The sequence below is a fragment of the Lutra lutra genome, chromosome 4 (assembly GCF_902655055.1).
Source record: "Lutra lutra chromosome 4, mLutLut1.2, whole genome shotgun sequence".
In the NCBI taxonomy this organism is placed as follows: Eukaryota; Metazoa; Chordata; class Mammalia; order Carnivora; family Mustelidae; genus Lutra; species Lutra lutra.
In genome coordinates, this window is record NC_062281.1 from 184,448,412 (window position 1) to 184,590,201 (window position 141,790).

At 53.7% G+C, this 141,790-nt stretch overlaps 1 protein-coding gene across 4 annotated transcripts; it reads right to left on the minus strand.

Annotated features, from left to right (window-relative positions):
• Positions 1-16,338: 16,338 nt before the first annotated feature.
• Positions 16,339-116,469, minus strand: PAX7 (paired box 7). Of its 4 annotated transcripts, none has more exons than XM_047728520.1 (9): positions 116,294-116,469; positions 113,512-113,747; positions 112,794-112,920; positions 111,817-111,945; positions 65,078-65,277; positions 58,380-58,545; positions 56,808-57,010; positions 27,308-27,554; positions 16,339-20,259 (listed from the first exon to the last, which is right to left on the minus strand). In XM_047728520.1, the coding sequence occupies exons 1-9, from the start codon at positions 116,376-116,378 to the stop codon at positions 20,144-20,146; spliced, it is 1,509 nt and encodes a 502-aa protein (XP_047584476.1). In that variant the 5' UTR covers positions 116,379-116,469; the 3' UTR covers positions 16,339-20,143. The 4 variants fall into 4 exon arrangements, with proteins under 4 accessions (XP_047584476.1, XP_047584474.1, XP_047584475.1 ...); XM_047728518.1 differs by having other exon boundaries at positions 111,817-111,951; XM_047728519.1 differs by having other exon boundaries at positions 112,794-112,923.
• Between the last annotated feature and the right edge of the window lie 25,321 nt (positions 116,470-141,790).

Consider the following 141,790-nt stretch of genomic DNA (forward strand, 5'->3'; position numbering starts at 1 on the left):
GAGACACCCAGGTTCTTAGCGCTCCCCCCACCCCACTTCCTCCCTGCATGTATTGTATGAAGGGAAGAGAATGCTAGCCTTGTTGTGTAGCCTGGTGGAATCTGGGGTTCGAGGGTCAGGGGTGAGGCTCTGGGGCCTCAGTTTTCCCATTGTTTGTCCATACCAGCTGTATGACAGAATCAACAGGGAAGCTAAAATAACAATAACAACAACAATAACAATAACAATAACAATAACAATAACAATAACAATAAACATGCCCGAGCACCAGTCCCAGAGGTTCTGGGAGGAGCCTGGACCCAGCGTGTTTAGTGCCCCTCCCCCGCCTCTCTTTGATTCCACACAGAATATTTGTTGGGTGGAGGCCCACCTCGAGCAGCAGTCCCTTGAGTCTGGGACCATTTCAACCCTTCCCGTGAGCCCAGGGGTAGCGGAGGGGAACTGAGGGCAATAGTGCACAAGGCATGTCCTCCCGTGTCCCAGCCCCGACCAGAATTCCTGGAGGGTTCCCAGTGCTCCCTGCCAACTCTGGGGAGTCTGGGAATACGGGAATAATTCAACTGGGATGGATCCTGGGGCTGGGGAGCTGGAACCCAGAGCCCCGAGATCATGCCTCTTCCCCAGGAGCTCCTGCTCCGTTTGAAAGCAGTCTACGCTGGGGGCGCTATCCTGGCCATCTTCCAAGCACAGTTCCGTGTTCACAGGGACATTTACCATTTCCTAGGGGCCTACCAAGTTCTAGGTGCCCCGCTGACCACCTGCCTTGAAGAGGACCTCACCAGTTGCTCTCCTGTCCTGGCTTCTGGTGCGGTTCTCCCTGCTCTCTTGCCCACTCTGTCCCTTTGCACCTTCGTTCACTGGACTCCTCTCCCTTCGACCTCAGATGGCTGGAGTGCCTAGAGCCCGGTCCTTGGCTCGCTGTTCTTCTTCTGTCTCTACCTCACTCATTCCCTAAGTGACCTCAGCCAAACTTAAATACCGACCAGATTGCCCCCCATCAGCCGCTGCGCCCCCTCCTCTCCTGCACGCGCCACAACGGGCAGGTGCTGCTATCTTCATGTGGAGCCCCCAGGCCGTTCTCTGCTCCCACCTGTGGAACCCCTGCCCCACCCTCCACTGGCTCCTCCCCAGTCTTCCCAGCTCTGTAAATGACCTCTCTGCCACCTACTTTTTAAGCCAAAGTCCTGGACAGTTGCCTCCTTTCTTGTCCCCTTCAACACCCCGGGTCATGAGCAGGACCAGCCGGCTCTTCTTCCAAAATGGGTCCTGCAATTGTCCTCTTCTCTCTACCACCGCATCTTTATTCATCTATTTAGCAGAGAGAGAGAGAGAGGGAATGAGCAGCAGAGAGACAGGGAGAAGCAGATACCCCGCTGAGCGGGGAGCCTGCCGTGGGACTTGATCCCAGGATTTTGGGATCATGACCCAAGCCAAAGGCAGATGCTTCAACAACTGAGCCACCCAGGTGCCCAGACAATCTTTTCTTGACATAAATCAGATCATGTCATTCAAGATGCCCCCATGGCTGTCATTCACTCAGAAAATAAAATCCAGCCTCTGGCAGGGTCTACAAGGCCCCAGCCTGTTTCAGCCTTCTCATCTCCTACCCCAGATGAATAATCCATTGATTGCCTAAATGAGCAGACGAATGAATGAATATCTTGGAAAGGGCCGGGGCTGGGCACTGAGAAGCAGGGATGCAAGCCCCGGTTATTCTGGAACTTTGGACAATTCCCCTTGCTCTCCATATTTGTTGCAATGAAATCTCCTGCGAATTAGGGTCTGTTACACCCATTCTACAGATGGAAAAGTGGAGTCTTGAAGGAACTCTGTCCCAAGCCAAGGGCACCTTCACCCTGGTAACTAAGAGGGATAGGATTTGAACACAGGCCTATGTGGTTCCAAAGGCCACACACCTTCCACTGTGCTGCTGCTCTGACTCTGCCTCCCACCAGAGACCCTCCCCAACCCTGTCTCCAGGTTGGGCCAGAGGCACATCCAGCTGCTGGAACCACCCCGCTCCTCTCTGACTCTGAGTGTGAGTGGGAGCCCTTACTCTGCAGAATCCTCCATCTGCCAGGACCTGGCCACTTCCAGACCTGCTGCATGGGCTTGGAGAGGACACTTCCTAAACCACAAGGTACCAGACAGCCACATCCAGCTGTCTTCCAAAAAGACCAGCTCAACAGTTGCTCTTGTAGGGATGGGAAAATTCCATTTACTTAGTGGGTATGGGCACAGTGCAGGACAGCCTAGGCCTCTATCTCTCAGCCTCGGGGCGATGGAGCTAACCCCTCCTGATCCCCCTCCAATCCCGAGTTTCTCAGCCTCGGCACTGTTGACATTTAGGGTCAGATAACTCTTTGTTGGGGGCTGTGCTGTGTCTAAGGGGTCTAGCAGCATCCTTGATCTCTGCTCACTAGATGCCAGGAGCATTCCACTCAGCCAGGTGTGACCACTGAAATGACCTCCGGACTGCCAAATGTGAATGTTCTGGGATACCAAGGAGAAGCACGGCTCTCATCATGGGAGTAGCTTGGTCCTTACCTCCCTAGCTTACAGGATAGTAACCGTTCTCTCAGATCGTACCCTGCCACGCTTCAGGCATCTAAGGTTAGTGACTTGCTAAGTGCTAGGTGTTAAACATCTAACACGATGACCTCATTCACTCCTTACAGCAGTCCTCTGGGGGTAAGTATGATTATTATCCCATTTTACAGACGAAGAGACACAGGCCCAGGGATATCTGGATATCACCAGCAGGGCTCTATCCCTGTAAATGGCAGGTGCCCACAGCCACGTTCTCACTCAGTCCTGGTGCCGTGGCGTGTCATGGCATCATGGTGCTCAACTTCCAGAGGAGGAACCTGCAGTTCGTGTGGCTTCCACGAGCTCCCCTAGTGCCCCCAGTCGTGGCAATTGGTAGAGTCAGAGTTTAGACCCCAACCTTACAGTAAGGCTCATTATCTTCCCACCACTCCTGCTGCCTTTTAGACTCATCAATACACTTCCAACTTTGACAGACACTTGGAGATGGTTAACTGATTCAGTAGCCATTTATTGATGTCTACTCTACAACAGAACCTATGGTTAAGAAGGTGGGCTCTTCCAGGAGGCCTGGGTGGCTCCATCAGTTAATCATCTGCTTTCAGCTCAGGTCATGATCCTGGGGTCCTGGGATCGAACCCCACATCAGGCTCCTTGTTCAGCGGGGAGCTTGCTTCTCCCTCTCCCTCTGCCTGCGGCTCCTCCTGCTTGTGCTCTCTCTCTGACAAATAAATAAATAAAATCTTTAAAAAAAAAGAATGTGGGCTCTTCCTTATCTTTTAGAGACAAGGGCTGATGTATCTAAGGATGAAATGATGGGGACATGGAATTTGCTCCAAAGTAGCCTGCGATGTGAAGGGGAGGTGGGCGGGGGTGCAGATGAGATGAACTTGTCAGGGAGTTGACAATTACCGAGGCCAGCAGATGGCTACATCTTATGATCTACTCTTATGAACATTTCCATCGTACAACTCATTTAGCAGTGTGGATGCTGATTCCCGGTTTGGGTTCAAATTCCAGCTTCACGACCTAAGGTGTAACCTTGAGTCATTTTCTTTGACCCTCTAGACCTCAGTTTTCTTATTTGTGAAGTTGGGGGACAGTGATCGGTAGCTCGTAGGGTCTTTGTGGGGATTAAATGAGGAAACGCTGAGTGCGCAGGCTCGTTTCCACACAGGGCAGGGACCTGTTCAACAGTGGGAGTCCCGGGGGGTCACAGCAGGTCCTTATTCACTATGTGGGGATGTGGGGGAACCAGTCTCATCACAGGGCTGATCCTAGTGGTGTCCGTGTCCTCTTCCAATCAGGGTCACCAGGGAGGATCTGAGCCCTGTGATGGCCCTGGAGGGACTATAATCCCGAGTTACCCACAGAGCAAGGAGGACACAGAGCTCCTAATCCCCATGAAGAATGCTGACTCTATGCAAGTCCATCCCCTTTGGCCCCAGCATGATGAGGCCTCATCTGGAATTCCTGGTGACTGAAGTGCCACCTTCCCATCCATCCAGCTCTCTGCCCTCGCTTTCTCTGTGCTCCCTCTGGGTTGGCCTCTTTCCCTCATCAGCTCTCTGGGTCGCTTGAATTATTCCCATGTTCCCAGACTCTCCAGAGCTGGCGTGAAGCACTTGGATTCCTCCAGGAATTCTGGCTGGGGCTGGGGCACGTGTGGGCGTGCCATGTGAACTGCTCCCCTCCGAGTCCGTCTGCCTCCCCTGGGGACCGACTCATGTTCTCAGGGTTGCTGCTTGGGGAATGGGCCTCCAGCCAGCAAGTATTCCATGAATTGTCTTACATTTCCCAGAAAACCTTACAAGTTGGAGCCACATGGCCAGTTCCATGTGAGAAAATAGTGGTGTGACTTCTGAGCCAAGGCAGCTAAGAGCCAGCATGCCCTAGCCACACTTCTCCCTGACTATGGATACCTGGGAGGCCAGACATTCCAAATGGCACAGACACTTGGAGGAGAAAACAAAATTTTCCTTTGTAGACCCACTGAGACTTGGGGTTTATCTGTCTCAGCAGCAGAGCCAATCCTCACCTGACTAATATAATAGGGCCTTCAGAAACAGTCAACAAAACCAAAGACAACTGACAGAATGGGAGAAGATATTTGCAAATGACATATCAGGTAAAGGGCTAGTATCCAAAATCTATAAAGGGCTTATCAAACTCAACACCCAAAGAACAAATAATCCAATCAAGAAATGGGCAGAGGACATGAACAGACATTTCTGCAATGAAGACATCCAGATGGCCAACAGACATATGAAAAAATGCTCCACATCACTGGGCATCAGGGAAATACAAATCAAAACCACAATGAGATACCACCTCACACCAGTCAGAATGGCTAAAATTAATAAGTCAGGAAATGACAGATGCTGGTGAGGATCCAGAGAAAGGGGAACCCTCCTACACTGTTGGTGGGAACGCAAGCTGGTACAACCACTCTGGAAAATAGCATGGAGGTTCCTCAGAGAGTTGAAAATAGAGCTACTCTCCAACCCAGCAATTGTACTACTGGTTATTTACCCTAAAGATACAAACGTAGTGGTCTGAAGGGGCACGTGCACCCAAATGTTTATAGCAGCAATGTCCACAATAGCCAAACTATGGAAAGAACCTAGATGTCCATCAACAGATGAATGGATAAAGAAGCTGTGGAATATATATACCATGGAATACTATGTAGCCATCAAAAGAAATGAAATCTTGCCATTTGTAACAATGTGGATGGAACTAGAGGGTATTATGCTGAGCAAAATAAGTCAATTGGAGAAAGACAACTATCATATGATCTCCCTGATATGAGGAAGTAGAGATGCAATGTGGGGGGTTTGGGGGGTAGGAAAAGAATAAATGAAACAAGATGGGATCGGGAGGGAGACAAACCATAAAGAGACTCCTAATCTCACAAAACAAACTGAGGGTTTCTGGGGGGAGTGGGGCAGGGAGAGGGTGGTGGGGTTATGGACATTGGGGAGGGTATGTGCTATGGTGAGTGCTGTGAAGTCTGTAAACCTGGCAATTCACAGACCTGTACTCCTGGGGCTAATAATACATTATATGTTTATAAAAAAATAAAAAATATATAAAAAATTTAAAAAATCTTTAATCCAAATTATATATATATATTTTACATATATATATTTTATATATAAATTTTATATATATATATAAATTATATATATATAAATTATATATATAAATTATATATATATAAATTATATATATATAAATTATATATATATAAATTATATATATATATATATATATATATATATATATATATATATATATATATAAAACTGCAAGGAGTTATCACTGGCTTTGACTCCACAGGGCACGAAGCTCTGTGTTTGGAGCCCCCCACCCTCACCACCCAACCTCAGATTCCAGCATGCATCTCTTCTCCAGGCTGATTTGTCCCTGCATCCCTGTGCTGTCATGAACCATAACCATGGGTGTAACAGCTTTCAATGAGCCCTCTGAGTCCTTCTAGGAGATTATCAAACCTGATGTAGTCTTGGGAACCCCCAAACACTGAAAGAAATGAGTGTCAGAAGTGAGGGTGGTTTTGGGGACACTGTCTTTGACTTCTTCTGTCCTGGAAAAATTATACCCAAATGCAGTATCAGGTGAATGGATCCATATATCCCGGGGGTGGGATTCATGGGCCAACCTGTCTTCTGGGGACACAATCACAGATGAGGAAAGTGGTGAAGAAGGTCACCCCTTGAGAGCAAGGTGTTGTCTAGCAGGACTTGATGACCACCCCCATTCTAGTCCCAGGTGTTTAGGCCGTCCTGTAAGGGGGTTGATGCAGGTGTGCCACCAGGACCGTTTATGGAAGTGGAGACAGAGGCGAAATCGGATGGGCTATTACCTAGCACACAGAGGTGACGCTCAAATATAGTCCCATGGAGGAAGTTCAGTGTCACCGAACATGAGAAGGAATAGAGGGAAGTCTACAGCACAAAGATATTTATGCAAATTCTTCACACACACACAGAGGTATTTTTTAGGAATCTAAGGATGTACATTCAACATGAGAGACGCTAATGGGTGAAGAAAATGATCAACAAAATAAGACCATAACAACTGCGTTTGATTAGAATTTACAGAGCTATGGGAGGGCACCCTAGATTATAAAATTACTAGCAGAACTGGGTTCACTTGTCTTGGCTCTTTTGGAAAGTCTTCGCCTTGGGTTGTCCCCTTTTCTGGTCTTCACCTCAAGCAAGTGCACTGGCTAGCATCAATTTTGATACAGTTCCTTCTGCTTTTTGTGCCTCATGTCTCCGACCTGCCTTCAGCACCTCATGAACCCAGAAAGATGGGTAGATCTTGATGCCTCCTCCCAGCTAGTCAAGGGGTCTCAGTCCTGATTGCAACTTAGAATCACTTGGGGTGCTTAAAAATTACCCGCTCCCTCCTGCGCCACACTGCTGATTCTGTTGTCTGGGGTAGAATCTGACATTGACCTTTAAATGGCCCCAGGTTGAGCCCATGGATGGGAGCCATGGAGGCTCCTCATCCAGGCTTCCCTCACTCAGAGCCTGCTCTCCTGCCACTGACATCACCCATGTGTCCCTCCCGGGCTTGGTTCTTTCTAAAACACCTTGAACGGGACCTGGCATAGACTGACTTCTCAGGGGAATATTTCTTTGAGATGAACTGTTTTAAAACTGTTCAAATAGATGAGTCACACATGTCTTGCGCAGTTCAGCCTGGTGCTGCAATCATATATAATTCTTTTTCCGGCTGATCCCAGGTTCAGCTCCTAATTCCCACTGGATCTCAGAACTCTTACTTACAGAGGACAAAATCGTCGTCTTTTTTATTTTTCAAGTTTTGAACAGCTGGGATCCACCTCCTTGCTTGTGAGCCCAACTGCTTTATTGGGAGTCCATGGGTTTGAGGCAGTAAGTGGGGAAGGGCAGGCTCTGGGGTCATTTGAGTCTGGGCTTGATGCTCCCCAGACATGAGATCCAGAGTAGGATACCAATGGCTCATCATAAAATGGGCTGACTTGAGAATGGAGAGAGATTGTATGCAGAATACTTAGTGCTCTATCCAGCACATATAAAATGTATCATGAATAAAAAAGTATTCTTAGCAGCTTCTTTTGGTGATTTTAGACACCTCCAAGCATTAAGACACCTCCTGCCTGCAGAACCAGGGACCCAAGAGGGCACAGAAGCTTGGGGACAGTAGGCAGAGAGTTTATGGAGAACTTCAGAACCAGTGGTCTTATGGAGCTCACTTACCTGCAGGTGGGACAGAACTAATAACCTTGTCTTTCTGGCCAGAGGACTATGAGAAAAATCTCCTGTGAGCCAGAGAGTGTGAGAAATCTCTAGGGTTTTTAAAAATTGATTTTTCAACCGCTGCCCAGCCCCGAGACCAACCCCTATGGTGGATCAGCTTTGAGGTGATGGAAGTGGTGGCAACTGGGCCTTTAAAAGCCAGAGAGAAAACCTGTCCATCTGGATGGAGGAACCAGGCAAAGGGGTCCCATGTTGTGAGGAGTGTGGAAGGAGTCTCAGGGTTTAAAAAATATATCTGTTGCTCTCCTATGTCTTCTCCCTGAAGGCAGGTCCAGTCACATCAACCGTGACAGTGTGGGAAGTTAAATGCTAACAGAACCCTATCTTTTTGGCCAGAAGGACCAGAAAAGGGAGCCCCTGGGAGTCAAGGGATATAAGGAAAATCTCTAAGAGGAAAGAGATGGAGAAGAGGAAATCCTAATTCTGTTTATAAAATGACACAAATACTTACCTCACCTTCTAGCTGTGAGTGCACAGAACACACATTAAAATGCAAAACAAAACAAAGCAATGGCTTTGAAGACTGAAAGAGTCTATAAATCACTACCCAAGTCCCAGACCAACCCCTGACTGGCACATGAGTGGGATAGACCAAAACAGCACAGCGAAGGCTTTGCACATTGGGCTCAAGTTGAAACTACTCTTCCCTGAAGGCAAGACAGATCTTGAGATGTGAACTTAAGTGGGTTGATTGTCTGCTAAATTAAAACAGCAACAAAATAAACAAAATCCCCATTCTCCAAAGGATTTTAACAGGCTCCAGAGTCTCATCACATAATGTTTCAAAAATCCAAAATTACTGGATGTATTAAGAACCAGCAACCTCAACCAATTTTCAAGGGAAAGGACAATCAATAGATGCTAACCCTGAAATGACAGAAATTGTAATTATTAAGGATTTTAATATGGCTTTTATAACTGCACTCCATGAAGTAAGGGGAACATTCTAGAAAGGGGTGATGATACAGAAATTCATGGCAATGAAATAGACACTACAAAAAAGAAGTAAATAAAAATTTTGTAACCAGAACATATGATATCAGAATAATAATAAAAATCACTGGGCACATTGAATAGCAAGATGGAGATAACAGAAGATAGTCACTGCATTTGAGAAATGATTTAATCTGAAGAATAGAGAAAAAAAGATTGAAAAAAAAATGGACAGAGCTTCAGAGATCTGCAGGGCAATAATGAAAGACCTAGTATTTCTATCATCAAAATCTCCAAATAGGGGAGTAAGAGATAGATACAGGAAAAATATTAAATAAAAAAAAAGTAATGGCTAAAGTTTTCCCAAACGTAAGTGAAAAAACTTAAATTTACAGATTCAAAAGGTCAGTGAATCCCCAAGAGGATAAGGTCAAAGAAAACCATGCCTAAACACAATCTAATCAAACTTCTGCAAATAAAAGATAAAGAAAAGGCTTTAAAGCATTCAGAGAAAAACTACATTTACGCAAAAGGAAGCAAGAGTTCAAGTACCTGTAGATATTTCATTAGGATCCACAGTCCAATGAAGACATTGGAACATCTTTTCTGAAAGAAAATAAACTGTCGACCCAGAATTCTATACCTAACAACAACAACAACAAAATCTTCTAGAAGTCAAGATGGAAATGTCTATACTTTTGAATGAGGGAAAACTAAGAGAATTCTTAACCAGCAGACATTCTCTAAAAGAAAGAGTAAAGGAAGTTCTGGCTGAAGAGAACTGGTACCAGAGGGTAACTTGGAAGTTCAGGAATAGAGAAAAGTCAACAGAAATGAGAGATATCTGGGAAAATAAAATAGACTACTTTTCTCCTCTTAAGTTCTTTAAAATATATGATTGTTCAAGGGAAAAGTATAATATTGTTTGGGAGTGTTTGGTGTATGTACATGTATACATATGTCACCTATAGCATCAAGGTTGCAAACTTCTACATTTTATTTGAAATTGTAAAATATTAACTCTAATTAGACTGCAAAGGGTAGGTATATAATAATTGCTAGACCATTCATTAAAAAATATTAAAATATGTTCCAAAAAGCCAACAGATAAACTAAAATGGAACATTAAAATATGGTCAGAACTTCCTTACTTCCTTTACTCTTTCTTTTAGAGAATGTCTCTCTCTCTTTAGAGAATGTCTGCTGGTTCCATACACACACACACACACACACACGATATATATGTATATATACATATATATGACCTATACATATAACATATAAGATGTATGTATATAAGATTTTTTGTATATATAATGGAATACTACTTAGCCATCAAAAATAAGTTTGTCATTTGCAATGATGAAGACCTAGAGGTTATTATGCTAAGTGAAATAAGTCAATCAAAGAAAGACAATTATCATGATTTCACTCATATGTGGAATTTAAGAAACAAAACAGAGGAGCATAGGGAAAGGGAGGGAAAAATAAAACAAGATGAAATCAGAAAGAGAGACAAACCATAAGAGACTTTTAACTGTAGAAAACAAACCAAGGGTTGCTGGAAGAGAGATGGGTTGGGGGACGGGGTAGCTGGCTGATGGGCATTAAAGAGAACACATGATAGAATGAACACTGAGTGTTATATATAACTGATGAATCACTGAACTCTACCTCTGAAATTAATAACACACTATATGTTAATTAATTGAATTTAAATAAAAGAAAATAAGATTTTAAGAAAAGAAAAAAAAAAGAAACAGTCCCTCAAAGCACATCTTTTATATTTCAAGAGTTTATTCTTGAGTTCTTATTTTTGACATCACACTGTCTTATTTAGAAAGACACTAGGGAGAATGTCCTTTAGCGAGTTTCTTTTTTTTTTTAAGACTTTTTAAAAATTTATTTGACAGACAGAGATCACAAGTAGGCAGAGAGGCAGGCAGAGAGAGAGGAAGGGAAGCAGGCTCCCTGCTGAGCAGAGAGCCTGATGTGGGGCTCGATCCCAGGACCCTGGAATCATGACCTGAGCTGAAGGCAGAGGCTTAACCCACTGAGCCACCCAGACGCCCCTTTAGCGAGTTTCTTATTTTCTCAGTGACATCAGTACCTCATCGTACTCATCGGTTTTCCTATTTTCCATTGGTTGCTAGGAAACTCCTGGCATCTCTCTAAAATGTTAACAAGCATTCCTACAATAAAAGATCTAAGGGTCACATAAGTTTGTGAAAAAGGGCTAAAGAAGGTGAAATTGGTTTCTTCATTCTCTGATCTCATATAATCTTCACAAGTGCCTTGGAGGTTGGTACCATTGTTATGCCATTTTTGCAGATGATGAGAAAACCGAGTCCTCAGAGAGACTACTTGCCCAAGATTAGCTAGTAGTGGCATTAGGATTGGAACATGCTGTTTGATTTCAATCTGCTCTCTTAAAACCACAGGCAAATCATGTATATAAAATACCTGGCAAAAGGAAATGTTTATCCATATGACATAGGTATCAAAAGAGCTGGCCTTAAGGGCTAACTTCACAAAAGGAAGGAGTTCTATAGGGTCAGGTGGATGTGGCCCAGCCCAAAGAATCTAGGAATCCAGCCACTCATACCCCAACACTTACCCAAGTTCTTCTGCCTGGGAATGCTCCAGTTCCTGTCAGTTTTACCCAAAACTGTTCCTGATAACCCACAAACTTCATACTGGTATCTGTTTCTCACCCTGACTTCTCCCAGTCCCTACTTTCCTTCCTTGGAAGTCTGCTCTCTGCAGACCAATTTGACAGGGCTGGGAAAGGGGGCTCCATGGGCTTCAAATGTATGATGGAGTTAACTGCTTATGGTCAGCTGTGTACTGATGGATATGAGGGAGGTAGAACCAGACAGAGGGATTTTTGGTGTGTGCGCTAAATTTCCCAAGTAATGGGTCCTAATTCTTAACTTCTCTGTAATAGATATCCAAACTCTTTCCATGCCTCAGCGTCGGTGAAACGGACTCCCTAGTCCCTTGATCTTGAGCTTGACCATGAGCTTGGCCTTGGCCAATGGGATGTTAGTGGATCTGACAAGAGAAGAAACTTGAAGTGGGGTTTGAAAAGTTTGAAATGGGAACCCCATGATGACCTTTGAACTCTGGTGATCTGTACTTATGGCCCAGTAGCAACCTGAACAAATATCATCAGACCTAGACCCTCAAGTCTTGCTGCCCATCTGTATTAGTTTTTTATTGCTGCATAACCAATGAGCACAAACTTAGTGGCTTAACACAACACCCCCCCACACACACACCTTTATTATCTCGCAGTTTCTGTAGGTCAGAATTCTGGGCACAGCATAACTGGGTCCTCTGCTCAGGATCTCACCAGGCTGGAATCAAAGTGTCACCAGGGGCTGTGATCTCATCAGAAGGCTCAATGGTGGAAAAATCTATTTCCAAACCCATTCAGGGTATTGGTAGAATTCAGTTCCTTGGGTAAGACTGAAGTCCCCACATTTTTCTGACGACTGCACGGGTCACTCTCAGCTCCTGGGGGGTACCCTGATGTCATGTCATAGCTGTCATGATAAAGAAGCTTACTTCTTCAAGCTGCAGGAGAATCTCACTTCAGTCTGCTGTGATGGAGCCTTGAGTAATGTAAGGTAATCACAAGAGTGACTATACAATCATCTTTGCCAGACAGTGTAACCGTGTCCTTGACACGGTAGTGACCATCCCATCATATTCACAGATCCCACCCACTCTCAAGAGCACATATACCAGGGAACAGGAAACTTGGTGGATATCTTACAGGTGATTTGCCTACCATACCACCCAAGCCTAGATTAATGAAACCATGGTTGACCTACAAAACTGTGGAAGTGAGAATTAATGTTCGTTGTAAGCCAGAGTTCTGAGTGGCATATTATGCAGCACTACGGTGGCAATGGCTGATTGATAGACTTCAAGAAGTATTGTCCTCCCGGTTCACACAGTGTCCTATCTGCATTTTGGGGAGGTAGCCTGCTATGATAAACAGGACACGGGGTGAGTCATGGGTTTGAATCTCTACTCCTCCACCTCCTAGTTGGGGATGTGGAGCCAATTGCCTCACTTCTCTGGGGCCCTTTTCTCTTCTGTACAGTAGAGTCCACAATGCTTACCACATTGCAGATGGTGGGACTGTCACCTAAAACAATGGCTGAGGATCACCTGGTACACAGTAGGCACCATAAATGTTAGTGTCTTTTCTATCTAAAGCTAATATTTCTAGCCAACATGCCCTTGTCTTCCAAGAATGAGTGTGGTAAAAATTTTGGGAAGTGTCACTGCAGTGCTCCTACCTGTGAGTTATCTGGATGGTCTCTCCTTATCAGATGACAGGGGTTACCTACAGGGCTCTCTAACCCTGAGCCAGACTGTGGAAGACAGGCCTGCTTGGTTTCCATGCGGTACAGACCATCAGCATCCACCATCAGACAAGACCCCTGTTCCATGTCTCCAGCACTTCAATATTAGGATGTGACATGGAAGCCTTCTTTTGGAGAGTTCAGTCCCTACCAGTAACAAGCTGTGTGAGCTTGTGCAACTTTCTGACCCTTGGCTTCCTTCCCCATACATTAATGGTGAATTCTGCCCCCCAAGAATGTTGTCATGCCAGTGATAGGACATAAAGGGCATACATGGCACTCTGCAGGAAATTTGTACTCAGTGTTCCCTTTCCGTCTGAGAAGAGACCATCTTTGTGGTTCATTTAGTGCCACTCTTTGCCCCATCCTATCTCCAGAGTCCACCCTGGCAAGGGGCACAGAGCGGGCCCTTATAGAAATGTTTGTTTTCACATCATTAGACTCACTTGATCCTCAAGAAAACCCCCTGCATAGGTGGGCATGGGTCCCAAGTGCTGTTCCTGATAGTTCCCTCTCCCATCTCCCAGGCACAGGATGCATTACACTTCCTTCCTTCTTTCAAGGTCAGTGTGGCCACGTGCCTTGCTTTGGCCAATGGAGGGTGAGCACATGTGTACACCAGCCACTTCAGGTCGCTTTAAGAGCCAGCACACAATTTACGACATTTCTCTTTCATTCTGGTGCCAGCAGCCAGCAATGCTCAAGACAATGCCTGTTCTCGATCAGGCTGACTATGATGAGTGGTGGTCACAAATAGGAATGAGAACAAAATTAAGCCTTTTTGGTGTTAAAAGCCACAGAGGTTTGAGGTTGTTGGTTACCACATTCTAGCCTGATACAATGGGACAAATGTTATTCCTATTTCAAAGATCAGAAAAATGGCTTGTCTGCCGTCACACAGAGGGTACCTGGGACCAAGGACAAGGCTTTACCTGAGAGAGCATTTTGATTCTTTCCAGGGGGGAAGAGAGAGCAGAGGTGACTGGAACCCTGAACATACTCTCCCGGGTGCTTCTGGGAAGTGAGTCCCCACTCCCTGCAACAGGTGTTTACATCACCAGGGCTAGGAGATTGATTCTGTGCTCAGAGCAAGTCAGTGGCAGCCTGGGGAATGGAGGGGGTGGGATTCTGGAAGCTGTGCTTTCTTCCAGGTGTTCCAGACTCAACACCACAGCAGATGGAAACCTCATCTCTCTGTCTGTGTGTCCCTCCCCACTCAGGGCCCATGTATCTCCTGTCTCAGGAATTTCTTTCCTTAACTAGTAAATTTTACTCCAGGAAAGATTGTGAAACTCATTCCTATAAGATGTGCATGAGCAATGAGACTAGGAACAGAGACTGCTATGTTATACAGCATTACTGTGGCAATAACTGACTGATACACTTGTCTATCCAATTGTTGTTCTTTCTTTTTCCTTTAGACACAGAAACTTGGTCTTATAATGGGCAGTAGTATGCCTGGGCAGAAGATTACATTTCTCAGCTTTGCTTGGTCTGTGGGATGGGATTCTTAGAAAAGGTCTCCTAGAAGAGGGTCAGAGAGCTCTCTGAGGGCCTCCAAGGGCAAGTTTGTGTCTGGGAGCAACTTGGCATCACTCAGCACCCAGCACTGAGCATTGCTTTCCCAGCATTGACAGTGGACAGCTCTGAGCCATTGGGGCACTCTCTGGGCCACATTCCAGACCAGCTTTCAGCTCAGTTTATGATCAGGGTAACCTGAAAGATCCTTAGGGATTATCTAGCCTGTTTTTAAAAAAATATAGAGAGAAATAGGGTCTGAGACAGGGAGAAAATTTTCTCAGGACCCACCTCAAGTGACATGCAGAACTAAGAGTACTACTCGACCAGTTCTTGACTCTTCCCCATATCTTCCTGACTGACTGAATAGCTACACAGTTGGGGGTGGGAGGGTGGGGAGCGTGGGAGGCAGCCCTGGTTCTGACATAAGCTTCCTGGGTTCCTAGAAGGAAGGGGGGGCAGGGTACTAAGTGAGGGAGGGAAGGCCCAGCCTCCTTCAGTCCTGCTGTGGAGCACTTGGCTGGGTTAGATGGACTCAGGTCCGTAGAAACACCTTACCAGTCCTTCATGTACAATTTCTCCCAGCAATTCCCACACATTTCCCCTTCCTATTCACATCATCTGAGTATACCCGTACCCTGGAATGACATGGGTATCCTGATTTAGAACCAGGGGAACATATGCGACGTTGATGCTGCTGTTCCTTGCCCAGATCCCCTTTACAGGGCCAGCGTACCTGTCCCCAGTGGATGTGATGTTGATGCTAAGGGTGCACTGCCGCACCTTTCTCTGGAGAACTGCCCTCTGCCCACAGGAGCCACTTTGACCAGAGTCGCTTGGGCACATTAGCCTTTACTCACCTACCCACATTCTGAGGGACAGCCAGCAGCTAGTGAGTGACTGACACTTTGGAACAAAAGGCCAGTCGTCCACACTCAAGGTGAGACTAACTCTGTGCTACTCATCCTCCAGAGCTCCCTGCACTATCAGGTTGAAACTAGACTCGAGTTAAAGCTCCCTCTTTGTTTAGCTCCTTCCCCTGTGTTATTTCCTTCACTCCCTTATGCACTTACGTTGAGAGCTCTCCCTCCATAAAATCACCTGTCCATGAATCCCCACATCAGGTTCTACTTCTTAAGGAAACATGGAAGCTTCCTTCCCCTCCTTCCCCCACTCCTCCTCCTCCTCTCCCTCCTTCTTCTTCCCCTCCTCCTCCTTCTTTTTCTTCTTCTTCATTCACCTCCTCCTCCTCTTCTCCTCCTTTTTTTTGAAACATGAAAGTTTCTGAGTACTCTCCTACCTTCCAAATTCGATGTATTGGGAGAAGGCCACAGAGGGCTCTAAACGTAGCAGCAAGAAATCTAGCCTAGTGAACAGAACTGAAATTTCATCAGCGAGATGCTTAAGCAACACCATTCATTGATCAAATATTGATTAGGCATCCACTATATGCCTAACACCTGCTTGGCACTGGAGGACCAAGTGGTCCTACCCTGACCCCCTAAATTAGGTCAAACAGCTTCTCAACCACCCCTTGGTTTCTTTTAGGACAGCTGCCTAATGACAATCAATTGAGTACACAGAACCTCGGAAATGCTTTAATTTCTTTTAATGTATAACAGTTACGCCTGAGTTACAGAGGAAGCACTTACAAGCAGGTAGTTAAAGCAAATGCCAGTTTCTCTTTCTAGTCTACTATTCCATATAGCTGAATAAATTATGGTGCGATTATATTTAAACACACACCCTTGTGCCCACAGGCCCACACACACACCCCACTCACACTCTCACGTACACACACTCACTTACACATGGAGGAATATGGCTGTGAGTCAAACACGGAAGCAACCAAGTTGCAATTATTAGGAAGAAGGAATGATCTAGAGTGCTATGTAGATATTTCCCAGGTGGGGGATTGGCCATGTTAGAGTTGACAGAAAAAGCATTCAATACACAGTTGTCGCTGAGCGTGTCAAGATGGTGGCCGGAGTACCCGTCCCCCGCCCCCCATTTGGTCTTGGTTAGGTGTCTTTGCAGGACAGAGCTGTCAACTTCAAAAAGCGTCCAGCAGTGAAGGGCACATCGGGAGCTTGGCGAGAATATCAACCTGAGAGAGGCCGCAGAGAATGTCTTTTTTGGGCAATCATGGAATTTCACCAAGTCCAAATCTCAGAATGCTTTGCCAGCTCCATCTACAACAATGTTGGATCTTGGTGGAGTCTGGACAAAGTCTGGGACCTGTTCTGCTCTCAAACCATAGTCAGATTGGAAATCTGACCTTCTCATTTTCCTTCTGGGCAAAACACCCTCTTCATCCTTCTGTCCTTCTCTCTCATTTCTCTATCTCTCTTCTTCATATTCTTCTGGCAAAAGAATGGGAAAGGTAAATCAAGTAAAAAATAAGAGTATAAAGCATAGCTTGGTTCTCACACATCACTTTTTTTCATAGCAAGAGAGAAATGCCAAATGAGAAAACAAAGCAATAAAAATGAAAGAACCCAACAGAGCCTGGAATGTATAATCTGAAACACACAATATGTAGATATATCCCTACAGATGGTCCCTGGTACTAGCACGACACACACTGTGGGGGTTTTCTTTCCTTTTTTAGTATATATATATATATATATATATATATTTATATAAAAGTCAACTTCCTATAAACGAACAGCACATCACCACATTTCCAACTAATATACAATGAGTTCAGAAGAGGGGACCCCCCCATAGGTAGGACCAACAGCTACTTGTGATAAGTCAGAGGAAACATCTCTTATTTTGCTATAGATTCTATTTACAGGAATGGATGGGGATTGTTTCTGGGCTGGCATGGCCACTGAGTTTCAGGCCTTCTTTCTAGGCTGTGGTCAACCCTCGAGTTTGAAGCCTTGTACCTCTTGTCCCACGTTATCTCTCCAGTGAAGGGGTGAGCTGCCAACACAAGACAGAGTTTTATGAACTAAGTTGGCCAGACACATTAATACACAAGGTTCTAGGGAAAACCCATCAGGGTCAGGGTCTCTCTCTGAGGGGGCGGGGCTCCAGATGGAATAAGTCCCATTTACTACCAAGATGGCTGCTTGGGAGAACTCCAGAGAAGTTGGACATAATAAGTCACTTGGTTTATTCCCATTTCATCACAGAGGGCAGATGTTTGGGACTGGTCCTAGCATAGGAATGTCACCTCCTGGGGGTGAGGCTGGGCGGTTTTAATGTCACCTGCCTGAGAGCCCTGCTCCTGGGTATGTAAGGGGACTCGGACGATTTCTGAGTCAGTCCTCCAGCAGGGAGGACTGACCATTCAAGGAATGTCAGTGAAGACCGTGGTTGATCTTAAAAGCTGCTTCCTGGCTGTGTTGGTTTCAAACATGGGGACCAGGTCACCAGGGGATGACACAGTCTTCCTTTCTGTCCATAGCTTGAAGGATCAAAAGTCTCCTGCAGTAGATGTTTCATTTGAAACCTTGGCTGAACTCCATGGGCTACACATGTCCAGGTATCTGCTGCTACCAGAAAGTCTATCTGTCCCCATGTATGAATAGGTTCCTCTAAACCAGAAATACAAGCCCCCCTGGCCACGGTCCAGGACAGGCTTGATATTACCAAGTCTGAAGATGAGAAGCAGGTGAACATCTGTCACAGAGGAGGCGTCCATGCAGGAAAGCATCCTAGCATCTTGCCAGTCCAGTTCCCCAGTAGGGAGGAACTCAGCTTGACTCCCAAGGCAGCAGCCCTTCCCTCCAGGAATGTCTTGTTGGCTGAGAGCAAGGAGCACGGGTTGAGCAAAGAGGTGGCCTCACATGCCCAGGTGGGGACAAGCAATCTGGCCCAGTCTCTGCAGATTCAGTGCTGTGTCTCCCGTCACAAGTGCCTTTAACCTAGCAGCACTTGATAAAGGTGATCCAAGTGTAGATTATAATCATGATGATGGAGAAGATGAATATAGTTTTGAAAGTAGGTAAAGGTGGTGGAAAGTCCCAAGGGAGGCATAGTCAGGAGCTTGGACCATTCCCCAAATGTCTCTACTTTTAAAGAGAAGAGATATGAGGAAACCATGGGTGTGGCCAAGGAAGGCGCCTTTCCCCTATTCTCTGGAACATTTGGCATCCCCCACCTGTACAGGAGTGGTGGCCTGAAGACTGGCCACATATGTCACCACCCCCACCCCAGCTGTGCTGGATGACCAGACAAGGCCCTCTCAGCCTAGAGTGGATCAACACTGAAAGGTGCCACTGTCAGTGGGACAGGGACACGCCCCCTCTACCCCAAATGTTAAGGGGAATCGGTGGTCTTGTCTGTGGGTAAGCAGTCCTTGCTGGTCCAAGAAACCTCCTCCAGAGCTCCAAGGGAAGCTCTGTGCACCCCAGCAGCTTAAACGGCAGATGGAGGACCGCTTCCCAGAGGTTCAGGTCTCCGAGGGAGGCTCTGGGAGAGAATGCAGCTCCATGGGTTGTGGACTCAAATGCATAACCCTGAAGACTTTGGTGATACAGGTCTGATGCCCACAAGCAGAGGGACCCCAGCTATGAAGCCCCCTTCTGAGCCTGCCCTCTGCCTCTTCACACAAAACTCGCTCCTTCCCCCTCCCATCTGATTCAGAGAATGAGAAAACTGAAGGACTCGTGGGCTCCCCAGACCCCACGTGGGGTGGGCAAGGTTGGCATTTGGGCTTCAGTCTAGATGCCTGCTGCCTCTAGGTGCCTAGGTTGGGTCCTTGTACCTGGCAGCCCACTGCTGGTGAACCCTGCCTCCTGGGAGGCCTCTATCTGCCCTTTCTGATCCCCCTGCCTGGGCTAGATTCCTCTCCTACACCCAGCAGTGGTGTGTGGGGAGGGTCCTGGAGTCCTCAGAAATCCTGGGTGATTCCCCTGGGAAAACCACAGGGCTAGGGTCCTCTCTGCTGACATCCCAGCATCCAAAGGAGAAATGGGCTCTAGTTCTGGGCCCAAGCCAGAGATCCACCTGCGAGGGCTGGTTCCCAGCGCTTCCAGCTAAGAGTGACCCTCTGAACTCCACCCCCGCCTCTGGCCAGGGCACTCACTGGAGTCTTGTCCAAAGGGCTCTAGTACCTCATTCCAGCCACCATCCTCCTTTGGGTGCCCAAGGTACTCTCTTCAGGGTGAGCTTCCATTTCTGTGCCTGAGAGAGCACAGAGACCAGGACAGGATTTGACTGGGGGGAGGACTGCAGGCTTAACCAGAAACCCTCTGGGGGAGACAGTGGAGGGGCAGACTCCAAGGGGGTCACTCTGGGCTCCTGAACATAGGTGAATGGTAGACTGGCTGCACATCTCCAGAGCACTGGCTATGAGAAGGGAATGGGCTCCTTTCCTGGCCTCCTGGGACCCCAGGGCAATGAAAGGATGGAGGCTGGGAGGCTCAGGGATCAGTAAGGGCTGGACTGGGACTTGGTCTGGGGCAAGTTGTCCCAGGGGCCCTAGTAGGCCTGGCCAGTTTCCACAGGCAGGAGTCCCAGCACAGCAGAATGCTCCCCAAGCTTCATACGACGCTGTGTGGAGAGGCTCACGTTTTTGGCCAGGTAATCAACAGCAGCTGGAGGAAAAAAAAGAGAGAGAGAGAGAGAGAAACTCCTAGACTTTTTGCCGATTCTTCCATCTGCCCCACATCCATCCATCCATCCATCCATCCATCCATCCATACATACATACATTTATTTATGCATTGATTCATCCATCCAGCCTTCTGTCTACTTGTTCTTCAATCCATCCATCCAACTAACCAACCATCCATCCATCCATCCATCCACCCACCCATCCATCCATCCATCTTTTCATGAAACTCTTCCTCTTATCTCCTCTCTGACCATGCAACAAGTATTTACTTAACACTTACTATTTGCTCAGCTCTCTCATGGGTTCTGTAAAAAGGTACAGAGGATATCTACATTGCTGAGTGAAGAATTAGTTCCAACACACCTGTATGTATGTCTGCTGTGGGGAAAGTCCAGTGAATCCCACAGAGCCCAGGTAGTAATGAGGGCAAGGTCCTTCTGTCTTCTCTGGACCCTGAGCCCAGCTCATGGATGAGGCAAAGCAACATCCCTTACTCAAAAGCAAAGCAGAGATTAAGAGCCTCTTATGGTTTGGGGGGGTGGGAGGGATGGGGTGGCTGGGTGATGGACACTGGGGAGGGCGTGTGTTATGGTGAGTGCTGTGAATTGTGTAAGACTGATGACTCATAGACCTGTGCCCCTGAAACAAATAATGCATTATATGTTAATAAAAAATTTTTAAAAGGAAGCAAAGTAGAATTTGCAGTTGAGCTGAGGGATAAATGCAGAAGGAGAAGCCAGGACCCTGATACGAAGAGAGCTGAGACCTTTAGCTTTGAAGTTCTGGCCATCCAGAGTGGGGAGATGAGAGTCTGAGTATGCATGAACAGTGGAAATGAAAACCTTTGTGCAGTCATGGGCACGAACGTGAATGCTCACATATGAACAAGGCTCACACATGTACATGCGGGTAAGCCATGTGTACCTGTGTGAGTAGAACAGTGGGGATGCCTGTGCACACACAAGTAGGTGCGTACAGGTGGGTGATACCTAAGCCGGGTACACGTGTCAGTGTATGTGTGTGTGTGCAGGTGTGACTGCTGGGTCAAGCGTGCATGTGTTCTGTCTTGACTGTATGAACTGTGCCTGCATGAGGCTACAGCAGAAATCAGCCCTGACCAGGTAACTTGGTTGGCATGTGACCAAGGTCTCTTGAGGCACAGAGATGCCTCCTCCCAAGCCAGAATCCGTGGCTGTGGCCAATCCAAATCCTGGAATCTCTTGCATCCAGAGGTGAGAAGTAATCAAATGAGTGCTGCCTTGGAATCATAAGGCCTGGTGTGATACCCTCCTTGTCACCTGCCCACTGAGGGACTGTGAAGGTAGGGCCAGGAGGTGTGGGCACAGCTAGTGGGCAAGGCCCAGGGAAGTGAGAGGGCAGTTATCAGTAATTGAGGCCATATTCCCTAGAGGTTCAAATCCTGCACCTGCCAACTTCTACTCTGTGATCTGGGGCACACCAGCTCACCTATACAAGCTTCAGTTTCCCTGCCTGTCTATAGAATGAGGATAATGATAGCACCTAGGTCAAAGAATTGTGGGGAATGAGGTGAGAAAATGTATATGAAGAGATTTGTCAGTGCTCAGTGAGCTCAATGGCCTTGGGTTTTTAGAGGATTGGGATTCAGTGGGATTCCTACCTGATGAAGGTAGGAAGGAAATGAGGTGTGAATGAAACAACTCAGAGTCCCAACTATCTCTGGTTCATGCAGCTTTGGGCAAGTCACTTTGCTTCTCCAGGCTGGTTTCTTTGTCTATAAAATGGGTACAATAAATCCCAGCCTCCTCAAGGGCTTTTATGAGGATTAAATGAGATGATGCACTTTAAGATACTGGGCATAGAGGGCTCAGGGATTGTACCTAGTTTCCCAAAGGATATGCAAATGTCCTGGGGTTTTTGGAGTGCCTGGATGGGCCCTGTGTTCCTCAGCTTCCCAGGTTCTTGAGCTGGAGCTGAGCCCCCGAGTGGTGTCCCTGAGGTCACCAGCCTCCAGACTCCCAGCTGGTAGCAGAGGTGGTGGTGGCCAGCCTTGTCCTGCCTTGGGTCTGCCCCCTCACTCTGGGTGGAAGCATGAGAAGCTCTGATCTCTGGCCTCAAGCATCTCATCTCTTGGAGCAGCTCTTATCTGGGTCCTGGGGGACCTGGAGGAAGCCAAACTGCAGAGCAGCAGCAGGAAGAGAGGAAGGAAGTGCTGCCCACCGAGCTGGTGCCCCGCCCATCCTGGTCTACGCGCTTCCTGTGTGCTCACGTCCATGATCCCATTTTACAGATGATGCGGCTGAGGCCCGGCCCTAAGACACTGTGTAACTTGAAAGGTCATATGGCTCTTAGGCTGTGGAGCCAGATTTCAAGGCCAGGTGCTCTGGTGCCAGCTCCTAACCACGCCCACACCACTCCCACACTGGCAGTGTCCTACAGAGGAACCCCTGATGTGTGCACAGCACTTAAGGGGTTACGAAGCACTCTACACCCCAAATCCTGCACTGGCCCCATTCTCTACTCTAGGAAATGGGAGGGGTCCCAGGGCACGTGGTCAAGTCAGGTGACCTTTCCTGGCTAGCTGAAGGCTCTGCCTACTCCTCCTGATTGTGCCTCATACCTGACTCTATGCTGGGCTCTCCAGCTCTTCCGGGGGATGGAATGGAAAGGTCTGGCTGGGAGGAACAATCAGAAAGACAAAGCCTGATCCCTCCTGCATTGCGCACTCACTATAGGCTGGGTGGACGCAATCTCATTTCACCTCTCACCGATCCCAACAATCTCAACAATGGTACAGCTGTTCCCATTTTCCAGAGGTGGAAACTGAGGCACAGAAAGGTTGCTGACCCACAGTCAGACATAGCACGTGAGTTGGAGGAGACAAAATTTGTCCTGCTTGTGCCTGTGGTCACTCTGGGTCATCCTTTTTAGACTCTCGTGGCTGCCAGTAGGGCTCAGCGCACAGTAGGACTCACATCCTGTCAAGATGGGCAAGGAGACACCAAGAAACCAACTTCGCTGATGAGCAGCCAACTTCAAGGGCACCCCTCGTGCCGCAGAGGCTGCCTCTCCCTGGAGTCGAGCCGGAGGCCGGTGAGGGCGGGGCTGTGACATTTCTCATTACGGCCTCTGTCAATGGCCCTCCCTGTCCCTCTGTCTCTCCATGTCTCTTCTCCTCTGCCTTGTGCCCGCGCCTGGGCTCTAAATGTCTCAAATTAGATTAATCGGGAGTTGGCAGGAGATGCCAACCAGTAAACAAATCTCAGCCATCACCGCCTCGTCAGCCCGCGGCCCCAGAGGAGGACCCTTCTAGACACAAATTCTTATTAGACTTGTCAGATCTATTAAAATTCTTTTCACACTTCTGCGTTCTATCAGCCCCATCATTAGTACGGCCCTGGCCTCTGGGAACACCAGGGCCATACTAATCTGCTGTGTGCCCCGTCCCTGCCCCCTGCCCCCACCCCCTCCAGGGACAGGAGAGACAGATAGATGGACAGATGATGGCCGGGGACAAGAAAAGAAGGTGTGGAGGTGTCGCTGGGAAGACAAGGGGCCCAGGCAGAGAAGTGGACTCTCCAGCTGAGGAGTCTGGCCATGTGCACGTGCCCCGCCCACCAGCAAGGCTCTCCGAGGGCGGGGCTGTGGGCGTGGCTGCTTTCACACAGAGGCGGGATCTCAGGCAAATAGCCTCTCTGGGATCCCCTTCCTCCTCTGTCCAGGAGGAATAAACCACACACAGGGCAGCCATGAGAGCGAGACCCACAGCAGGTGCTCAACAAACCTCGAAGCCATGTGTCTAGACACATGTTAGTGCACACTCAGGAATCAGTGTGTGTGTGTGCAGCTCTCTGCGCACTGGTGCCTGTGGGGTCGTGGACGTGAATCTGTTATACAAACGTGGGCCAAGATGTGTATCATTACTGAGTGTCTGACACAGGTCTGTGATTTGGCCAAAAGAGAAACGGGTTGGAAGTTAGGGGACCTAGGGCCCACCGTTCGTCTCCTGTGTGACCTTGGGGAAGTCCCTAGGCCCTCAGAGCCTTAGCTCTTGCATCTGTAAGCTGAGGACAAATAAAATCTACTTGGGGTGGGGTTTTGAGGATGGCATGAAATGAGGACCATGCAATCAGCCCCATGCGTGGGCGGGACTCATGCTCGGGACAGATGGGAGCAGGGGATGGGCGGACCAGGGCACGGAGGCTGTCTGGGATGTGCCCTTTTGCACATGGGCTGGGAATCCAATCGTAGGTGTATTTGGTCTCCCATGAACATGGGGCAGGTGGTCAGTGGCAACATGATGCGTCCCTGTCCCTGTCCCTGGCTGTCCTAGAATGTCAAAGGCAAGGAAGAAGGTGCAATGGAAAATCTCTGGGGGGGTCTCATCCCTGGATTCCCATTTCCCAGATGGCAAAACTGAGGCTCAGGGGCAGGGGGACCTGGGGGCAGAATCAGTGATAGTGGGGCCAACTCTCCCTTGAGCCCCTCCCAGCCCAACCCTGGGACCTTTGTGGGGAGGGGTGGGGTCTGCCCCAGGGATGCCTTCTGCATAGGGCTGGAGAATATGGCTCAGGAGGAGCTCTGAGCCACCCCCTGGAGGAGCCAGGGAGGCAGGGCTGGAGCTAGAAGGGGAGAGTGAGGAGAACGGAAAGGCCGGAGGGGGGAGGGGGAGGGGAAATGGCTCTGGCCAGCTTCTCCCCTAGCAGAGGGGGAACAAACACTCCTTTCTCGCCTCCTGGGCCCTTTCCCTTTTGATCCCCCCTCCTTGCAGCCCCCATGCTGACTTTGGGGTTAATTTTATTTCCGACTTGGGCAGGCACCCCTGGAGCAGGGCGCGGGGCTCCGGGTGTGACTAACGCCCGCCCCAGGCTGGCCGCTGCCTCCACGGAGCCGCTCTCAACTCTTTATCAAGAGCATGTGTGTCCCGTTCGCCCTGCCCGGGCACGGGGCCTGGGCCTGGGGATTGCCCTGGGCCCCTCTGGAAACACTCGCGTGCACACGTGCAAGCCCTGCCCTCCACCCTACCTGCACACACGTGCTCTATCCCCTGCACACACTTGTCCCTCACGCGCGCCACTCCATGCAGGCATGTCTATACACATGGGCAGCACCACGTGTCCGTGCCCTGAGGCACAGCTCTACACAGGTACACGTGGCCTCGCCTAGGTACACGGCGTAGCACACACGCACCCAGATTTACACACCGCCTGTGTAGTGTGCGTGTACTCCGGGACATTTACAGATCCGCGGACACAGGCAAGCATCTGTGCACACCAGAACGCACGAGTATACACTCAGATATGGAGCCACATGTACGTATCTGCACACCCTTGCACACGTCTATACACATGCGCACCTACTTGTTACACACGTCCCCAGAGTGACATATGCCCATCACAGACATCACACATACAGGCACAGCACCTGTGCACACCTGAATGTACACTGAAACACACGTGTGTATGCAGGACAGACCCACTCACAGGACCAGATGTGAGCACTTGCGTGTTCACACACAGACTCAAACGCCTATCATGTGGATGCAACAGGCTCATTTAAACTCAGATAGGTGAACAGCCATGTGTACACACACTCACGTGTGCCCCTCACACTCACACATACAGCACACACCCACACACAAGGATGTGTGGGCGAACATGTGTATGCTGAACGACAGGACACACACAGACACACGAATCATACCTATCTATGCCGTGTGTGTTCTCATACAAATAGGTGCACACACACGCACTGAACACACACAAACACACACACATGGGGCGGGGGCCATGAGCACAGCTTGGAGGTGGAGGCCGGCACAGCTGGCCCTCATTTAGCTGTGGAGGCCAAGGCTGAGCGAGGAGGAGCGGCTGGTGTGGGGGGCAGGAAGCAGAGGTCAGGGAGGCCGGCCGGGCGGCGGCGGAGGGGGGCAGAGGACGCCCTCAGGCTGGGACCTCAGCCTCTCACCCAATGCCCTTCTGATTAGTTTGACACCAGCAGGTGAGGCCTTTGCCGGGATGGGGGGAGGAGGGGAGCCTCCTCCCGGTGACCCCGGCTCCCAGTGCCTCCCGCCTGCCCTCACACTGCCCCGTCTGGCAGCTGGAGGCTGTGGCTGGGTCACTCTGCCTTTTGTAGCCTCTGGCCGAGGGTCACCTGCCCCCCTTCCCCAGCCCGCATGTAGGCAAGGTGCCAGGGCGATGGTGGCCGGGGAGGGCACGTGACACCAGCTTAAAGTTTGGAGCAAACAGGGCTGAGGACGGTGGGGGAGTTGGGTACGGGACAGAGAGGAAAATCCAGCTGTGCCCCCCCGCACCCGGGGGCAGAAACGGTCAGGGTCCCTAGAACCGCACCATCCATCATGGCAGCCACCAGCCACACGTGACCCTTGAGCCCCTGAAACGTGGCCATGCCACTGAGGAACCGGATTTTACATTTTAATTTAATTTTATCTAATTTAAATGTGAAAAACTGAAATTCGATTTAGCTTAATGATTGGGAAACTTTACAGTATATCTGGAACAACTTGGGTGTGTAAACCCACTACTCCGTTGTAATTTTATGAAATTTAAATACGGATTGAGTAGTTCTATGAAAACTTAAGTGTCTGAATTAAAAGGGGCCAGATTTCAAAGGTGCCGCATGAGAAAAGAAACGTGAAAACATCTCACTCATAACTCGATATGGATTACGTGTCAAAATGATCGTTTCAGATATACCAGGTCAAACAAAAAATGTTAGCGAAAAATCATTCCACTTGCTTCTCCTTAACGTTTTCAGCTGTGGCTACCAGGAAATTATAAATGCCCTTCGTGGCTCCTAGTATGGTCCTATGGGACAGCACTGCTCTAGAGCCACAGTAGTGGGAGTGCAGGGCCCGGGCTCAGTATCAGCTTAAGACAACAGCTCATTCTTTCTGGGCCTTGATTTTCTCATCTGTGAAATGGGCACTCCCACCCCAACACCACCTTGCAGCTCTCTGCAAATCAACAGACCGTCCTCAGAGTGGGACAGGGAGGGGGAGGAGGACGCCTGGGGCGCCAGACACTCACTTTGGCCGTACTGGCCATACTGGTAGCCAGCCACGGGGTCCACGCTGTAGCCGGTGGTGCTGTAGGTAGGCGGGCAGTAGGACTGGGAGGTGGGCAGGCTGTCTCCCGGCTTGATGGAGTCGGCCCGCTGGCTGCAGCTGGCCGAGATGGATGTGGCCGAGTCCAGCCCACCGTGCAGCGGGGAGATGGAGAAGTCGGCCTGTGGCTGCGGTGGCACGGCGCTGGGGTTGCTCAGAATGCTCATTACCTGTGGGGGAGAGACGATCAGCGCGGCCAGAGTGGCAGGCATGGGGGGCTCGGAGGACGGGCCCTTGGCTGGGGTTGCTCCTTCAACATCCCTGTGCAGCACCGAGAGCCTCAGTTCACCAGGTTTGCTAGCCCCTGTGGGTAAGACATTTGGTGGTTTCTTCTGGTCGGATCCTGACCCATGGAATGACCCCTCATCTAGAGCTCCAGGGGGCAGGGGAGGGCCGCGTTCCCCTCCTGGGTATCCCAGGCCTGGCTCTAAGAGACATCTGGTGTCTGTCGCATGAATGAATGAACCCACAAACTAGCTGATGTCTCTCCCATCAGACAGGGGCTCCTCCAAGACAGGAAACCATGCCTCCCCTGTCAGACTCGGAGGCCCCCATCTTCCAACACAGAGGTTAGAACAGGACTCTGGATCTAGTCCAGCTCACTCCTTGTCCTGAGGCAGGTCTGCTCTGCTCTTGACTTGGAGACCCTGCCCCTACAGTGCCAACATCCATGGTCAATCCTTTTGAAGAGCCTCGTGGGTATCTTTCTCTGACTCTGGTAACTCTCAGATGTCTGTGATCGTCACCATGTCCCTGCTTGGCTGGAACAGCAAATAGGACTGGTGATCCCAGCCTGGCAGGGGGAGGCTCACCTCTCTACACTCAGCTTAAAGAACCTGGTGTCAGTTCACTGATGTGTTCACTTATTCCTTCAACAAACATGTACTGATGGTGACTGCAGCCCCAGGCCTCGGGCAGGGTCCTGGGTCTTCAAAGGAGGAAGAACCACGGTCCCTGCCCTCGGCACGGGGGATGTTCTACGTCTGGTGGAGGAGGCAGCAGGGAGCAGACCATCAGGATGTGAAGTGGTGAGGAGCATGACAGAGTCCGTTCAGCAGGGGCTGTGGGAACCCAGGGAAGGGCCAGTCTGGTGGTCCGGGAAGGCTTCTGGAGGAGGTGACAGCTGCTGTCCAGCTCTTCAGGAGAGAGTGGGAAAAGGGGATGCAGGCAGCTAGGCGCCCCTCTGTGTGGAAGCGCGGTGTCCCGTCCCATCCCGGGAGATGATGGAGAGGCAGGCCCTTGTGCTGCAGACCCAGGGGGCCCAGGACCCTGCTGGCCTCCTGGGGAAGCCACATGCCTTGCAGGAGGCAGGCTTCAGCGTCAGGTGGGAATCCGAGCTGCTAACCCGCCCAGCAGGGAGCGGAAGCGGCAGGCTGTGTTCTCTGGTTTCCCCCTTGCCTCTCGGGAGAAGAGAGCCTAGAGGCATCAGAGCAATGATCTTGTTGCTGACTGGATGCCTTCTGGAAACTTCTACCTTCTCCTCTGTGACTTGTCCCTACCAGAAACACTGAGGCAGGGCGGGGGTCGAGGGCATGGATGTGGAATCCTCAGGCCAGGGACAGCCCCTGGTCTCCTCCACTGACAGCCTAAGGTGTCCCTTAGCAATGTGACTGCCCGTAGTCTTGAGGAAAAGACATGACGACTGTCCCTAATTCAGAGGGTGGCTGGGGGGCACGAGTTGGTGTCTGTGTGCAGAGGGCTTTGCGCCAGGCCAGCGCTCCTGGAAACAGGGCCCCAGAGTCCCCAGGCCTTGTCTTCCCTTTCTCCTTCCTTTCCTTCGTCTTGGCATGAACTCACATGGCTCTCCCAGTCCAGAGGCCTACCCAGGTGTGCGAGGCTGCGCCATGAGACCTCTTCCTCAGACAAAGTAACAGAGACCTTCAAAAGGCTAAGGCCTCTCCAGACCTCACCGCAAGCTTGTAGGGAGCAGCTCCCCACAGAGGCCTGAGCCCATTCGCCTGACAGGGTCACAGCTGACTCTCCAGGGTGGGTCTGAGCGTCTGACCCCTTCAGAGGTCCTCACTCCAGGGGCCAGCAGCAGCTCGTGCCCCGGGCAGCCGCTGCTCAGGGATGAGTGACGCTGGGGCCCCTTGTGGCTAGGGCAGGAGCACAACCTCTCCCTGACCCTTCTCTGGAGGCTCCTGGCATAATCCCCTCACCCTGGGCTCACCGTCCTGGGTCCTTTCGCTCCCCTTCCCCCCAGAGCCAGAGTCAAGGGCACTGGGCCTGGGGAGGGCTGGTCTTTGCCTCCCCTACAGCTGGGGGGGAACTTGATCAACAAGGAACCATCAACAAGGCAGACACTCGGGGATGGGGGTGTGAGGACGGGAGGGTCCGGGCAGGTGTCTAGCTACTCTGGGCCATGGCCTGACCCGTGGAATTCCCTGAACTCACACTCTTCGGTGGGAGGGGTAGAGGGGAGGTGGCAAGAAGGATCCCATGAAGGGGTGGTGGGTGACGATGCCTGACAGTGTGGGCTGTGTTTGTTGCTTTCCGACTGTGCAGATGGGTTCTCTGGGGCATAGGAGATTTGCTGCGTGTCTGGGCGGGATCTGAGGGCGAACTCAGGAATCTAGGATTTGCCAGGGGGCTAGGGGACCTGATTCCCTTCCATGTTACCCGTCAGGTGCCCAATCTAGACTCCACTTTCCATCTAAATTAACAAAATCACTGCCCACTCCATTTCCATCCCCCCCCACCCCAATATAAGCATTAACCCTGCTCTCCCCTGGAAGGAAGCCTGGACTCCAAAAATAGACTCAGAGGCTCAGAAAAACACACAGACCCCACTTCCCTTCCTTCAGGAGGATAATTGTGGGCACGGGGAGATCTTGGGAGGGTCTTCCAGCTCTGGTGAGACCCCAGTTTAATCCTCCCTCCTGCACAGCGCCAACACACCAAGCCCACAAGAGACGATGGAATGGGAGGGGAGGAGCATGTTTTGGGATGGGCTGGGAGCTATGCACAGACGGTACTCATCCTGGGGGACAGAAACCCACAGAGAACTGCCACAGATCTGACCACAGCATTCAAGAATTATCAGTGGCTGGGCACCTGGGTGGCTCAGTCGGTTAGGTGTCTGCCTTTGGATCAGGTCGTGATCCCAGAGTCCTGGAATCGAGCCCCACATTGGGCTCCCTGCCTAGCAGGGAGTCTGCTTCCTCCTCTCCCTATTGCTCCCCCAGCTTCCGCTCTCTCCTCTCTCTCTCTTGCTCTCAAATAAATAAATAAAATCTTAAAAAAAAATTATCAGTGGCACCTCATTCCCTCCCAGATAAACAGGACAAAGTCTTTTTGTGATCAGACCGCTACCCACCTAGTCTAACTCCTCCCTCTCTTCCTGCCTTACACGTTGTGTCCTGGCTACCGAGTGATATGGGGTTTCCCGAAGACATCTGTCATTCATTCATTTATTCATTCAACAAACATTTCATAGAAAGCTACCACGTGCCAGGCTGCAGATAGGGTTGGACCCACCTCTGCCCCTCCAGCACAGACATTGTGCCTGCTCCATACTAGGAACCCAGAAAAACCAGCTGAATTCATGGATATCACTTAACAAATCTGTAGTGAGCACCTATTACGTGCCAGACGTTGAGCTGGGCATGGAGGATGCAGCAGTGAGCACCAGCCACTCCGTACCCTCCTGGAGCCAGCCTCTCCTGAAGGAGGCTGACAACAAACCAGTAAATACATAATATAATTTCTAATGCTGAGAAGTGTTTATAGAGGATAGACAAAGGGGATAAATACAGTAGTCAGGCAAGAGCTCCCCAAGAAGTGCTATCCAGCAAGACCAGAAAGAGCCAGCCAAAGGAGGATGTAGCAGAAAAGCTTTGCAGGCAGCAGAGCCAGCAAGTGCAAAGGCCCTGGGGTGGGAGCATACCCAGCAGGTTTAAGAAATAGGAAGAAGGTCAATGCTGAGAATGAAAATCCTGAGAGCTCCAAGGCCTCCTGGAGTTTGTCAGAAGGGGCTTGTGTGGTGCCCAGGGGCTGGGGGAGGGGGGCGCTCAGCACCAGCTCAGGCCGGGGGAGATTTTTCCTGTAATGGGATTTGTTCAATGGGATTTGCCCTGGAACATCAAATCAAATCCACATCTGGGATAGGTGTGAATGAGGATGCAAGGAGGCTGCATACTCTCTCCCACAGTCCCTGGCGGCCAATGGATCAAAGGGCTGCCATTTCATCCCATGCCCGGTCTCCAGGCATGGCAGTTTCCAAGCAAGTGGGACTGGACCCAGCTGAAGAGAGGTGGTAGCATTGATTCCTCGAGCAACTGAGCTATTATTCCCCCTATTATGCAGACAGAGAAACTAAGGCACAGGGAAGAGGAAAGGCACATCCCGGATCACAAAGCCAGGAAGCAGCAGGGTTGGGATTTGAACCCATGTCTCCTTGACCCGGAGCTGTGCTGCTTCCCACTAGGCTGTGCCAGAGAGAGACCCTTGACAAACTGGCGGTGGGGGGTGCTGAGGACCCAAGTGGCCCTCTGTGGCCTCAGGCTGGCCCCTGGACCCCTGGAAGCCCCTCTCAGCCAGCAGAAGTAGGATGCTTGGGCCAGGGTTAGCGGCCCAGCCAAAGTCTGGGGCCTGCAAACTTTTGAACTTGAGGAAGTCCCAGTCTGATGCGGTAATCCACCCCCCTCAAGAATGCTAAGGCCTCTCCCCTGGTGGGTTTTACTTTTTTCCCGGTGACCTTGCTTTCGCTAATGTATTACTTCTTGGTACGTTACCGTTACTAACTCAAAATCAATACCGACCTCCACATCTGTAAGGTTTTATCTGAAGGCAAATCTCCGGGCTGTCTGTCAGGCTGAGTGACAGCCGTCCCTTCCTCGGGCCCCCACCCGCTGCAGCCCCCGCCCGCCCCCAGCCCCTTCCTCTCCCTCTGCTCTAAATCAGTCCCAGCCTCCACCAGACTAAATCAATAAGGGGCGGCCTCATCCCCCTTCCGCCGCTGGGGAGAGGCTTGCAGGTTTGGGGGGTGTGGGCTGCGGGAGCCCCGTGCCAGCCCTTCTTCCACATCCTCCGCTCGCCACCCCCTCCCCAGGACGCGATGGCGCTCTCCCCTCCTTTAAAAGAAGGGGATGGGAAAAATGTAATTAATTCCCTCCGCTCCTGAGCTGGCCCCAGGGCCTGGGACCGAGGAGGCTGAGCGGTGGGATCTGCACCCTCTGTGATAACCAAGCGCGCTTCGGGAGCGAGGCTGCAATTAGAAGGGGATCGCCTTCACGGGGGCTCCATGGCCTGGTGCGGGGTGGGCGCCTGGGGCCCGTGGAGGGACACATAGGAGACAAGCAGGGCCAGGGATCACGCCTGGAGAGGTCAGGAAAGTGGGACCTGGAGATGGGACCAGGGCTGGGAGGAGGCCAAGGACCACTGGGACCTGTGGGCAGGTCTGGGAGCCCCACCTCCGCAGGTCCAGAGGGGACCCCGAGGCCCCAGAGGGACTCAGCCATTCACCGCCGGCCAGAATACCAGCACCAGCATCCGGGCTCCTCCGCGGGTGAGCTGGGACCCTCGGTGATTTCTTTAACCTTCTGTGCCTCAGCTTTCTCCTCTGTAGGATGGGCATGGCAGGAATTGTAGCTACCTATAGGAGCACTGTAACCGAGGAAATGCACCTGGAACGTTTAAGGCAGTGCCCGGCATGGGGCCCGTTCTCAGCACAGGCTCGCACTCCCCCTCCGCTTTCACTTAGAGGAGGCACCTGGCCTGAGCTTGACATGTACGCTGGAGGGCAGACTCCAGGAACTCCTACCTGTCCTGACTGTGTCGTTTTCATCCCTTCTTCCCCAGGGGCCTGGCACACAGTGGGAGCTTTCTGGGTGGAGAAGCCCTGCCCCCAGAAGGGCAGAAGGGCATGGGCCCTGACGGCCAGTCTGTGAAGTCTCCAGCAGAAACTGAGGCCTGAAGGGGGTGGTGAATTCCACTCCAGGAGAGTGTCACCACAAACCAATGGCACACCATTCCTGGGCTTACTGCCACTCCTCCTGCCCTCAGCCTGGGGCGGGGCTCCCTGAGCACTTTCATCTCCACTCCAACTCAGCTCTGGGTCACTTCTGATTCTGCAAGAGGTGAGGGAGGGGGACATGTTTGGAAGGTAGCCTGTTCCCACCGTCAGGGGAGAAGGCAAGGGCACAGATGGCCAGGAATGGAATGCAATGCTTGAACTTCATGATCTATGTCTCTGTGAGCTGAGGGATTACCAGGGGCAGACTAGCTCACAACGCACCCTGGTCCCCAAGGGCCTGGGGCCTGGAGTCCCTCCCTGTGTGCAGATGGAGCTCACGGGGGCTGACTGAGGGAGGGCAGGGGAGGCGGGACACGGCTGCCCCATTGGGCTCTGTCTGCTCAGTTCTGCCTCCCCACCTTGGCTGCCTGCTGGAATCAGCGGGGAAGTCTTTCAAGATGCCGACACAGTGGGGACGCCTGGATGGTTCAGTAGGTTAAGCCTCTGCCTTCAACTCAGGTCATGATCCCAGGGTCCTGGGATGGAGTCCCGCATCCGGCTCTCTGCTCAGCAGGCAGCCTGCTTCTCCCTCTACTTGCCTCTCCCTCTGCCTGCGGCTCCCCCTGCTTGTTCTCTCTCTCTGATAAATAAATACATAAAATCTTTAAAAAAAAATAAAATGCCAATGCCAGGGGTGCCTGGATGGCTCAGTTGGTTGGGCATCCACCATCGGCTCAGGTCATGATCTTGGGGTCCTGGGATGGAGCCCTGCATCAGGGCCCCCTGCTCAGTGGGGAGCCTGATTTTCTCTCTCCCTCTGCCCCTTCCCCACCTCGTGCTGCCTCTCTCTCCAATAAATAAAATCTTAAAAAAAAAATATATATATATATATATACACACATACTGCCGTTGCCAGGATCTCTCATCCTGTAGATGCGGATTAGTTGGTCTGAGGGTCTGGGCATCAGGAGCGTTTAAAGTCTGCTGGCCCTGGTGATTCTAATGCGAAGCCAAGTTTGTGAGCCACTGCTTTCAGATTATTGTTATTACCGCTACACACACATAGTAATGACAGCAAGTCCTCACCCATGTGGAGAAGACATGGGCGCGCACACCAAACACACTGACACCCGTGCCGACTGCACACGGCCTTAGGCAGACACGCCAACACGAACACACAAAGAATGATACCCACGAAAAAGTGTGCATACGCACACAGCTAGGTCACAGCCCGTCACATGTGTCACAGACCCACACGTAAACACGCACACACGTTCACACACGCTGCAATCTCACAACACAATTGCCAGCTCACTGATGCAAGCCTACGAGCCTATGTTCACCTTACCGCAGCCCCCAGCGGACACCCAGGCACACATCACACAAACACACCCCCAGCCTGTCCCACCGCCCATCCCCAGCTCCTCACTGGGATTAGTGCAAGCGAGAAATCACCCACCCAGGCAGCCAAGCACCCCCTCTCCCCCTCTCTCCTGCTCCCGTCTTGCTAAGAGGATCGGGCCCCCTCCTCTCTCCCTGCCCCCTGTGGACAGCGGTAATGGGCTTCGGGTGCTGACTTTGAGCTTCCAAACAAGATTTCCTGCAGGACTCCCCATCCCTGCCCCCCTTCGCCTTCCATCTCTCTGCCTATGGCCCTCACCCTCCCTCCACTGTGCACATCTCAACCAGGAGAGCTGGTGCCCCGCCTGGCCGGCCGGCTCCCCTGCCCCCTCCACGCACCCCCTGACCCCAGCCTCTCTCCTGCACCATCACCAGCCTTCTGCGGATGCTTTTCTAAGCCTGGCTACCGCCATTTTCTGGCCCAGCACAGCACCTTGCAGTTTCCGAAGCATTTCCCTTCAAGCCTCTAACCTTTCCAGATGAGGGACAGGCTTAGGGGCTCACTGAGAGTCACCTGGGGGAGTGGCATCAGGGGGGCAAGAGCCCTCAACCCCTGACTTCTATCTAGTCCAATACTCTGGCCCTGCACCTGACTCTGGTCTTCTTTCACCGTAGACCGCTCTAGGTCATTCTTGGGTCCGTGCGTGTGTGCGCGTGCGTGCATGTGTGTGTGTGTGTATGTGTGTACAGTGTGGGTGTACATGAGGATATCACATGTGGGAATATTGCATGTGTGTCAGAATATTATGTGTGTACACACGTGCGTGTGCATGAGAGGACTGTGTATGAATATATGAACTTTGTGTGTGTGAGTCTACCTGTGTGCCAGTATTGCACGTGTGTGTGTGTGTGTGTGTGTGTGTGTTCAAATACGTGTCCTGGATGCCCCTCTATCTGATCTCCCCAAGGGAGGGTATGCCCCAGCGCTGGGGGTCCAGCGGGTCACTGACTGCTGTCTCTGACCGGAGGGGGACTCCCCAGCCGCAGATTCCTCTGGGTTCTCTCCCCCTTCCACGTAAAAGTCCCAAACAGCTGACCTGAAAAGACCAGGAGACAGGCTCTGTCTGTTTGCAGAGGGAGGCAGGGAGGGTAAACTCCGCAGAGAAAGTCTTCAGCCTAGGCTTGGGTAAGAATCCCCAGGGTGCGGGGAAAGATACAGGAAGGCTAAGCTGGGCAGCAATGGGAAGTCTTGGGCTTGGGCCTCACCCAGAGGATGCTGTCAGCCTTGCGGTGGCACTGACCCTGATCCTGACCCTGATCCTGACCCTGACCTGGGTTTAGCCAGGAGCTGCAGGGGGCAGACTTGCTGTCCTAGTCCCAGTGCCTGGCATGTAGTAGATGTCCAACTAATATTGATTGAGTGAATGAATGAATGAATGAATTTATCTGTCCTCCCCAGCACAGGGCCTGGCATGGAGTTCCATGAATGAAAAGAAAAAATGGAGGGGTCTTGTGGCACACTCATACCCGGCTCCTCCCCTCCATGGATTTCAGAGCCCCCTCCCCACCCGGGGGGTCCTTGGGGCCCAACTAAAGACTAAAAGCAGGGGGGATGGACAGAATGACTCCCATGCATTGTCTAAGAAGTAAAAGATACTCTCTCTGTAACACACACACACACACACACACACACACACACACACACACGTGCATGCATGTACATCTCCAATGTTTGATCTACGAGATGTCAATCTCCAAAATCTGGAAACATCTAGAACTATCTGGAAGCCCTGGAGAGGGGCTGGCTTTGGCATCCCCTCCCTGGATGGTTCCTGGATAAGGTGTCCAAGCCAGGATGGCCAGGGACTCCTGGCTGCCGGCGGGGGCGGGAGCTAGTGGGGTGGGGTGCAGTGGGATTCCGGGACCATCTCTGATGGGGCGATAATGGCGGAGGGGGATTAGAGCAACCGCTCTGAGCAGCGGCGGGGCTGGAATAGGAAGGGGCCGATCGCCGGGAAAGATATGACTATTTAAAGATAATGATTGCATAAATTTAATTAGCACACTTTCACGCGGCAAATGGCCGTTTTGTAATTAATGTATCTGGCCTTACTAAGCATGAAAGATCCCATCTCCTCCCCCTCCCCTCTTGCTCCCCCTCCTCTGCAGCCCTAATGAAAGACAGAGAGCAAGTGACAGAAACAGTTCGTCCATCAGTGGTTCCGTGGCTCCAGGTGTCAGGGGCCTAATTGACTGAGCTAAGGGGAGGGAGGGTGGGAGGACTGGGGGGGGAGCGAAGGGGGCCTCCTGGACTCTGGGGCCAGGTTGGGAAAGGAGGGAAAGGAGGAGGCCTAGGCTCTTGGCCCCCCTGGCGTGGGGGGTGCTCCCCCTTGGTAATTGCCGGAGACGAGGACACAGATTGGCCATGGCAGGGAGTGAGTGCTGGCAGGGAGGCCTCGTTAGTACCTGGGCAGACAAGCTGGCACATATCACAATGCGTTAAGGACTTCCAGCCGTGATAGCTCAGGCCCGGCATCCCCTCTCCAAGGAGCCAAGTCCCCAGAGCAGAATGACCAAATGCCACCCCCCCCTGCCACCCAACCCCGTATTGAGAGGCTCAAAAGGAGAACTAATCATTGGCTTCCTTTATGAAGCACCTACTGTGTGCCAAGCACCTACTATGAGCAGGCAGCCCTGCCATTCACCCCTTAAACCTGCAGTTGGAAGGATGGGTATTTTCATCTTCCTGAAATTGGAATGCATTTTACCACCTGTCATGTCTTGCCGGGGCTGTCCCAGCAGCCAGGTAGCATCCGTGTGAGGCAGCAGTGACCACGGAGCTGCGTGCAAAGCTTTTCTTGATAAGATCAAGGATGGGCCAACATCGAATTGTCTTAGGTTCAAGGAAATAAGGGTATTGGCTGTTCCAGGTTCTAGGTCAGGAAACTGAGTCTCGGGGAAGTGAATTACTTCGCTGCAGTCTACACAGCGAGTGAGTGCTGGGCTGGGATCTGAACTCAGAAGGTATAATTCTGAAGACGATTCTCCCTCTAGCATCTACCTAAGGAACCCACCGCAGGGCGGGCTCAGCATCCTCCCTTCTCCCGTGATGCCGTTCCCGGCAGGCTGGCAAAGATGCTTGGCTGACTCCATAGGAAAGCCTCTTTGTTAGGTGCGTACAGGGATCAATCGTGGTGACGTCCTTCAGACTCAGAGCAGCCTGGTCTTCCTGGAGGATGACCAGGTAACAGAACTGAGAGGGTTCCTGCTGGTCTGCCTCTTACCCTCGCGCCATGACCGACTCGGGGCTGTGTGCACACCCACCTCTCCGACAAGGCCCCTCCACCGTCTTCACCCGCTGCCCTCTGCCAGGTTCGGCCACCAGCCCCTGCCTGGTTTTCTCGGTTTTCGCCGAGGCAGGGGGTGCGGGGAGACCCCTAGCCAGCCTAGGCCGGGTGGAACAGGGCCCAGCCAGCCCTCTCCTGGACCAAATTCAATTTCAAAGCTTAATGAGTTTGCAGAGGAGCCGGGTGAGCTCGTTGACGCTACTCTTTGCCGGCTGGGTGGTTCCCGGCCCGGGCCACCGAGCGCGCAGCGGCCCGAGCAGGGAGAGCCCTGGGCTCCATCGACAGTGGCGGGGGCACGGAGCAAGTGAAAAATGTCAGAGCAAATTGCTCTTGACAGCGTTAATATCTGCACCTCATAGCAATAATTACATGTAAATAAATAGCAAAATCACAGTCAGCTGGAGGCAGCTTGGGGAGGACAGACGCTGCTAAGGACCAGCTGGGGACCTGAATGCGTTGCTCCAGCCTTTTCTTTCCTCCTTTGAGTCTCCGCTCCCCCCTCGCCCGCAACCAGATCCTTGCTGCAGCACGCAACGGAGACCTTGAGTTCCTGGCCGCTTGTATTAAAAATGGGAGGGAAAAAAGAACACGTTTGGATCCCTCCCCGCCATGGCTCACCCTGTTCTCATCCAGCTGTGAGGGGACAGCTGGAGGAAGCATCCTCCCCCCCTCTTCTTCTCCTCTCTCTCTGAGCATGTCCCTCCACCTGCGGGTCTCTTAGAGAGACTCGCCTCAGAAACCCACATCTCTGCCCTGACCCCTGTCCCGGGCACCGTGCTGGCTGCCTCCTGGCCTTGACCTCTGCACAGCTGCCCCGACCCAGGTCCTCCTTCTGCACTCTCTGCTTCTCTGATCCTATCACCCTCTCAGTCACCCAGACCCCACACGGCCTCATCCTCTTCGCCTCCCTGGCCAGCCCGACAGCCATGGTGCTGAGCAACAACACGCATCACGCTAAGTCACCAGCCGAACTTGGCTCAACTTCCTGGTGAGACCTGACAAGACCCTACTTTACTGCCCTGTTGTGACCAACAAATATGGCGGCGCAGTGGCAAAGAACCCAAAAGGCACGTGCGTGTCTGTGTCGCAGGTCTGTGTTCCCAGGACCCTGAGAGTACATACTCAACCCGTAGCAAGGGTACTTTGAGAGAAGCTGAGAAGCCCAGTGTGTGACCGGAGTCACCTCTTGCTATCCCACTGGTTTGCTTCTGTGCTTCTGTCTGCAAAAGAAAAGACCAGTCTTACCCACGTCTGGGTTCACAGTCCTTAGCAAAAGGCCCCCGGAGGTGTTTGAGGGACCAGGAAAAGAAACCAAAAGGAAGTGGAAGGGCTAGGAGGACAGGAGAGGAAGGAAGGGAGAGGCTAGGAAGGTGGGGAGAAGGGAGAAGGGAGGAAGGCGCTGCCCAGGCACCTGACACTCTTCAGATGAGCCCGGGTGTACCGCGGTGGCTGGACTGAATCCAAGGTTCCATCGCTCCCCTCCCCAGAGAGACCCACGGGCCTGTCCTCCAGGGACCCAGGCTCCCTCCCACTTCCTGTCTGCCTTGGAGAGAGTTCCCCTGTCTGAGCTCCGCTGCCCCAGGAGGAGGAGCGTGGAGGGCCCCCCAGAGCCGTCCCTGCCCTGCCTGCCTCGCCTGCACAGGGCAGGGAATGCAGGCTCCATTCTTCACGAAACAAATATCTTCTCCAGAGCAGCCACGCGTCCCACCCGTCTTATTTAGTTCACCGACTAATCCACTTATCGAGGATAAAGCGCCTGTGAATCCCCATTTGATAAAGGCAGTCACAAAATTAGCAAAAACGTGCCCACGGCTCCCGACGTACCAAACAAACAAGAGGCTGGGGACGGCTGCGGAGAGATGTTGTCTCTCTCTGGTCCCCCGGCCCCGGAGAGATGCGGGAAGAGATAGCAGCTTTCTCACGGGGCGCTGCAGGCTGGGAAGGCGATGCCATGGGTTATTTGGGAAGAGGGCTGGGCAAGTGGGGAACGGTGCTGGAATGGGGTCCTGGCTCCCTCCGACACTGCGTGCGCCCCAGTGCCAGGCCAGGGCCCCAGCTCCCAGTATGGCCCAACTCCATGACCCTGTGCCTATCACACCTCCAAATACCACTGCTCAGCATCCTGGCTAACAGCCCTTCATGGCTTTCACTCTATCTGGACAGCGTTCCAAGCCTTGCATGTGTTAACTAACCCCTCTGCTCCTTACTACACCCCTGGGAGATCGGTACCCACGTTTTACAGAGCAGGAAACCAAGGCACAGAGAGGTCAAGTCACTTGCTCAAGAACACACAGCTGCTAGCTACTGCCTCCAGCTAGAGAGTTATTATCGAAAACTCTCCCACTCAACCCTGGCCAATTCAAACTTAGTCTCCATCTCTGACTATGGTCCCCAACACTGACAGCAGTCCGACCACCTGGCCGTACCCGCCCCATGGGGTCATGGCCCCTTCCCTGCCACGGCAAAGAGCCTTCAAGTTGCTGAAGCCTGTATGCCCCCTCCAAAATCTGACAATGCCAAGTTCAACACCCTGTGCCTCTGTCCGAGTCAACGTTATTCTGCGTCCCACGTCCACCATTAGCGACTGTGGCATCTAGCAGAGCCCAGAAGTCTCCCCGTGTCGCCCCAAGGGGCTCCAGGCCCTTTGAGGACACTACCTCCTCTCGACCATGGCAGCTGGGTTGTTAATGCCATCACACAGATGGGAAAACCGAGACCTGAATAAAACCTCAGCCTGAGCCAACTGGCCCGTCTGAGCGTGGCTTCGAGGAGGGGGTCTTTTCTCTGCTCTTGGTGGCTGGAGAAGGTGCAGGAAGAGGAAGGAACAAGGAGGGGCTTCTGGAAGGCTCAGTCCCTGTGCTGCCCACACAGCCGCTGGCTTGGGGAGGAGGGGCTGGTCTCTGGCCTGGGGGGTGTGGGGACATTAATCACAGGGAGCACCTGTGGTGGGGGGCATCTGGAACTAAAGGGAAACACTTGTCAGAAGGGCAGGACTTCTTAACCCAAGGCTCTGGGGGCTGAGACCAACCACTGCCCCGCCAGGAGGCCAGGGCCAGGAGCAGGGCATCTGGGGGTCAGGCCCGGGCAGCCCCCTTTGCTTGGGAAAAGGTGCTGCCATGGACACCTGGCCTGCAGCGGGGAGGAGGGAGCGCAGAGCAGCAGGCTACCATCGGGGGATGAAGACACATTTCTGCTGCTGCTGCCTTCCTGCAGGAGGAGCAAGCCAAGGGCACACAGCTGGGAAGTGGTGGGGCTGGGGCTCCTGCTGCAGAGCCCGCTGTATCTCCCTCAAACCCTCTCTCCCTGTACCCCCTCCAGCTTCGGGGGCCCCCTCCTGTCTCAGCTCCCAGTCCCCACCCCACTTCTGTAAGTTCATGTACCTCCAGTTGGGTCCCTGAGTCCCCATCACGCCTTGCTTGCCGGCCTCCCTGTTTGCTCTTTGTCTTCTGCCCCTGTTCCTGCCCCTGTCTGCGCACCCCTCCACGCATAGCTCTGTCTCTCCTTCTTTCCTTCTCTCTCCTCCCTGTTTCTGTCTCTCACAGTCTCTGGGTGTCTCTCTCTTCCTGTTTCTATCCCTCCATGTGCTTCTTCCCCAGACTCTCTTTATCTCCCCCTCCCTCTCTCCCTCTCTCCCCATGCCCCTGCTGATCCCTTTCCCTGAAGCCGCTTAGACCCTGTCTCTCTATGGGTCTGCCGGGGTCTCTCCGCCTTTCACTCCTCCAAACCTCCAGCAGGAGGCGCCTCCCGCATCCACCGGGAGCTTCTTACGCCAGACCCGAGCCCACCCTGCCCGCCCGGGTGCCAGGCTCACACCCTGGCCGAGCTGGCTGTCACCACAGCATAGGACTGCCGGGCCGGGGGAACCCTCAGGCCACCTCCCCGGCTCCCCTGCTTCTCCTCTAGGCCTTCCCTGCAAGGCCCCTCCCTTCTCCTGCTTCTGCTGTCCAGGGCGGTCCACTGAGTCACCACAGGGAGCTCACAGGGATTCTGAGGGCTGGGCAGTTGCACAGGCCACTTCAGCTGGCGCTTCTCAAACTTTGCTGAATCCCCTGGGACCTTGAAATCCAGACCAGACCCAGGGCAGCCAGGGTCTAGTCCAGCCTCCGCCTGTCCTGGCAGCCCAGCACAGAGGGGAGTTTCCTCTCTGCCATCGGGCAGACCTGGGTTTTGGATGCCAACGTTATCCCTTGTTCCTGATCTTGACCTTTGGCTCTCTGAGTCTGCAAAATGGGCCTGATGATTCCAGACCCTCAGGATTCAGTGAAGATCAAATCATGGAACAGGGCAAAGGTACTCATGGATATCCAGGTTCTAAACAAATCGATGATGTCATTGCCGTCACTATGGACAATATCAGAGCTGAAAGAGCCACCCTGTTCCTGCTCCTTCGGAAGCCAAAGCAGGGAGGTACCCCATTTGGGACAGCTGCTTCCTCCCTAGAGAGGGAGCATGGAATCAGCTGGGTTTGAGGTCAGCATCCAGGGGGCCTGGGGGAGGACATGGGGAGTTAGGGGAGCGGGAGCTGGGGTGGGAGCATTATCTGTGGTGGGGAAGGGAAGGCAGGCCCTGTGGGAGGCTCAGGAACTTCTGCCTTGGGCATCACATCTCAATTTCAGCCTGGATGTGCCCCCTTTATATAAGACACTTGACAGGGGCCCTTGCAAGACCGTTACCCTCCGACCCCAAAGGTCAGACCCACTGTCTGGAGAGAGGGGTGCATGCTGAGCCCTCATACTCTCGCTGGTCCCCAAGAGACCAGCAGGATGGAGGGACAGGAGCTGGGCAGAGGTGGGTCTTCCTCACACATCCCACCCAGCTTTCCCTCTTCTGGTGCTCCACACTCCAGATTTCCCAGGGCTTTGTGTCAAAGTGGGGATTGCCCATGGCACTGGGAGCAGAGGCAGAGCTGAAGACAAGGCTGTCCGTCCAGCCATTGGCACACTGACTCGTGCCCTCCGAAAAGCCTTGTTAATCCCTGAGTCCTTCTAGGCAGTGAAAAGGGTACAGGGCCGCCGTGGTGTCTGTCTTAGTAAGAGGAGGCACTGGGTTGAGTTCACTATTTCTAGGATTCTTTCTGCCTTGGACACTGCTGGAAAGGGACACTGCTGGAAAGGATCTGAACAGTTCAGTTCAGACAGACCCTACCCTAAGGTCATTTCTTAAAGAAAGGGGAGGTCAAGGTGCTCCTGAAGCTGACGGGGGCCAAAGCTTGCTAATCCACTGCTTTGATAATCCAAGCCGCCTCTGATGGTGTCTTTGAAAATACGGATTCTCCTGTTCCCCATGCAGACCTAGGGCATCAACCAATTGGAGTGGAGCCTGGATTTAGATTTTTAACAGGCATTCCAGATCATTCTGATGCACAAGTTTGGGAACGACAGTCTCTACTGAATCCCCGACACCAGATTCTACTGCTGCCCCCCCCAGAAACGGGGCGCTCAGGGCTTTATGACATCACCCCTTCTACGCCAGCTTGGATGCGGATGTCCTAGGCTGAATTCTGCCTCCCCGTGACCTCCACGCCCTGCCACCAATGGGAACCTGCTGGCTCTCTTGCCCCGCAAAAGACAGCTCTGTGGAGGTTTCTGGTAGAATGGTGGAGGTTCCCTTCTGGTTTACTTTACAAAATCTGACCTCCTGAACCTCTAAGTGGGACCGCAGCTTGCCAAGGAAGGTGGCTGGAATCACAGTTGAAACCCTCCAGGTAGTCTGTCCAGCTCAGCCATCCCAGAGGAAGGGATTTCCCTTGTAGGGGAATTCTGGGGGGGGGGGGGTGTCACAGATACCCCTCTACCCCCATCCCTCTTCTTGTCTGGGGCATCCCCTTCTCTCCAGAGGCTTTAGGCTTCTGGCTTGCTTGCTTGTATCTTGCAGAACTAGCCAGAAGGAAGGCCCTTGAATGCAGAGGCCACGGAGCTGGGCAAAGAACAAATGGTCAGGGTGTCCAGCCATGCCCACAGCTGTTTACTGGATCCCTATTGTGTGCTAGGTTTTGTGGTGGAGACATGGGCCACCAGGATAACCTGGTCCTGGCTTTAGGGGGAGATGGCAGAATCCATTAAGTTAGAATTCAGAGCCAAAACTGCTACTGTGGAAGGGGATGTGGCCACCCAGACTGGAGGATCCGGAAGGCTTCTCAGAAGAAGTGGCCTCTGGGCTGAGACCAGACAGATGAGTAGGGGTTTGGCTAAGTGAAGGAGGGAGGGTGAGCATGTTCCTGGGGAGGGAAGGGCAAGTGCACTGGTGCAAGGGGACGCAATGAATGCACGGGGAGTGGGGGAGGAGCCCTGGCCCCGCTGAGGAACTGCGTTCCTGCCTGCGTCTCTCCGTCTGTCCGTCTGTCCGGAGCGCCAGCCTGACCCCCGGCTCGCCCACTGTCGCCGCCCGGCCCCTCGGCCACCGTGCGCACTTGGCCGGACCCCGGACCTGCAGCGCGCGTTCCGGGGGCGGCCGGGCTCGAGCTGCTCCCCGGTCCCGGGCCCGGGCAGCAGGAATTAAGCAGGCCGCCGAGCCCGAGCGCGTCCTTATCTCGGGGAGACAGTTGTTGGGAATCACTTTGACTGAGTGGTTTTGTCTCCCCGCATTTTCCACTGTCAGGCGGCCTCGGGCCATGGATCAAAGGCGCGGCGGCGGCGGCGGCGGCAGAGCGCGGGGAGGGGAGGGCGGGCGCGCGGATCCGGCCGATCCCTCGCCGCCCCCCGTCCCCCCCAGACTCAGCACACCCTCTCCCAGCCAGGAACCGCGCCCAGCCCCCGCCCGGAGCCTCAGCCTCTCCCACCCAGGGTCGTGAGCCTTGGAGGTCCGAGAGGGGAGGTTGGGAAAGGAGAAATGGGGGGTTGGGGGGGCGGGGGCTGGAGACACAGGGGAATGAGAGAAGGAGTGGAGAAGAATGAGAGATTAGGAGAAAGAGAATGCAGAGCAGGACTGGATTTGCGGAGAGAAGGGAGGAGGGAGGAAAGGGGTCTTAGAGCAGCCTGGATGCAAGTCGGGTGAGGGACAGGGGGCAGGGAGGTCTGGGGTGCTGGAGCAAGGAGTGGGGGAAGCAGAGAAACGGGAAGCAGAGGGAAGCGTCCAGGAGAAACCCCAGGTTCATTTCCCATCAGCTAGGATCAAGAGAAAGTTCTGGGCTGAAAGATGGGGATGGGACAGGGAGGCAAGACTGGCTGGAGACAGAAAGGGGGGGGGCATGACCGCCTGGGCTGGGGATGCGGTGGTGGGGGCGGGGGCGGGGAGGAGTCTGTCATCCTAAAGAAAATGCTGTCCTTCATCACTCACAAGGAAACAGGTGCTGAGTGCAAGTGACTGGCTGAGGCCGCACAGGAATGGGGATGGCACTCAGGCTTGACCTTCCAAAGTCGCCAGCGGTGCCTGGGAGACACTGGTCTGGATCTCAGATGCTCCCAGGAGCCCCAGGGGAGGATATCTCTGCCTGTTTCCTCTCCATCAGCCGTTATCCTGCAGCCGAACGCCCCGGGATGGCTCAGAACACCTGTCCCCACTCCCAAAAGTGTTGGAGAAAAGTTCACAGCTGGGGAGAGGGCCAGGAGAGAGGAGGGGCTGCTGGGGAGGGTCCACAGAGAGGGGTACCCTGGAGCTGAGGTTGGGGCAGGGCAGATGCCTAGACAAGGAGGCAGGAAGGAGCAGGGGAACTTCAGGGCACCGGGGGAAAATTATTTCTGCAACAGGATGTCTGGGGCCTGGCCCTGCCCCAACTCACTGTGTGGCCTTGGAGCCCCATCTGCAAATAGCTGCCCCGAAGTGTGCCAGATGCCAACACGCTTTGCAGATCTCAATGTGCTCATTCCTTGGACCACTCTATTAGATGGGAAAAACTGCTAGCCCCAACTGACGGCAGGGGAAACTGAGGCGGAGCAGAATCTCCTTGGAATCACGTAGGTAGAAAGTGACAGTGCTAGAGACTGGGACCAGGCGCAGGGACCCCAGAGCCCACGTTTTGATACCCCTGCTCTCTTGCCTCTTAGGGAGGGTACGGGGAATAGCGGCAATGAAAGCTGACCAGCAAGTGGGAAACAGACCGTTCTCATGACATGTGCCGGCTGAGAGCATGGTCTCTGGGGCCGGACAGGCAGGGTTCAAGTCCCCGGCTTGCCACTTGTTAGCGATTTGTCTCAGGCAAATGATTTAAACTGCTTGGTTTCTCTGCCTCCCACCCCATGTAGGAGACCCTCCCCCTCCAAAGGAGATGGTGCAAAACGATGAAATGAGCTGATCCCACGTGAGGGGCTTAGCACAGCGTCTGGCCTATGTAAGTGCTCTGGAAAAGGAACAGTTCTTTTTACCTAGTGTTGTCTAGTAATACAAGCACTTTCAATACAGCGGTAAAATGTGACAAATAAATGCACAAGGAAAGCACAACTAACCCACCATGAGGGGGTGAGCAAAGGTCCTGGAAGGTGGCCATGTCTTAAGGAATAAGGGGGAGCAGTTTCGAGATGACAGGGTAGGGGAGGAGGAGTCCCAGCAGAGAGACACAGCAGAGAGACAGAGGAGGAGTCCCCGGCGGGCACAACATCCTAGGGGCAGGGGACGGTGTGACTCTTTGGAGACCCTCCCTCCCAGTACCCGCTGCATGTCCTAGCTGGGGAACTGCCCGCCCGGCCTCCCAGGTCCAGTCACTGGCCATCCTGGCGGCCTCCTTCCCGCTGGGGACCCCAGGGACTGGCCTGGAGCCACTCGCGCATCTGCCTGCTGTATTAATTGCTAATCTCCCTCATTTTCTTCCCTTCTATCTGCTGGGACTGTCTCATTCCAAGCCCCGGTGCTAATCACAAAGAAGGACAAATCCTCTATCTGCATTCTTTCCCACCCAACCAGGCAGCTCTGGGAGGCTAAAGCAAAGGCCTGCTGGGAAGCCCAGAAGGCCCAGGCTGGGGCCCCACGAGGGTGAGGAGGGGGTACAGGACACAGAGGAGGGCCAGCCCCTGCCCACAGATCTAGGGGCTGTGACTCACAGGCTCGTACAAAGAACCCACAGAAATCACAGACTCTGAGCGGGAAGGTTCCTTACTAGCAGCCAGTCCATCTCTTTCATTGCACAGATGGGGAAACTGAGGCCCAGAGGGGAAGCATCTACCAAAGGTTGCACAGTGGGTGAGAAGCAGAGCTGGCAGGGAGCTCAGATCTCCTGAATTTCCAGTTGAAAACTGGCTAAGCCAGACCTCTGGTCCCAGAAAAGAAATGGCCAAAGTGAAGGAGGGATAAGGCTCATTCAGTTTCTAATCAGAGCAGGGAGAAGCAGAGAGGAGGAAACTGTCACTTATTAATCTCTTACTATATGCCCAGGATGGTACTAGGTGTTTCCCATGAACAAGGCCTCATTATTGCTCATAATCCCGCAGGGTGAGCAGTATCGGCCTCATCTAATAGCGGAGGAAACCAAGGCTTGGAGAGCTCATGTAACTTGCCTGTGGTCACAAAGCAAGGAAGCAGGAAGCTGGTGTCTGAACCCCGGGATGTACCATCATTCCACTTGCCCATGACGCATCTGCACTAGACACGGGTTTCGTACTTGCCCTGTGATTTGCTGTTGTCCTGCCAGCACCAGCCTCCTACCCCTTCCCCAAATATTGTCTCCCCTGAAGTATACTTAGTTAGAGAGAGACAGCCATATCGTTTCTTTTTTGAGCCTCCCTATAAGCTGTGTTAGTAACAAGGAGCTAGGGAAATGAACTTGAAGGGAATCGTAGGTAATGACATTCAAGTACAAACCAAATGATCAGTTGCCTCAAAACCCTTTTGGGAACAGAGCAGAGCATGTGATCAGGTTTCAGAGGCTTAGGGGCTCACCAGTGGTGGTTGGAGGCCTACTGTGTACCAGATGCTGGGGTCTGTGTGGTGCCAAAATGAATTATCAGCCACTGGGTGCTAAGGCCTCGCCCACTAAAGAGCACGTCCCTGCCCTCCAGGCTCCCCTCCTCCCCTTGCTTGAGCACGTGGTCTCACTCTGCCTGTGGTAAGCTCACACCCCTAGCTTCTCAAGGTGCAAGGTCCAGATTGCCGCACCTGTTTTGGTGGTGGGCGAAAAAAAAAACGGCCCAGAGCAGCCCCGACGGAGGGCAGCCCTTGACCTACATCTCTTTTCCAGACTCAGAGACGTGGACTCCAGATGCTGTCTTTCCAGAATCCCACCCAGTCCTCTAAGGAAGGAGAAAGGGCCAGGGGTGACCCTCCTACTTCTCCCTCGATGATAAAAAGACTCTAAAGTCACCCAGAAGCAATAAACCAGGCCCCCCAGTTCCTGGCATTTCCTGCACATACGCATGACCTGACTTCCTCGACCGCAGTCTGGAAAGTTCCTGATCCCAGCCAGTCTCGCCAACCCAGCCCCCCTCCACCCAGGAAAAAGGGGTGAGAAAGGCAGAGAAATAAACAGGGGTCTGTTTTCACAGGAGATGAGGCTCTGTCCGGGCCTCTCCCTGTGGGCTGGAGCTGAGCCTTTGATTGACGGGAGCAGGTGGTTTTGTTTGGCGAGGAGCTGCCGGGCGGGGGCGCGGTGGTGGGGGATAACTCAGCTTTTCCCACTGAGGTGGGTTAACTGTGGACAAAGGCAAAGCCGGTTGTGAGAGCAGGATCTTGGCAGGGTCTGTCCCTCTAGGGGCTGGCTGGGCTCAAGGATGCCCAGGGCCCCACGGCTGATTCTATGAGCCCCGGGACTCACCCCTGCCCTAGGGCTGGCCTGGCTAGGAGTCAAGGGGAAAGGACACTTGGGGTGTGGGGTCACCTGATGAGCTGAGCCGATACTACCCACCGCCCCCGCCTGGCGCCTCGATCAGGGCTCGGAAGAGAGGCTGGCAGATGTGGATGTAGCAGAGGGGTGTCTGGGAGCTGGACTAGCACTGGATACGAAGAAAGCCAGCTGGGGGGGGCCGATGCTGCCCAATGGCATTTGGCTTTAAGGCTAAGATACTCTGGCCACAGACTGTAGCCCTTCCCACCAGCTGACCCCTGACCCCATTACTGTTGGTCACCATGAGAAATGGGTATGTGGGTTGGGTGGGGTGACTCAGCTCCTTTGTAATCCTGGGGAAAACCACCCAGAGTCAGAGCCATGTCCTTCCAACCTGAGCCAGTCACCCTTTCCATCCTTGCTCATCCTTTCCAGGGACCTGAGGCGGGAGAGCGGAGATAGCCTTTCCCTGTGTTTTCTGCAGAAGAGGGTGCTTCCTGCACCCAGCAACTTCTCTTCCCAGGACTGGGGTCAGGGGGACATACTACCCTGTCCTGGACTGGAAACCGAATCAGGCATTTTCCAACTAATGGAAGGGAGGGTAGGAGAGAGAGGAGGGAAGGGAAGGAGGAAAGAGATGGAAGGGAGTAGGACAGAGTTGGAGGCCAAGATACAGATGCGGAGGCGGGGGTGGGGATGGAGGGATGGAGAGAGGATTTAGAATTTATTAAGCACCTGCTATGTACCAGGCATTTTACTCAAATTCTCCCTTTATCCTCATGGCACCCCCTGAGAGGTAGGGATTATCACCCCCATTCTCAGATGAAAAAAATGAAGCCCAGAGAGGTTAAGCAAGCTGCCTTAGGGCCACACAGCAACTCACTAAATGGCTGAACCAGAACTCCACCCCAGAGCTGCTTGATGGCAATGGGCCATGCAGTGTCTTGCCCATCTCTTCCTCCTACTGGGTGGCGGGGCGGGGGGGGCGCTGTGGGAGAGATCCCCGGGGAGAGGGCAAGCCTGGAAGAGATCTTGAGAAGGCACGGGGAAGGAAGCTGGAGGCAGAAGAGGCTCCCAGAAGGGAGGAGAAGGAAGGGCTGGGCGGGGCGCAGAGGCGCGCTCACTCCTCACTCGGCTGGGGGCTGGGGTTAAAGCCCCGTGTTCCTACAACCCACTAAGCTGGAGAAATGAATTCTGATCCCTCCAAAACCCAACCTTGGAAAATGTGCGAAAGAAGGGTCTCCTTTCAGGGGAGCAGGAAATCCTCCACACCTCCTCCCGATGCCCCGGTAATGCCAGGATGTCCCCAATCTGCTTTGAGGAATGGAGAGATTAAGAATAATAAAAAAATTGCAATAAAATACGTGTGAAGGAGGGGGTAATTGTGGACAAACGCAGCATTCAAATTCATTTTTCAGCTCTTTTACACACCATTTCAATCTTATTTTCTGCTTGTTAATGAGATCTTGTTGCCTGGGCTAGGCAAAACCTTCCAATATCGGGACGTAATTGCACATAATTTTCTCTCCTACCAGTGATTTGCATCAGTTTTTTAAAAATTCTGGGCTATTTAACACCCCACCATCCCCCTCCCGTCTTCCTGCCTACAAATCTCCCACTCCCTCCTCCTTCCTCATCCCTGGTCCAGCAAGACTCATTTTAAATGCTTATTATAAACGCAGTGTCGCCAATAAAGGGAAGAAAAAAAAAACACAAGGAGGAAGTGATAGGAGAAAGAGGCACAGGGAGTTTCCAGAGCCCACTGCATAAGGGGCACAGCTCAGTTCCCCAGAGCCAGTGGTCGTATTCTGCTGAGGGTCACCGCAAGGCACAGTGCGTGGTCCTGGCTCTGCCACTCAGAGGCTCTGTGGCCTTCAGCAAGTTGCTGAACCTCTCTGAACCTGTTTCTCCAGGCAGAGGGTTTCTGCAGAGTTTCAGTGACTTCCTAGAGCCAGAGCGCTTTCCTGGGATCTGGCTCTCTATAGGTATACGGCTCCCCTGGGGCCCTCGCAGGATGCCAGGAGGGGCATCTGTTATGGTGAGGCAATCGGATACCCCTTTCATAAAGAAATTAAAATAAAGCCTTGAGGTTTATTCCTATCTGTTTTAGGAGGAAGGGAAAGCTTAGCATTTGTGGATTCGGACTCTGAACCTGACCATGCCCCGTGGGTGCCAACCTCAGCTTCACCAGATGGGGTGCAGGATGCACCTGGGGGGGTGAGCAGCAGATAGAACAGAACAGCCAGCCCGGTGGGCTCTGGAGGCAGACCCTTCCCATCCCAGCTCTGCCAGAACCTACCACAGAGCCTGGCACATGGAAGGTGCATGGATGGATGATGGGTGGATGGATGGCCCCGGACAAGTTGGTTTTCTCATCTATAATCTGAAAGTCACGAGATCTGGCCAAGACTCCGTTAGGGAAAGTGGTTATAGAGTTTATCTCCGTCCCAGCCGGCCCACCAGGAGCGTCTACTCCACGTTAGCTGTCGCCGTAATTATTCTGGGCAAAAGAGGGAAAGGAGGGGAGAACATCAAGGAGCCCAAAAGGACAGAAAGACTTGCTGTATGGTGATCGTGGCCATGTGAGAACCACACACTTAGAGTACATTTCGTGAGTTCAGTGTGGGAAAAGGTAAATATGTAAATCCCTTTTACAGGTTCCTTCCCCTTAAGCTCCAGAGAGGAGCAAATGACACGATGAATGTGGAGCGAGATGAGCAGAGGTGGCAAGGAAGAAACACCCCCTTTCTGGGAGGCAGTGCCAGGAGCCCTTGGCTGGGGGTTTGGGGTTCTGGGGGCCTGGAGCAATTCTCACTCTCTGTCTGGGCCTCAGTTTCCACTTCCAACTCTGACAGAATCTGCATCTAAAAAGCCGGGGTGGGGGGGGAGCTCAAGCCAAGGATGCCCTATCCATAGATAAAACTCTATCCATAGATGCCCTAGGGCAACGGTAGAAGCCAGGGCTATCCCAGAGAGCTCCCAGTTTGAGGGGACCCTGAAGAAGCCCCCAGCACAAGGCACCCTGCCGTAGCCTTCAGCCAAACGACAGAACTGCACTCCTGATTCTTTCTTCGGGACTCTGGATGGTGAGCAGCCGGGAATGACTTTCTGAGCCTGTGTCCCCTTAAACTGGGAGCTCTCCGGGAGAGCCCTGGCTTCTACCATTGCCCTAGGGCATCTAAGGATAGAATTTTTTCCATTTCAGACTGTGAGCTCCTGTGGATGAGAGCGGAGTCCTTCCTCTCTCAGGCCAGGGATCCCTCAGGGCAGGAGCCGTGTCTCCCCCTTCAGACTGGGGGATTCCTAAGGGCAGGTATCCTAAGGGACCTATACACAGGTGTCCCCTTTGTATCCCTGCCCACTCCCCCATCAGCGTGCCCTATCACAGCAGGCATCAGATTGCTCACTGTTGTTCACGTTCATGCCACAAAAGGTTCCTCTTGCCCTAAGCTGTCCCAGGCTGTTTTTTATTTAAGAGCCGTTTCCAAGGACCTCAGCCTAGGGGGTCTGCGAATCCAAGGACCTCAGCCTAGGGGGTCTGCGAATCCTAGTTCCCTAAGTCTCGTGGGCAGTACACTGACCCTCGAACAAGATGGGTTTGAATGTGTGGGGACACTTCATACGCTCTGCCCTGGACCCCGCCTCTCACATAACGAACAGTTACGGGGTGCCTCCTCTGTGCCAGGCGCTGTTCTAGACGCTGTATTTCAATGACTACAGCACAGCCCCGCTGCAAATGTATTTTCTCTTCCTTATGCTTTTCTTCTTTTTTTTCTTATGGTTTTCTTTCTTATTTTTTTTTTTAAGATTTTATTTATGTATTTGACAGGGAGAGAGAGATCACAAGTAGACAGAGAGGCAGGCAGAGGGGGAGGGGGAAGCAGGCTCCCTGCTGAGCAGAGAGCCTGGATTCGGGCTTGATCCCAGGGTCCCGAGATCATGACCTGAGCTGAAGGCAGAGGCTTAACCCACTGAGCCACGCAGATGTCCCTCTTATGGTTGTCTTATGGCAACATCTCTAGCTCACTTTCTTGTAAGAATACAGTATAAAAGAAAAATAGAAGCTACAAAACAGGTATCGTGCCCTATTTACCTTCTCACTAAGGCTTTAGGGCAATGACAGGCTATTAGTAAGGTTTTGTGGGGAGTCAAAACTTGGACGTGGGTTTTCAGCTGTGTGGGGGGGGTGGGCACCTCTCATCCCCACATCGTTCAAGGGTCAACTGCTTTGGTTTCCCTTGTACCTCTTCAGAAAGACCCCATGCGCAAAGGGAACGTCTGTGTGCTGAGCACTGAGTCCCTGATCTCGTAAAGCTCGGCTTTGGGGCGGGGCTACGAGGGAACCAAGCCTCATTGGTGTCTGAAGTTCTCAGAAAGCCTCTGCCCATGTGACTCAATTCTGTCCATTGGCCCCTAACCTGAGGTCCTGGCCTCAGTCTTCTCATCCAAGACATGGGTTGAATGAGCTTTCCCCTCCGCCTCCACGGAGCAGAAGGGGAGAGGATTTCTTGCTGCCAGCCAGTCTCCAAAAAAGAGGGCAAGCGTTTACATTTCTGAGGTCACAGGGTAGTGTCAATTCTGATCTCAGGCTCCAGAAAGGAGGGCAGAATCCTGGTTGTGCTGCCCAAGTAGTGAGGGTAGAGGAAACACTCAGAACAGGGTGTGGGTCACAGGGGCTCGAAAGTTTAGCTGCCCTTGCCAAAGCGGTATTAGATACATTGTGTGAACTTGCGGTTTTATTATGTATTGTCTGTCTGTCCTGTTAGACCGCCAGCTGCATGAGGGCGGGGGGTCTCCATCTCTGACGTGCACTGATTTATCCCCAGGGCCTAGAACAGTGCCTGGCACATGACAGGCACTCCGTAACTCTTTGTTCTCTGACAGCCAGGGTGCAGGGTCCAAGGCAGAGCTGAATCAATGGTTTTTCCATGGGATTCTGCTGGGCAGGTCTCTCCGTGGAGTCTTCGAGGCTGGACAGCCCCTACTTCCCAGGCTGGGTCTGAGACAAAGACCCAGGTCGGGCCCCGGGAAGGGGGGCTTCTCCAGGCAGCAGCGCACCAGCCAGTGTGATGAGCACATGCTCAGCAGAGCCCCAAGTTCGTTCCCCAAAAGAATCCTTTTGGGCTTTTGTAAGAATAAGGACCAAGGCTACCTGCGGTCTGGGAGGAGAGGAAGCCTCATCCCAGACGCAGCCCACCCCATCCCTCTTGACCACATGAGCTCTGGACAACCACCCTGCTTTTGGGGGGAGGGGAATGAGACCCTAGGAAGTAGATCTGTCCTGGTGGAGAGCGCCCGCCCGCACCCCTCCCGAGACAGCGGCGACGTGCCCGAGTTGTGCAGGTGGCCCGCTCAGACAGAGGAGGGGCCGTCCCGGGACTCACAAATACCAGGAGCTCTTGTACAGACCCAGAAACACCCCCGGCTGCCCCCTTCCTCCGGAAGCGGTCGAAGCTTAACCCCGGCCATTCACACGGGCAGAAGCACTACACAGCCTGCCCTCCTGTCCCCACCCCGTGCAACCCCTCTCCCTGCTGGCAGCTGTTCACCTCCTGGTCCCCTCTGCCCCCGTCAGACCCGCCATCTGTCTTCACACCTTTGGTGGGAACCTCTGAGCAAGTCTCTGGAGTTGGCCCAATCCATCATGTCCTCAGAGCCTCTCCGCCTGAAGCGGGGAGTGAGGGAGCCTCCCAAGCAAGGGTCTCTGGGAGGAGAGGCGAGGGTCCAGCTCAGGCAGGGAGAAGGTCAGGCTACTGGCTGCTTACAGTAATGGCTATTCCCCTCCCCTTCCCTCTCTCTTTTTATCCTCCTTCCCTGAGGCTTGTTTGTGGGTTCACAGAGCTCCTGGGACGTCCTTACTCTTTATCCCATCCCTGAGCCAAGCTCCAGAAGCCAGGGGCCCTTTATTTGCTTGTCTCTCCTCTGCCCTGTAACAAAACTGTGCTTTGGGGAGAAACCTCAGCCCACGCTGAGACAGTGGGTTGCAAGTCGGCAAGATGGTGCCCTAGACTCTGGGCTCTGCCCGGCCAACGGGTCCCTGGTCCCCATTCATGAAGTGAGAAGGCTGGTCCATATAATCTGATCGTCCTTCTTCAGACTTCTGAGTGATGCTCCTGTGACCTGTCTCATACCGTGAGGCCAGGCCTGGACCGTATCCTCAGGTGTGGAGACCTCAGGTCTCCATGGCCACGGTCACCCAGCCAGCTCTTGGGTCCTGTCCTGTCTGTCTCTTGACTCTCTGGAAGGTTAGCTCAGCCAGTGTGTGCTCAGTACTGAAGCCATGGCCTTGAACCTCAAAGACGCCAGCTACAGTCCAGCAGGTAAACATTCTGGTCTGCAGGCTGCATCATCCCTGCCGCATAATGTGGGCTCCAACAGGACGTGGTGCATCACCGTTAGGAGCTCTGCAAGGAGCTGATCAAGTCCCCCAGGGCTCAGCTCTGCCCTGGACCTGGGCTACGTGCTTTATGCCTGTCCGCTCACAGCTTCCTCAACAACCCTATGACATGGATGCTAGTGTCATCCCCATTTCATGGATGGGAAAAATCAAGACAGAGAGAGGTGAAGGAATCTCACCCATAAATAAATGATGACACGACAATGCAGTCAGCTGTCAACCACACTCACTAACAGAGGCAAACAGGGATGAACCCAAACCAGGCAGAAAATGAACATTCTTGCAAAGGTCTTAGACCAAGGGTTGGCAATGGGTTTTCTGTAAGGGCCAGAGAGCAAACGCTATTTGCTTTGTGGGCCAGGTGGTCTGTTTCGAAATTTCTCAGCTCTGGTGTTATAGACCCCAAAGCAGCCATAAATACGTAAATAAATGGACATGGCTATGTGCCAATAAAACTTTATTGACAAAAACCAGAAACTAGATGGATATGGCCGGGGGGCTGGAGCTGACCTTCCCTTTGGCCCCCTTTTTTCTTCACGTAACAGGTTTCTCACGCTAATTGAATCATCTTGGCGAAGGGGGATTGGCAAGAGGACTAATGTTTTTTGGTCCTTATTTTGTGCCAGGCTGGGTGCTAAGGCTTTGGCCAGTTAGATGCTAAGTTCAGAAAACACCCTTCTTAGGAGGTCAGCAACACCTGGTTTAATCACTCTTTAGTTCCATGGGGGACCAACCGAGGCTCAGCCATGCTAACTTCCCAACGCCCTGAGCAGTGGAGATGGGATTTAACCCCCTGCAAGACTCCAGCTTTCCTACCCGAAGCACAACTGTTCAGAAAAGCTCGCGCCACGTGTGTCCGCATAGACATGAGGGAGGCGACTCAGAAGGCGGGAGGAAGGGTGAAAACAACCTCGGATTTAATTCTTTCCTCCTTGGGTATTTGAGAGCCTGCTGTAGCCCCAGAAAAGAACTCTCAAGGTCACGTGTATCACCACGTCCTGCTCCCCAGACCCACCAGTCACTGCCATCAGCCTCAGCCCTGTCTTTCTGACTTGATCTAAGGGCGGCCCCATGACTTCTGACAGCAGGGGTAGGCACTGAAGGACTTCGCCAGCAACCCATTGGACATGAGAGAATGAGCTCCAAGACCCCATAGGGACCCCATGGAACCCCATGGGAGACCCCATGAAGTTCCCAGTCTAGAACCTTGGCTGTGTTTCTCACTACCGATCGGATGCTGCCTCTCGCTCACAGGTCACTCCTGGGGAAAGGCAAGAGATGGAGCCCAGGACGGCATCCAGGACCTGGTTCTAGAACAAAGTGCGAACCACGGTCAGCATCCCATAGGAAACGGTACAAGGTTTCCACCCATACACTGTGTGAAAATACCCGACTTTTATGGACTGAGCAGCCATGAGGTGGGTGGAGGGCCGGTTTCATAAGCTCTGGGGGCGCTGTCAGGCCAGGAGCACATCTATAATGTGGTCTCTGTGTGCTGCTGGTGGCCAGAGCCCTTTCTCCGCAGCTGCCTGCTGGGTCACCCGGACCTGCGGTTTGAAGAACATGAACCCAGGGCGAAGGATCCCGGAACACTGCCCCGTGAAGGTGGAAGGAGCATCTCCACTTCCCACTGTAGCTCTCTCCAAGGTACCCAAGAGCCCGCCATTTCCCGGGCACCAGTCTGGTGAGGCCACCTACCTGGGGAGACAGGCCATTGCTGACAGGGTTCATGTGGTTGGAGGACGCCGCCGGGTTCATGAAGCTGTCCGAGTAGCTGGAGAAGCTGTGGCGGGCTCCGTAGGCAGAGCTGGTGTCCGCGGCTGCTGCGGCCGCAGCCAGCCCCCCCTGGTGCATGGTGGACGGAGGGAGCGGCTGCGGCCGGTGCACGGTGCTGCCCCCATCTGCGGAGAAACCCAGAAGACGGCCTGAGCCAGGGGCCCCAGCCCAGGGATGGTGGGCGTCCCAGCACAGGGAAAGAAGCACCTGCTTGGAAAACAAGCCAGAAGCCTCCTCCTCCCAGTGCCCACCCAGCAGAGGGAGGGGTCACCTACTCTCACTACTCAGGATGGGACAAGCTGGCTTCTGGGCTGGCCACGAAGGACTAGCGAAATCTGGACAGACAGCTAAGCAATATTCCACGTAACTCCAAGGCAACTGTGAACCAGCCATGTTGCTCAGTGTTTGGCACACAGTAGGTGCTCAATAAATGTCATCTGGACCCAGAGTCTCACCTTGCTGGGAATTCTGTTAATCTATGCAGGCCTGTCCCGATAGCATTTTGTGAGCACCAACTGCTTGCCAAGTGCCATTACGAGCACTGGCTAAGGGTATGAAGCAAGAATACGATTCCCATTTTACAGGTGAAGAAACTGAGGCTTGGAGGGGTTGGGGCATTTGTGCAAGGTGATAAGGCTAGTGAGTGGTGGGCCCAGGGTTTGAGCTGCTGTGTCTGTTCCTGGCTGTGGGTTGCTGTTCTGCTTTGCCAGGGTTCCTCCAGGCAGCCTTCCAGAGAATGGGACAATCCTCCATTTTTCATCAAGAATCATAGGGAAGGTCCCCTGCCTCCTGGGCTTCCAGAACTCCAGCCTGCCAGCCCTTTAAGAAGGAGCCACGGGGACTTCATGAGTCCAACGTCAAGTAGTGGGACTGCTAATGTGTGCTGGGTGGGGAAGAGGGTTGGGGTCGGGGGCAGAATGGAGGGAAGGTCTTGGGAGGGAGGGTAACCTTGTATGTCACTTCTACATTTTAATACGACTGCAGGAGAGGCACATGACTTTACAGTTTGAGAAGCTCTGTGCTAAAAGTGTGTGGGAAGGCTATGTTGTGCCCTCACCTGGATGCTCTGTGGTCTGTGGGCAGAACCAAGAAGTTCAAGGGCAAGACCTTTTTGTGTGTGTGTGTGTGTCCTAATAGTCTATCCATATGCAAATAGACAAATGGTCATTTAAAAAAAATAGCCCTGGGGCACCTGGGTGGCTCAGTTGGTTGAGCATCTGAGTTGGGGTCAGGTCACGATCTTAGGGTCCTGGGATCGAGACTTGCATCGAGCCCTGCCTTGAGCCCCGTGTTGGGCTCGGTGTTCATCGGGGAGACGGCTTCTTCCTCCGCCCCTCCCCCACTCATGCTCGCTCTCGCTCTCTCTCTCTCACATAAATAAATAAAATCTTTAAAAATTAGCCCTTATGATTCCTTTTTGGTTAAGGAAGGGAGGAACGTGGGGGCGGGGTGAAAGGGTGTGGTTGGGGTACCCCGATAAGCTTGCACACTCACCTTGAGAGATGGTGGTAGTGGGGTAGGTGGAGTCCGGCAGCTGGTAGGGGGGCAGCGTGGGCATGCCGGTGGGCGGGAAGCCCCCGGGCAGAAGGTGGTTGAACGCTGCCAGCTGGTTGGCTCCTGCCTGCTTACGCCAGCGGGCACGGCGGTTACTGAACCAGACCTGGGGGGTGGAGAGCGGAGAGTGGAGAGCCCTCAGCCCGGCTCCGAGTGGAGAGCTGAGCCACAGCTAGAACCGGTCGCCGAGCCATCACCCTCTGTCCAACCAGGATCCTCCTCCGGGGGAGGAGATCCCCAGCTTCCTGCAGCTCGGGATAGCAGGCAGAGCCCTCCCGTGGGCGTGATCCCATTCTGTCCTCACCACCAGCGAGGGGAGTATCATTGCTATCCCCATTTTACAGATGAGCCAACAGCGATGCAGAGACAGCAGGTGACTCCTCCACGTGAAAGGGTGAGCAGGACGCACAGCCAGGTCTGGGGGGACTCTGGGTGCAGTGTTCCTTCCATTGTAGCAGCTCCTGTCCTAAAGGACATCCGTGGGGGACCACCCTCGTTCTAACACATGCTGCCCCTACCTCCTCCAGGAAGACCTATGTCAGGAACCTGCCTGAATGAGGCCCACTGGCCAGAGACAGATGCAAGAACCAGTCCTTTGTCCAGAGCCAAGTGGCTTGGCTTTGCTAAATTCTGTTTATCCAGCACAGGCCCCCTTGATCTGGAAAACCCACCTCACACAGACAAAGGCATTCATTAGGCATTCGTGAAAAATAACCAAACACATTTGAGGCTTCCTCTGCTCCAAGCCCTGGGCTGGTGCTTCATGTCTGTCCATATAGAGACCCATGAGATACATCCCTTTAGTCCCATTTCATGGAAGGGGAAACTGAGGCTCACAGAGGTCAAATACTTTGCCCAAGGCCACACAGTTCGCTGTAACGAAGCTGAGGTTCAAACTTAAATCAGTCTGACTTTCTAAACTCCCTGGATTTGCAATGAGTTCTGGGCCCAAAAAGGGGAATGAGTATGGGACCCAAGGGCTGCTTTGCGGGGTGGGGGGTTCTTTTCCACCCATGGGCTTTTCACATGCTGTTCCCTCTAACCGAGACCCTCTCCCGCCACCGACTCCTCCACCAGCAGGATCGGTGGCAACGCCTCCTCCTCTCTGATTCTCTAATCACCGCATCTGAGGCACGTTCAGGCAGGTCCTGCCTCCTCGCCAGAGGCCCCCAGCTTCCTCGTGAGCTCCCCCCACACTCATTTAATCTACGTATTTGTTTCTGCTATGCTTCTTTTTGTCTCCCCGTCTGGTTCTAGTCCCACCCTCCCACCCTGAGAGGCCACACCCTCCTTGCTCAACGATGATGGCTCCATAGGTGCTCACGGAATATTTGTTGAACGAATGAATGAACAAGGCTACAGAGACGTGCTCTGCTGTGTCTTTGCCAGGGCTGGTGCCGTAAGTCTCAGTCGGGAGCCAACCGCTCCACCCAATGAAGACCTTGACCTGTCCTGGCATAGGATCACTTAAGATCCCCTCCCCCAACCGGTAGACGTTGTCTGCAGACACGGGGGAGGGCAGTCTCAGCTGGATGGTGGGGAGCAGAGTGCTTATGTGCCCCTGGTGTCTTTCGTTTTCTGGATCCTTCTGGAGGAGAGGAGCTCTGCTTAACTTTCCGAGACAGATGAACAGGAAAGCTGCCTCTGATGCGTTGAAGACGCGCAGAGAAAGGAGAGGAGGTGGTCAGATCAGAAGTGAAAAATGGGCTTTGGATCAAAATTAAGGTCCCCCAAGGGGAGATGGAGAGGAGAAGGGAGTTGAGGGAAATTGGAAGGGGAGGTGAACCATGAGAGACTATGGACTCTGAAAAACGATCTGAGAATTTTGAAGGGGTGGGGGGTGGGAGGTTGGGGGCACCAGGTGGTGGGTATTGTAGAGGGCACGGATTGCATGGAGCACTGGGTGTGGTGCAAAAATAATGAATACTGTTATGCTGAAAAAATAAAAAAACTAAAACTAAAAAAAAAAAAAAATTAAGGTCCCGGCTTCTTCCCACTCCCCAGGGGGCTCCTGGTGGGATGGATGCCAACTGTTGGACGGAGGAGCTTCTGAACCGGTGAAAAGGGGCAGTGTCTCCTTGCTCCCTGCTTCTGGGAGAGGGGGAGGGGCTCCTGTTTGTTTCCATTCTGTTTCCCAAAGGGTATGCCTCCTAGCACCCCATGCGGGAGGACTATCCCAGACAGCAGACCTTAAAGAGCCCTGAACCGCTCTGCTCGTCCTCTAGGCCTTCCGGGTGTGTGGGAGACAAGGTTTGGGCTTGGTGCTGATGGGGCCTCAGTGCCTGGCTAACACCTGCTGAGCTTCCTTTTTAGCACACAGAGAGGAGCCCCGGCCTGTGCTGTTCTCCCCCGCCGTGTTGTTCGGCCTTCCCTCGTGTTTCCACAGGCCTTCCTTATGTAACAGTGGTAGATGCTTTCACTTGAAAATATATCGATTTTATTTTAGAACTGAATTATAATCTGGGTAACCTGTATTATGCGGCAGCAATCTCGAAGCTGGTCAGAGAATGACTTAGGTGTGGGACCTGCTGCTCCCGTGTGGCACGCTGAGGCTGTCCCTTAGCTGGGGGTCACCCCTTCCTCGAATGAAGAATACTGAAGGAGGTTGGAAACATCCTTCCCCTCCCATCCCTCTGGGTCTTTTCCTTCTCCCTCCCTCCTTCTCATCTCAGACCTTTGCTGGGACTCTGCTCCGTGCCAAGCAAGATGCTAAAGATGGAGAGCAGAACGGGACAGTCCCAGCCTTCCTTCAAGCTGCCCTCTGCCTGGGCACGTGACAGACAAGGCAAAGAATGCCTGTTTCCCAGGGCAGTAAGCTCAGGGGACATACAGGTGCTGGGAGGAGTTGTGAGGATGGGCTTCTGACTTCACCTCTCAGAATCCGGGAGGACTTCCTGGAGGAGATGACACACCCTTTGCTGTCAATTCTCTCACCTCTTCTTCCTCTATTGTTCTGTTTTCCCTGGAGTGCCTCCATCCTGGCAGGCACCTCCCTCCTCACAAAGTATAACAGGATGATTAAGAGCAGGGACTCTAGAGCCCGACATCCTTGGCTTGATTCCTGCCTCTAACTCCTAGCTAAGATGGGCAAATTCCCTTATCCCTCTGTGCCTTTGCTTCTTTGTGCCTAACACTGGCAATCCCCTCCGGTGGTTCTGGACCTCCAATAAGTTCACACTGGCCAAGTGCTTAGAACAACATGTGCAACTATCATCCTTCTAGAAAAGCCTCTGATGGCTAAGCTGAGGGAGCTCTTAGCCAGCAACCGGGGCGGGTGGCCCATTCACAGGAGGGGAGCGGAGGCTCTGGGAGGGACAGGGGTAGCCCCAGCACCCACCCAGAATCCCCGATCAGCGCTGCGTTCTTTGAGAGCAGAGGCCGAGTTTTGGTAACCATTTTTGATCCTTCTCTCAATACCTCACCCTGGGAGCAGGACACTGCGGGAAGCAGCTTTTATGGAGCTGAATATTCCATCTGGTCCTTCTCCTTTTCACAGAAGAAAAGAATGGGACAGGCGGACCTGGGTTCAAGTCCCAGCACTGGTGCTTCGTAACTGTGTCTTTAGGACATTTCTGTCCTCTGCTAAAGCTCAGGTTTCTCACCTGGAAAGGGAGTGACTGACCGTACCGACCTTCTAGGATTACAGGGAGGGTGCTAAGGATGACGCAGGTGGAACACATCGTCCCTAGCTCAGAAGAAGGGCACGATAAACACGATCTACTCTTAGGGAAAGATGCAGTCACCGTGGCTCATCAGTGAGTCCTTCTAGTGCTTCTAAAATGGGATTCCATTCCGGGCAGCTCTGTTTCTGGAGGAAATACACAGGCCCAGAGATCTTTGCACTCGGGACAAAGTGGATTTGTTTACCTCCAAGGAAGATGCACGGTTGGCCCCCAGCTGTTTAAAAATGAAGATTCTTCCAGAGGAAGTTACTGGTCCCCAGGCATGTGTCCTCCTGCCTGACCCCCTTTCCCACACTTCCTGGTGGCTTGCTGCCTGCCGGCGAGACAGGGGTGTCTCCCCCAGACATCACAGATGCCAAGTGACACCTGCAGGCTTCAAAAGCCCGCTGGAGCAGAGCCCGAGGGAGGGAACGTAGCTGGGTTACTAGAACCCCGCCTGACATGTGTTCCTGTTTCCTTGTTTCCTGGGCTATAGCTCCGTGATAGCAGAGATTTCTGTCTGCTCGGTCCCCAGCGCCTAGACCAGCGTCCTGCGTGGGATAGGTGCTCCGTTAAGTGAGTGCCAGAGGAAGGCACTGGGAGTTCCCACGGTGGCCAGGATCGGAACCACCAAGAACAGGTGCAGCTTAATGAGAATGTACTCCGCCTGCGGCGTTTCTGCCAGGCACTTCTTAATTTTGAGTGTGTGTTTTTCTCATGTGTAAACACTGAACCCTTAGAATAAGGGGGGCTATTAATGTCACCTCCACTTTGCAGATGTGGAAACTAAGACCGGAGGGATGTGTGCTGGAGCTGGACCTCACACCTCGGCATCTGGCTCTGAGCCTGCTCTGACCGGCTCTACCCTCCCACCACCTCACTGGGGCCACTGAGATGACATGTCTCAGGACTGCAAAATCCCAGAACCACAGACTCTTAGAAACAGAGACCCGAGACCCCACACCATAGACTCGGCGCAGTGCTCAGGAGGCTTTGAGCTCCCTATACGACTACCCACAGCAGGAGCACTCTCACCAGGCTTTCTGATCCACTGGACATTATACTTTGGCTTGAATGCTTCCAGTAATGGGGATCTCATCACCTCACAAGGCAGCTCTGATTGTCAGTAAATAAGGATCCTAGAACTTTAAGGAGCTTTAGTGATCATTTAGTTCCTTGCCTTTATTTATAGATGGGAAACTAAGTCTCAGGGAAACTGATTGGTTGAACGTAATTCAGCTGATTAGAGTCAGAGACCAATGCAAACCCAGGCCTGTGGCTCCCAGTCCCACCCCTCAGGGGCCTCTTAGCTGCCTCTTCCAAATCTCTTCTCCAGGCCAAATGTTCTATCATTCATCTCCTGGTTTTTCGGGAGTCAACCTTTGTTTGTCCTTTTAAAACCCAACATATATGGACCTCTGCCCTGCTGGGATTAAGCTAAGTTCTCAGGCTAAAGTTGGGAAGACTCGCTGCCTTGGGGGAGCCCAAAGGATGGCAGAGGAGTCTGCATGAGCAAGACGTCTGCCTTGGCTCCCTCGCTATACATTTGCCTGGGCTCTGCCTGCTCCCCCTATTCCCAGCCCCCCTCCGTCCTTGGACCTTGAGTGACACCTGTTTCTGGGTCCCCTGGGCCAATAAAAGCACGGCCCTGACAGCCAGGAAATTTTACAAGGCACAGTCAGGCTTCAAGGTGGTGGGAAGCAGCCGCAGCCGCCAGACGTGGGAATGAGAAAGCACCCAGGAATGTGCCCAGGAGAACAGCTGCAGGAGGATCAGAGCCGGGGGAGGGAGGCCCGGAGCACAGGGCAGGCTCAGATATCAGCCTGCAGAGCAGGGGCCGGAATGAGATGAGCTGGCTGCTGCCGCCTGCTCCCTTCCCCTGGGGGGTCTCCCTCAAAGGCAGCCACGGACCCCCCACTCCAGGAGTGGGGGCAGGGAGGGTGGAGAGAGGTACACTGGCTCCTGGAGAGCCTACATACTAGCTTGCTTCTAGAACTTTCCCTACTGCTTTCAAATCCTAGGCTCTGAGTCAACCTCTTCTTTCCCCATAGAAAGAACTTGGGCTTTGGAAGCCGGCAGGACTGAGTTCCGGGCCCAGCTCTGTGCCCCTGGGCATGCTTCTTCTCTGAGCCTCTTTCCGCCCCTGTGGCCTGCCCGGAGGTGCCATGCCTGACAAGGTGGTCTGAGGTTCCGCCAGGTCTAAGAGAAGGCTCAAAGTGGGTGCCCAGCAAAGTCTGCTTGCGCTCGGCTGGGAGTCCCTAGTGCACAGTTTGGGGGGCCCTCCTACAGAACCGTCTCCCTCGCTCGCAGAGAAGATGGACCAGGAATGGGTTCCCTCAGGAGATGCTAATGGGACCCTCTGTCTTCCTCCCTGACTTGGGGACAGGAGACTGCTCCCTCCCCCGCTGCTGGCCAGGAGGCAGGCTGAGCTCCTTCTCCACCTCCCCCGCCCCCAGCCCCACTGATGAAGAACCGCACACTCGTGGGCGTGGAGGGAGTGTTCGAGGTCTGCCCATCCTCCCTCTGATGCTTCTAACCCACCAGGAACGTGCCTGCTCCGTGTGCTTGCATGCTGCCTATAACCAGAAGCTCTTTACCTATCTCAAGAAGCTAGGCCTCTCAGCAATTTCCCTCCTAGTCACTTCCTCCCCTCATCCGAGATCTGGAGCCGTTTATGCATCCCGAACCCTCTCTTCTGGCCCTTCCCTGGAGGGCTGAGCACAATCCAGCAGGCCTCACTGCACATCCTGGCTTCCCCAAGGCTGCCCACCCCGTGCTCAGTGAGTCAAGCAGCACTTACTGCCCGTTTACTCCGCATCATGTGCCAGTGGCTTTCCTCATCTACACAGTTCCTGGACCACCTGCTGGAGAGCCCTCTGGGGGCCCACTCAACCCTGGGATGCCGGCCACCTCCACCTTCTCCGTTCCGCCAGCTTCAGTATGCCCGCAGGGCAAACACCCACGGCCCCGCCTCACCTGCACACGTGCCTCCGTCAGCTTGGTCCTCTGCGCCAGCTCCTCGCGGGTGTAGATGTCCGGGTAGTGGGTCCTCTCGAAGGCCTTCTCCAGCTCCTCCAGCTGCTCAGCCGTGAACGTGGTCCGACTACGGCGCTGCTTGCGTTTCAGAGGGAGGTCGGGTTCTGACTCCACGTCCGAGCCCTCGTCCAGCCGGTTCCCTGCAGCCAGGTGGGAGGGAAGGAGAGGGAGCGGGCCTAGTGAGGCGGAGGGGCGCGTTGTGCCTGCCTTCCCACCCACTGCCTCACTGACCATCAGGTCGCTCCTGAGGAAGCGTGTTTCCCACAGCACTGCTCACCAGAGTGAAGGGGGGACGCAACCTCCATGCCCAGCCTCAGGGGACTGGCTACATATTTTATGGCATGACTGGTCTTGCTTTTAAATCCCCTATAGTTGGGTACTTTGGTTAGTTCCACTGACACAGAAGGATGGCCACGACATAGGACTCAGTGTAGTTCCATGATGAAATACATTTGCTGAAATTTCCTACAACTATATTCTCCAAGATGAGAGAATTTTGCTGTGCATGAACTGTATCTCCATACACCTAACTTGAAGAAAAAGGCAGGGTAGGGGCGCCTGGGTGGCTCAGTGGGTTGAGCCTCTGCTTTCGGCTCAGGTCGTGATCTCAGGGTCCTGGGATCGAGCCCCGTGTTGGCCTCTCTGCTCAGCGGGGAGTCTGCTTCTCCCTCTCTCTCTGCCTGCCTCTCTGCCTACTTGTGATCTCTCTCTATGTCAAATAAATAAATAAATAAAATCTTAAAAAAAAAAGGGAAAAGGCAGGGTAAAAACCAGTGTGCAAAGGTTGATCCTGTTTTTGGAAAAAGCATGCATGGAACACTATACTCAAAAGATGAACAAACATTAGCCTTTGGGAGACAGAGCTAGTGTATTTTTTTTCTTTTATGTTTACTTATAGTTAGTATTTTTAAAACAACCATTTAAACAGAAGTGCTATTGCATTTGGGGAACATACCACAAAACTAGGGCGAGGGGGCACCTGGGTGGCTCAGTGAGTTAAAGCCTCTGCCTTTAGCTCAGGTCATGATCTCATGGTCCTGGGATCGATCGGGCTCTCTGCTCAGCAAGAAGCCTGCTTCCGCCTCTCTCTCTGCCTGCCTCTCTGCCTACTTGTGATCTCTCTCTGTCAAATAAATAAATAAAATCTTAAGAAACAAAACAAAACAAAACAAAACCTAGGGCTAGGAGGAAGGCCAGAAGAAGGGGAGGGAGAGAGACAGAGAGCACGTGCATGTGCTAAGGGCTGGCAGCCCAGAAGCTTAGATTCCAGACCTGATTCCACCCCTAAATCCCCAGAACCATGACCCCAGGAGGGTTACCTTCCCTCCTTGGGCATCAGTTTCCCTGCTTATAATATGAAGGGTTTGGACTTTGACTTCTACACAAAAGCCCTTCCTGGGGTGTTTCAGGATCTGTGAGTAAACTTCCAGGCTGGAAAAGGAGACCTTACCTGACAACCTTGGTTGTGGCCATGGCCCCAACTCTCCACCCCCCCTGGAGTCTGGGGGTGAGTGAAGATCATTGCTTCCTGTGCAGAGAGAGCCCAGGAGTCTGGAGCCAGCTTACTTCTCAGCTCTAGATGGGGCTATCAGACCAGGTGCCAGACCAATGAGGTTGCAGGAACGGTTTGATCAAGCTCCTTGGCATCAGAGCTGAAAACACCCTGGGGACTGAACTGGCTTCCCAACCCCACTGATCCTGTGCTTCTTATCCATCTTGGTCCAGCAGAGGGGATGCTAGCAAGGAATAGCCTAGTCGGGGCTCTGGAGCTGTACCCTCTGTGGCCCCCGGGGGAATGTGAGGAGCACATAGTAGGGCCAGAAGAAAAGACCAAGGAAGAGAGAGGGAAAGAGGAAGCAGGTTGTCAGAGATTATCTTCCTCCCATTCCTGCTTTCTCTCTCTTTCCTCTTTGCCTTCAGTTTCTCTCCCCTTCCCCTCCCATCTCCTTCTCTGGAGATGTTCTGTCATTCACTAGAGCATCAACAGAGCACCTGCTAGGTGGTGCCCCCCACCCCAGGCTGGGTACACTGTGCTCACAGCACTCAGTCTGAGTCAATCCTGTGATCACACTGTACAGATGGGAGAAACTGAGTCACATAATCTCTCAGGAAGTGTCCACGCCTGTTCTTGTTCAGCTCCTTTAACGGTCTGTTATACAATCAGGTCTAGGCCTCTCCCACAAGGGACAGCCTCTTCTTCCCTCCCCCAAACACCTAATACAGCTTCTTAGATGTTAGGGATGGGACAGACATTCTAGGTCACGGTAAGAGTATTTGCCAAGGCCTGGCGTGGCAAATGGCACGATGGGCAACGTTGTCATAGGGCTGCATCCAGAGCTCGGATGTCATCTGGGCTTGAGTAATACCCCTCTGTCCCAGGTCTCCTTCCCTCCGTCCTACTGTCTTGGTCATTGGGCAGTCACCCCTTCTTTTTCTTGGCCACTGCCAGACTGTCCCTGATTGTGATGCCACAGGACAAAGAAGACAAAAGCAAGGAGCCCTCCCTTCATCATTGCCTACACCGTCCCCAAAGGCAGAGACCCGGGGTCAGATCCAACCCCCTCATCTCCCCATTCCCGGCTGCCCAGCTTCCCATCATTGAGAGGAGGCCAAGCCGGCACAGCTGGCATCCTGGGGCACCTTCCCCAGCACATCTGGGGCTCAGAGCCAAAGACAACTTTTCCCAAGGATTTGATCCTGAAATTCACTGCATAACCCAGAGGGGCACGGGGAGGGGGTCCCATGGGCAGTATGGACACAAAGCACATTCACTGAACAGAGGATCTGGGGGTGGGCCGTGGCGGAGCAGCCTCCTGGCCAGCAGCAGCTCCTGTCCTCTGCCCCAAACAGCTGTGAGATGGAAAGATCCCGGAGAGGGGTGGGACAGAGCTCATGCAGGTGTGGGGAGAGCCCCCAAGACAGAAGGATATGGCAAGGGACCCGCTCTCTGCGTTCCTGGATTCTGTCTCTGCTCAGGGATGTGGGGAGTCCAACACAGCACAAGGATAAAACAGCCCCACCTCCCAACCTTATGGGGGAACCTCTGTCTTAGGAAGTTCCCAGTCTGATGGAGGAGGTATCACCCCCCCCACACACCCCATTGTGGGAATTTCCCAGTCTGATAGAGGAAGCACGGCTTCCATAAGTATTGGGGCCAGGACAGGCACAGAACACAGGACAGATGCCGGACTTTGGAGAGCCTCTGAGAATGAAATGGATGAGGGACAGGAAGGGTGACAGGAGCTGTTGGGTTTGTCAAAGCTTAAAAGTGGGCAAGAATGAGGTCTGCTCAGGGCCGAGCCCAGCCCAAGGCTAGGTTGCTGGAAGTGGAGAGAAAATCACCAGGGACCATCCCTTCCAGCTTCTACCTCAGCCACTGCCCCTCCTCCCAAGCCTGCTGGCACTCAAAGCCGCTAATTCTGGAAGCCTCTGCGATACCAGTGAGGTCCCACCACGTGCGCAGATGAGCCTATCACTCCACCCGCTTCTCTGGCCAGCTCTCGGCATCCTTAAAGGACCAAGCCAGACCAACTCACACCTCCTGCCTTGAATCGTGAGCTCCCTCTGTTTGAAGCGCCTCACCCCCTCCACTGGGCTTCCTCTGGCTCATGCAGCAGAACCCAGTTCATGGGGGGCCTCCCCCAGCAAGGCTTCCTGAGCGTGTCCACGTTGGTCTCTGGGCCCCTTCATGGGCTCTCAAGGCTCATCAGGGGACCCCGAACCTGCCTGTTTCTGGGTCTCTAGGTCCCATTGGACTGGGAGATCCCCAAATGGAGCAGACACTGTGCCTAGCACACAGCAGGCGCTCAGTAAAAGCCTTCTTAGATGAATAGGGCTTGGCAGAACAATTACAAAATGCCTTTTGAACTCGGACACACAGCAACAGTCATCACCCAATGTGTATACGCCGCACCCTACAGTTTACAAGGTCTGTCCCTGTTCCGCTGCAGTCTCTCCCAATAACCCCAGAGGACCTAGCAGGCACTATTAGCCCCATTTTACAGATGATCAGTGAAGTCCTGGGGTGGTGGGGCTGGGAAGATAACCCAGGACTCAGGACTCCCAGCCCAGCGAAAGTCCCCTTTGCCACGGAGTACTCCCAGGTGGTGGAAAATTCCATTTCTGAGCCAGGGGTGGGGGGGCGAGGGGGACCCAGGTGGCTTGTTCTCCATCCCTGTCCCCAAACTTCTCCTGCTCTCCCTCTGGCCAGAGGAAGACACTTGAAAGGAGATGGAACTCTACCAGCTGCTCAGAGGGCAGGAAGCTGCGGATCCCAGTCCTCCTAGATCTGAGGGAGACAGCGGTGGCCTTGAGGTTTGGGGTCCTTCTCTGAGTGCAGCCCCCACCCCCACCCAGTGACGCCCTCCCACCCGGGCTCCTGCGCTCCCCCTCCTTGCTGCCTCCAAACCCAGTCTTTATTACAGTTTAACATAGGCCCGGCTTGAGCTGCGGCAGAGAAACGAATCACATAATAGTTGATATGCGTTTTAATCAAGTAATTCGGGCAGAGCCGAGAGCTGGCGAGTGTGGGCCTGGCGTCCCTGAATACCAAACAGGCCTGGGCGCAGGTCTCGGAAAATGGAAAAGTCATTTACAGCTCAGCTGGGGGCCCAGAGAGCTGGGGCCAGGGCGGGAGCCCCTCCTGGCCCCTCCGCAGAACCACTCAGCTGTAACCAATGCCTGCGGGAGCCGGGACCCACACAAGGGCTGGAAGCTGGGATCCCAAGCTCGGGGGAGGGTGGGGGCACAGAGAGGCCAGGCTTGGATTCTGCATGGAAGCTCCCTGGAGGCCAGCCCCTCCTGTCCACCACCTCTGCCTGCACTTCTCTTGGGTACCCACCTCAGCACCGCCACCCCGGTGTCCAGATCGAAGACCTGGTACTCTGCCCTAGCACCCTCGCCCTCCCACTTAGTGCCTCCCAGGCAGCCAGCCCAGCACCAAAGCAGGGGTGGGGGAGAGGTACGGGACTCAGAATTCTCGTGGGCTCCAAACCTCCCACCTATAGCCGTACCCCCAGCCCTGGCTCATTATACCCTCTCCTCTCTCCCTGGACTCCAGCAACCATCTCCTGCTCTGGAAACCACAGGCCTTTGCACAGACTGTGTCCTCTGCTTGAGCGCCCTCCCCGTGCCCCCCTAGGCCTGCCGTTGGCCACTGTCTGGGCCAAAGTGAGCAGACATCTCAGAGCACAGGCTCCTGAAGCAGTCGGCCTGGATATAAATCATGGATAATATTAGAGACAGCCCCCCATGCCCACCTTGTTTGCTTTGCCTTTTTCCACACCACATATCACAATCACATGGGCTAACTCTTCTATTTTTTTTGCCCCTCCCCCCCATCGTCTGGGCCATCACTAGAACTCCATGAAAATGGGTGGTTTCATCTTTGTTGTTCACTGATAAGTCTCCAATGTTTGACACAAAGTGAATGACCAAATAAATATCTGTTGAATGAATGAACAAATGAATGAATGAATGAGAGGATACTGAGGCACATGAAACAGTACCAGGGACAGCAGTGCTCAGGAAATGTGAGCTTCTGTTGATCCTCACCCTTTTTGATTAGCTTGGGATCTCTCTTCCAGGAAGCCTTCCTAGGTCACCCCCCCGCACCTGGTTCAGAGGCACCCACCTCTGTGCTGTCATTGCTGGGGCTCAAACTGTCCGCACTTGGTTCACTTCAGTCCTGCCCTCTGGGAGGACTCCTGGGGGTTGAGAGGCACTGACGAGGTGGGGATTTCTGTCCGACTCTACAGCAACTGAGTCAATGGCCCAGCTTCACTCTCCCAACTCAAGGAAAGGAGAGGCAAAGTGGAACTCTCACTTTATTACAACCTAAACCTGACAAACCTTTTCTTTCTCTGGGAAGTCCCTATCCATCCCCACCAGGCTGCCTTTTTAAAAGTTGGAACTGCAGGTACAGAATTTGCATTATAAAATGTGGAGCCCTGTGGGGTGTTCTTGGGTCATGGCTTCTCAGCTCACAGCCTAGTACTGCTCTTAGGCACTAGAGGGCACTCTTTATACATTCCGGCTAAGAAGGAGCATCTCTAGGAAGAAGGAAGCAGTACTGTTTGAACTGGTACTGTGTCGTCGCACTGCCAGATTCAGGGCTACACTGTCTTGCGATGGAACCAGAACTGTCTCTGTAGGGAATTGTGAACCAAGCCCAAGTCACATGTGGGAAAGAAGAGAGAGTGTGTAGAGGGCTGGAATTGTCTGGGAGTAGCTATTTAAAATAAGGTTTCGGGGTGCCTGGGTGGCTCAGTGGGTTAAAGCCTCTGCCTTCGGCTCAGGTCGTGATCCCAGGGTCCTGGGATGGAGCCCCACATCGGGCTCTCTGCTCGGAGGGAGCCTGCTTCATCCTCTCTCTCTGCCTGCCTCTCTGCCTATTTGTGATCTCTGTCTGTTAAATAAATAAATAAAATCTTTGAAAAAATAAAATAAAATAAAATAAGGTTTCCCTGCTAAAGCAAGAGGTTAAAACAAAGATCTCAAGAGAGTCCTTCCAACTCGGAATCTTTAACCTGTTGGCATCATAGGCTGCAGATGCGGAGTTCTGGAAGGGGCCACAGCAGCTGTGAGCTAGGGGAGGGGAGAGGGCAGGTGACTTGGGGGCACGAGCAAGCCCATTATAGGAGGAGCTCAGCTCACCATCTCCTTTAATACTCTTCCTCTGACTTTAAGACAACCTTACAAATAATCACCAGTTTTTCTTCACTTCTTCTTTGCGCTATTTCAGCCATTTACTCATCGACCTCATGTAAGGACAGGAAGAGCCACGCTTGGTGCTGGGCAGGCAGCAGAGCTCACTATGCTAGCACCTAAAGGAAGCCTGTCAATGGGTCCCATCTTTACGGCCCAGGCTGGCAGGCAGTGGGGAGAGAAACGTGGGGTCAGATGGACCTGGGTTTGAATTCTAGATCCACCCCTGACAAGCTATAGATGCTGGGCAGCGTTGTTGAACATTTGAAACTCGCTTTCTTCATTTCTGAAATGGGATGGTGCTGGGATCCAGAGCCCCCTGCCCACACTGAGACATTAAGCAGCTATGCCTCCAGACCCAGAGTCCCCTCTGGTTCAGAGAGCCTGGCAGGGGGCAGCTGGTCCTCCAGGCTCACACCCTGAGATGCTGTGTGACCCCGAACATGTCACTCACCCTCTGGGATCCCCATCTCTCCACCCATTCCTGGGGATAAGAATCCGCGTGCCGACCCCGTGGGGTGCCATGCGGCTACACGGGGTGGGGGTGGGAGTGACCTCAAGAAACACCAAGCGGTGCCTCTTACACGGTACTCCTGGACTGCTCCCCACACTAACTCGGGAGTCACTCCCCTCCTCTGGGTCACAGATTCATCTGCAAAAACGAGGAAAGTAATCATAAGTCATCATGCACAAAGATTAAATGAATTGCTATAAGACAAGAGTTTATACCAGCGCTGGGTATACAGTAAGTGCTCAATGTACACGAACTATTATGATGATGATGATGATGATGATGGCGATGATTGCTGGTTTTTTTTTTTAAGATGCAGAGATGCAGGCAGAGAAAGAGAGAAAGAGAGAGGGGGAAGCAGGCTCCCTGCTGAGCAGAGGCCCCCCCCCAATGCTGGGCTCGATCCCAGGACCCTGGAATCATCACCCGAGCTAAAGGCAGAGGCTTTAACCCACTGAGCCACCCAGGCGCCCCAATTGCTCGGTTTTTTTAAAAAGACTTTATTTTTAAGTTATCTCTGTTCCTGATGTGGGGCTCGAACTCACAACCTCGACATCAAGAGTCGCATGCTCTACCGACTGAGCCAGCCAGGCGCCCCTCATTACTGCTGGTGTTACTGGTGTTGGCATAGGCCGAGAATTTAACCTCCCTCTGCACCCTGCCCACAGGCAGGCACGTTTTCAGAGCACACAACACAAAGGAATGAATGCACGTGTGAATGAATGATTGAATGAACGGCGACCCCTTTGTTATTCCTCCCTCATTCTCCTATAGCCAAGTGCTTGGCACAAACCCCAGGAGGCCCACAGACCACCCCTGCCTGCCCTCCCCCAGGAAGGCCATCACCGACGCACAAGGTGGCCCGCTGAGCAGAGGGTGTGGCGAGCACAGGCGCTCACAGGCACGAAGGGCCAAGGAAGGAGCCCGGCCCTCAGGAAGCAGGTCCTGGCAGAAGCCTGGCTCTAGGCCTCAAGGTCAACGAAGGGGAAACAGCAGCTGGGGCCCCAGCGGCCAGATGAAGCTGCCCCGCATGGCGGGCGAGGAAAAGGCAAGCCGGCCACCCGTCGGCGCCCCACAATGCCACTGTGAAAGGGCCATATGCCTGAGAAGTCAAGCCTGCTGGCCCGACTGGCTTTGCCCGCCACCCCCTCGCCCCTCCTCGCTGCTAGAACTCCGGGAAGCAGAGGGGTTCAGCCAGTTGCTAAGTCATCGAAGGAGGCAGAGATGGAAAAGGGCTCAGCACCCCTGTTGGCCCCTGCCTCCTTTCGTCCATTGAACCCCCTGCTTCCAGACTCAGCCTCGAGGAAGGGCTTCCACCTGGGGCTCGCTGGACCCTCGGATCCTGAGGACAGGGCTCTGAGGTCGCACAAAGCCTCCTGTGGCAGGACTGGGCATGAAGGCCTCCGGAGAATAAACCTAGCAGCAGCTGACGTGCTCTGGCCACGCCGGGTGCCTTTATTGCCACGAATCGCAGCATCCCGGGGAGACCCTAAGAGGGACGGGTATGATCAGCTGCATTCTACAGGTGGGGAAAGGAGGCTCAAAGGGTAAATGAAAGCCGGGCAGCTGGCCCCGGAGGCCCACTAGAGCCAGGCATCCGATGGCTTTGCAAGGGCCCAGGAGCCCCTTACCCTGCAGGTTCCTTCCAGGCCTTCGTACCGTGCTGGGGCCTAGGCTGACGCTCTACTCTATCTCCTAGACCCCCCTCCTGCAAAGCTGCACCTGGAGTTCACCTAGACCACGAGGCTCTCCCTGAACCCCCGAGGGACGCATCCGCCACCCGAGCCACCGTCCCAGCGCTTGGCATTGGCTCCTGCCGGAGACGGACGATGAACGTCTAATTCATCTCTTCTGTTAACCAAATGCACCGGATCATCCGGCTTGCGAAAGGGTCTGCTGAACTTCCTGCGTGTGAGGACGGCGTCTCCCTGCCATCGAACTGAGGACCCTCGGCCTTAGAGAGAGGTTGCGCTTTCCCGATCAGACTGGGAGTGTCTTGAAGGTGGAAACTCTGATTTCTCTATTATAACTGGGTGTTCCCCGTGCTGGGTAACCCCACTGTGGGTCCTGTCATTCTAGAATTTTTTTTTTTTAAGATTTTATTTTATTTGACCGAGATCACAAGTAGGCAGAGAGGCAGGCCGGGGGAGGCGGTGGGGGTGGGCAGGGAAGCAGGCTCTCCGCCGAGCAGAGAGCCCAATGCAGGGCTCGATCCCAGGACCCTGAGATCATGACCTGAGCCGAAGGCAGAGGCTTTAACCCACTGAGCCACCCAGGCGCCCCCCTAGAATGTTCTTAATGACAGTCTTTGGTAGGAACGGAAAAGCAAGCCAGGCTTCCACTGCTAGGGGCAGGTGAGACGCATTAATAGAGGGCACCCTCCCTCCTTAGGAACTACAAGCTTGACCTGGGAAGGCCACCTCCTAGAACAGACTTCCTCTCTGGAGACCAAAACCAAAGCCAAGAACCAGAGGTACTACTCCACCTATTGCTACCTCCAGGAATTCTGGGTAAAATGCAAATATTTGCGGCAGAAGCACCCTCCACCCTGGTTACAGGCTCCCAGCACCCTGGCCAGATGAGACAACGGTCACCTTGCCCAGAGGCGGGACCCCAGAGAGTCTGGTGGGTAAGACTAGGAGCTCTGGGTTAGAGCCCTGAATTTTGTTCCTGACTTTGCCTCCAACTTGCTGTGTGACCTTTGGCAAGTCTGAATCCCTCTTGAGCATCATTTTCCCGATCCCTAAAAACCAGAGGTCCTCCTGGATCTCTAGGAACAATCCTGAGAAGGGGGCCAAGGCTATATCTGACTTATTCACTACTTCACACTCCCAGAGTTCAATACCGCTCCTGGCACACAATAGGGCTTTCAATAAATGCCTATTGGTAGATAAATAATGACCGATCGATGGGAGTAGGGAGGAGCTCCAGAAGGGACTGGGATTCTAAGTCAGTGCACTTAGTGAGACAGCAGAGACTTTTCTGTTCTTGTGGGGACAGGGAAGGACAGACTTTAAGACCCTCCTATTCTGCTTCTCAGTCGTCCTCAGGCCCTTCTTCTTCTCTTAGGGGAAGGGGGTAGGGAAGAAGGCTGATCTCTCCCCCTTCCCTCTCCCTCCCTCTCTTCCCTCTCCTCCCCTCGCCGCCCCTCCCCAGGCCAGTCCTGGGCCCCTTGTGTCTCAGGCTGGGCTGGTCGCTGGGCAGCCAGAGGCCTTTCATGGTGCATTCTCGGCCTCCCCTCCCCTCCCCGCCCGCTCTCCCGGGCAACCCCACCCTGTCCCGCTCCCATCAATCTGCCGCATCCCGGCCTCTCCAGCTGGCCTGACTGAGCTGTTCCCAGGCAGAGCAGGTCCACAGTGGAAGGTGGTGGAAAAATGTGGACAAATTTCTGATTTGCAACACTCTGGGAAAGAGTTTATTGCCATTGTTTGCGGACGAATGTATAAATAAAGCAAGGCGAAGATTGCAGGGGGAGGCCGATGAAAGGCAGAAAACGAGAAATTTTATGGCCATAAGGAGCGTACTCTAATGGTGATTTTGAGGCACTGGACCATGGTAGTTACTTAGCCAAATGATCGCTGTGAAGCTGGGCAAGGCGGCTTATTTCTTAATTACTGTTATGTATTATGTCAGGCAGATGCCCCAACCCTGGAAAACTTGGTCCTGAAAGCAGACACCGGCTCAGAGTCAGGTCCCAGGGCCCAGGGTTCTGGCGGGCCGGTGGGAGGGTCATCCCCTGTGCCCACTGAGAGCAGGGGGCTCCCGGGGCCCACCACCCCCTCTCCCTGCCCCAGGCTCCTGTCCTCAGATGGGAACCCACCCGCTCCTTGCATAGGTGCCCAGCATGTGCCAGCTTCGAGCCAGCCACAACAGGTGCAGCACAGAATGAAACAGACGCAAAGTCTGGCTTCGAGATTTTCCCGGGAAGCACCTTGGGGCTCATTTCAGACTCCTCACTGTGTGTCTCTGTGCAAGACAACTCAGGACTGGACAGAAGCGGGGAGGAGGTGGGCTGACCGGCCAAAAGAGGGCTGCTGGGGGGAGGACGGGGAGGCTGGGACATGATGTGTCCCCTGCCTCTGTTTCTTCACCTGTAAAAAAAGGGGGGGGGGTGGGACTAAATCATCCCTGTTTGGGGCATGATTCCCAGATGCTGTGATTCTCTTGCTCTCACAGTTGATGAAGTTGATTTTTCTTTTTTTTCTTTTTTTTTTTAAGATTTTTTTTTTTTTTTGACAGAGAGATCACAAGCAGGCAGAGAGAGAGGAGGAAGCAGGCTCCCCGAGAGAGCAGAGAGCCCGATGCGGGGCTTGATCCCAGGACTCCGAGATCATGACCTGAGCCGAAGGCAGCGGCTTAACCCACTGAGCCACCCAGGCGCCCCTGAAGTTGATTTTTCAAAGGTGACCAGCACTGGCCCCATGAAACACTAGGCTCTTATCTTATTGGTTCACCACTGTCAAGGAACAGAAGGAAGACGGGGGTTCCGGTTTACTGAGGGCGTCCTGTGTACCAGGAGCTCAGCAGGCACCATGTCCTCTCACGACCTTCCTGCCCGTCATCTCAGTGCTCCTCCAGGAACCCTCGGAAAGGCATGGAGACTTTTTCAGATGCTAAGTTGTAAAGCCTCCATCAACCCCTGTGGATCCCAAAGTCACCAAATACATTCCAGGTAAATCGAGCGCCCCCCCCCCTCCGCCATACCTTGCAGACCAGCATTAGGCCATCAGAGTCCCCTGGGGGGATTGCTGAAACACAGAGTGCCGCCCCCCGCCCCAATCCATCCCAGGTGGATGGAGCCAAGAAAGAGCATTTCCAACAGGTTTGCAGGTGGTGCTGATGCTGCTGGCGGGGACCCCACTTTGGAGCCACTGTTCTACAGAAACAGAGAAAAGCAGCAACAGCCAACGCAAAAACCACACTGCTCTAGGGGAAGGGACGCATATGACTCTTTTTCCATCTTATCAGAACAGAGGGACTGCAAGAGAGTGTCAAGCCCGCATCCCCTGCCCCACAACGGACCCCAAACTTGACATGTTCTTCACACTGGGATTGGCGGGGAGAAGACTCAGCCCAGGGTGGGCCCAGCCAAGGAGTCAAGCCTGGCAGGTGAACTTTCTTCTCTGTGGTACCTGCTCCTGCCACTTGCCATGGTGTCTGGGTCATTATATATATATATATATATATTTTTTTTTTTTTAAAGATTACTGATTTATTTGAGAGGAGAGAGAGAGAACGCAAATGGAGGTGGGGGGAGGGAGAAGCGGACTCCCTGCTGAGCAGGGAGCAAGTCCGCCTTGGTAGGGCTCAATCCCAGGACCCAGAGATCATGAGCTGAACCAAAGGCAGACGCTTAACCAACTGAGCCATCCAGGTGCCCCTGGGTCATCAGATTCTTGACAGACCACAGCCCAGGATGCCTGGAGTCCCAACCAGGACCCATTCCTCCCTTTCTCTCTGCCTTGGTTCACTACCTGGGTCCTCTTCCCCTTCCCCACAACGTCCCAGGAAAGAGAAGGCTGAAGTCAGGGACTACACCTGACACCTGCTTCCTCCCTGACCCACCTTCCTGTCTCCTAGTTTGAATTATTCGGAGAGGCAATGTTTCTGCTTCAAGAGGATGATTTTTTTTTTTTTAATCTGTTTTGTTCATTGCTTAATTTCCAATGCCCAAAAGAGGGCTGGGCCCATGGGAAGAACTCAACACATGTTTGTCCAGTGGCTAAATGAATGAATGAGCGAGTGAAGGCATGATTGTGTGGCCTCTTCCCACGTGCCCATAGCCATGCAATAACTTGGAACGTTCCCACAGACGTCTTTGACAGTTTGTTTTTTGAGCCGGCGTGACTCCTGGTGAGCAGGTTAGGATCGTCCAGCAAAGCCATCTCATTAGAGATGTTCATGCAACAGCAGACGTCTGGCACCAAGCTGAGAGCCCCAGCTAACCACCTGAACGGCTCCAAGAGATCCAGAGGACTGATGCTCTAGAAACCAACACACATGTACTCCGCTGATTTCCCCCTTCTGCACCCAGATGTTTGGTCCACTCAGAGGTGACCCCAATGCAAATGTGGGGTCTTAATGAAGTCTTCGAAGTCACCTCCACTGCCGTGGGGTGATTGCCCAGCCACCCCCGACCGTAAGCATCTCCTAGCAAAGAGTCTTCGGCTTTGGAAGTGGGTTGCTGGAGGGAGCCAGTTTTTAAGGGAGTTAAAATCCAATTTGATCCTGCTGCTTACGCCTTTTCTAGTTTGATGTGCTTTTGATAAAAAAAAATTTTTTTTGATCAATAAAAATAAAATCTGTTACTCGCACCCTGGGGCAATTACTACTCTGGGCCCCATTTGCTGATTCTTGATAGAATATATAATGCTATTTTTCCAAAATGTGGTCAGCCACAGGTTCGCTACATTAAACCCGCAGGGAGGGGGTGGAATCTGAAAATGGAGCCGTTCTCAGAGGGCAAAGTCAAGTTCTAGGGGCTGAGGGATGGGGCTTCCCCGTTCTGAAGGGCAAGTGGTCCTCCCCACAGAGAGAACACAGGGAGGGATGCCCTTACCTGGAACCAGGTATTCTGGCCTGGCTGGTGCCCCTGGTAACTGGCATCAGCCCCCAACACTCAGACCTGGTGGGCCCTGATGTCTGAGCGGTTCCAAGGAGAAGATTCAGAGACGGGCAATGCTTTACCCAAGGTCACACAGCTGCACGTGGCCACGTGTGGGCCGGGACTCCAGTCCATGGGGACTCTGAGCCCACGTGCAGACCACTGCCGCTCCATCTTTCATTTCTCTAAGTGAGGGTGGAGAAAAGGCCTTGGAAGGTGGAGAACCTTCCCACACCAACTCTTCTTTCTGACCTCCCCTGCGCCCTCCCCTTCTTCCCAAGTGCCATACTGCGCCGGTTCCAAATAGCCCTGATTGGGGCAGCTGGAAAGACCAGCTTCCTCTGGCCTGGGGTTGCATGTGGAGGAAGGGGATGGGGCATTTGAGATACAGATGGCTCTCATGGGAAGGTACTGGGGCCTGGGCTTTGGGGAATCAGTGCAGAAGGACACACACACCTACTGTTAGCCATGGTCCTACTGTGTGCACGCGTGTGCGTGCATGTGCCTATGGTCAGGGACGATTTCACTTTCTGTTGCCTATTTCTGAACAACGACAACAAAATATGATCTTTTAGTAAAAGAGTCCTACATATCCTGCAAGGGTCAGGGGAGGGGGACTGTTTGGTGGCCTCACAGACGTGAGATGCCAGGCGAGGGGACCCAGGGACCAGATTCAGAGGGTCAGTGGTGAGAGAGGGGAGATTCTGAGTCAGGGGAATTCTCGAGCGTGCCTGGGGACGAGGGAGGGGTTTGTGTTGGAGGTGTGGACACTGGTAACCTCTGTGGTTGCTGAAGGACGGGAATAAGCCAAGATGGAGTGCCCAATGGGCGCCAAGCCTATCCAAAGACATAAAGCAGACCCGAGATGCGGGATTCGAATTCAAGCCAGCTGAACCTCCCCCAAGCCCTTATGTTTACCTTCCCAGCCCCCTCGCACGCAGCCATGGGGGGCCCCCCAGCCCAACCTTCGGCTCCCATTGCTCTCAGGCTCGGCTGCCTGCCCGCTAATTAGATTCCCCTGGAAATAAGAGTTCATTGTACAGTCCCGCTAAAGGCAAACGGATTTCACAATTTCTTTTCTTTCCTCCTCTTAATAACTCGCAATGTCTCAAGGAGGTTTCACTTACAGCCTGCACACTGGAAAATTATTCTGTCTCTCATGCACTCATTTTTCTCTTAAGGAAAATTGAAAACTGGATTTCTCCTCCATCACCAGCCCCCTCGCTTTGCCTGTCTTGTGCCCAGACTATTCTAGTCCTTGGCCCCTCTCTACCTTGCAAGCTAGCCCCCCCACCCCACCCCACCTTCCTGCCCCACAGCCTGGAAAGGCTGGCAGCCCCACTGATCTTGGGAACAGGGAGGTATCTTTCAAAAGTTTAGAGAGGGGCCGGAGGGTGGGAGGGAGGCATGCGATGGGGGGGAGGCGAGGCGGTCCCCTCCGCTGCCGGATGCATTTGCCTCCAGAGAACTGGACGGGCTCCAGCACTTTTGAGGTAGGAGCTGGTTGAGTGAGGGGCCTTTATTGGTCCCATCGGGTTCCCGTTAAGTGTCAGAGAGTAAATTATAAACAAATGGGTCCCATTTCCATTTCTGAGGGCATCTCCCGCCCTGCCTTCGCCCTCCACATTTAAGGGTACATGCCCCTAAGTGGTGCCTGATGGGACGAGGACCCAGGTGGATGGTGGCACGCAGGTGTGGGTTGTGGTCTGCACAGCCCGCAGCCCCTGCTGGCTGGCCCACACCCACTCCCCAGGCCCTGGGGCCAGACCAGTGAGTCACATGCGACAGACGGACAGATGGACAGAGAGATGGACACTCCCGAGGGACTGTGGATCTGGGCTATAAGTTAGCAGGTTTCATGAATTAGGGTTTGAGAGCCAGCCCCCATCCCAAGGGGGAATTGAGAGGGTAGAGGAGGGTACTTGCTGGAGAACGAGGCCTGGGCCAGGGCTGGGCAGCTGGGGCAGCGTGAACGGCCACCGCCATGGGCTGGAGCCAGGGAGGAAGGCAGCAGGTCCCAGGGCCCGGCACTCAGGACGTGTGGGACGGAATGAGACCCTGAACTGGGCAACCAAAAGCCACCCACTCCCCCGTCACTCTCCGCCCGCTTCCGAGCTTCTACTGCCCCTGCTTCCATTGTGAGAGCTGGAAGGGAGAGAAAGATCCAGTCACACCCGTGCAAACAGCTGATCTTACAGGAACTGGGACCATTCGCCAGGCACCAAGGCCCCAGCACTTACGATCTCATTGAATCCTGGCATTCGCATCCCCACTCCATAGACAAGGGCCCTGGAATGCAGAGAAACCATCACCAGGGGCCTCCCCAACAACTCGGAAGCCGCCCTTCTGTGCCACGCACCATGACGGGCTTCGTGTGGATTAGTGGCTCTAACTAATGTCACACTGTTAGTCCATTTACAGATAAGGAAACCAAGGCTCAGAGAGGCAGAGGCTGGGGTCAGTCTCAGGACTGGTGCAGGCACCGGCCTCCCTGTTTAGGATGGCTTCTCCATGTGGACTGGGTCTCTAACGTTTGAGACCTCCTTTCCATATCAGGGAAGTCTAGAAGTTCAAACTAGAAGGCACTTAAGAGATCATTCAGTCCCATCTCATCATCTTACAGATGAGAACAGTGAGCCCAGAGAAAGCATGTGACTTGCCAGAGGACACACAGCAGGTCAGTGCAAGAGCTCATACTACTGTCAGAGGTCAGGCCCCTTCTCTGGTCCCAGAGATCCACAGACACTCTCAGGGTGTGACCAACGGCAAGCCTCCCCAGCCAGGGACGCATGACCATGCTGCCAATAACTCCACGTTAGCTATGTCTTGGGGCCACCGAGTCACGACAGGCTCTGGAGCTCTAAAGATGCTCTGGGTTCCTGACCTCCGCTGTCAGGCTGGAAGCAGTGCCAGCGGCTGCTGCAGACCTGGGAGGAGGACCAAAGAGAAGGCCGAGTAAGGCCAAGTGCTAGGGAATGAGTGGTGTCCAGCCAGGCTTAGGATCCAGAAACATCATTCCTTTGTTCCTGCGGCAGAAACAGCAGGCTGCCAGCACGAGGGGACTCTGGAGACCAGGCACTGTGGGTCTAAATCCTGGGTGACCTCGAGCTGGTCACTTAGCCTCTCTGAGCCCTAGCATCTAGGAGGCAGAGGGGTGCTCAGGCAAAGCAAGTGTCTGAGGAAGGGGAGGCAAGAGAGAGACTCCTGTCCTTTGGCCCCTGATCCCTCCCGAGGGCCCCAAAGAAAACCAACACAATCGCTTGCCATCTCCTCGTGGGCTCTAACATGTTGCAGGAAGAAACTTGAGGACCTGGCCTGGGAAGGGACTGCACTGGGGCTGAGTCACTGTTTGCCGAAGGTTTCCTAAGATGCGTCCAGACAGGAACCAGCCAGGGTCCTCCTGCAGGGCCTCCAGACACACCAGCCTGCCCAAAACCAGGACAAAGACAACCCTCCTTCTGGGGAAAGACATGCCAAGCCAGGAATCCAGGTCCAGAGAAAAGCTTATGTAAATGTATGTAAAAATCCCTGGCTCGGAGCAGGGCTCCGTGAATGGAAACCATTATTACCTTAACAAGCATTTAATGAGCACCTACTAGGTACCAGGTGCTGTCTCACACGCTGTGGCCCTTCTATCTGTGAGAGGGCACTGGGTTTTTGCAGGTGAGGATGTGGAAGCCCGGAGGGGGAGGCTCAGGCATCGTGTGGTTTCAACACCCACAGCTCTGACTCTGGGTGAAGGGTCCTCAACCTGGGCTGCTCACTGGAATCCCAGAATCATGGTCGGCGGTGCAGCTTGGGCACTGGGATGCTGAGAGCCACCCCTCTGGACCCCTGGGTTTTGCTTTGGATTTGCCCATCTCCTATTCAGCTCCCGAGGCAGCAAGGCTCAGAGAGAGTGTGGGAGGAAAAATGATGGAGATTTCGGAGGGAGGCGAGAACTGGGAGTTGGGGAGGGGGCATGTGACCTATTGGCCTTGGCTGGGGGTAAAGAAAAGACTAGACCCTCCCCAAACCTTGGTGCTTCTTGGGCCAGCTCAGGGGAAGGGGTCCCAGACAAAGGTGACAATGAGGCAGCAGCTCCTGGGACTGGGCGGGAGGTGGGGTGAGGCCCACTGCCTCTACCACATTCCCAGAGCAAATACCTCCCCCGCACCGGCCCCTCTCATCTCCCTCCTCACCCCAGGACCTCGTGACTTGTAAAGACTATAAGTGTGCATTTCCTCACATCTAAACTCAAACCCCTCCAACTACAGCCTCCAGAGTACACCTGCTAGAGTTGGGCTGCCTTGTGCTCCCTTGTCGTGTGATGATCTGGCTTCTTGGGAAAAGGTCTCCCTTTACGGGGCTGTTGCAAAGTCAGGGCTGTGAGACCGAAGCATCCTTCTTTGCCCTGAGGTTCTCTGAAGGATGGAGGGGAAGCCCAGCCGCAGAACTAACGTCTCCCTGCCCCTTCCCTCTCGGCAAGACTTCACGCTTGACCAAGAACCTCACAATGTTATTTTTCTCCCCCGTTTTACAGACGGGGAGCAGACATAGAGCAGTAACGCGGGCTGCCCAGCGGCACGCGCGTGTAGCTGTGGTAGGGCCAGGACTTGAACCTGGCTCCTCAGCTCAGCTGCTGAGCCAAGAACAAGCCCCTGGGATCATGCCGTCTTGGATCTGCAGCAGGAGGGAATGGAGTCGGACCGAAGGAAGAATGCTCGCTCTCAGTAAGTCCATGCCCTACCACCAGCTGCTTTGGGGGAAGCTATAGAATGTCTCAGGGGCCTTTCCTGATGACCCCAAAGGACCCCTGCCCCGTTCCGCTTACCACTGGAGTCAAGCTCCCAGATGCCTGTCCCCCACCCCCACCAACCAGTCTGAATGTCTCCCCAGGTGAGTTGGAGGGAAATTCAATCCTGTTTCCTTTCCTCCAAACGTGCCAAAAGCTTGTTTGCTCTGAGAGGCCCTTGAGGCCTTGGCTTCCCTGGTTTCAAATAATTGACTTTCAAAGCCTGTCTTCAGGTGGAACGCTGCCATGTAGCACCTGGGTGAAGGGCTGAACCGCCCCCCTCCCCGAGGACATTGCCAGGGAATGAGTGGGGAGGTGCCTGGGCTCCATGATTGGCCAGATGGCTTCCACAGTCACCTCTGGGCCCACTGACCCCTTCCCCCACCCGGAAGCTTGTCCCACAGACACTGCCTGGCATGGGGGGTGGAGACGTGGGAGGCAGGCCCCACGGGGCTCCCCCAAGCTCTTACTGCACAGCTATTAGAGAGAATGTGGTACATGCAGGTGCGTTCACCTGTGCCACTAGCCCTCCTGGGGCTTGAGGCTGAAAGCCTGCCACCCCAAGAACCAGCTCACAGGTCAGAGCCCTTAGGGTGTCCCCTAGACCACAACTGGGCCACTGAGCATGGAGGGGGTGGGAGAGGCTTGAGGTTTGGGGTGAGTGCAGAGCTGGGCATTTTCCCCTCCACACTAAATTATTTTGAAATGGAATGAGTTTCATCAGCTCAGTCTCCTACCTCAGCCCTCTGTGTTGCCCAGAGACCATGAACGCTCTAGAGTGTCGTGAAGGCCACTGCCACGGAGAGCCGAGTCGCCTTCAACCCCTCTCCGTCTGCCCTGACTGCATGAACAATAAGCCATCCACATTTATCGAGCACTTACAGTAAACAGGCAGTCTGCTAACCTGTGTGTGTGGGTCATACCATCTAAGGGACACGGACAATCTATATGAAGCCCCGTGTTGCCCCTGGGGAAGCTGAGGCCCAGAGAAATGTGCCCAAGGACACACAGCAGAGTCAGGATGGGCAGTTGGGTCTAGCTGACTCCGGGACCTGGGAGCCTCGCTACCACCTGACACCCCCACAGTTAGAATCACTAGGAGTGGGAGGTGGTATCTCTGAGTGCACCTCATGAAATGTTTTCTGGGAAAGGGACTGCATTCTCCTGTTTCCTCTCAGGATCTGGGGTTCACCTGTCATGTGTCCAAGGGGTCAGCCTATGTCTGGGGAAGAGGTCCCAGAGTAGGGATTTCCTGGCTCCCCCTCCTCTGAGCCTCATCCTCCTCATCTGTAAAGTGGGGGCACTGATCTAGATGGTCCAAAACCTGCCCCTCCTCCAGGTTTGACACTGCATCGCTCACTGTGTGACTCAGAGCTACTGGTGTCTGTCACCCTATGGGCCTCAGCTTCCCCATGTGTACAACAAGGGTGATGGGCCACTTCACAGAGGATTGGGAGGGTTGCAGTCCTGGGAGAGCTCCGGAAACTGCCGAGCACCGGCCACATGGGAAGCTTTGCCTTTCATTTCCCAGGTTGCCAGCTCCCCATCTGTTACGCCTCCTGGCCTCCTTGGGTTCAGAAGACTCTCAATAGTGGGGAGGGAAAAAAACCCAGATGTGGCTCCAGGCCGTGGGGGGGGCCCCAAGAGAGGTCACCGCTGCGTCAGAGGGATAAGATCACCTTTCCAGCCCGCTGGGATCTGTGCAGGACCTACCGCTCATCAGCTGTGTGACCCTGGGCAAGTCACTTAACCTTTCTGGGGCCTCTGCCCCTCCATCTGTGAAAGTGAGAGGGTCAGACTGGATGCTTCCAGGGCTGACAGGGGAGGAGGCGCTGATGGAGGAGACCCCCTTTTTTTTTTGCTCCAAAGCCTCATCTTTGTACAGTGATCTGGAGGAGCTGTGAGTTTCAAGATCCCAGATCAGGAAAGAAAACTAGAACCCTGACACCCCATGTTCTTAACGTCAATGGGGGAGGTGTGGGCTTACTAAATCTCCCTGTCTCTCTGATGGGGAGGGAGGGTGGTAGGGATCCATCCTGGACGGGCTGGGAGCAGCTGACGTTCACTTCTAGTTCATGTTAAAGCCACCTAACGGCTCCTGGCTGGTCAGGAGAACATCAGGGCTGCTCATTTTTCGCCTCAGAGAGAGGCTGCTGTTCTTAACTGGAGTCTGTCCGTTGAACGTGGCGGTTACATTTTAGGGTGGGGCCAACCCCTCCACACACCCCAGAATATTCCAGAGGACTTAGAATCAGGAAAACTCGCATTCAAATTCCATCTCAGCTACTTTCCAGCAGGAGGCCCGAGGTGATCATTCCTGGCCTCTGAGCCTCAGTCTTACCTTCTGTAAAATGGGGACAGCAATGGCTTCTAGAATGGACAGGTGAACGTCACAGGCACGGGGGCAGGACCCTCTGTCCTCACCTGTCAGACCAACAGCGACTAAAGCCACTGATAGAACTCACTGTCAGCGAGACATCCAGAAGAGGAAGCCCCCTTGTACCAGCCTCCAGAAAACGACGTCCCCAACGTGCCGTTCACTACCAAAGTCGAGAACGGGGCGTGCTGCAGAGCCCATTTTGCCAAAATAAACATATGTGTACATGCGCACCTTTCCCGGAGGAAAGATATCTAGATGATCAGATTCCCAAATTATTTGCAATATTTAAATGGGGCTCGGGGGGCCAGGGGTCGGGGGAAGGACAAACCTTTTCCTTCTACATCCTTCTAGCCTGTGACTTTCTTTTCCCCACCACAAGCATGTCATTCTCGTATAATAAAGAACCAATAAAATGTTGTCGAATGTTGGATACCAGCTTCCTTTTTTTCCTCATTCCAAGCAGAAGCCTGACCGGAAGCTGCAGGCTATCTCACAGGGCAAGCGCATAATGATGGCAGGAATGAATGAAGGGACGAGCCAGCTAAAGGAGGAACAAAGGGGCAACGCCAGGCCTTCTTCACAAAGGTTATGTCACACCACTGAGCATCCCTCAGTGTGTCCGTCCAGAATGTGGGCAGGGGTCACAGACCTCAGGCCCCCCTGGAAGACAAGATCACCGAAGCTCAGAGAGGAGGCGAGGCGTGACTTGGCCAGGGCCCCGGTCACATGCTTCAGAAGTGCTCGCTGTGGGCTTTGGGAAGCCGGAGCTCTCCCCGCCCTGCCCCGCCCCCCCGCCCCAATTCAGGGTCCTCCCCAGCCTGCCAGAAGCTCACGGAAGAGACGCTGCTCCCCTGGCCCCCGAGTGCCCGCCCTATGCCTGGCAAAGCGCCAAGCCCCTCGGTCCAGCCCCGGAGCAGACCTCAGAGGACCAGGCTGGGCTCAACCAGGGACCAAAAAATAAATAAGGCTGTTCTCTGGGCTCCGGAGGCTGGTTTCCACCCCCTCCTTGGAAACGTTCTTTGATTTCAAAACAGGCTGGAGTGTAAAACCAATAAAGCTTCCTGGGCCCATAAACAAACAGGCAGCCGCTTAACCTCCCTCCTCCCGGTGGTGCCCTCCGCCCACCCCCTGCCACTCGAAGGCGCGGGCAGAGGGCAGGGCTGAGCGCCATTGTCCTGGGTAATTAATTGCGGTAATAAGGAGATGCACAAAGCTTCAAAGGCCAGGCCCGGCCACGGGACTGCAGCCAGAAGCCAGCCTGGGCTCCGGGCCCGCCTCCCATGCTCTGAAGACCTACTGTGTGTGGGCGCGGCACCCAGCGCTCAGATCTTTCCCACACTGTGCGTTGGGTCATTCACCCTGTTTTCCTGATGAGAAGACTGAGGCTTACAATGGTTGTTTCTTGTCTGAGATGACAGAGCAGAAAAGAGCCAAGCTGACACGGAACCCAGGCCCATGTGGGCTTCTAGAAGATCTGGAAGGAGAGCAGGGAGAGACCCTTTCTCTTCTTCGGCCTCTGCTTCCCCATCAGGGAGATGGGGGCTGGGGGAGGGATCTATAGGCTAACACAGGAGACGCAGACACACCAAGGCCGGTCTGAGATGGGCGAGGGTGGCCGGTGGGAGCAGGGATCAGAAAGTTTCTGGAAAGATGCACAGGAAATGTGAGTTTAAAGAAAGAAAGAAAAGTGCATTTCCATCTCACGAACCCTAAAGCCCAAATCTCCTACCGTGGCTGGGTCCTACCTCAAGCACCTCTCACACTGAGTATGGGGAGGACTGTATGTTTTCCTGTCACCCCCAGGGAGACAAGGGGGACTCTGAGGACAAGGACGTTCCCATGCTGCTGTCCACCTCGGCCCCACGCCTGGCATTTACTCAGTGCCCAAATAGGACAGACTGATCCTCTGACAACAGGGTCAACTCCCGAAATCCTCACTGGACCCCTAGTCTTTGCCCCCAGCTGATGACATTGTTCTTATCATTTTCCCCCTCTAGCACTACTGAGTCCCTATGATGCCCCAGGCTCATGGCCATGGCTGTAACCCATGTTATCTCACCAAATCCTTACCAAAACCCTGCTGGAGACAGTGGTTCTGGTTCCATTTCACAGGTGGGAACTAGGGTCAGAGAGAGGAAAACCATTCCTAGGCGAGGGGTCGGCGTCCACTTTTCCCCCCAACCCCTTCCACCTCCCGATGGCCCTCCTGTCCGTACCCACCCCCTCCTCGGCCATGTGCTCACAGGCCCCACCTCTGGCCCCTTTCTGGTTTTTCGTTCAGGATTCCTGAGCCCGAGGAGCCCAGCGAGTTTATAGCTCTGCCTGCCCGGTTGCCTTGGTCCCAGATCAGGTCAGCTCTCTGGGGCTAGGAGGGGCTTTTGAACGTGCTAAATGTGGGTTACAGGGGTCAGGGGTCATAGCCCTTCCTTGGGGGAAGTTTGACTTGAATCATCCATGAAACAGCAACTCTTATCTGTGGGGAGGGAGGACAGGCAGATTTCTTACATAAGGATGATTCTTAACCTCTCTGCCCCACTGTGCCCCATTCACCCTTGCCCCACTCGCCCCCCGTCCCCCAATAACCTCCCTACACCGCAGTTCCCCACTCACTCCTGCCCCGCAATGCCCCACTCACCCCTGCCCCGCCATGCCCCACTCACTACCCGTCCCCCACTCCCCCCGCCATCCTTCAGTCTCTCTATAGATTCCGCATCTGGATTTCCCGTTTCCTTTCCTCTAATTCTGTCCTTAAGCCAGAAAAAAATCAGGAGTCTGGGGGATGAGCAGAGTAGGAAAAAAAGGGAGGAATTTAGCATCTGCTAGAGGCCCACTTTGTTCGGAGCAGATCTGGATTTGGATGGTATCACTTTTGTGTCCCAGACCCAGGGGTGACTCTGCCGGCGGCCATCGTGGCCCTGAACTCTGTTAGTCTAAAGCAAAGGGCCGAGCTCCCTCCTCCCCCTCCCTTGATAGGCCCCACCACCCCAGGACGCTCCCCCATCCCAGCCACCTAGCACAAAGTACAGACGCCCAAAAGGCTTCTCCAAGGGAATGCCTCTACGCACCGGGCTCCCCCATGCTTTTCGCAGCCCTTCTGCAGGCCCTCTTCCTGCTCACCCAGTCCTTTCACAGAGCTGGTGTGATGCTGAGATGTCCCCACTGGATGGTGACAGACCTGGGCCTCACAGGCCACAAGGACCATCCCTGCATGCCGGAGAACAGAAGGACCCACCACCCAATTTGCTCAGGACTGAGGGTTTCCTGGGACATGGGACTCTCAGTGCTGAAACCAGGACAGTCCCAGGTAGACTGGGACAGCGAGTTGCCCCACGGGGGAGGGAAGGCCAGGGGCTGAGGCGAGGCTCCCACCTCTGGGACAAGAGTGATTTTTCCTTCTACCTGCTACTTGCCTGAACCCCCTTCCCTTTCTCTCCATCCCTTTCCCCGGGGAGGACAGCAACCAACAACCTCCCCGGCTCTGCCGTGAGGTGGGCTGTTCAGAAGCTGAAGGTAAGTGATACCATGATCCATGATCCTTAAGTGTGCTCCCTTTTCAGGCCTCCTTGGAACCCAAATTAAGACAGGTGTGGGGTTGTGGGGGAAGGGAGAGGAGCAGGGGAAGGGGTGGTGAGGAAGGGGCTAAGCCTCAACCCTCACAGAGGTCTCTCTGTGGTCCCTCTCCCCTCCACTGCTCAAGTGTGTAAGGAAAGTTCTAAATTTAGGAAGTGCTTATTGGGCACCTACTCTGCTTACTGGGTTGTGCTGGGACTGGGGAGAAAGCCCTCAAAGGACATCCCAGTCTGGCACGGGGATAGGAGCAGAGAGCTAAGCTCACCAGGACAGTGAATCTGTGCGCGCGCCTGCGCGCGCGCACACACACACACACACACACACATGTACACACACTCCCCATCCCAGTCAGAAGGCACCAGGCCTTACTGGAGTGGAAGCGTCTTCTCCTTCAGCCGTGACGGACAGGGCAGGATTCTCCCTGGAACCCTTCACGTCCCAGCCTCCCATCAGGTGGCTCTCAGCCTTGCCCACCCGGCATGCCCGAGTCCAGGCCTCTCACAGATGACCTCCCTCTCGGAGCGTGGGGACCCTCCCTGAGCCTACCGAGCCATCAGCCAGCTGGTGAGCGAGCCGGCCTATAACGGGTGACACAGGCTTTGGGTCTCAACCCTCTCCAAACGCAGCCGCTGAAAAATGGCAGGGGGGTTACAGGAGGCTCTGGAGTCGGCGGGCCCACAGTGACCCCCCAACTCAGCAGCAGTCCCTGAGAAAGGCACGGCCATCCCGCCTCACTGCTCTATCCATACTTGCGGGAAGGGACCCCCAGCTTGCCATAAATGCCCACAGGAGTGATGACGGGGGCACCTGGGTGGCTCGGTAGGTTAAAGCCTCTGCCTTCGGCTCAGGTCATGATCCCAGGGTCCTAGGATCGAGCCCCACATCAGGCTCTCTGCACCGCTGGGAGCCTGCTTTCTCCTCTCTCTGTCTGCCTCTCTGCCTACTTGTGATCTCTATCTGTCAAGTAAATTAAAAAAAAAAAAAAAGGAGTGATGATGCACACCGGGTCGTCCTCCAGCCCTGGGACACAGGGAAGGGTCAGTGAGGGTGCTTGTTACTAGGAGGACAGACGGCAAGAGCCAGAGTCTCGAGAACCCCACTCTCTGCTCTTCTCCACGAACACCCACCCTGGGGTCCCTCAAAGACACAGCAGGCTGCGCTGGCAACATATGGCTGGAGGGCCTCTGGGGGAGGGGGCGGGCAGGGCTGGGGAGGAGGGGCGGGTGGGGGCAGGGGAGAGGCGAGGAGGGGCGTATTTAGGAAAAAAGAAAAACCCACACAAAACCGACAGAATTCCAGCTGATTATTCCTCCCGCTGCAGATGTACATTAATGCAGGAGGAGTGGGGGACGGAGCTTCGGGCTGGGGAAAGAGAAACAGCTCGAAGTTCCTTTTAACAAGCCCTTGTCTGGCTTGATCTTGTCACTCTAAAGAGGGTCATTGAGAGGTATTCATGCGTCGGCCCTGGGGGGACAAAAGGGCCAGTATATATACTGACTGCTCAGTTGCCTGCGGGCCTGGGGGCTTTTGTCTAACCTTCCCTTAATAAACTTTTGGGAAGAGTTCATCAATCCACTTCAATAGCTGATGTTCTCATTTTCAGAGAGAGAAGAAAAGTAGCAGAAGGCCGGCGTGGTGCTTTTTTTTTTTTTTTTTTTTTTAAGGAGGCATTCTCAATAAGAAGGTGAATGGGGGAGAGAAAGGGAGAAAGGCCGTCGACACCCCACTTTAAAGGCAGAGAGAACACATCACAACTGCAGCCACAAATCCTTAAATGGGGGCCCAGACAAAACCGCTATTCATGGGGCCCTGGAGCCGGCCTCGGGGCCGAGGGTTTCTGGGCCCCGCTGGAGCCTGGTCCCCTTGGCAGAGGTGGGGAAGGCCCAGTTCGCAGCTGTAGGGAGCCCAGAGAGAAGGAATTTCTTGGAAGCTGAGTGTGTATTAGGACGGGCAGCGGGCAGGAGTCTGCCGTCCAGCTTCTCGCTTAGATCTGGGGTCTCCTGGTTGCCCTCCCCATCGGGCGGTTTTTTTAAAACTGGAGGAGTTTTTCTTTACTGAGGGCAGGGAGGGTGCAGTGTTTCCTTCTGCTTCTGAGGCCACTGGGACCTCTGCCCGCAGGTGGGGTCTCTCCTGGAAGCCGGTATCGGCACCCCCCACCCCAGCTTTGCTTTGCATGGTAAGGTGTGGGAAGGTGGGACAAAGAAGGACGGGTATCGCTCACAGTCCTGCAGGGCTGGACATCACGCTAGCTCTGGCTTCATCTGTCCTAAGTCCCTTCTCAGCACAAGCCGATGTCCCGACACATATTCTCCTCATCCTTCTTGGGGAAACTGAGCCTCAGAGAAATGAACCTCGATCCAGGGTCCGGAAGCAGGAAGCTGAGGTCCAGACTCGAATCTTAACAGCTCCAAATTTCCAAGTTCCCAACTAAGCTGTCTTTTACATCTGAAGCTATTATTTTTTTGAAGATTATTTATTTATTTATTTACTTGAGATACAGAGAGAGAGAGAGATGGAGAGAGAGAACGCCAGCAGGGGAAGGGGCAGAGGGAAAAGTAGGCTCCCCGCTGAGGCAGGACCCCGGGATCAGGACCTGAGCCGACGGTAGCCACTCAACGGACGGAGCCACCCAGGCACCCCCATCTGAAGCTATTATTAGTAATAATAGCTAAAAATATTACCACTACCACCAACAGTAATGGCTACCAGTGGCCGTGTTCTTAGAATGTGCCAGGCATTGTTGCGAGAGCTTTCCACACATATTTTTCCCAGCGGCCCAGTGAGGCGGTTTCTATCAAAAGCCCCATATGGGGGCACCTGGGTGGCTCAGCGGGTTAAAGCCTTTGCCCTCGGCTCATGTCATGGTCTCAGGGTCCTGGGATCAAGCCCCGCGTCAGGTTCTCTGCTCAACGGGGAGCCTGCTTCCCCCTCTCTCTCTGCCTGCCTCTCTGCCTATTGTGATCTCTCTCTGTGTCAAATAAATAAATAAAATCATTAAAAAAATAAATAAACAAAAAATAAAAGCCCCATATTACAGATGGGGAGACTGAGGCACAGAGGATATGAGCCTGGGCCATGTCAGACAAACGGGAATGCAAAGGAGGAATCCAACTGGAGTCTGATTCTGGAACCGCGCCTCAACCCCCACACTGTTCCACCTTTGATGAAAGGCACAGGCATGAGGAAGGAATCGGGACTTCTGCCCTGGCCAAGCCTCGGAGGTGGGTCTCCCAGGGCCTGGTTCAGCTTTGCTGTGCATGCTCCCAGACACACACACACACACACACACACACACACACACACACACACACCCTCTGCGAGTCTCCCCAGTGGCTCTAGTTCAATGTTTTACAGGCCTAATGAGTGTTGACAAGTTTAATGAGTTTGTTTTAAAGAGGGGAGGGGGAACCTGGTCAATTTGAGATTTCCGAGTCAAATGAATTAGTGGAGACCGCCAGACTTCAGCTGACAGGTCTGGAAAACCTCCCGCCGACGGCAGCCTTGGGCCATGGACCCTGGCTCCCCTCAGTGGGAGCCGGGCCCCACGCCAGACACCGGGAGGGCTCCGGGGGACCTCTGAGTGGCCCCCAGGCGCCTGGGTCCCCGCCGAATCCCATCTCCTTATCCTGCGGTCCCTTTCCCTGCCAGCCCATCCCTGATGGGCCCCCCTTCTTCTGGGCTCTCCTCCCCCACTGGGTCCCCAATGAGAAATTTGATTCAAACCCAGTTTGGCACTTGTTTGCATATTGATTGTGTGGTAATTAAGTGGCTTCATCTGCGGAGGGGACTCGCCACCTGCATTTCTAGGCTTCCCAGGCCCGGGCTGGGACAGGCCTGCAGCCCTTGTTTCTGACCGGGGAAACTGGAATCCAGGGAGACCAGCTTCTGGCCACGGGAAGGGAATACGTCGTCTTTGTTTAAAATGGTATTTATTTTTTACGGAGAGATGAACTGGGAAGGAGCTTGCAGAAACGTGACCAGCTCCTGCCAAAGTAACAGTCAAAATGAAATCATAAAAATTATGCCGAAAATAAAGGGGTGCATATGCGATTCTGGTCTTGGAGCAGATGTCACTGTGGCAGGATAGGCAGGTTCAAACCAAGATTCGCTCTCCGCTGGACCGGCCCCTCCTGAGCCACCCAGGGGCTGACATGAGTCCTGGACCCCAAGCAGAAAGAAGAGGCCAGGTTCTAACTCCTTCTGCCTCATTCTCTAGTCCTGATCTTAGGAACTCTGAGCCCCAGCTGCCTGATCTGTAAAATGGGATTAGCAAGACCTGTGATATTGGCGGGACTGTGGGGCTTCTGGGAGATGTGCCCCTCACTTGGCACATCCTCCTGTCCTCCTCCATCCCGAGCTTGCCTCCCAGAGCTGCATCCCCGCGGAGGGTGAGCATGACCTCTTCATGTCTAATTCTTGCAGCCTTGCAAGGAGCCCAGCCGGCGTTGTTTGGTTTTCCCCCCCTCTTCTAGCCCGGGCAGTCCATGACATTCTCAGGTGCCATCTGTCCCCCTTGCGGCTCCCCAGGAGGAAGTGGGTGAGCGGAGATTCAGGAAGGAAAAAGGCATTACATCTCTGTGCTTTGGTTTTATTTACTTTGTCGTGTTTTGTCGTCTGAGTTCAGGAGAACAGAGCTGGAGGGGACGCCTCTCGGGCTGGGTCGCAGGGTCTGCGTGGGATTCCAGCTGCTCTCCTCCCTGCTTCCGCCCCCTTTCTCATGTGCTACTTTATTGGCTATTTCTCCCTGGGAGGGGGCACCCCCTCCTTTAAGCATCCCCTAACCTCTGGTCTAGTGTGGGGCACTTTGTGGGAAGGGTTCTTTCCAGAGAGAATTTCATTACAGACTGTTTTCCCTTTCCAGCTGGGAGCATGGAGCTGGAGTGGGGCTGGGGGTGGGGGGTCACTCCGAGTCAAGTGGGCAGACCCTGTGAACCACATCTCTGGATGGGGCTGTCCTGTCTCTCTGGCTACTTCTGCACTTCCTAGATCTCACCATTGTTCAGGGCCGCGGCCTGCTGCAGTGTTAATCTTTGACATATTTGCAATCCCGAGAAAGAAAGGCCCGCGGGGGAGAAGAAGCAGAGGCTAAGACACCACAACGAGAAGGGGGACATGCATGTGACCACATGTATATACATCCACCAGGCTCTCCCTGGCATTTAAACCTTTTGTTGTCACTTAAACCTTTCTGGGGAGCTGGGGAAAGAATTACCCACACGCATCAACAGAAGAAGACAGAGCCGCCCACTCCCACCCCCAGCCCCAGCCTACCCAATCTAACCAGGACCCGGGCTCTCCCTTCCTGGCTTCCAAAAGATGGTCTGTCAGCAGCCGTGCGTACACAGGACAGTTGCAACAGCAAAATACACACAAGAATGAACACTCCCTCAACAGAGTCCCAATGTCTTCCTTCCAACACACTCCCAAGGCCAACTGGGATTTCTCCATTCATAATCCCAAACGCAAGACATGCACATGGGCAAGGCGCTCCTACAAGAAGACACGCCCGTAAGCCTTCCCACAGAATCTTTGGGTTAATGACAAGCCCTTTGCTCCGGAGAGAGGGAAGCCACTTCCCAGAAACACAAGGAGTCTGCCAGGAGGGCATCCCAGAGTCAGGTGCCCGCCACAGAGCTGGTGTGTCACGGCAGGAAGAGTTTGCGGGACCTGCATGCAACGCCTGGTTCTGCTACTGGGCTGTGTGACTCTAGGGACCGAAGCAAACATCTCTGAATTCTGCTCTCATCTGCAAAATCGGGATACTAGATCCCCGTGGGGCAGGGCTGGGACGGGGAGAGGGGGTCAGGTCACAGGAAGCAAAGAGAACACTTGCTCTGGACCTGTATGCAGCAGAAAGTGGGCACCTTGAGAATACAATACAGGCTTCCAATGAGATGTACCTGCCTATCTCTGCCCGGGGTTTAGGCATCTCCCCGTGCCTCGGTTTCTGTATCTATGAATGGGTATTTTAATATAAGGTGCTCTTGGGAGGACTGCATGGGTTCACAGAAGTGCTTAACCCAATGTTTGGCACGTGGTCAGCTGCCGCGAGGCTAGGCTTCTGAGTACTAGATGTTCAGTGGACGGCTGCTGCTATCTTACTACCCTGCTCTCAGAGCAAATGTTACCTCCTCTGGGCGGACTCCATGCTAACCCATCACCTCCCCAGGCGGCCACTTTCTACAGTGACTCTGCGTTCTGTTCTCCCAATCCCGGTGCACCTTCTGAACGTGTTCCCTGATTTGTGAACCTGCTCACTGCCTCCCTCCCCCAGGCATCAGCATCCGGGGGCCGAGGCCTTGTGCGTTTCGAGGCTGCGCTTCCAGCCCCTAGAACTATGCGTCTGGCACACAGGAGATGCTCCGCACATCATCCCTGTGGGCATAAAATGGTAGTTCTAGCTCCGCCTTCCTGGGGCACTAGGGAGTGGGGAGGGGAAGAAAGATGGTGGAGGCTGCAGCTGGAGGGGGCCTCCCTTCTCCTCCCAGCCCCTGCCCTCCCGGCACACAGGTCTACCCACCCCCCACCTGGGGAATGTGATTCCCAGCTGTTGGCCCAGCCTGTCCACTGCCGGCCTGGGATTCTCTTGGTGCCCCCGCCAAGAGGCGGGTGAGCCTTGATGGGTTTACCTGGGTGTTAATCCCCCAGCAATCCCTCCTGGCCTGACCAGACCTTCAGCCTTTATTCTTGTCCTGGGTCTAATTAAGTGCCTGAAATGCCACTTCCCCTTTGGAGGCTCAGGCAGGTAAAGCCTAGCTTGCCTAGGGGAAGCAGGGGAGGCCGGAAGCCCAGGCAGGTGCACAACGGAAAGGAGGAGGGGAGAGGTGCTGAGGGGCCATGGGGAGGAGCGGGGAGGAGTTGGGGGCGGACTGGGAGCTTCTGCTGCCCCTCCTTAGAGAGGACAAACAGCTGCAAATCTCCTACCTCGAGGTGCTTAACCTTTTGGGGGCCCTGAGCCCTAGAGACCCAGGAAAACTAAAGATCCCAGGGAAATGCTTGTGTACATACACATACCTATACCTGGAATTCAATTCTAGGGTCTCACGCTCACCCCCGGGGTCTCTAGTGTCCCCAGCTTCAGCTACTACCCTGCTACTTTAACTACCCAGGTCTCTATCTAGGCTTACGGCTGTATGCTGAGATACAGATACAGATCAGGACCCATGAATCCAGACAGCGATACTGCCAAACTCAACAAGATCATCTCGGGGGAAGTAGAAAGATTTTCCATTTTTATTTTGTCTGCTTTAAAAAAAAAAAACTTGAATTTTACAGGTACCTATGACTTTGGTCGTAAATCTTTATGGAAAACTATGCATATGTATCTTAGAGGCCCTGATAACACCATCTGCATTTGATTTGGGAAATTCTTATCTTAGGAGCCTCTACGGGTCCTCTGCTTCCTACCCACTGCTTTCAGTCCTTTTACCTCATTTTGATCACACACGCCCAGGGTGCCAGCCCCCTCTTCTGTGTCTCAGCTCCTGTGCTCCTTTTGGAGTTTGTATCTCCAAGGGATGGGTGGAAACACCAAGGCTCAGTGAGGGGAACAGCAGGTCAGGGGACCCACTGTGGGGTCCTGCTGATTAGGAGTTCAGGGCTACTGCTATTGCCCACCGCTCCCTTTGGATGCAAGAGCTGGGCCCAGAGCTGAAATGAGAGGGAGTGTCTGGGTGGCCGTGCCCATGGTGTGGGCAGGAGTCTGGCATGGCAGGACAGGCAGGGGTCTTACCCTTACAGTCCCCTTGTTCCTGGGATGATGCCTTGCCGGTCAGACCCTCCATAGGGGCAGGTAACAGTAATAAAAGGTGAGGGACCCAGTGACTTTGGAAGAACGGTCCATTCACGGCGCCTGGTTGAACAGTCTGGAGACCAGGTCCCTGCTCTGACTCTGTTCCCGATTTGCTGTGCAACAAGGAACAAGTTTCTTCCCCTCTCTGGGCCTCAGTTTCTCCATTTGTAAATAGGGGTGTTGCGGTGGACCAGTGACTGCCAACTGGGGTGTCCATCAGAAGGACCAGGGCAGCTCAACCCAAAAGCCACTCCTCTCTCCTGTTCCAAATCAAGAAAGTGCCCATGTGCGCACCCTTTGCCAAAGTACCAGGATGACTCTGGGACACACCCTTTGGCGGTCCTGGCTCCTGGATCTTTCCATCTCCCACACTCTGCATTGAATTATTCTGCATTGAATCCTCCTTCCCGCACCACTCTGGGATAGCACTGAAATCCAGCCACACCACCAGTAGCTGCCAGTGAAGCACAGAGAGGGTAATGCCCCCCCCCCCCCCCCCCCCCCCCCCCCCCCCCCCCCCCGCCAATTCATACAGCAGGCTGAGCCAGGACTCAAAAGGTAGACCCCAGTGCCTGGGGACCAGCCCTGCCTGTTCTTCCGAAGAGACCTCCTAGCCAGGAGAGAAAGTTCCCTAATGCAGGGAATAGAAGAGGAGTGGAATCATTTGTCACTAGATAAGCAATATCGGCTTATCTCTGAAGACCAATAACCACAGCCCGGGGCTCTGATTCCTGGTGTAAACAGAGAGCTCCTTTGGCCCTCCCCCTCCTCCACTGGAGGTAGTCCCTGCTCAGCTCTGGGACAAAGCCCTGCCTCACCAGAGCTCCTTCTGTCAAAGGGGAACACGCTGGGTTTTGACTTCCTCCCTCCAGTGCAAACATGCCTAGAGGCTCAGAGCTCCGAGGGTCCTCTCCTGCTACCGGCTCAAAAGAGCCAAGGCTCCACGGAACTCACTTTGAAAACCACTAGACTGATTGTGCCTTGCCATTGTTCAGACACAAGGGCAAGGACCAGAGAAATTAAGTGGCTTGTCGAGGGTTGCACAGCAGTTAGCATCATAGCCTGGGCCTCTCCGCGGGGGCCATTCACACTGGGTCTGAACTCCATCCCTAGTCCCAATACTGGGTACCACCATTCCTTTCCCTCTGGGCTTTATTTGTCCTTGCTGCTACAAGAACTCTTCCCAGGAAGGTGGCCAAGTCTGTGACATCTGTCAAGTCTCAAAATACTGGCAGGTGCCATGGGTGCTGGGAGCGTGGGCAGTCGTTGGGGGTTGCTGGTTGGAGCCACAGTCTCCCCTGGGCCTGGATCTAGGGTTCCTGAAGAATGGGGGCAGGGGCTGGCGGCTGCAGCTGTGCCAATGGGACAGGAAGAGTGGCCGGACTTGTGCCCTTCAGGCTTCTGAGGGTAAAGGTCTCGGGGTCCTACTAGGAGAAAACCCTCCTTTCCCTACTTCTTTGAGCAAATCTCTCCAAGCCTCAGTTTCCCCTTCTGTGAAATGGAACAACAACAACAACAACAAAAAGCACGCAACACATTAAGCACAAAGGATGACAGGCGGCAGGGATGGACAGACGCCAGACTTCCCATGCCCTCACCCTGGGCCTCCTGATCTCCTGGAAGCAAGACTTCAACCAGCACTTTTGCTCCTCTATGAAGGCAACTCCCAGCGAATCAGAGCTACTGTTCCCTCCTCCAGGCTCACTCATGCCACACTCTCTGGACCTCAGCCTTTCCATCTGTAAAATGGCCAGATGAGCTCTAAGGCCTGTTCAACTCTGACTCATCCTTGAGGATCTCACCCTGGAGTCCCCTAATTCCGGGGTCAGCCTAGCTGTCCTAGGAGCCGGCCACAGGTTCAGCACCCCAAGGCATCTGGTAAGGGGGGGGTACTTTGAACAATGCCTCCTCCGCCTCTCCTCCTTCTCAGGCTGGGGCAACCTCTCCTCGATATCTCTCCCCCCATGCTCTGCTCTCCACCTTCTCTGTACCTTTCCCCTGCTCCCTTAGAAACCCTAAGATCCTAGCTGGCCTCCCCACACCCTCCAGTCCCTTCTCTGCTCAGTCCATCACTCTCCAGCTGCCATGTCTTCCCTGGCTCCCCACAGCACTTGGAACAAGTCCTAACTTCTTAATTCAGCCTGGAGGGGCCCACAGCCTGGGCTCTAAGGGTATAACCTCCACCCCCACCCCAGGGCATCAGCCTGCGGGAAGCAGGGCTTAAGAGACCATTGTGGGATGAATGGATGAAGAGCCAAGATGCCTTCAAAGCATCTTCCAAGTCTTTCTAGCCAGTGCCTAGACCTAACCCCTATTTCAAGCGAATGGGGAGCAGCTATCCTTGCGGAGGGGATGTGATGGGGGGGACTGTGTCTCATACCCTCCTCAGCCTCCTCTACACCTGCAGGAGGTTTCTGCCATCTCCTTCAATCACCGAATAGGACTCACCCAGACCATCCCCACCCTGCCCACCAAAGCTGGGAGGGGACAGAGCTCACCCAGGAAGGAATGACCCTCCACACATCTAGCAGTGTCTGTTGGGTCCCAGGAGCTGGCTGTTTCTGCCTTCTTCTCCTGGCTCTCTGTTGACTGAAGAGCTGCCTGCACGGCCTACTTAACTTCTTTCCTTCCTTCTTTCCTTCCTTCCTTCCTTTCTTTCTTTCTTTCTTTCTTTCTTTCTTTCTTTCTTTAGATTTTATTTATTTATTTGGGAGAGAGAGAGAGAGAGAGCAAGCTGGAGGAGGTGTATAGGGAGAGGGAGAAGAAGGCTCCCTGTTGAGCAGAAAGCCAGATGTGGGACTGGATCCCAGAACCCCGGGATCATGACCTGCGCCAAAGGCTCAGAATGGGTGGGACGGTGTTGTAGGAGCACTGAGGCTTGGAGGGAGGGGGTACCTCCTTCAAAGTTGCCCAGATCTTTCAGGTTGGGGAGGGGGCTCATCGTTGTCTTTCAACCCCCTCCTCCCCAGCAGCTCTAACTCAAGCACCTTTTCGAGAGCATCTCAGAGGAGTGGTCTCTGCCCACCAGATGTCCCCATCACTGACCCAGCTCCCCAGGTTCACCGAGGAGGAAGGGAGCGGCTGAGAGCCAGAGCCTCGTGCCCAAGCCACCGCCACGCTGCTCAGCGACAGGCACACCAGTCTCACCGGCCCCGTGACTTTCTCCCCCCACCCCACCCTGCACCCCTCCCAAGAAAGCCACCGACTCCCTCTCCGGGCGGGCCCAGCTCCTCCGCCCCGCACCCCACTCCTCCACTGGCCGCCCGCCTGGGGCAGCTGACCCAGCAGAAGCCGGGGACGTAGCCCTCCGCCGCCAGCTTCCCTCGCCCGCAGCTTGGGTTTTGTTGTGGGGTTTTGTGCGTGCTGTTTTGTTCGGGTCTCCCCGCCCCTTCCCGCGCGCGGGGCCGGCCCCTCCCCCCTGCCCGGCGGCCCCGTCCCCCTCCCCCGGGGCTCCCAGCGTGCCCGCTCTTGACTTCATCCACTAAGTCAATAGCCCGGGCGCGGGCGGCCCGCTCCCCCAGCCCCCCCAGCCCCGCGCCGCCCCCGGTTTTCTTCTCGGGATAATGGGGGCCCTTTGTGGCCTAATCAGCCTCCTGAGGGGCCGGGAGGCCGGGAGCGCTTCCCCCGCGGCCGTCGGTGAAAATGAAAGCGGGATTAGGCTGGGGCCTCGGCCCACACCATAGTAAAGCGCCACCAGGCATTCGCCCCTTCAAAGCCCCTTTCGGGGGTTTGGTTACTTTATTTCTAAAGTTGTTTGTATTTCTAAAGTGGCCATTGAGGCGCGAGCGGGGACTGCGCCCGAGGGGGGTGCGGTGCACGGGGCCGGGGGAGGAGAAACTCCTGGAGCCTCCCTCTCCCCCTCCTGGGACCCGCTGACCAGTTTCCAAGGAGCCTTCCAGGGCCTTATTTCCTCCTGCCCCAGGAGGTGGGGAGGGGCGGTTATCCCCACTAATCAGATGGGGATACTGAGGCTCGGGCCCTGGAGGTCCCTGAGGCAGAAGACGAGCTCCCAGCAGGCAAACCCGCCACGCAGCCAAAAGGGGGAAAGGTGTTTCTGTTTGTTTGCTTGTTTGTTTGCTTTTAGCAGGGGGAGGGGAAGGTGCGTTTACCAGTGCTAAGCCTAATCGCCGCCCCCACCCCCACCCCTGCGCAAAGCTCTGAGCGCACCAGCTACGCTCGGTCCTGTCCCTTGTATAGGCCATCGAAGGGAAAGTCCCAAACTGAGCACAATTCGACTCCCGAGAGAGGAAAGTTATCCACCTCCATTTATTAAAGAAAGTTCCAGAACCTCTTTTCTTAGGGTTTACTCCCAGCACCTGCAATCAATCCCAGAAACTACCAGCCTGATGATTCAGTCTTCCCCCATCACCAAAGATGGGAGAGGGCGGGCATTTGATGGCAGCTGGAGGGACGTAATAGAGGAAGGGGTACAGACGGGCAGAGAGGGGAAAAATCAGTAGAAGAAAGCAGAAGAGCATCTCCTAGCTGCGCCCTTTCTCACACACACACATACACTGGAATTTCTTTTTTCCTATTGGACTTTTGGTTCTCTGAAGAGTGTGAATCCAAGCTCAAGCTCTCCAGGTAAAGATAAAAAATTGCAAGGATGAGGACCGGGGTGGGGTGGGAGTGGACAGGGGGTGGGAAGGGGTTCATACAAAGTCGGGCTGGAAAGTTCCAGGTTCCCCCATTCTGCTGCTGGACCAACAGTGGGAGTTGGTTCTGTGGTTACAAGAGAGAGCAGGAGAAAGAAGCTCTTCTGCAGTCTTCCACCGGGAATGAGATCATTCTAGAAAGTTCCTTAGAACTCCCCCTGACCCCTACCAACCCCAAAGTTGTTGCTCTAGAGGTGAACTCTATCTAAATCAGATAAAGCCGGTGGTGTAGACTATAGGACAGGTAGATTTCCAGGGAACCGAAGGGCTTGATCCCAGATACACAATCTCCATGCAGAAGTAAGACAACACACCATCCGAACACAGGACACCCCACAGAAATTCCTCTGAATGTTGCCTTCTTTCCACCTTCCCGAGTGGCTTAGAGACCCACAACTGTAATTCGAACCAGAAGCGGACCCTCTCCACCTGTTACCCCCACAGAGGCTGGCAACTGGGGGAGGGGTCCTATTGGAGAGGCAGGTAGCCCCTCAAGTGGGGCTCCACTTGGTCTGGGTCCCCTGGAAAAGACCCCAGAAAAGTTCAGGGTGGAGTTTCCCAAGCTACTTCTTGGGCCTACGCCCCACCCCTTTTTCTGTCCTGTCCTGGGGTCTGTTTGATCTTTTTTCAGAGGCAAACAAAGAGCACAGTGAAGGGGAGAGGCTCCGGAGCCCAGCCGCCTGGCTACTCCTTCCTCCTCTGCTCAGCTCAAACCCAGGGTGCTTCCAGGCCCTGTCGGATGCCTATGACTCCCAAAGCCGCGTTGGGGGGGCTGCCTTGCCAAATCTGGCTCTGGCCCCAGACATAGCCCATTGTTGCACACACCTGCAGATCTGCACAAACACACAAAGGCAACACTCACAAACACCAGAGCACACAGGCAGCCCGGTAAGGGGGCAGGCACACACGGTGAACATGCACAGAAACACATGCCCTCAGGCAGGTTTTCTGTTCATCATAGGCTTGTTTATTTTCCGTCTCAACCACCTGGCTCAAAACTTTCTGAAGGCAGGGACCTTCCTGATTTCTCAGGTACTACCCCTGGCGCTTAACACAATGGCCGGCACATAGTAGGTGCTCAACAAAATTTTATAGACTGAAGAAATTGACCTTTTGAAACAAATTTCTTTCTTTCTTTTCTTTTCTTTTTTTCTTTCTGGAACAGACAAAAGGGGAACACAGCATTTGTGCTCATTTTATCCTCAGAAAGGATGCTTCCATCAAATGAATGGGGGGGGGGCTCTGCTGCCTCTGTTTTGGAAAGGCGAGGAAGCAGCAAGGACCAGATGGAGGACAGGCTTTCAGCCTCAACTCTACCCCCCCCCCCCCCAGTTCATCTCTCATCCTGAGCTCCTGGGCTCCGGCTCTGGAGTTGAGCTGCTGAGGGGGGCGGCGCGGGGCCGGTGGACACACACTGGAATCACCAGGAAACTTGCATAGGCGAGGTTCCTAAGGGGTGTGGCCTCTAGAGGCCCAGAGACCCCTTTATACTGTTGGAAAATTCTACCTGAATGGCCTTGTGTGATTGGCTAGTTTTTTCCCATTTCATCCAATTCTCCAAGGGGTCTAGGGTCCCCCCCCCCCAAAGGACAAGAATCTTTGACTCAGTCCAGTTCTCTGGCTTTCATGGGAGAAAACGGAGACCCAGAGAAACTGAGCAAGTTGTCCAAGATGACATTGCTCATGAGTTGGGGGCAGGATAGACTCGAGAACCCTTTGTTCCTGGGCCCACTGCAATGCACTCTGCCCTTCCCGATCCCTCCCGCCTAGCGCAGTTGGCTTCAGATGGAGACAGGGCATGCCTTCGGAGGAGGGAACGGGACTCTCAGCCGCTGGGAACCTGCGGGTGTGAACTGGGCCCAGAGCAGCACGAAACTTTCAGCTCTCCAGGGTTGCAACCTTGCCTTCACTCAGCTCCCACTCGGCAGCGTGGGAAGCCCGTGAGTGCGGACGCTGTCCGGCACGCCATCCCTTCCCCAGACCTGAGAACTTAGAGGGGCTGCTGCGAAAACTCGGAAGGCAGCGAGTCTCCCTCTCCTGACAGCGAACCGCCCCCCCCCCCACTCCGACAGGCCTGTTTATTTAGCTGCGCTCTGAATAAGGGTTTCCCGCTCGCCCCCCCCTCCTCGTTCTTAGTCCCGACTGGGCCAGGCTCTCGGCCGGCCCCTTCCCAGCGCCCCGGGTCGGAGCGCAGAGCTCAGGCCCCCGCCTCGGGGTCGGCCTCCCTCCCGCTCCGCTGGCCCGACTCGCTCGCTTCTAATTAAGCGGCGGGATCGCAGCGAGCCGCCGGGCCGCGCTGTAATATGATGAACCGCCTTTGTGCCAGTGTCACCGAAAGCGCTTCTGATAAGGGGAAGCCGCCGAGGATCAAAAGGACGACAGCGGCTCGCCCGCCTCCCGCCGCCGCCCGGCTTTGCGCGCTCGCCCTCTCCGCCCGCGCTCTCCTGCGGGCTGTCTCCAGGTCCCGCGGTTTCTCCTGATCTGCCTGTCCCAGGCCAGCCTTTCGGTGACTCTGCGTCCTTTTGTCTTTCTTCCTGCTGCTCCGCGCCCCTCTCGGTCCCTCCGCATTTCTCAGCCTCCTCAAACGCTCTGGGCAGGTTCTCATAGGCCTGCTGCTTCCCGTGGATTCTTTTAGCGCTCAGCGTTCTCCCCCGCTCCCCTCTTTCTCTATGCTCCTCCTTTCTGACTCTTCCTCGTGCCACCTCCATGGCTCTGCGTCTCCCCGGTCTCTGCCATCCCTCCCTGGGTCTCCACCTGGGCTCAGACCCAGCGCCCAGCCAGGGCCCCCACGACCAAAACTTGGACCATTAGCTGCCCCGCAGTCTCAGGGAAACCGGAGGGAGCCTTCCTCAGCAAGCTTGCAGAGCTCCGTGGGTCCTTGAAACCCGCCCTCCCTCAGCTGCCCAAGAGAGGGCCAGGCACGAGCACCCCAGGCGCCCTGGAATGCCTTCCCCGCCTCGTTGCAGCATGATCTGGGGAGCACACCCTTCCCCTCATCCCTCCCCAAGCTGCAGTGCGGGGGGGGGGGGGGGGGGGGGGGGGGGGGGACGGACGGACCTTTCTTCTTCCCCCAAGGCTGAAGTTCCAAGTGCATCCGACCCTCCTTCGGCATCCCCTTCCCTACACCCCTTCCTTTGGCCCCCACCTCCCCTTTGCCCTCGACCCTTTCTCTTCCTCCTCTAGGCCCCTCCCATTCGCAGTCTCCTGGTCCCCTCTGTGCTGTCTCTCCGACTCCTTCCCTGCCAGGCCTCTGCCTCCCCTGCTTCACCACTCCCTTCCCCCCACCCCCACCCCACTTTGTTTGAAGTTTTGGAGAGATCTATCTACTAATGGCGAAGTTTCCCCCTTAGGTCACCGTTCTGCCTTGATTCGATTTGGAAAGGCAAGTTCCCTCCCTCCCCCCTGCCCGACCCCAGCCGGGGCCAATCGCTCCGAAGCAGGTCAGAAAGCGCTGACCCCACTTCCACCTTTTCCTCTTTCAGCCGGAGTTGGGGGGAGGGGGGAAAAAGAAGGAAGGCGTAGGACAGCAAAAACTGAGGGGGGCAACCCAACCTTCCAATCCCCTCTTATCCCCATCCCCAACTGGGTTTCCTAATTACCTCATTAGTCTGGGGGTAGAAGAGGGAGAAGAGCTATTTTTCTGGAATTCCTGGAATGTGCCCCCCCATCTTAGTCATGGCCTTCAAGGCCCCAAAGTCCCTGGAGCATCTCCCCTTTGGGGTTTCTCTTCTATGCTCTTAGCAGTAGGAAAGCTTCCCTTCACCAGGCACTTCTGGGTCTCTTCTGTGGGTATGAGTTCTGTCTGGCTTTAGGCGAACTCTGGGGCCAGAACCAGGGGCCTTGTACACTTCAAGTTTCTATAGGTGCCCATTAGGAACCAAGCCCTCATCAACTTTGCCGATGATAGCAAACGGGAACTCCAAAGAGGCAGCCTGGTAGGAAATCTCATTTGCTCAGCCTTCTCTCCATATATAAAAATATATATGTTTTTATATAATATTATTTATATAAAACGTAGTGTGTGACAACTATCATTTTCAGAAAGACATTCTTTTAAAAAAAAGAAGTCCAAATAATCACCTTACTGCTTTAAGGCTACTGTTATATGTGCTTTTAAATCCTTCCATGTAAATTCCACTGAAAAATTTGGAAAGCTGTGAAAGGGGAGGGGGCGGTGGGGGTGGGGGGAGGTTAATCCGGGTTTAACGCCGCGATGGCGTCTTAGGACCAGGGTTAGCCTGATTGCCTTATCTCTTCCCAACATTTGAGACGCCCATATTTCACCCAGCCAAATAGCTCGGAGAGCAGCGCAGATGGCTGCTGTGGTCGCGCCTCAGGAAAATGTGTTATTAATATCTAAATAACTTCCCAATACTGTCTGGTAAATCTCCCCTCCACCATTCCAAATGATGAATTCGTTTGAAGTCTTCCCCCAGCCTCGTCTTTTCAATGTCCCCCTCTCTCTCTCTCTCTCTCTTCTCTCTTCTTCTTAGCCAGGCTTATTTCAAACTGGTAAATATCTAATTCCTTTCACGGCTGTGCCGCGCACATGAGTCTTTTAGGTACAAACGCCTCGAAACAGCCGGTGTGTGGCGGTGCGTGCCCAGAGGTGAACATAAAACCCGCAGGCCTTCTCGGCGGGGGACCCCCCACCCCGTTTAGAAACGCGTTCGGGAGACTGGAGCTGCGCGGGATCCTCAACCTGGGAGCCCAGCCCTTCCTCTGCAGGCCCTGGGGATCCTCTCCCGGTTCCCCGTGGAGTCCCAAAGACACCCCCCCCAAACACGCAGCTCTTCCGCGGCTCCTGCCTACCCCCCACTGCACCCCCAGCCCTCCAAAGTCTTCCCTCCATCTCTGGGGCGGATAATTACCTTCCGATCGCCTGTTCTCCCTTGTTTCAACTTTGTTTGCTAAATGTCTTCTATTAGATTATGTTCGTTCATTCCCCCTCCAACCTTATCTCCTTCTGTCTCTACTCTCCTTGCCCGTCACACTCGATTTAGGCACAAGTTTATCTGGCAAACAGTTTGCCGACTTTGTTTATGTACCGCGGGTTCCGGGGCTGCGAGCGAGCGAGCGAGCGAGCGCCAGTGTTTGCCTTTGTAATACTTATCTCATTGTTGTTCTCCCTTAGTCTCAGCTCCCTCCTTCCCCTCTCTCTTCTTCGGTCGGGGGGATGGAGGGAAGAAAGGGGGAGTCTTGTCAGCCCAGTGTGGGCTCGCCCCCTCTCTGCTTACCCCATCCCCCACCGCCCCCTCCCCTCTCTCCCTCTGGTCTCACTGAATATCCACCACGGAGCACAGCCTAAAGCCGGGGAATTGCCTGACACCCTCCCATCTTCCTCCGAGCCCCCATTATGCGAAGCTGATCCCACTCTGAACAGCCTCAAATCCCGTCTGGACTCTGTTTGATTAGATTGCCAACCCGGGGTAATCCTTTGATATGGTGGAGTGTCAATTACCTTTCTCTAAACACACATTTACAGAGGAGGGAACTTGTTGGTTTAAATCAATGCAGATTGTTTCTTGATAAATGGACTATCTTCGTCCCCTCCCTTGCTCCCTCTTCCCAGGCCCCTCTCTCTGCGCCTCCTCCCCTTCCCTCAGCCGGGCGCTCTTGCCTATCCGGTAAACAATGTCCCTTCCAGGTGTGAAGCTGGGGGGGAAAAAAAAAAACAACGGTGTGTGCGGAGGGGAGCCTTGCCCCCCTTCCCCTATTCATGCGCTCCCCCGGAGCCTAATTAAATTTGGCAGGTCCTTGTACACACAATCAAAACAGCTTCCTCCAGGGTAGCAAACGACCGAAAACCGCATTAGCAGCTAGCGGCACTGCCAAATTAAATTGTTTCCCACCTCCTTTTACAAGTGTCTAAAACCGACACTTTGGGCTCTCCCCTCCTTTCTGAGCCTTCTCCGTCATCTCCCACTCCACACCTGTACGTTTGCTGCTTTAAAAATAAATTAAGGAAAAATGCACAGAAACACGGATCTGCCTCACACACACCACCTTCGGCCCCCACCCGGGATGGTCTTTCATACCCGGGAAGTCAGCGAATCTTGGATGGACTTTGACCATGGCACTTCTCCCCATAGAGGAAATGCACGCTCGATCTTCTTCTTTTAAACATTGCGACCCCCTCCATTATTTCCTATTAATTGTGACCTCTCTGGGCATTGTACCCTAGAGACCCAGGTGGAGCCCCATGTCTGATCTGGTCAGTTTCAGCCCAAGTTTGTACATTGTCAGATGCATGAGGCTTTGGTGTTCTTATTGTTTATTGCTGTTGTTACTGCCTTTTATTTTTTATTTTATTCTATTTTGCTATTTCTTCCCACAGAGAAATGGTTTGACGTTTTGCAACCCCCTTTCAAATTTCCCACCAGACTCTCCCTGGGCTCAAACTAGGAAAAGCGATTCCTTTCCCATTTGTCCTCAAATCCTTTCCCGGTTGGGTATCTGGCCTGTGTCTCTCCCCTGATCCTCGGAGAAGGGTGAGGAGAAGAGAGTCCAAGTGGATGAGGGCAAGGAACTGTCCATTTCCCTCTCCAGGTGAGCAGAGCACGGCTGGAGCCCCTATCCGTTGCAGTCTGAAATTCTCACAACCAACAATCCTAATAACTCAGTCTTAACAAGGATAAGAGCAAAAAAAAAAAATATATGAACAGCCTCATGAATATCAGCCCAAGGGGAGCAGGAGTGAGCTGTTCAGAGATGAAAGTGCACAGAAATAAAGGCTCAATTTAATCTGCTTTAAAACCCTTCAACTTAACGTTTGTGCTTCAAACTCCGAGAGTGAGGACTGATTGCGGATAAATAGTTTCTTACCATGCCTGGGAGCTATAACACCCTTCTGCAACACAGTTTCCTATTCAGCAGCCCCAGTTTTCATTACCAGCTCTAATAAGTCTTAACATTATTAAATGCCAAGCGGACGATAGGGAAAAACGGACTCAGGGAGGGATCTCTCTTTAGCGCTTAAAGAGGAGAGCTCTTAAACCCCTTCTTGGAAGGCTCCCCGCCATGAGAGGGGCAACCCCTCCGGAGAAAGCATTTGTCACGAGCAAGAAACCAAAACAAAGTTTGTGGGTGTGCACCCCTCCCCCTGCTCTGCCCTTTGAGGCTTCTCTGCCTCTCCCCACCTGGCCGACTTGGGTGGAGGTTAGGAGGTCTTCTCCCCTTTAACTTGGCCATGAAACTGATGGTGGGGGCCTGGGAGAGAGAGGAGAGGTTCCAGCTGGGTGGTTCACTGGGATGCTTGCCTACTGCCCCAGGTACTCAGGGGGTTGATATGTTTTGTTCCGGGGGGGACAGACAACCGTCCCTCATCCCCACTGTCATTCTGCTCATTCACACCCGCGTCCAATCACCCTGCACATCCACGCAGAACCCCACCCCCACCTGCACAGAATACGACCCACGGCACAATGACCCAAAGGCCCACGGGCAAACAGCCACACGGAGAGTCACATGCATTTTTACACAGCCATCCAGCTCACGGTCCCCGCGCTCCATGTGCCCACTGTCACTCAAAACCTGCCAGGCTCTCTGGATACCGGACCCAAGGATTCCGTTTCATTTCTGCAGTCCTGTGCTCTCTGCCTTCCCATCTGGAACCAGCAGGATCCTTCTAAACCCTTGGAGATTTGAAGCTTCCTGGTTCTGCTGCAGGGAAATCCTCTCTCCAGCGAAGCTGCCTTTGAGCCGGTTTCATAAGCCCTGGCCAACGCCAGAAGCGCCTGAACTCCCCGGAGCCAAAGGGATCCCCAAAGCTCACGCTTTCTATCCCCTGCCTCTCCTTTCCTTCTTTCTCAGAAGAGACTTACCTATTTTGCTTCCTCATAGACTGAGCTGGGCAACACCCCCCCCCGCCCCCGCCACACACACACACACACCCTAAAATCTCTCCAAATAAAACCAAACCTCCTTCTGCTTGTGCCCGGTACTTCTCAGAAACGGTGTCTGTTGTGTGGTATTTCACCAGGAAAGATCATTTCAAGTTCAACGTATCCCACCCCACAAAAAAGAAGAAGCCCAACCAAGTCCCTTTCTGATACAAACTGAAGTCAGGAATGGGTCCCCCCCTGCAGGGGTCCCAGCGTTTTGGGCTGCCTCGGCCAAGCCAGGGGCTCCTGAGCTGCACCAGGCGGCTTCCCACTGAAGACCCGGGGCTCCGAGGCGGCCGGGCACAGCGGGGTGCCAGGCACAGCTCGCTCCCTTTCTTCCCTCGCCCTTTTGTCCCTGGCGGGACTGGGCTCCACTTGGGGCCCTGAATGTCAATAGCCCGCCCCTTCCCCAGCTCTCGGCTGCTCTCTCAAAGGGGCTGCTCCTGCCCCTCCTCCCACCTTCCCCCTCCACCAGGCCTGTGGGGGCTGGGCCTCCCTGGGTGTTGTCTTTGGAAGCGGGCTTTGTCTGTGAAGTTCATCTTCAAGGTTGGGAGAGACTACTGACAACTGCAGAGAGAGAGACACAGGCTAGGAGTTCACGGGAAGCGAGAAGAGGGGTACCTCGAGACACCTCTGGAAAGGAATTCAAGCCAAATGTGCTCTTTGCAAGTTTCCAAGTTTGGGGCACTCCCCCACTTTTTCCAAAGCTACCGCTTTGCAGGCTTGCTGGACCACTGTCTTTCCTGTCTGCCTGCTGCCTCCCGGCATGCCCGTTTGTGGGCTCCCTCCTTTCCCCAGCCAGTCTTTGTGACTCTGGGCCTTCTACTTCTGTTTCTCATCCCCTTCCCCCACTAAAGGCACACTGACCAAGTCTCAAAGAGAACTTCAGGGGAGCCGGTAATGTGGAAAACTCCCCCCCCCCCCCCCCCCCCCCCCCGACCCCTCCAGAAACAAAAGCACACGCCCCTTTCCCGGGCGTGCAGGCGCTTGAAAGATAAACGCCTTCCCTAGCCGACCAGGAGAAAAAGCAGGGCGCAAGGCCCAGACCCCAGCCGGCGGGGCGGCGGAGCTGCACGAGGGGAGAGGGTGGGTGCCGCTGGAAGCTTTCTCCCCGCCTGAGAGATCCTCCCATCCTGGGCCTTGTGGGGAACTTGGCCTCCACGCCTGGCCCCGCCAGAGGCAAGCGCTGACTGGTGCGCCCGTCTGCACCCAGCCGGCACTGTCTCGGTTCGGGCCCCTGGCAACGCGGGGCTGAGGCTTAGGCGGCGGCCCTCGCTAATTTTTATTGATTGCAGCGGTCAGTCAACTGTCAGGCAGGGTTTCAAGGGACCGTTTAGAGAGCGTGTGCGGGTCTGGTTAACAAATTCATTTAGGGAGCCGTAGGCCGGCTCCTCCTTCCTCGCCCCCCGCCCCCTTGTCCAAGCGTCCTATAAATAATAGATCCACACCGGGACTCGCCGCCAAAACGCCGGCCCCGCAGGGCACACGCCCCGGAGCGCTCGGCCAGGCCCTGCGCGCGGGGCTTGCGCACTCGGAGGCGCGCAGTGCACCAGCCTGCAGCCGGCTCCGCGGGGACGCCGAGGCCCGTCTGCGCCCCGGCTCCGCCTTCTGCCCTGGTCCGGGGCGCACCGAGGGGGCGCTCTCCGCAAACCCGGAGGGGCTCCCGGCTGCCCCGGGGGCTGCGAGTCCTCCCGCTAAAGTGCGGTCGCTAGCCCTGAGCGGCGGAAGCGAACCACTCACTGGTCCGCACGATCTCGCGCGGGGACGCGGGGTTCCGCGGTGGAGACCCCCCGGAGATTCCCTACCTTTGTCGCCCAGGATGCCATCGATGCTGTGCTTGGCTTTCTTCTCGCCGTCGTCCTCCTTCTTGTCCGCTTCATCCTCCTCCTCTTTCTTCCCGAACTTGATTCTGAGCACGCGGCTAATCGAACTCACTAAACCTCAGAAATTCAAAGGCAAAAGAGCAAGTATAAGTTGTTGGGGCAGCGGACCCAGGCGACCTGGGTCCCTGGGAGAGAGCCACACAGTCCCTCCCCGCCACGCATGGCAAGGGGACTCACACCCACAGACACCCCCCCCCCATTTAAGCATTTACATCCAAGTGCGGTCGCTGGCTAGGGAAGGGGACTCACCTGGGACACTCTCACAGTGGCATTCCTATACTCCTCCTTGCACACACTTGTGCCTAACACGGTCACAACCCCGAGATGCACTCACACCCACGCCCACTTCCCCAGGACCTGGCCAGAAGCCCTCCAGCCCCTGTGACTGCCACCCCTACACCAGGTGTGTGTCCCCACCTCGCATGCCTGGATGCCCTCCTCCCCCCTGGCACACGTGCACACATGCATGTCCACCCCAGGCCACTTGCTGCCTCACGGGCAGCGTGGTGGAGGGCCTCCCTATTTGGGACCCACTGCCAGCTGGTGGCATTAACAGAATGGAAAGAATGACTTGGGGAAAGAGGTCCAGGGAGCCCAAGGAGATTAACCCTCCTAGGACAGACCCTTCCCTTCTCTCCATCCTCTCTCCTTCTCCCTCTCTTTCTTCCTTCTCCTTTCTCTGTCTTTCCTAATTTTTTCTTTCTTTCCTTCTTCCCTCCCTCCATCTTCCTTTCGGTTTTGATTCCTTCCTTTGCTCTAACCCTGCCCTCCTGCTCTCTTTCTTCACAACTTTCCTTGGCGCTCCCCATCATTCATCACCTTCCATCCTATCTGACCTCCAGCCCTGCACAGCCGAGCTGAGCCAGACCGTGCTGTGCCCGGCTCAGCTGCCTTCTCACCTGAGGGCACCGTGCTGCGGTCACAGTGTCCGTCCTTCAGCAGTCTGTCTCGGATCTCCCAGCTGAACATGCCTGGGTTTTCCCTCTTGTATTCCTCGATCTTTTTCTCCACATCCGGAGTCGCCACCTGCTTCAGAGGTGGAGGTGGGAGAGAGAGCAGGAGTGGAGAGACGAGGTGGGGAGAGGAAGGCACTTTTAATATCAAACTCCCAAGAGCCCCAGGCCAGGCTGGTGGCTCTGGATCCCATGTCCCTCCCCACCCCCCTTCTGAGATTGGCTTTACCCTTTCACAAAACCTGTACCTGCCTTCAAGGAAGGCAGCCCAGTGCATAAGGTAGTGACAGGTAATAAGATAGGACCTAATAAGGGCTCCTGGGATCCCCCCACCACCTCGCTCACTATTTCAGGCAAGACTGAGGGGAGAGTTCCCCTGGTCTGGGATGATGCTGGTGGTCTGGGCTGATGTAGGAGCAGCCCAGGGGATGACTCATTGGCCTCAAAGTCCTGGACGACATGGAACCTCAGTTATCTTATCCCCTAGAAATCCAAATAATGAGGGGGCTATCTGGGAGTGAGGATACTCTCCTCCTGTACTTTTCATAAGAGGCATATGGACACCCCAGTGGCACTGGACGACAGAAGGTAGTGAGAGGGGCCACAGCCAGGATCCCCCAACCATGGGAAGGCCGACTGCCAGTTCTGCAGCAGAGACACTCACTCTGGGCTTGCTGCCGCCGATGGCCCCAGGCCGGATGGACCCAGTCTCCTGGTAGCGGCAGAGAATCTTGGAGACGCAGCCATGGGAGACACGCAGCTGGCGGGAGATGACACAGGGCCGGATGCCGTGGTGGGCCATCTCCACGATCTTGTGGCGGATGTGGTTAGGCAGGGGTCGCCCGTTGATGAAGACCCCACCAAGCTGATTGACCCGGCCTTGGCCAAGTGGCGTGGACACTGGAGGAGTGAGGGGAAATGAGGAAGGAGAGAGGCACGGGGTGTGAATGGGGATGAGACAGTGAGAACACCCCTTGACTCCAGTTTTGTGAGCCTGAAGACCCCTGACAGAGAGTCTGCAGGTTCCCCCCATTTGGAGGTGTGGCTGTTCAGAGGTCAGGAAAAAACTGTCAGAAAGCTGAGAGAGGGTCCTGGAAGGATGGAGAGAGGAGTCATAGCTGGCGGCTTCAGTCCCCCAGATGCTGTGTGCCCCCACTCCTGTGACAGTATGGGGAATGAGGGATCTGAAGCTTCTGTGAATGGGAGGGAAAGAGCAGAGCCAAGAGGCTGGTGGAGTCTTGGGAGTCTGGGGGTCGAGTGGCTCCATCCCCCAGGATGCGGTTTGGGACACAGGTCTGCCTGCCTCTTAGGGAGGCCAATGGCTACTGAGAGGTGGCCCCCTCTCACTGGTCATTTCCATGCCTTAAGTGGTCAAGATTGATCCATTTTGGGGGGAGCCAGAAGAAGCTGGTTAATTACCAGAATTTACAGCCCTAGCCTGGACAGCAGGTCTTCCTACTTATAATTGAACAGCCGAGGAACTGGTGACACGATGCTATTGGTCACTGCCTCTGGGGTCACCTGGCTGTCCCTCGAGGGACTCCCCATGGTTCCAATGCCTCTCAAAGTTCTAATTTCGTTTTGGGGCAATTTGGGGGCAATGCTCCGCTGTCAGCAAGCTCCCATATCAAATACTTATTTGGGTTCAGAAATCCAGACTCAGTCCCTGTAGGCTCTGTGAGGGTGGTACATGGATGGGCCAGCGTCTCCCCGTGTGGGTGACTTTGGGAACCAGGGAGACAGGCACCCCTGCTGTAGTGTGCCGGGGGAGGGGAGAGCTCCTCAGAAGCCTTAATGCAAAGTCTACACAATTTCCTCACAGAAGGTTGGGGGGCACCCGGTGCACTAATCCGGCCTCCATTCCCCCAATTTGGGGACCAGGCGGCTGCGGAGATCTGGCAGATTAGAACGATTTCACAGACGCCGGAGTGGAGGGAGCTGCCAGTGTAATTGGAAGGGAGGAGGCGAGAAGGGGCTCGGCTGCCCAGCCGTTCCTACCGCCTCCTCCCTCGCGCTCCTGGTCCCCCCACCTCTCTTTGTAAAAGTAGGTGTCTGAAGCCACCCTCGGATTTAATCAGAAATCGTGCGTCGCCAAGTCAGAGTCACTCGGTCTCCGCGGCGGGATATGCCATTAGCGCTGAAGAGCCCTCCAGCGCCCAACTTTATATTCAAGAGCCTCTTTAGCGACCGGCGCTCGGCTCTCCTCAGTATTCTCCGTCATGTTGGGCAAATATTGTTCTAATCCGCAGTGCGTCCTAGGCCGCCTGTTTTACTTGCATTCGCTACAGGAGAGTGCTACGGCAAATCCCCGGGCTTGTGCGCTCTCCCGCCTGCGTGGCTGCAGCGCGCACTTGATCACGGAGCCACTCTCTTCGCCTCAGTCTAATTCAGGGACCCGCGCCATCTCGCTGCCAGAGGGACCCCTCCCTCCCCAGATCGCAGGCCGCCTGCCCGTCCATCCCCTCCCCGCCTCCTTTACCCTTCCTCACGCACAAGGGGCTCATACAATTACAAGAAGAGTAATTAAAAAATGAAAGTGGCACCTATCTCTCACCACTTCTGTAGGACACCCTGGGCTACGCACCCCCAGAAACCCAGTGATCCCTGGGTTTGTTGACAGGTTGATGGCCTTCCGTTAGTTTAAAAAGAAAACAAAACCAAAACACAGAGTAGAGTCTTGGCAGCGCGATCCCACCCTTTCCTCCAGCCAGGAACCGAGCCCTGCCAGTCCTCTCTGCTCACCCCGGTGCTGGGTACTGACGGAGGACACATTACAGAATTCACCTTTTCCCCTTGTCCGGACACTGCGGTGCCCGCTCACCGTCCTGTGGATCTCTCCCAGGAGAGTTGCAAGTTCCGAAGCCCAAGCGAAAAGTTTTTTGGGGGAAAAATCGTTACTATTTATTATTTCAAATTAGTTTGTTTTCTAACCAAAAGGCAGGAATTTCTGTCTGGTGCTTTGGAAGAAGCGGATAGCCTTTCTGGTTTAGACATAGACGCGGTCCGCACATGGCTGGTATTTCGAAATAAAAGGGATTGGAGGACCATACCAGGACTGAAAGAAGGAACAGTTCAAAACCGAGAGTAGAAAGCGCTGTAGCCGGCGTGCGCAGAGCTGAGAAAGTAACCGCGGGGAAAGTATCTGAAAATAGTGGCCACGAACTGAGATTCGCTGGGACTTGAAATTTACTCGGGGCCGACATCTGCCGCGAGTTCCGCCCTGCGGGGGAAGGCCGCCGGTCACCGAAAGCCGCGCAAAAACGGACACGTGTCGGCCCCCGAAACTTCCGGGGGTCCAGCGCCCGGACTCGGTCCCCAGAAGAGAAGGGGACCCCCTCCCTTCCCGCTGCCGCGGGGCCGCCACCACCCCGGGACATCGCTGCCTCTCCAAGGACCTCGGGTTCCCGGCGGAGGAGCGGAGGCGCGGCGAGCCCAGGCGCTCTTACCTTCCAGAGGGAATCCGGTGCGGGGATAGTTCTGCCCGGGAGCCGGCCGCATCATCCTCGGGACCGTGCCGGGAAGGGCCGCCATTCCTGCGCACGCCGCGGACGAGTCCAGAGTCGGCCAAAATCGCTTCCCGTCCGCTGCCTTTACCCCTGCTGCGATCTCTTTCTTTCCTTCTTCTTCCACTTCTCTTTTTTTAACCTCTTCCCCCTCCTCCCCTACACACACGCTCCCTACCCCCACCCCCCACCCCCGGCTGCAGTCGGACGCGTCCAGAAGCTGGGGAGGGGGGCGAGGTGGGGGCGGAGGTTGGGGGGAGGGAAGGTGGTGACAAGGAAGTTCAAACAAACAAACACAGCAACCCCAAGTCCGCCTCTGCCCGCTCCGCTCGGCCAGAAGTTGTGCGGGCGGACGCGCAGGGCGGAACCCGGAGGGGAGGCCGGGCGGCCGAGCGGGACTAGGGGGACGCGGCCGGAGGCAGGGCCCCGGCCTCGGACTGGCAGCGGCGCGCTCTCGCGCTCCCGGCCAAAGTTTCTGCGCCCAGAGGCTGCCTAGTGGATTCTCCTCCGTATTTATTTATATATTTATCCTCGCGCCCGCGCGCTCTCTCCCCGCACTCCTCTCCACGCCTTTCTCCAGACCACACTCACGACTCCCTCTCACACCAGCGCTCACACCCCGCCCCCCACAAGGCTTGGGGAGGGAAGGCGGTGGCTCTCGAGTTTCGGGGCTTGAGGGGAGGCGACTGGGGGTGACGGGGTTGGGAAGAGAAGAGGGGAAGCGAGGGGGCGAGCGATCCGCTGGGTAAGTTGTGCAAAAGTGCTCCACTGGAGTACGAAGAGGGTCGGCAAGTGGGGGGGGGGCGGGAGGGGGAGGCAGCGGACGAGATCTGATAGGTTCGGACTTTTCTTTTATTCATGAGGAGGGAAGGGAGCCAGGGCGGAAGGGAGCTGAGGACCAATAACGAAAAGAAATCGCCAACGAATATTTTTTTTTTCCTCTCTTTTCTAATCCCCGGCTCGACCTCGTTTTTTTTTGGGGGGGGGGAGAATTTGAACCGCCCGTTAACACATAGGGAGCTGAGGCCCCCGGGCTGGGGGAGGGCGCAGAAGGGGAGGGGGCCAACTTTGTGCAAGTGTCTTCTTTTGACGAATGGGCCAAATCCGCGCAGTGCCCGGCCCCCTGGTCGCCCGTCGCCGGCCCTCTCAGCGTCCCGGCTGCTTGGGAATGTCTGCCTCGGGTTGGTGGCTCCTCTGGATTCTCGCCTTTTCTCTGGCCTCCAAGGGTCAGAGTCCGCTGATTGCCTCTCTCCTTCATCTCACTCACACACTCTGAAATTTCCGCCACTAGGCACACGGGGGACCGGCCTGGGGTGACTTCAAGGGAAGGGTTTATGACTTTCTCTGTGAAATAATGTCTCAGCCCCGGTGTCCAGCTCTTGCCCTGCTTCCTGCAGCTCTGGGAAGAGCAGAGTGCTTGGAAAACTGGCTGTGCCAAATGTTAGGGACGATCTCTTCCCCCCTCCTCTTCCCTTTCCCCTCACCCTTCTCCAGCGGGGCTTAAACTTCTCTTCCTCTTCAGGCCCCCTGGCCACAACCCGGCACCCCTTTCCAGCAGGCAGTCCATCGCCCTGAGCCTGACAGCGAGTGGGTCCCCAGGATCTGGGAAGGAGGTGGGTTAGGACTTGGTTCCACCTTGAGCGCTGGGCCCGTCAATGCTGAGCTCCGCTCAGAATTTAGAGGGGGACATGTCCCAATTAAAGGATCAGGAGTGGGGGTGGTCATCAGAGGTCCTGCAATTCTGTGCTCTCCCCTGCCCGAGTGACCAGACGCCCCTGCCCGGGGACACGAGTCCCGGGGGCGAAACGCCCTCCCAGCGGGGCAGGACGCCAGGACAGCAGGCCTTTTGTCTCCCCGGGGAAAGAGTGTCTCCGGCCCAGCACTGGAGGCAAGATACAATAAAATAAACCCAGCCCTCCAACTCGGCCCCCACCCCGCAACCCGCCCCTGCCCGCCCTCTCCCGGTCCTGGGGTCAGCCCTGTCTTGGCCTGGGGGGCTCTCCTCAGGCTGGCCCTAGTGCGCCCCCCTCCCCTCCCCTTTTCCTCACCTGTGACCTTTGCCCCTCTCAGCATGTGACAGACTCCCTCCTCTCCCCTCTCTCCCAGCACAAGGGGCTCATCAGGCTCTAGGCTGGGAGGCTTTCTGGGAATGGGGGCCTACGGAAAAGTAGTTAAACCCACACCCTCCCATGGCTGAATTAGGGGGGGAGGGAGGGGCAAGTCGCTTTGGAATTGGAAAGGGGGACACCAGGGTGCCTTGCCCAGGCCAGGGTGCCAGGCTGCCTGAGTTTTAGGGAACTTACAAGGTTTTCTGGGCCCCTTTCTGCATTGGAGATGGACCCCACTGTACCCACAGCCCCCACTGAGAGAGGGACAGGGAGATGAAGTTTGAAGCCACAATGTGTATGTCTGGGGGAAAATGACTTCGATTTGGGACATTTTACTTCTTGTCTTGCTGGAGGGTCTGTTTTGCCTTGACTTCCGGAGGTGGCTATGTATTTAATATATGTATGTATATTCTGAGATACATATACAGATAGGCATACAATATACACATACACACACACATATACACGTATATATTACAAAATGTTGTACACCCACTCATTCATTCATCAGTAATTTCTGTCCTGGCTTGGAGGTATTTAAGGCACTGATTCTCTTGGATGTGTGGGTGGACCCAGGAGTGTCTTTGGCTGTGTCCGCGTGAAGGTGGGTTTGTGTGTAGGACTCCTGTAGGCCAGTCTGATTAGCTCTGTGTTTCTCAGGGAGGGTCTGTGTCTGTGTTTCTGTCTTGGGGTCGCTTCCATGCTGCCTTGGCTAGCTCTCAGTGCAGCCTGGAAGGTTTAAATGTACTTTTCGGTCAGTTCCCAGATGCAGAAAGAGTTCTGGGGCGTGGACCCTGGAACCTTCAGTCCCTCCTCACTGAATCTGAGGCCGGTGTCCGCGTGGCTTCTGAGCTGAGCGGGGGAGAGCACACAGCCTGCCCTACCCCTCGGCTCAGGGCCTACCAGTCGACTGCGACTGGGCACACTGAGCCCCAGGCATCTGGCGTGGGTTGGGGGGGCACCGAACCCGTCGCCTGGTTCCTGCCGCATTCTGCGGAGGGTCCGGTTGCCAGGGAGGCCCCGAGCAGGCTCCCCTAAACCTTCCGCTGGAGGCACCAACCCTGACTTTTCCCAGCTTGGGGATTCCGTGGGATCCCCCGGGGCAGGCGGAGGGGGAGGGAGGGGGTGTCTGTCGGAATGAGCGTGGCGGTTCTCGCCTGTTGGAGACCAATTTCACAAATGATTTTTGCAACAATTAAGAAGTGTGGCGGGGTGAAATGGCAATTTCACATCCAGCGGGGGAAAGGGGGGTTCACCTCGGAACTGGGGCGGCTGCAGCTGGAGGTGGGGGGGGAGTCTTTTCCTCTCCTCTCGGATAACCCCCACTCCCCACGGATAACCCTCTTGCCCAAATTCACTCCCCACACAGACATTCATCAACTCCTAAGACCTCCAGCCGCTGCTGTAAGCTCCGAGGGGCTCAGGTCTGCATTGTCTGTGTTGGGCTGAACTTGGCCTGGAAAGTTTCCCTTCAACCCCTCACCCTAATCTCTGTCTCTCTCTCTGCTTCTTCCTCCCTACCTCTTCTCTCTCTGTCTTGATCTGGCTGTCTCTCTCTGTCTCTGTTTCATGCTCACGCACGTGCATACACACACACACACACTTACTTTTCTGTCTCATGGGCCCCTCCATCTCTTTTTTGTCTCTACCCCCTTTTACTCCTTGCCTTTCTGACTCCTCCCCAGTCTGCTCATCCTGGCCACTGCCTACCCCCTCCATGGTGTCCTGGGGCCCTCCATCCCGCACCAGGCTATACCTCAGACCTGTTTCCTGGAAAAGCCCTTTCTTTGGTCCAGATGGGTTTGGGCAAAGACCTTCCAGAAGGGCCCCTCCTCTGCTTTACATCTACTTGGGGCTGTCTCTAAAGGCGCATCTCCAGGCCCAGCCCAGGCTGATTCTAGCATTCCCTCCCTCTAGAAAGTTCTCCTGTACTCTTGCTCTCTGGCTTGGCTAACCGATCCCTAACTCCTCCCCTCCCTGTCCAGTCTGAGTTCCTTGTCTGTCCCCCACCTCCTGCCTCACCACACCTCCTTTTAAGGGCAACGACAATGCTCCTAAGAATTCCTCCTCCCAAGTTCCCCAAATGAACCCTCCCAACGGTCTCTCCCAAGAGAGACCTATGCCCAGCAGCCAGGTTGATATCAACTGGGGAAGCTGGCCTTTCTCTGGCTGCTCCCACCCCAGACTGTGAATTGATGGGCCCAGCGGGTGGGAGACAGAGGGCCACAACTGAGCCTTCCTTGTTCCTGGCCCCAGTGGCCAGTGGTCTGCTCCCCCAACCCAAGGGGGAGGGCACTCTTTATTTTAGATCCCTGTGCAATGAGCACTTTCTGAAAGCGATTACCCAATGAATCTTTCTTTAAAGGGTAATAAATCCACCTTGAAAACCGGGGGTTTTGATTTCGGCAGGCCTTCTGCGTTTTCAGAGGCTCTGGCCAAAGACATCAACAAACGGAATTATTCAGTCTTCAAATGTTTGATAATGAGAGAGGAGGGGGTGGGTGTGGGGACGGGGAGAGAAATGGAATATCCATGAACAAAGGACCTTCTGGAGGCTCCCTCGGGTTCCGGACGCCGGCACTCCTCAGTGCTGCTTATGAAGGGGAACTCTTGAGAAAGAACACCTTGCCCCCATGCCCACAGTCTCTTATTAAGAATTCTCTCGTAAGAAGTCCCACTCTCAGAAGAGCGATCTTGAAATATCTGCCCAAACCAGAATAGGAAGGGGAGGGAAACTGGGACGTTTACTGGCTTGACATTTTCCTTTGCCCCAGAAAAATAAAACAGTACTAAAATAGTACGTCTCAGAGTCCAATTCCCAAGGTTAATAACAACAGTAATAGTAATCAGCTTCTCCCCAGCCCACCTCCTCATAGGATCTGGGTGAGCCTCTTCCTGCCTCCTCTCCTCCTCTTCTCCTTTCCTCCTCTTTCTCCTCTGGGCTCCTGCTAACTGCGTTCCACTGGCTTCCAGAAATGCAGTCAAGGTTATCTTTGCAGTGTGTTCCCTAATATCTGTAGAAACCTTCCCCTCTCCCTGGCAGTCCCTGTCTCCTCTGCACTCCTGGTGTGGGAATGAGAGAAGGATTCTTCCATTGGGGGGGGCTAAAGGGGGTGGAATGGGGGCAGAGGTGACCCAGCGCCAGGGTGCAAGGAGCCCTATGTGAGGCTGAGAGCACGTGTTGTACCCGTGTCAGAGTGTAGGAGAGCACGTACGTGTGCCCGTACCTGAACGTGTGTATGTGTTCGAAAGGTGTGCACCCAGGAGTGCAGGTAGGAGGAGCTGGAGGTGTGTGTGTGTGTGTATGTGTATGTGTGCACACACGCGGGGAGGGGAATCTCGGTTTCCTGCAACCTTTGGGGAACCTGAGGAGGGAAGGCTCCTCCCAAGCTCCTGCTGCCTGAACAAAAGACCGAGTGTCCGATGGATGGCGCTGGGCTGCCTTCTCTGGCCCCTTTCGATCACCACTCCCCAGTTCAGTTTGTGCCGAGGCTGGTGTTCATGGGTTGTAGACTGCTCGTTTGCCCAATTAGCTTATCACAGCTGAGCATCTATGGAGTCGGCAAAGCATTTTCACTGAACAAATCAAAGCAGGGAGGTGTTGGCGCCCAGCTCTGGCTGGCCTGGAGCTCCTGACTGTGCACAGGTTCCTGGGAAGCCCAGGAGCCCAGACTAACTTTCCCTCCCGGCTCCCAGGCTTTTGGGGGGTGGGGTGGGATGGGAATGAGGACAAAAGCATCAAAGAATGCCTAGTCCCCACTTCAGATAGCTAAGGGGAGGCTGATGGATTGGGCTCCTTTGGTCCCCAGGGCTCCTCCTTCCTGGTCTCCTGGGGAAGCCCCTCCTCCACCATGGCCCCCTCCGTAGGGAGGGGTCTTTCCTCTCCTGGGTACAGGAGCCCTTGTTCCGTGTATTTATAGTTGTAGCCCAAGTTCCACAGAAGATGCTCTGTGAATCTTCATTGGACTAATGAACGAATGAATGAATGAATGATTCTAGCACCAGCAAGATATCTGGACTTGGGGAAAGGCAGGGGAGACCTGGGCTTGAATCTTATGCCACCAGCGATTCTCAGTGATTTCGAACCTTTGGTGTGTGCCTTCTGTGTGCTAAGATCTCCTAGAGCCCGTGGAGCATGGGGAGGGTGACCAGCCGTACCCGCGTCGTGAAAGATGCTTTGATGGAACTCAAATGTGGCTGCTCTGCAGTGTCGTCAGTGGCAGTGATGAGAACTGGGGGAGCCTCGGTCCGCAGTTGGTACTCAGTGCACGATGGCTTCCTCGCTTCCCGTTTCCTCTGCAGTCGGCCACTGGGACCTTCCTGTATTCGCCTCCACAAGCATTCTAGGGCCGAGCTCAGTGTCTAGAAGAACACAGAGGGTGCTCAATAAAGAGCTAAGTTGAATGATCATATTACTTTTTGCTCTTGGGCACCAATATCAATAACTAGCATTTAAAAAAAAGATTGTATTTATTTGACAGGCAGAGATCACAAGTAGGCAGAGAGGCAGGCAGAGAGAGAGGGGGAAGCAGGCTCTCCACTGAGCAGAGAGCCCAATGTGGGGCTCGATCTCAGGACCCTGAGACCATGACCTGAGCCGAAGGCAGAGGCTTAACCACCCAGGCACCCCAATAACCAGTATTTTTGAATGCTTGCCCTGTGCCAGGCATTGAACAGCAAAGCTGTTTAATCTCAAAGCCCCCATGTGTGGTGGCTCTCAGCATCTCTGTTTTACAGATGAGGGAAACTGAGACCCTGGGACATCCAAGGTCAAACTAAGACTGGCCCAAGGTGGTAGGGAAGGGATTTTAACGAAAACTTCTTTGACGCTAAAGTCTGCTTTCTTTCTTTCTTGCTCCCGTGGAGTCTCTTGCCACCTCGGTTTCCCTTTTTATAAGCCAGATGATGCCCAGCACTGAGCACAGAGACTGGCCCATGGCAGGTGCTCAGAGGTTCTACTGAATAATGAATGAATGAATGAATGAAGTTAAAACATTCTAATAACCGTAGCATTGGACGTCCTGCCTCAGGAGTCCGTGGGAGTGGGGATGGGGGACGCAGGACCAGAGAATGGTGGCGCGGTGAGGGAGGCTTTGCGATGACCTTGTCCAAGGACTTTTCTGCTTCCGGAGCCTACTTCCCTCCTGGGCGCTCTGGGGGAGGCCAGAGGGGCTTCTGCCTGGCTAGAAAGTGCCTACCCTGAGGGAGGAGGTGGCCAGTCTGGGGATACCCAGGAGCACCTGGTGGGTGCTAGGTCTTCATTGAAATGTATAGGCAGAAGGGAGGGCGCACTGCATATTTGTCTAGGTGAATTAGAAGCACAATCCCCATTTCCCAGAGGGAGCAGTTGGTTCATATTTATACATTTAGTCTTACAGGTGTAAAATAGGTTTCCTTTATGCTTATATAATAATTTTTCATTTGAATTTCAAGGCTTTATTCCCTTCTTTGGATTCAAGTCTTCCACCTGAACCTGATTCTCTCCATAACCATTAATTCCTTCATCACAAAAATGAATTCCATCTAATTCTCTATAGTGGCAGTTAGAGGAGATCAAAAAGTACCTTTGCAAAGGGGCTTCCCCCCTCCCTGCTCCTGCCATTGTAGTTTTCAGCTGGTCTCTTCTCCCCACCCCCCCTCCCAGTGCTGAGTTTCAGAAACCAGGGCTGGGAGCAGAAAAAACTTTCTCTTGCTCAGGAGGGTGGGTGTGTGTACGCGCGCGTGTGTGTGTGCGCGTGCGTGTGCATGCTATAGGAAATGTCCCTCGGTTTCAGGACAGCGATGATAATGATGTTATTGGTGACCCATTACCATTAGCTGTTAATAGGCACTTCACATCGGACATAGTCTCTGACTGAGTGAGGTAGGTATCAGTAACTCCATAAGACAGACAAGAAACCAAAAGTCCATAAATGTGCAATAAATTGTGTGGGGTCACACAGCTAGGAGCTGGTAGGGCTTAAGTTTTTTTTTTTTTTTAAATAACTTATTAAATATTTCACACAGACAGTATTATAGGATGGGTCCTTCCAGATGCAGTTGGCCCCTTAATGCACCTGTCCCCTCCCCCATTCCCTTTCTTTTCTTCCTGAAGCAAGCACAGGCACGAATTTGACACATTGTATTTCTATGCATGCTGTCATAGGCTGAATCACGCCTCCCGAAGATATTGCGTCCTAATTCCTGGAGCCTGTAAATGTTACCTTACAGTGTAAAGGGAGCCTTGCAAATAGGACCAGACTGAGGACCCTGAGATGGAGAGATGATCCTGGATGGTCCAGGGGGCCTGAAATGCCATGACACGTGTCACTATAAGAGAGGAGAAAAGGGGAGAGTTGACACAGAGGAGAAGAAGGTGCTGTGGTCGAAGAGACAGGGATTGGAGGGATGTGGCTATAAGCCCAGGCATGCTGGTAGCCAGCAGAAGCCAGAAGAAGGAACGGATTGACCACAGAGCCTCTGGCAAGAGCGAGTCCTGGGACACCTTGGTTTTGGCCACGAGTTAGAGTGACAGGGGATCTTCTGGCCTCCGGGACCATGAGAGAGTAAATTTCTGTCATTTTAAGTCACCAAGTTTGAAGTTGTTTGTTACAGGGGCCCTAGGAAATTCATACACACGGTTTTATGAGTTTACTCCATATTCATCTGAAAATCTGTACTTTTTACAGTTTATTTAACGGTACGCCCTGTGTACCATTCTGAAGCTTCACACAGTGTTTTTGAGATTTATCCTTAATGCCATCAGTACTTTTGGCTTATTAATTTAGTTTTTAAAAGATTTTATTTATTTATTTGAAAGAGTGTGTGTGTGTGTGTGTGTGTGTGTGAGAGAGAGAGAGCAGGGAAGGGGCAGAGGGAGAGGGTCGAGCAGGGAGCCCGACGTGGACCTCAATCCCAGGACCCCGAGATCATGACCTGAGCTGAAGTCCGATACTTAACCGACTGAGCCACCCAGGTGCCCCTTCATGTCCATTTTTTTTTTGAAGTCTATTTATTTATTTATTCATTTATTTCACAGAAAGAGAGCATGAGCATACAAGCATGGGGAGCAGCAGAGGGAGACGGGGAAGCAGGGTCCCCACTGAGCAGGGAGCCCCACGCGGGCTCTGGATCCCAGGACCCTGAGATCATGACCTGAGCTGACCTTCATGTCCATTTTTTAAAAACTCGATTCTCGCTTCCATATTGTGTGGTACAGGGGAAGGGTGTGGTCATCCCCAGATGAAGGAAAAAGGGATTAGGGTGGTGAAGTGGTTTTCCTGGTGTCCTGGAGTGAGCAGGGGCACAGTGGGGGTTAACCCAGGTGGGTCCAGCGAGTGGGGCTCTGTAACTGGGCGCAGGCTTTGAAACCCGATGAGTTCCATTTTAATCTTGGTTTCTGTCCTCACCAGCTGGGTTTCCTAGGGCAAGTGACTTCACCTCTCTGAAATTCTGCTTCCTCATTTAGGAAATGGGCGCAGTAACACTCAGCTTGTGGAGGATTGCTGGAGAGATGTGTGCACAGCGCTGGCACTTAGCAGGGCTCAGGAAGGGGCGGTTTTTAGGGTTTATCTGCAGTTGAGTATTATTTTTCCTCTTGAGGCCCTGGGCTATATCTTACCTTCTACCAGAAATTATCAGGGAAATTTAGAAAAGCAAGCAGCCAAACCAGTTGGCTGGCATCAACTGTTATCACCAGGGGGTTTGATTTATTCCTTTTTGGGGGTCATTGGGGCGTGATGACCTATGACCTAGGCTGCCAGCAGGGGTAGGAGCCCAGCAGACTTGGGGTCATCTAGGACTTCTGGACAGACCTGATAGACCACTTTCCAATTGGGTTTTTCATTATGTAGGGGGCAGTAAATCAAAGGGACGGCCCCAGGCTACAAACTTAAAAGGGCCCCAGGCTGATGGAACCCGGCTGGAAGGATACTGATGATGGGGAGAGTGAGGGCACCTCTGGCTAGTTAACAAGTGGATCTGAGGAACAAAGTAACACACAAGGGAAAAAACCCACCGAAAATAAAATCAAGAAAATGACAGACCAGAGAAAATACTTTCAGTACTTCAGTGTCTTTGCTATATAAAGAGCTCTCGCAAATCAATAAGGATGACACACCATCTTTAGGCAGAAAGACACAGGCAGGCAATTGATTAAAGACCTACGTCTTTAACACATGAAGGCTAGAAGCATATGAAAAATTATCCATTTTATCAGATACCTAAGCAAGGCAAATGAAGACAACGAGGTGCCATGTTCACCCATTAAAGTGGCAGTTGTGAGGGGAAAAGCAACACTATCCAGGGTTGTTGAGAGTTCTGGAAGCTGGGACTCTCCTATACTATTTGTGGCAGAGTAAATCAGTACCAGCTTTCTGAAGGGCAACTTGCAAAGTGTGTTTTAAAAGCTCTAGAAATACTTAGAACCATCCTTGGGATATCACTTTGTACTTCTAGGAACTTATCACACACATGTGCAAAGATATAAGTATATTCTTCACAATTTTTATTTAATAATAGGGAAAACGGGGGAGAAATCTCAAACAGTATAACATTGACAAATATATCCTGAAACACACATATAAAGGAATCCTCCGGAGCCATCATAAGGACATATCGTAAAAGCTGACACTTGTGTAATGTTTCTTTAACTCTGTGCTAGCAACCATCTTAGCTCATTTAGTCCTCACTACTGTTTGAGATCTGCACTAAGATTACCACCTCTATTATATTGGCTAAGAAAGTGAGCCCCTGAGAGGTCAGGAGGCTCGTTTTTCGTCCCCTACCTGGTCAGTGGTACATACAGTGTGAACTCAGACAATCTAGTTGTAGGGTCTGTGTGTGTGTGTTTTAAATTGTTTTTATTTTTGGGGGGCACCTGGGTGGCTCAGTGGGTTAAAGCCTCTGCCTTCGGCTCAGGTCATGATCTCAGGGTCCTGGGATCAAGCCCCGTCTTTGGGCTCTCTGCTCGGTGGGGAACCTGCTTCCTCCTCTCTCTCTACCTGCTGCTCTGCCTACTTGTGATCTCTTTCTGTCAAATAAATAAATAAAATATGAAAAAAAGGAAAAAATTATTTTATTTTTAAGATTTTTTTTTTAAGAGAGAGAGAATAGGAGCAGGGGGAAAGGAAGAGGGAGAGGGAGAGAGGAGAGAGAGAGAGAGAGAGGGAGAGAGAATATTAAGCAGGTTCCATGCTCAGCACAGAGCCTGATAGGGGACTTGATCTCACAATCCTGAGATCATGACCTGAGCCAAAATCAAGAGTTGGACGCTTAACCGACTGAGCCACCCAGGCACCTTTAAGGTCTGTTGTTCTTAACTGAGTGAATAGATGATTTTGGAGAGATGCAGGTGGATCTCTGAATGGCCCCGTTTTTTTGTCTCTGCAGAACGCTGTGCTGGGTAGGAGTTGGGGTGACGTGTACTACCTCTCAGAATTTTTAATCATGCAGCAAAATGTTCATGAAAATTGAGTGGAAAAAAAAAAGCAGCTTCCAAATCATCAAGATCCTACTTTATTTTCTTAAAAAGGTTTTTATTTGTTTATTTGACAGAGAGAGAGAGAGAGAGCACAAGCAAGGAGAGGGGCAGAGGGAGAGAGAGAGAAGCAGGCTCCCCGCTGAGCAGGGAGCCTGATGTGGGACCCAGGGGTCCCAGCATGATCTTACTTAAAAAAAAAAAAAAAAAAGGATACGTATGTGCAGAGAAAAAACCCCAGAAGGGGTACATATAGCCAAATGCTGAGTGCTACCATGGGGTATGATTCTGGGAGATACTGATTCTCTTCTTTTTGCCTCCAGGCATTTTCTAAATTTTCTGTAATGAGGATTATAGCTTTAAATAATGAAGTCATCTGCATGGAAGTTATTACAATGAAAAGAAACAGATTTTGCGGTCATGTTCATGCCTCAGCACCTAATTACCCCCAACCCAGTATCAAGGCAAAGAAATGAGTCTCATGGGTCACTCTCCATGTTCCCCTAGACCCTGGCCATCTCTCCCTTCCTTTCCGCCTGGGGAGTGAGCAGGCACTGGTGTGATTTGCCTCCACCCAACAACAAAGAGAGCGTCCGGAAGCACAGGTCCCTCTGGCATCCTGATGTGCCAGCCCTGGGACCAGGCACTGATGAACAGCCAAGACGGTCCGGTGCCCCTGGAGTTTGTGCAGAGCTTGCCGCCAGTCACCTCTACCCAGCTCTGACTCTCGTGCCCGATTGCCATGCTATTCTGCCCCCAGGTGAATAAAATTGTTTTTTTTTTTTCCACCCTTTTGTCTGGGCCATTCGAATAGCTTCAATGGCCACGAGAGCCCTGATTCTCAGTGTGGTCCCCGGACCGGCAGCATGGGCATCACGGGGAAGCAAGCTGGTTAGAAATGCGACTTCTCAGACCCCACATCAGACCTGCTGTATCTGGGGTGGCAGGGGTGGTTGGTGGGGGGTGGGGTGAGGGCAGCCATCTGTGCTTTCTCAAGCCTTCCAGAAGGTTCTGAGGCATGCTAAAGTGTGAGTCACTAAATCAGAAGGATCATGGTGCAGGTTTAGAGCACACGAAGGTGTGAGAGCCGTTTCTCATTTTCTCAGACGCCCCCAAAGTGACTGGTTCTGCTAAACTCGTTTTTGAAATCCGGGAGACAGGCTCTGGAAAATGAGTTCGTCTTCTCCGTTCTCCACTCCCCTCCCCTCCCTCAGAATGCGCTGACAGCTGATTAATGGGGAATGACTCTCCAAAGATTTCTTTACATATATTAGGTTAGGAAAGGCTTTGAAAACTTTTTGTGGCAATTGTGTCTGCAAAGACTCCCTCCATTGGCTCTCCTCAGGGATGGAGAAGTGGTATTTGTGTCCTTTGAATTTAGACAAGGATTTCTATTCTTGTTCCTCTCTGGGCAGTGCTGGACTGGGAGCCAGGGGGCCTGGGCACCCACTTGGGCTCCAGCACAGATTTACTGTATGACCTTGGGCAAGTCACTTCCCCTCTGGGTCTCAATGTGCTTCTCCGTTTAATTATGGGGTCAGAGGGTCCCTATGCTTGCATTCGTGGTTTAAAACTAGAAATTTTCTTCTGTCCTGAATATCCAGAGCTGGACATTATCGAGAAGGTTCATGGAAGTATGTCTCACATATTGATTAATTTTAGGGAAGAAACCCATGGGGTTGTAAAGAGTGTGTGTACGTGTGTGCACATGTGTGTATCCGTGCCCAAAACACTGATGCGGGCTGAAGTCCACAGGAAGGAAGATACATATGGACACAGATAAAAAGTGCAGGTTTCAGTTTTCTTTATTCCCTGAAAGACATGTTCACAGAGAAGTGTTGACTAATACTGGGTTGCTGTGATTGCAAAATATAGGCCATTCAAAGGTGTCGTCAGGTCAAACACATTTTCAAGTACTCATGAACACAAGTGGTTTTACGTTAAATATGGGAATTTACATTAAAGCCAAGCTTCCTTGGAATGAGCTGGGGGTCCTTTCAACTTTTAAAAAATGTTTATCATTATTATTTTTTAAAGATTTTATTTATTTATTTGACAGAGATAGAGAGAGAGATCACAAGTAGGCAGAGAGGCAGGCAGAGGCAGAGGGGGAAGCAGGCTCCCTGCTGAGCGGAGAGCCCGATGCGGGGCTCGATCCCAGGACCCTGAGATCATGACCTGAGCCGAAGGCAGAGGCTTAACCCACTGAACCACCCAGGTGCCCCTGGGGGTCCTTTCAAAATCCTTTAGAAGAGGGATGCCTGGGTGGCTCAGTTGGTTAAGCAGCTGCCTTCGGCTCAGGTCATGATCCCAGCGTCCTGGGATCGAGTCCCACATCGGGCTCTTTGCTCGGCAGGGAGCCTGCTTCTCCCTCTGCCTCTGCCTGCCATTCTGTCTGCCTGTGCTCAATCTCTCTCCCTCTCTCTCTGACAAATAAATGAATAAAATCTAAAAAAAAAAAAAAATCCTTTAGAAGAATATTCTTTGTTTTTCCTTCAGGTGAAAAGTAAATCCTAGAGGAGAGGGTAGTGAGGAGTACTCCTGAACCATGCCTCCCACTTGGTATCCAGAACTTTGCACCCTCCCTGCCCAAACCTGGGGTGGAAGTGCAGGGGTGTGGGGGCCTGAGCCAGCTGTCCCTGGCTGCAGGCTGTTGGTCTCATCCATTTATCCCTACTAGGATCCGTTTCTGTGCGTGTTATGATGTGTAAGAGGTTGGGAAGGAAGCACCTCCATTTTCTCAGCGGGTCATATGCAAGGTCTAGAAGGAAAAGAACATCTTAGCTTGTCTCCAGCAGCTGGGTAATGTCCACAGCTGGTTCACGCTTCCACTGTCTTTGCCTCATCCTGGGAGTCTCCATGTACCAGCTCCAGGCCCGGAGCATTGCTGCCCAGCTGTACGTCAGAACCAAGGTCAAGATTTCCGGCAGCCTTACAGCCTGAGCCTGCTCGGGGCAAACAGTCCGTTTGGAATCCATTACCCCAGGTCCTATAAGAGATACCTGTTGTAGTACCCAAGCCAGAGAGCCAATAATTTTAATCTTCAGCCCCGAAGACGCTCTTGGGTTTAGATCCCCTAATTTCCCAGCTCAGAGATACCGGGTGAGTCTCTTTACCTCTCAGTGCCTTCATCTCTTCATCTGTGTAATGGGGATATGAACAATGCTTACCTCTCAGGGACTGTTGACAGATGAAATGGACAGCACTTAGCACAGTGGCTCAGAGTTGGGTATCGCACAATGAAGTATTATTTAAATTCTTCACAAATGTTTGCTGAACCAGATACGGTGTCCGTCCTCAAGCTGTAGCCTGAGGGGCAATGCGGACACAAGAAGGAGAAACCAGTGGGGCGCCTCGGTGGCTCAGTGGGTTAAGCCTCTGCCTTCGGCTCAGTTCATGATCTCAGAATCCTGGGATGGAGTCCCACAGCCAGTCCCGCATCGGGATCCCTGCTCAGCAGGGCGTCTCCTTTTCCTTCTCCCTCTTCCTCCCTCTCCCACCTCCTGCTGACCCTCCCCGTGCTTGTGCTCTCTCTCCTTCTCTCAAATAAATAAATAGATCTTTAAGAAAAATGAGAAACCATTCAAAAGAGCTTGGGCCCGGCAGCCAGGGATCTGGATTCGAATCCTGGCTCTCCATTTTCCAGTTGTGTGACTCTGGGCTTCTGTTTCCTCATTGGTAGAGTGGACACGGATTCGGAGGGTCATGCACAGATCCGAGGGGCCTGAACACAGGGTTAAAGTTGGGCTTGTTCATTTGAACCTCATGGGAACAAGCATTTATTTTTCCTGGTGAGGGATTCCAATGACTTGCCCAAGGACACACAACCAGTTAAGTGGAGAGGCAGGAGTGGAGGGAAGACTCGGGGAGAAGCACCTTCACTTGGATCTAAGAGGACACTCTCCACCTTCTCTGAGAAAGAAGTCCATCCCGGGGGATAGAGAAAAACATTCCTGGGGGGGAGGCTGTGTGTCCCCCAAAGCCCCATTGCCTCTCTCAGGCTGGGTTTCTCTATCGCTCTGTGCCGAGGCTGCATCTTTGGGACGCAGCCAGGAGCAGCCTCCAGAAGCTTTTTTGCCTGTGATCTGAATTTCTCCCATCGCAGCTGCAGTGACAGCCAGAGAGCAAAGAGGAGTGCAGACCATTTGCAAGCTGGAAGCCATTTCAAAGGGAAAGCTGGTCCTTGCTATTCACTGCAAACATTTGAAAAAAAAAAAAAAGTTTTATATGATAAAAGCAACACTCGTTCTTTGTAAAGTATCAGAACAAAACCAAAACTGCTCATCACAAAATATTCCTTGCTTTTTCAAGGGTTTGCTGCCAACATTTCCCATTTGCAATAATGCCATGGGTTCAAGGGTTGTTTTACTCAAATTTGTGTGAAAATGTATGTTCGTGTCCTTAGATTTTTGTTTGTTTGCTTGAAGACAAGCATATGTAATAGCTGCTTGGAAGGTGCTATTGGCACCTCCTTCGGACCCTCAATTGAGACTGGGGGGAGGTTGCTTTCCTGGGGTAAATAGTGCTGGGATGAGCCTCCAGCCACCTGTGGAAGAAAAGCCTCCCCTCTCAGCCCCAGGGACGAGTGTAGCCCAGTAGACTCCCTGAGCCTTTTTCCCCATGGCTTGGAGAGGGACCAAACCTCACTTGGGCTCCAAGTGCCTGAGGCCAGATCCTTCAAAGAAAGGACTTTCCCCCTTCGATTAATTGGACAATTTGGAAACCCAGGCTTGAGTAAAAATATTATTTTTCCCCAGTCATTCTCAAATTGCTTATTCACCAAGTTAAGGCAGCCAGTCAAAGCGAGGGAAAAGAAAACAAAACCCCAAACTTCGAACCAGCTGTGCCGTGTTGTGTAGACAAAATAACCCTTTGACAGACCGATCAGATCACCTTTTTGACCTGCTGATTCTCCACAACGTTAGCGAGACTCAGCTGTCCCAGCGGTCTGGGTTTTGTGTATTTCTTCTTCTTTTTGTTTTGTTTTGTTTTTGGTTGGTTTGTTGTGCAAACTATATTCCAATATTAGAGATGAAATGAAAAGAAGAAAAAGATGGGCACATACTCTTAGCCTAAGGGAGTCAGGCTGGTTCTGACCATCTCGCCCCTCCCCCACCTTCCTCCTTCTTTCCTTCCTTCCTCTCTCCCTCCCCCTTTTTAAAAATTTTCTCTCATTAATCTTTATACATTTTAAAAAACTGTGGCAAAAATCACATACATGAAATATACCATGTTTTACCACCTTACGTGTACAACATAGTGCCATTTGATAGTCTCACAATGTGCACCCGTCACCACTATCCACTTCTAGCACATTCTTGCCCATCCAGGAGAGCAGCACCCAACAGCGACCACCCCCGATTCCTGCCCTTGACCCCTGCCCTAAGCAACTACTAATTTACCTCCTGTCTCTTTAGATCCGCCTCTCCTGAGTATTTAGATCCTATAAACGGACTCCTACAATATGTGTCCTTTGGTGTCTGGTTTCTTTCACTCAGCATGACGTTTTCTTGGTTCTTCCATGTTGTACCGTGACTCAGGCCTTCACTCTTTTTTATGGCTGAATAGCATTCCACTGTTGGGTTGTACCACTTTTGCTGTTTTGAGTTGAGCGTTCTATCAGGCAGTCTGGGGCAGCAGAGGGCAGGGGGCGCGGGGGTGATGAGGCTGGCTGAGAGTGGGTAGTTAGCCCCAAATGTGCCAGCCATCTGGGGAACGTAGCCTGTGTAGACACAGAATTAACCGAATTGGCTTCTGGATGGGGATACTAAGTGAGTCATCCACACTGGTTGGGAATGTTAGGTTTCTCTTCTTTAAAAGGAAATAGTGTCATTTTTGAAAGAGTTGCCATGGGGTCAATGTATTTATAGTTATTGCTCTTCCCTATCCAAGCACATCGATAGGATTCATTCAGTTGCTGACATTTCATTTAATTCACATGGAAGTTCCAGTTTCACTTACTCACAGAGACACTTGCCTGAGCCCGCTTCCTCTCCCACTCGCCTTTCATGGCTGTCAAGAGGATGGTATAACTTATGAAAGAAACTGCAAGCCATAAAAATCTTAAAAAAAAATCCCTTTAAAAAACCCCAACAGGGATTAGCTTTGATTTGGTTTATTTGCCCATTTCCTATAACAATAAAACATGATCAAAATGAGATAAACATTCTATAGGCCTATTTTGGGAAGGTTAAAAAAAGATATAATTAAACATGGGAGGGGGGCTAAGAGTTGAGTCAGAAACCTTGGCCAAGAGAAGCTATGGCAGTTGAATATAAAATTTGCTCTGAGCTTCCTAGTAGCCAAGGCAAAAAGGGAAAGCCAGTGGATTTGATCTATCTGATGCAGAGTCTCTCAGACTAGGTATCACTGATATGTTGGGCTGCGTAATTCTTTGTCACGGAGCACTGTCCCATGCAATGTAAGATGTTCAACCTACCCCAAAGCACCTGCCCTCCACCCAGCTATGACGAAGATATCTCCAGGGATGCCTGGGTGGCTCGTCAGTTAAGCGTCCAAATGTTGATTTCAGCTCAGGTCATGATCTCTCAGGGTCATGAGATCAAGCCCCACGTCGGGCTCCAGGCTCAGCACAGAGTCTGCTTGAGATTCTCTCTCTCCCTCTCCCTCTTCTCCTCCCCCCACTCTCTCTTTCTCTGAATAGTAGTAGTAGTAGTAGTAGTAGTAGTAGTAGTAGTAGTAGTAATAAATGTCTCCGGACATTGTAAATGTTCTCTAGTGGTGACAACTGCCCCAGGGTTGAGGACTGGTGACCTAATAAAAGGACACAAACCTTGAAGTGGAGTCTGCAGATCAAGGACTGGACAATGGGGCCACCAGGGCTTTCAGGATCAGGTCTCAAACCCCAAAGATAAATTTTAACCTGTGATACGCTCAGCTCACGAAGACATTGGCCCTAGCCCCAGTGACTGCCATCATCGGTGTTTGTCTTGTCTGGGCGACACTATCTCTTCCCCCCACTCCTGATCATTTCCTTTGGTTGCACGTACTTGTCAGATGCTGGACTGAGCCCCTCACATGTGCCTCATGGGACCTCTAGGTCATATCTTTGCATATCATTATCACCTGTGTTTTTCAGGTGTGGAGACTGAGCCGTGGGAGGCCGAGCAGCATGGTGAAGGCAAAACTAAGGGACAGAAAGGGGCGTTTGTCCCAAGGTAGCCTCGTCCCTGTACCTTTCACTGCTAGAGCAGTGGATCTGCACTGGGGGATAATTTTGTCCCCCTGAGAGTCCTAGGCACCACCTGGAAATATTTGTGGTGGTTACAGCAGCTGGGGTATGGGCGGGGAGCTGCTGGCATCTACAGAGGACAGAGGCCAAGGAGCCTGGTCAACAGCCCACAGTGCACAGGAGGGCCCCACCCCACAGTTATCGGAGCCCTACGTCAGTGGTGAGCCTGAGAAGCCCTGCACTGGGGCCTGCGGGGGTGGGCAGGGGTGTCTGCTGGAGGAGAGGAGCCCAGAGGCCTAGGGGTTCTGGCCAAAGAGGAAAGATGCTGAGTGCCAGCCCAGGGTCTGCGGCAGGTGGTGCTTCTACCATCCGGGCTTGGTGGCCTTGTCCACCTCCTGGAATAAAGACCCAGACTTGGATCTCCCCCGTTTTAGCCGGCATCTGCACGGGCCCGGGAGAGAGCTGTGGCAGCGTGGGAGCTCCTCCAGGAGTCTTTAAGATTCCAGACACATTTCTTTCTTTCTTTTTAGTCGATGAGGAAAAGTTGGAAGATAAATGGGTAATCCAAGGCCTATGGAACTGTCCAAAGTAGCGATGTGGAGTTACGGGATAGGGGGAGCCCGGCAGGACGGGGTCTGGGCCCTGTGCCCCCCTGCCCACGATGAGGCTTCTTCAGCCCCCGGGAGCCATGGCACTCGCTGCTCCTTCTCCGGCCCCACGCTGCACCCTGAGGGTCACAGTGCCAGCCACCACGTTGTTGCTGGGAGGGCTCAGTGACATTACAAGCTTGGCACCTGGCGCATTAGCCCTCGTCGTCATCATCCGATTGTGACGATCGGAATCAGGAATGTCCCTCAAGATGACCTGATCCAACCCCTGGGCTGACAGATGGGGAAAGTGAGGCCCAGAGAGGCAGCCGTCTGAGTGGCCTCCCAGGCAGACGCGGGCAGGTGCCGGGCTCTCTCCAGGCCCCGGGCTTGCTCTGGGGCCCATCCTGGACAGAGCAGGAATTTCCACCAGAGATTGGAGCCGGGTTGTGGAAATGTCTCCTCCGGTCTTCCCCTCCCCGAACCAATTTTTAATTAATGGCTTGTGGCCAGTTTCTCCCCGCCCCCGAGGCAGACCTGTAAAACCTGTATGGGAAGCCTCTGAGGGCCGGGCAGCTGGCTGGGCGGCCAACCTCTCTGTTCTGGCCCCTTTGTCCCTCTGCTCCTGCGGGAGGGGGTTGGATGGGCTGCCCCCCCAGCCCAGCCCTCCCCACCTCTGGGCCCTTTCCTGCTGGCTGGTAATCTTCTTGTCTGGGCTGTAACTTGTGACTGGTGCTGAGACCATCATGGGCTGGGGTTCCCCGCCCAGGGACGCTGGAGTTCCCAGTGGCTCTCTGAAGAACCTGGGAAGAACCTGGGAGGTGCTCGGTGGGGGTGCTGGGGGTTCAGTGTGGGCAGGGCTGGAGGAATGAGGACGGCAATGGGTGCTGGGCCCAGCCGAGGCTCCTCCCCCATCCCCGAGGCCCCGTGGGCGATGCCACCGAAGCCGGAGTTCCGGGACTTGGGGCGTCTCTACCACAGCTGCTGACTTTGGCAAAAAAGAAATCCTCCTACTTAATACACTCTCCTTCCAGATGGGGGGGCGGGGAGTTTGAAGTCGGCTGTGGAGAGGGAAGACAATCTCGTTACTAATGCACCATAAAGTACAATAAATATTCTGCTGACAGACTCCAAACCCAGGAAACAATTCCAAAACCCTAAAAAAAAAAAAATAATAATAATAATCAAGAAAAGGAACCCACACCTTCCTGAAGCCTCTTTCTCCTTTGGTAAAATTTTATTGAGATGAGAAGTGAAGTCACGCTCCCTCCCTGGGCCCTTCTGCCCAGTACCTCTCTTTTGGGTCAGTATTTCCCTCCTCCTTGCAGGCTCCTCTCCGATGTGACAATTTTGCGGTCAGCACAGCCCGGAATGGGGTGGGACTTGGTGCCCTGGTCCTGAGCCCTCCTGATGGAGTGGGGCCTCTTTGGAGCGCCCCCCCGAGAAAAACCTTCCAGTCCCTTCTTTCTCTGCACCCCACGAACACACCTGGCTTCAAAATCACCTCCATTTTTTCATTAAATCCGAGAGTCCTAGGGAGGGAATGACCTGGCTACTTCAATTAATTTTTTTTCCCCCGTTCAAATCGTGAGGTTCAATTTCCTTTGGAGGAGGGAGCCTCTTGCTGGGGGAGGGGGTTGAGAATGAAGGGCTGCATTTGAATGTTTGGTCTTGATAGGAGATAGGGACCAGCATGGAAAATCATCTTTATCACCCCAATATGGAAGGTAAAGCGTGTGGCCTGGGCCGGCATACCAAACGGCCTGTGAGCCCTTATCATAATCCCGGGAGTCGCCCCCCCACGCTTCACCTCTGCTATTCCAGGCAAGTGTCAGCTGTCTTCCCTGCTGTAGGGAGCTAGATAGCACCGAGCTGGGCCGGCGCAGCGGGCATAATAAGAAGTGGAAATTGCTCCCAAGGAAAGTTTCTGAGGAATTAACTTCGGATGGGTGGGGGAGGCCGTGGAGGGGTGGGGGAAGCAGGATGAGGAAGACGAGGAGGAGCCCGGCAAAGACAAGGAGATTGCTGGTAGCATCTGAGGAAGGAGGGGGCTGCCTTGGATTTATCCAGAAACGATGGGCCGCTGTGCATGGGAAAGACGGGTGGGTCACCAGCACCCATGGGACCCCGAGCTGCTTTGGGACCCCAGAGACCCCTCGCTGCCGCAGAGAGGGGATCTGAGTTCTCTCTCGGCGGGTGCCAACTGTGCCAGACGGGCTGGGCTGTGTGTCGGTCCCAGAAATCACGCGGCTTTGGGTGGGACGGAGCTTTGGCCTGACGCCTTAGCTGATTCTCCTGTGAGTGGCCACCACCCCATCTGGGCCTCTCTCAGGCTGCCTTTAAGTACGAGCCTCACACCCCTATGCAAAGGGCTCCCGGGCCTACGAGACGCTGTCTTCCAGCCTGTATTTATAACTCTCAGTGCCTGGCACCCTTCCAAGCACGGGGTACCCAGCCCGGCATAGGAGGGCCCGACGAGCCTGCAAAGTCAAGGTGAGCCGGAGAGGTACCTTCCTGGACACAGATGCTTGAGAAGACCAGCTAGGCAAGCGAAAAGTGTTATAAAGAATATGAAATCGGGTGGCACACTAGGCCAAGTTCTTCTGCTGTTAAACGGGATGGAAACACTGCATTTCCCTGGAGGTGAGTTAGATATGAAGGGCTAGCATTCAGCATAGAGCCTGGCGTGCAGTAAAGGCTCACTAAAGCTTTGATCAGGCTCTACTACCGGCCGGGGGAGGCGGCGGAGGGGAGTGGGCAGCGGAAAGGTGGCAGATGTCCCCATTGGGAACATGGAGAAAGTTGGGGCGGTTCCTTCAAGCTTCTATTGAGCACATAGGAAGAATGAGTGGAGCTGGAGCCCCCTGTATTTGAAGCCTGGCTCGCTGTCTCCCGGCCAGGGGACCTTGGGCAAGGACCTGCCGCCTGGCCTCAGTTTCCCCATCTGTAGACTGGGGATGATTACAGTAGCTTCGTGATGGAGCTCTGGTGAGGGCTGGGTGTGCTGTATGGAAGCTGACCCACCCCAGTGTGTTAAGTGAGAGCCGCTCTTATCAAAGGGCCTGATTCCCACTGGACTCTGTGCCCTGTGATGGGGTGGGTAGGCTCAGTGTTCGGGAAGGAGCTTGGGCTGGGAGCTAGATCCCTGGCTTTCTGGCCTCTGTGTCCCTCGATGCAGAGCTGTAGGGCCACACACGGGGCTGGAGGGGTCGGCAAGGCGCACTATCGATCTGTTCGTAGGGACCCTCGGGACACCAGTGAGGCAAGATACCCAGAGAGGGTGTGTGAACTTCCTAAGACCACACAGCAAGCTGGAAGTGGCCCCTGCCTGGACCAGCCTGGTCCTCGCAGGGGTGTGTGGAGGGGGTAGCAGGGAAAGGATGGCTCTCCAGTTATGGCTTCGGGGGAGTCTGAGTGATCATCCCGGAGTAATTGGGTGCTAATACTATTATGCCTCCCATTTCATACTTCCCATGTCCCCAGGGCTCTCTCGGAGGATCTCAAAGCCCTTTACATGACAATGCCGCCATTAACTCATAAATCCTCCCCAGCCTGCTGGGAGGAGAGGTGGGTGGTATGATGGAGAGGCTGAGGAATTAACCTCAATTATTTCCTCTGATTCAGACTTCACAGAGTTGTCAGGTCGGCTCTGGGGTTTGTCAGGCCCCAGTCAGTGCTTGCACGGTGGAGGCCAAGAGGCCGGGAGGCGGCTGGTGGGGTCTGCAGAGCAGAAGCTGAGCTGTTGGTCCAGCGTTTCACTTCCTGATGTTCACGACAGCCCTGTGGGTCTCGGGAGCAATAGTCCCGCTCAAGAGCAGGAGAGACTCAGAGAGGCGCGATGACTCACGGAAGGTCACACAGCGAGGCAGGAGCAGGGCTGGACTGGACAGCTGCGGCTCTGTTATCCGGACAGGGTGGGCTCAGAGAGGAGCAGGGGGTGTGGTCAAGGGCCTGGGCCTAGGGGATTGTGCACCTGTCTCCTCCCAAGGTGCTGTGTGTCTCGGGGCGGTGGTTCCCTGTCTCTGAGTGAGATCCCATGAGATGATGTTTCAGGGTCAAGTGTCAAGATCTTAGGTTGAGTGATTGCTTCCACATTTGAAGGGGTTGCTTTGCTGCCCACTGTTAGGGAGCCACGGGGCCCTGTGGGAACGGGGTAAGGGGAAGAGGGGGGCAAACGCGTTTGTGCGTTTAGTCATTCTTACCTGTGATTATTTTTTCTGTGCTTACTCAGTAGGGTGGAAGGTAATAGGGCAGGCTCCGGAGAGGCTGCCTAGGCTCAAAACACACTTAGTCTGTGTCTTGGGCCACTTCCCTCATCTCTCCAAGCCGCAGGTGTCCTCCTCTCTAACAGGCCGGGAACGCTCACCATATATAGTGTTGCTCATTCATCCGGCCCAGCTCCTCCGAGCCTGGCCCGGCTGGCCTGCCTGGGATCCAGCAGCGAATGCAGCAGACTGGATGGGCAGAACTCATGTGACGCGGCCAGCCAGGCAGATAACACACGGCAGGTAAATCTAGGGCCACTGGGTGAAGAGTGCACTCAGGGGGGTGTACGGTGGTAGCGGGGATTAGACCAGACAATCCACACAGACCACTTCCCGTGGGTCTCGGGGCAGGATGCTGTTTACTTAACATGAGAGGGGACTCTGGTGTGCTGGGCACTAACCTGGGGGCTGAGGCCATAGGACATGCACAGCTGGGCATGCATGGGGCTGGGACAGGGGGCCAGCAGAGCCCACCTGCTCTGTGCTGCCCCACAGCGTGTGGGGCAGAAGCAGCCCGTACCCTGGAAGGAGGGACCCAAAGCCTTTACCAGAGCCTGGACCCCTGGAGGCACACTCTGTGGGGGAGGGATGAGGCTTCCGTAGCAGCAGTCCCGTGGGCCAGGGCCACAGGGAAAGAGGAACGGGCTCCCGTTTCACAGATGTGGAAACTGAGGCCCAGAGGAGTGATTTGGGAATTGACAGATTTTGAAAAGGCCAAAAGTGCTGGGTCTTGGGTGGGGGGCGCTTTTAAAGCCTCCCTCCTTGGGCAACCCCAGATTGCTGGGGGTGGTTAGCGACAGCGGGGCAGCACCGCTTCGTGGAACAGAATTGTTTCCCCTGTGTTTGTTCAGCGTTTGCTCATGGCAGGACCCAGGACTGTGGGTGAGCGTGGCTTGTGGGGGAAAGGGAGAGACACAGAGGCTGGGGTTCCCCCAGTCATTCTAACCCTAAGAGGTGTTGGGGAGTGGGGAGAGGGGCGTGTCCCATATAGGGCAGCCAGGTTTAGCAAATTGAAATGCAGGACCGCCAGTCAAGTTTGAATTTCAGATTAACAATACATAGTATTTTTAAATTTTTTTTTAAAAAATATTTTATTTATTTATTTGACAGAGATCACAAGTAGGCAGAGAGGCAGGCAGAGAGAGAGAGAGAGGAGGAAGCAGGCTCCCTGCTGAGCAGAGAGCCCGATGCGGGGCTCGATCCCAGGACCCTGAGACCATGACCTGAGCTGAAAGCAGAGGCTTTAACCCACTGAGCCACCCAGGCACCCCTTAAATTTTTTTTTAATTTTTAGCATGAATGTGTCCCAAACATTGTCCTGTATCCTGTATCCTATCAGGCCAGCCTAGCTGTGGAAGCCCCTCCGAGCCTTGGTTTCCCTGTCTGTCCAAGAAATCTTTCTTCATAATAGAGGTTAGGAAGGAGATGGGCCCTGGAATCCTGTACCTAAAAACAGATGAGCCGGTGATGCCTCGGGGCACGCGTGACTGTTTTCTTCCCTGTGTCCCCTCTGAGGTTTTCCTCTCTGGGTTCAGGCCCTCCACCATGCTTGTGAGCCCGGCTGCGGAGTTGGGTGCACTCACATCCTTGTGACTCCGGCTCTGATGCTTCTGAGCTGAGTCATCTTGGGTCTGGCCTCAGTTTTGTCTCTGTATAATGGGCCCCATCACAAAGCCTGACCCACGGGGTGGCTCAGATGCCGTCGCAGGTGGAAGACAAGCTTGTATTTTAACCAGAGTTGCTGGCACTGAATGAGCCTACCAGGTGAGGTGTGAGCTCAGTCTGCCGGGGGCAGGTCATGCCAGACTCCCGGTCCAGTGCTCGCTTGCAA

Excerpts from the sequence above, each read along its gene's own strand:
- PAX7 (XM_047728517.1), bottom strand. The coding sequence starts at position 116,378 with ATGGCGGCCCTTCCCGGCACGGTCCCGAGGATGATGCGGCCGGCTCCC. Across the intron at positions 112,924-113,511 it reads TCGGCGGCAGCAAGCCCAGA|CAGGTGGCGACTCCGGATGT; the intron begins GTGAGTGTCTCT and ends CCACCTCTGAAG. Across the intron at positions 58,546-65,077 it reads TGACGGAGGCACGTGTGCAG|GTCTGGTTCAGTAACCGCCG; the intron begins GTGAGGCGGGGC and ends TCCACCCCCCAG.